The sequence below is a fragment of the Sus scrofa genome, chromosome 6 (assembly GCF_054392235.1).
Source record: "Sus scrofa isolate SSC_HxYL_T2T_F1_AM1 chromosome 6, Sscrofa_HxYL_maternal_Yorkshire_Landrace_v2.0, whole genome shotgun sequence".
In the NCBI taxonomy this organism is placed as follows: domain Eukaryota; kingdom Metazoa; phylum Chordata; class Mammalia; order Artiodactyla; family Suidae; genus Sus; species Sus scrofa.
Window position 1 is genome coordinate 92,950,602 of NC_139388.1, and position 121,896 is coordinate 93,072,497.

The 121,896-nt window shown below is 44.3% G+C and overlaps 2 protein-coding genes across 14 annotated transcripts; both read left to right on the forward strand.

Annotated features, from left to right (window-relative positions):
* The first annotated feature begins 44,723 nt into the window (after positions 1-44,723).
* On the forward strand, positions 44,724-86,764 carry KHDRBS1 (KH RNA binding domain containing, signal transduction associated 1). Of its 4 annotated transcripts, none has more exons than XR_014804948.1 (11): positions 44,724-45,241; positions 59,724-59,848; positions 60,984-61,100; positions 62,649-64,068; positions 64,272-65,412; positions 66,826-67,027; positions 67,534-67,601; positions 68,753-68,811; positions 71,495-71,687; positions 74,284-74,343; positions 86,082-86,764. XR_014804948.1 is itself a non-coding variant. In NM_001243596.1 (9 exon segments), coding segments are annotated over 9 exon segments (1,332 nt in total). In that variant the 5' UTR covers positions 44,758-44,859; the 3' UTR covers positions 71,593-72,844.
* A 10,911-nt stretch (positions 86,765-97,675) lies between these two features.
* On the forward strand, positions 97,676-121,610 carry TMEM39B (transmembrane protein 39B). 10 transcript variants are annotated; one of them, XR_014807399.1, is made up of 10 exons: positions 99,645-99,762; positions 102,805-102,931; positions 103,425-103,644; positions 104,242-104,325; positions 104,648-104,802; positions 113,334-113,670; positions 114,886-115,073; positions 115,973-116,075; positions 119,514-119,634; positions 121,140-121,610. XR_014807399.1 is itself a non-coding variant. In XM_084963692.1 (9 exons), exons 4-9 carry the CDS (start codon positions 104,272-104,274, stop codon positions 121,380-121,382), a joined length of 1,098 nt encoding a protein of 365 aa, XP_084819818.1. In that variant the 5' UTR covers positions 99,645-99,814; positions 102,805-102,931; positions 103,425-103,644; positions 104,242-104,271; the 3' UTR covers positions 121,383-121,610. The 10 variants fall into 10 exon arrangements, 6 of the variants coding, with proteins under 6 accessions (XP_020951456.2, XP_084819818.1, XP_020951455.1 ...); XR_014807398.1 differs by having other exon boundaries at positions 115,973-116,065; XM_084963692.1 differs by lacking the exon at positions 115,973-116,075 and having other exon boundaries at positions 99,645-99,814.
* The last annotated feature ends 286 nt before the right edge of the window (positions 121,611-121,896 follow it).

Below are 121,896 nucleotides of genomic sequence, written 5' to 3' on the forward strand. Positions count from 1 at the left end.
CTGGTAACTACAAAACAAAGATTCATCTAAAACCATTAGTGTAGGGCCTGGCACACAGTAACTGCTCAATAATCACTAGATATTCCCAGCACTCTTGGAGGAGGGGACATAAATGTTCCAGAGGTGAGGTTACTCATCCAATTTCACGCAACTAGAGTTCCCACTGTGGCACAACAGGATCAGTGGCATCTCTGCAGCACCAGGACAAAGGTTTGTTTCCTGGCCAGGCACAGTGGGTTAAAGGATCTGGCAGGGTTTACCTGTTGTTGTTGTTTTTTTAATTATTATTATTATTTTTTTAAAAGGGAGTTCCCATTGTGGCTCAGTGGTTAACGAATCCAACTAGGAACCACGAGGTTGTGGGTTCGATCCCTGGCCTCGCTCAGTGGGTTAAGGATCCAGTGCTGCTGTGAGCTGTGGTATAGGTCACAGACACGGCTCGGATCCTGAGTTGCTGTGTCTGTGGCATAAGCCTGCGGCTACAGCTCCAATTAGACCCCTAGCCTGGGAACCTCCATATGCCACAGATGCGGCCCTAGAAAAGGCAAAAAGACAAAAAAAAAAAAAAAAAAAAAAAAAAAAGGGGGGGAGTTCTCATTGTGGTGCAGCAGAAACGAATTCGACTAGTATCCATGAGAAAGTTGTTTTGATCCCTGGCCTCGGTCAGTGGGTCGGGCATCCAGTGTTGCTGTGAGCTGTGGGGTGAGTCACAGATGAAGCACAAATCCCATATGGCTGTGGCTGTGGCTGTGGCTGGCAACAGTAGCTCTGATTCAACCCCTACCCCAGGAACTTCCAGATGCTGCAGGTACAGCCCTAAAAACCACAAAAAAAAAAAAAGATATGTATTGCCATGATTGTGGCATAGGTTGCAACTGCCGCTCAGATCTGATCCCTGGCCCAGAACGTCCATATGCTGTGGGGCAGCCAAAAATGAAAAAGGAAAGAAAAAAAAAAACGCAAATTCAGGGAGTTCCCGTCGTGGCGCAGTGGTTAACGAATCCAACTAGGAACCATGAGGTGGCGGGTTCGGTCCCTGCCCTTGCTCAGTGGGTTAACGATCCGGTGTTGCCGTGAGCTGTGGTGTAGGTTGCAGACGCGGCTCGGATCCCGAGTTGCTGTGGCTCTGGCGTAGGCCGGTGGCCACAGCTCCGATTCGACCCCTAGCCTGGGAACCTCCATATGCCGAGGGAGCGGCCCAAAGAAATAGCAAAAAGACAAAAAAAAAAACGCAAATTCACACAGCCAAGTAGAGTTGACTCTTGGCAGTCTTTCTTTTTTTTTTGGTCTTTTTAGGGCCGCACCTGAGGCATATGGAGGTTCCCAAGCTAGGAGTTGAATCAGAACTATAGCCACTGGCCTATGCCACAGCCACAGAAAGAGCAACACAGGATCTGAGCCGAGTCTGCAACCTACACCAGAGCTCACGGCAACGCCGGATCCTTAACCCACTGATCAAAGCCAGGGATCAAACCCACAACCTCATGGTTCCTAGTCAGATTCATTTCTCCTGCACCAGGATGGGAACTCCAGAAGAGGCCTCTTAAGAACAGCTGTTTGAGTTCCCTCATGGTACAGTGGGTTAAGGATCTGGTGTTGTCATTCCTGTGCCTTGGGTCACAGTTGTGGCACCATTTCAATCCCTGGCCCTGGAACTTCTGCATGCCACAGGAGTGACAAAAAAAAAAAAAAAAAAAAAAAAAAAGGAGTTCCCATTGTGGCTCAGCGAAAACACATCTGACTAGGAACCATGAGGTTTTGGGTTCAATCCCTGGCCTTGCTCAGTGGGTTAAGCATCTGGTGTTGTCATGAGCTGTGGTGTAGGTTGCAGACATGGCTCGGATCTGGCGTGGCGGTGGCTGTGGCTGTGGCATAGGCCGGCAGCTGTAGCCCCGATTAGACCCCTAGCCTGGGAACCTCCACATGTCATGGGTGCAGCCCTAAAAAGAAAAAAAAAAGCAGTTATTGTCAATCACAGCCCACCACCAGCCTGTGGAGGGAGCCAGGGGCATAAACACTTTCCTCTCCTCTTGCCTCCCACCCACAGACTCCCTACTGAATGAGCCCAGCAAGAAACCAGAAGGCAAAGGTGCCTATAGGTGGAAGCAAGTCAGACCCAGAAAAGGATGAAGGATGGAGCTGGAGGAGCAAACAGGAAATAGCCCGACAGCCTCTCCCACAGTCCCATGAAGACCTTTCGGAAGCTCAGAGCAGGGGATTTTTTTGTTTGTTTTATAGATGCACCTGCAGCATATGGACATTCCCAGGCTAGAGGTCAAAGGTCTGCTGCAGGCCTATGCCTCAGCCACAGCAACACCAGATCAGAGCTACATCTGTGACCCTTCTCCAGCAAGGCCGGATCCTTAACCCAATGAGCGAGGTCAGGGATTGAACCCACATCCTCATGGACACCATATCGGGTTCTTTATCTGCTGAGCTGTAATGGAACTCCTCCGAGGAGAGTTTTAAAACTCTCATAGTTCCCTTCGGTCTTACCTGTGCAGTGCTTGCCCTCCTTCCCAAGAGAAGAGCCCAGAGGTTGACACACAGGATGTAGTGATTCTGAGCGTCTGGGAAGAAGCCGCTGATCCAGCCCTGCTAACCATGCAGGAAGAAAGAAGCCTCCAGCTCAGCTGCCTGCACGGCCAAAGAATCCTGGGCTGATCTTCACCCCACCAGCTTCCTTGCCCCTATGGAAATCTGTCTCCCGGCCAGTTTGGCCCCAATCTTGAGCACAACCAGATAGCAACTCCCTTTCTCTCCATAGGAGATGTCTGTTTCCTCCTGCAGCCAAGCCAGAGAAGCTTCTGGGATTCCCCACTACTGGCAGGGGCCCAGCCATGCCCTGAAGATAGGGCTGAGCTGCATCCAAGTATCTCATTTTGGTCACACAGACACCTGCTCCCTCTTCTTCCTTTACAAACCACTCACCCTAGCCTTTTTGTTTGTTTGTTTCTAGAAAATGACCATTCTCATTTATTTTTTTCTTTAAGATTTTTATTTTTTCTATTGTAGTTGATTTACAATGCACTCACTCTACTCTTTTTTTTTTTTTTTTTTTTTTTGCCAAAGTAGTTTCCTCCCTACCTCTCAAATCCAATTGAAACCCTAGAATGTCTTCAGAAAGCCTTCCTCATTAACTCACTAACTCTACACTGTTCCTGGTATGATGATAATCCAGAGGTCCTTCTGCATGTAAAATCACTAATAATAGCAACTCATATTTAGCGAGTGTTTTTCTGTATATACCACTGAGCTAATTGCCTAATAGAAACCATCTCATTTGGGAGTACCCTGGTGGCTCAGTGGGTTAAGGATCTGGCGTTGCCACTGCTTCAGCTCAGGTTGCTGCTGTGGCGTGGGTTCAATCCCTGGCCCAGGAACTTCCACATGCCACAGACATGGCCCAAAAAACCCATCTTGTTTAATCTTCACAACCATGATATTGGGCTACCAATATATAGAATATGTTGTGATTGGCACCCATCAGATTGGCACCTTCAGAGCAATCACCGTATCCATTTCTACAGAGGAGAAAACTGAGGCTTGAAAAAACTGACCAACCGCTAGTTTAAATTCACACAAGCAAACAGCAAGCAGAGATGAGACATAGACCCAGCTGTGAAGCCCATGACCAACTGTAAAACCCCATGATCTTAATACTGAAATATTTTATGGGAACTCAGCTATGTGCAGTTCCAGAGTTAGGCAGTGGCTGGAGGAGTTCCTGAATCTTCTCTCTAACATGGATATTACATGTTCTGGAATCACAGTGAACATAACTTATTATGCAAATGTAACACATATTCTGTATAGAGTAAGCAACGCTCTCAAGTTCTTGCAGCAGAAACACCCATCTTCCATTCATGGTTAAACCCGCTTGGTCACGACCTTGGCTCTCAAATCCTAATGAGATGTCAAAAGCCTGAAGATAATTTCATTAATGATGTCAGTGTGAGATTACAGACAGAGTAGAAAAAATAAAGGAACCCACTAGGAGCTACTGGTGAGACACTCAGGCTATTAGCCTGCCCCATTTCCCACCATCAACAAAACCATCATTAGCCCTTGGAAAATTGGCCTCGTTTTCACTTCCTTTGTGAACTGCCCCATGGGGTACTTTCCCCAGAGTGTAAACAAGTCTTTTTACATTAATCAATTCCATTAATTCTCACAAAACACCATAAAGTAGGTATTGACATCATCTCCATTTTTATAGATGAGGAAACTGAGGCACAGAGAATTTAAGTAACTTCCTCAAAGTCACACAGCTGACAAGTGATAGTGCTGGGATTGGAACCTTTATGTCAGCTCCTGAATTTAGGCATTTAACAACTGCCCATCTTGTTTAATCCTGCTACTCTGTAGTTTAACAATAAAGCTAAGTTAAAATTATTAGAAAATTCATCGAAGCACTAAAAATGAAAAAAAAAAGTGGATAAGGGCTTTTTTTTTTCCCCCCAGAATCTATGTGTTCCAGTAATGAAGAGGAGAGGTCTCCCACCCCAGAATGCATGGCTAGTTGGATTGACCAACAAAGAATGACAAAGTTCCTGTTGTGGCTCAGTGGTTAATGAATCCGACTAGGAACCATGAGGTTGTGGGTTTGATCCCTGGCCTCACTCAAAATAGAGTTTTAACTAAAGAACAACCCCCAACCCCTTGGCTAAGAAGGCAGCTGCAATCCTTTCCAGCTATGCTCCTCACTATACCACCTTTTTTTTTTTTTTTTTTTTTTGTCTTTTTGCCATTTTCTTGGGCCGCTCCCACGGCATATGGAGGTTCCCAGGCTAGGGGTTGAATCGGAGCTGTGGCCACCAGCCTACGCCAGAGCCACAGCAACGCTGGATCCGAGCCGCGTCTGCAACCTACACCACAGCTCACGGCAACGCCAGATCGTTAACCCACTGAGCAAGGGCAGGGACCGAACCCGCAACCTCATGGTTCCTAGTCGGGTTCATTAACCACTGCGCCACGGGAACGCCAACCCTTCTTGTAATAATGTAACAACTGTGCGCCCCGTGTCCAAGCCAGCAGCTCTGCTAATCATGTACCCAACACTGCTTATCAGTTCTGCGCTATAACCTTGCTCGCTCAGTCTCTTAGGGAGGAACACTGTCTGCTTGGGGATGGGGGGGAGGTCCGGGATGCTTACATGGGAAAATCCAGACAATGTAGTGCGTAAAAGTTACTGAGAACAAAGACATGGTGCTCAGACTCTGGAGGTGACTCCTCTGAGCCCGCACCGGTGCTGAATAAACCTTGTTTTTGCATATCTCCGAGTGCTGTTTGTCTCCTTCCACTGCCATGGTTTTTGCAGTTTCTGCAATAGCTCAGTGGGTTAAGGATCCGGCGTTGCCATAAGCTGTGGTGTAGATCACAGAGGCGGCTTGGATCCTGCGTTGCTGTGTCTAGGACCCATGAGGAGGTGGGTTCGATCCCTGGCCTCAATAAGTGGGCTGAGGATTCCCACATTGCCACTGAGCTGTGGTATAGGTCACAGAAGTGCTTTGGATCCCGAGTTGCTGTGTCTCTGGCATAGGCCAGCAGCTACAGCTCCAATTAGACCCCTAGCCTGGGAACCTCCGTATGCCGCAGGTGCGGCCCTAGAAAAGAAAAACAAAACAAAACAAAACAAAAAAACTCAAAATTAGGTATAATTAGTTGATGGTGATAGAGGTCAGAAGTAGCAGTTTTGGGAGCTACCATCATGGCTCAGCAGAAGTGAATCTGACTAGTCTCCATAAGGACACAGGTTGAATTCCTGGCCTTGCTCAGTGGATTAATGATCCAGCCTCGCTGTGGCTGTGGTGTAGGCCGGCAGCTATAGCTCCCGATTCAGCCCCTAGGCTGGGAACCTCCTTATGCAGAGGGTAATGTCCTAAAAAGACCAAAAAAAAAAAAAAAAAGATTTGTGCATATTACTGTATTTCTTTTATACCTAAAAAAGGAGGAAGGAAAGCTTAGCTCCTCCCCCAAAAGATAAAAGAAACTGTGATAGCACTGCTCTAGGGACTGTCAATATTTTACAGTTTGTGAACTGATATGATGTTTCACAAAGACCCAGCTTAATGGTGAAGTGCCCCAGGACCAGGAGTCTTTTTTTGATTCTTAGCCCTACTGTTCCAAAGCATTTCTACTGGGGTTCAGATCTCAGCAGGCCCACAGCATCCGTGACTCAGCATCTGCTCAGAGCAACACACTCCAGACCCTGAGCGTTCCACGCAACACTCATTTCTGGCGTGTCTGCTCTGTGCCAGGCCCTGTGCTGAGAGCTAGAACTATGGAGACAAATAAAGCACCAGCCCTGCGCTTAAAAGCTGCCAACCAAGAGGTGGGTGCTTCAGGATGAAGAGAGGATTCCTGCAGCAAACAACTCATCCATCAGCACATATAAAATAATAATAGTAACAAACAACCACCATTTATGAACTGCCAGGTGCTTTATGTAACAGATTCTCCCCCCTTTCCCCCCTCCTCATTGCTATTTAAAACCACAACTGCCTGCAGCTACTTTTGTCTGTTAGGGGAGTGGCATGATTTTTCTCTGGGTATACAGATCTTTGTTTAGAAAAATACTTAATAAGTTGCTTTGGCATGAAGAATGACGCTCCTGGGGGCTAGGCAAGACAAAAGTAACAGAATTGCTTTGCAAATTAGAGTAGGAAAAATGTGGCAACAGGGAGAAGGAGGGAGGTCTGAAAACAGGAGGAGGGGAGATGTTAGGAGATACAGTTAGGGAGATCTGTGTTGTTTTTGTTTTCCCAGACTCTGTTCCTTAGAGCACCACCCTTTTGCCTTCTTAATCTCACTCATGCTTCAGGTTTTGCCTTTCTTTTCTTTCTTTCTTTCTTTTTTTTTTTTTTTTTTTTTTTTGTCTTTTTCTAGAGCCACTTCCCTTGGCATATGGAGGTTCCCAGGCTAGGGGTTGAATCGGAGCTGTAGCCACCAGCCTACGCCAGAGCCACAGCAACTCGGGATCCAAGCCGCGTCTACAACCTACACCACAGCTCACAGCTCATGGCAACACCAGATCCTTAACCCACTGCGCAAGGCCAGGGATCGAACCCGCAACCTCATGGTTCCTAGTCGGATTAGTTAACCACTGAGCCACGACGGGAACCCAGGTTTTGGCTTTCAAAAATCACTTCCTCATACCGTGAACAATACTGGAAAGGAATGAGGCAAAACTCTCTCCGCTGACATGGAAAGAGGCACTAGATATATTGTGAAGTGAGAAAAAGTAACCAGCAGAACAGGTGCTTAATAGACTCTCATTTTTATTTTATTATTATTATCATTATCATTATTATTATTAGCCACACCCAAGTCATGTAGAAGTTCTTAGGCCAGGGACCGTACCTACACCACAGCAGTGATGACACCAGATCCTTAACTTCTAGACCATCAGGGAACTCCTAGAATCACATTTTTTAAAAGGAGTTCCATATATATGTATTTACACTTGGCTACATATGGAAAATCCCTGCAAAAGCACATATCACTATATTAACAGCTGTTACTATTAGGAACAGTGGTGGGGGATAATCAGAAGCTTCTATTTTCAACTTTTACCCTTTGTACCTCTAAACTTTTTTTTTGCTGTGGTTGTTTTTGTTTTTTCTTAGGGCCATACCCATGATGTATGGAAGTTCCCCGGCTAGGGGTCGAATTGGAGCTGCAGCTGCCAGCCTACACCACAGCCACAGCAATGCCAGATCTGAGCCCCGTATGCGACCTACACCTCAGCTCGCTGCAATGCTGGATACTTAACCCACTGAGTGGGGTTAGGGAATCAAACATATCCTCATGGATACTAGTCAGATTTTTTACTGCTGAGCAACAATGGGAACTCCTACATTGAAATATTCTATTGTGAAATTGTATTTCTTTTTCGGGTCTCTTCCTCCAAGCAGCCTTCCCTGACTTCTATGGTAGATGGGGCCCCTGTGGTATCTTCCTCTGTTGTGACATTCAGATCATTGTTATTGCCTGCTCCCTACTTCTCCCAGCCCTCTACCTCCTGCACCCACTGTGCTCTCCTCTGCTCCAAGATGACAGGGACTAGGAACTCCCAGCAGAGTGCTTGGCATAGCTGTTAACCAAATGAATAAATTCTTCCACCTTCCAAAGCATTTTCTCCTGCCTGGCTTGCATCTTCCAGAGAGAGGGGGAGGCAGCTCAGCCCCACCTACGTGTGTTGCTCAGGCCAGGCTCACAGTGTTCTGGCTAATTCTCTGCCCAAGGCAGGGTGAGATGCCCTCTTTCTTGTTCTGGAGAGAAACGTAAAAGCAGCAGCTCCTGCCCTCTTCACTGCCTCGGGGACCTGAGGGATGCTGAAATGCCTGAGAGCAGGACAACCTGTGAGAGGCGTGAGCAGGTGGGGGAGTCAATTACTGAACAGACCAGGGCAGCCTGGCTGACCTTGGCAAAAGCAGAGATGGCTTCCCTTCCATCTATCTTCCTTTTCTTTCCAGCACTAAGAGGAGGAGGAGACAAAGGCCTAATTGCTTTCACCTTGAGAAAAATCTGCTGCTGACCGTGTGCAGAGAGAATCACTCAGTTATACAGCAGGGGCTCTAGACGATATCAGATCAGGAAGGCTGACATGTTCCCTGAGGCCCTGGCTGATGACGAAGGGGAAGAGAGATACTTGGCCCACTGCCCTCCTCTGTGCTCGAGCCTACCAATCAGTGCCAGCCCATCTCCCGCTTTATTTCCGCCCAGAACCCTGAGGGAAATCTCCATGTCTGCCCCACCCCACCCAGGCTGCTGTCACTAAGATGGTGCCTTCGCTAGGTTTCTGGAAGGGAATTAAAGCTGTCTCATGGACCCTGACTGCTAGATGGATGCCTCTCTTGACCTAGCCAGCCTCTTCCCACTGAGTTCAGACAGGAAAAATGATGCCAGCCACTGGACCTGCCAGGGAGTGGCATTGGCCAGCCGCAAGTACCCAATTCTGCCTGAACACTTCTAACAATTGAGGCAAAGGATGAACTCTCAAGGCCTTCTCCATCCCTGATGAAAAGCAAATTCAAGAGCCACATGCTGTCCTCGACCCCTTAGGTGGAGCAAGGAATGTGATAAAGAGAAAGCGCTATAACTCAGGAGAGCAGTCATTGAAGTGATACCAATGCTTTACAGGGAGTCTGCTCAGCACTCAAGCCACTGAAAATCGCCCAGGAAGTATGCAATACAGTATGTGATACAATTAAAGACATAAAGCTTCAGAGCACTAGCTAGTCTCCTATTGGGTTCCAAGTAGAAACAGCCTTTAAGAAATTCTTAAGAGGCAATAGAAGCCCACAGCTTCATATACAGGCCACTTCAACCACTTTCGAGACGGGATTAAGATGGCGGAGTAGAAAGACTGGCACTCACCTTCTCTCATAAAAGCAACAAAATTACAACCAACTGCTGAATGACCTTCCACAAAACAGACTGGAAACTATCAAAAAAGATATCCTACTCCAGAAGATAAAAAGAAGTCACATCAAGATGGTAGGAAGGGCAATGATGTGATATAAGCAACCTCATACCTGCCAGGTAGGCGGCCCACTGGCTGGAAAGTAACTTACAAGGCTCACCCACGGGGGGATGAGAATTCTGAGTCCCATGTCAGGTTTCCATGCCTGGGGATCTAGCATTGGGAGGAGGAGTCCCTAGAGCATTTGGTGTTGAAGGCCAGTGGGGCTTGTGCACAGGAGCTCCACGGGACAGGGAGAAAGGGAAACTTCACTCTTAAAAGGCACACGAAGGCTTTCATGTGCACTGGGCAAAGCAGAGACTCCGTAAGAATCTGGGTCAGACCAGTCTGCCGTTATTGGAGGACCTCCTGGGAAAACAGGCTTGTTGTGGGGGAAGGACATCGGAGGCAAAGGTCTTGGGAATAATCAGTGTGAACTCCTCTAGAGGTGGCCATTTTGGAAAAATTCTGGCCCCGCCCATCAGGGCTGAGAAACCCCAGGTCAAACAACAAACCTAGTGGGAATGGCCCCACCCCTCAGCAAAGAGGCTGCCTGAAAACTCTCACCCCACCCCGCCAGGCACATAGCAGCCTCTAATAACACCCAGAAACAAAGCCCCATCCACCAGAGGGATAAGAATCATCTCCACCTACCAGTGGGCAGGCACCAGCCTCTCCTTTCAGGAAACCTGCTGCAAGCCTCTGTACCAACTTCAGCCATAAGGAGGACATACATCTGAAGCAAGAGAGGCTACAACCCCAGTGTCTGCAAAAAGGAGACCACACCATAAAATCTATACAAAATGAAAAGGCAGAGAATTATGACTCAGATAAAGGAACAAGAAAAAAAAAAAAAAACAGAAAAACAGCTAAGTGATCTGGAGATTACCAACCTCCACGGAAAAGACTTTAGATTAATGATAGTAAAGATGATTTAAGATCTTGAAAATAAACTGGAGATAAAGATTGATAAATTACAAGACGGAGTTCCCATCATGGCACAGTGGTTAATGAATCTGACTAGGAACCATGAGGTTGTGGGTTCAATCCTTGGCCTCACTCAGTGGGTTAAGGATCCAGTGTTGCTGTGAGCTGTGGTGTAGGTCGCAGATGTGGCTCGGATCCCACATTGCTGTGGCTCTGGCATAGGCCAGTGGCTACAGCTCCAATTAGACCCCTAGCCTGGGAACCTCCATATTCAAGATCTTGAAAATAAACTAGAGATAAAGATTGATAAATTACAAGAAACACTGAGCAAAGAAATAGAAGATTTAAAGATTAAGCAAGCAAAGATGCAAAATACAGTAACTGAAATAAAAAATTCACTAGAAGGAACCAATAGCAGAATACAGGAGGCAGAAGAACGAATAACTGAGGTGGAAGACAGACTGGTGGAAATTACTGATGAGAAAATATTAAAAGCAGCTAGAGAAAAGAAAGAAATAACATACAAGGGAAACTTGATAAGGTTATTGGTTATATCTTTCTTTTCCCTAGTTGCTTTCAATATTTTCTCTTTGTTTTTAAATTTTTGTAAGTTTGATTAATATGCATCTCAGTGTGTTCCTCCTTGGGTTTATTTTTTATAGTACTCTTTGTGCTTCCTGGATTTGAGTGGGTGACTCCTTTCTCATGTTCAGGAAGTTTTTAGCTATTATCAGCCAATAACCTTATCAGGGTTCCCTTGTATGATTTTTCAACAGAAACTCTGCAGGCCAGAAGGAAATGGCATGATATATATAAAGCAATGAAAGGAAAAAACCTCCAACCAAGATTACTCTACCCAGCAAGGCTCTCATTCAGATTTGAAGGAGAAATCAAAAGCTTTACAGACAAGCAAAAGCCAAGAGAATTCAGCATCACTAAACCAGCTTTACAACAAATACTAAAGGAGCTTCTCTATGTAGAAAAGAAAAGGCTACAACTAGAAACAAAAATATTACAAATGACAAGGCTCGCCAGTAAAGGCACACATAAGGAAATCATCCACACACTAATATGCTATCAAAACCAAAAATCATGAGGAGGGTACAAATACAGGATACTGGAGATGCACTTGCAATTAAGAGACCAACAACTTAAAATAATATCATGTGTGTGTGTGTGTGTGCATGTGTATGTGCGTGTATATATATATATATATATATATATATATATATATATATGTATGTATGTGTGTGTATAAAAATACAATCTCGTATATATATTATTACATGTATATATGATATATATATTCTCCTTTATCAAAACTTCATGGTAACTGCAAACCAAAAATCTACATTAGATACACACACAATAAGAAAAATCAATCCAAACACAACACTAAAGATAGTCATCAAATCACAAGAGAGAAGAACAAGAGAAGAAGGGGAGAAAAAAGACCAACAAAGATAAATCAAAACAATTACTAAAATGGCAATAAGAACACACATATCAATCATTACCTTAAATGTAAATGGACTAAATGTCTCAGCCAAAAGACATAGACTGGCTGAATGGATACAAAACCAATACCCATATATATGCTGTCTTCAAGAGACCCACTTCAGTCCTACAGAAACATACAAATTGAAAGTGAGGGGATGGAAGAAAATATTCCATGCAATCAGAAATCAAAAGAAAGCTGGAGTAGCAATGTTCATAACAGGCAAAATAGACCTTAAAATAAAGAATAGTATGAGACAAAGAAGGACATAACATAATGAGCAAAGAATCAATCAAAGAGGAAGATATAACAATTGTAAATATATATGCACCCAACATAGGATCACCTCAGTATATAAAGAAACTGTTAACTTAAAAGGAGAAATTGACAATAACACAATAATAGTGGGGGAATTCAACACCCCACTTACAGCAATGGACAGATCATCCAGACAGAAAATCAATCAGTGGGTTAAGGATCCAGTCTTCCTATGAGCTGTGGTATTGGTCTTGAACACAGCTCAGATCCTGCATTGCTGTGGCTGTGGCATAGGCCAGCAGCTGTAGCTCCAATTCAATCTCTAGCCTAGGAAATTCCATATGCTGTGGGTGTGGCCCTAAAAAGACAAAAAAGAAAAGAAAAGAAAAGAATAAAAACTGTATGATCCTCTCAATAGATGCAGAAAAACTTTTGACAAAATCGAACAACCATTTCTGATAAATAAAAAAAAACCCTCCAGAAAGTGGGCATAGAGGGAAACTACCTCAATATAATAAAGGCCACATATAACAAACCCACAGCTAACATCATTCTCAATGGTGAAAAGCTGAATGAATTCCCACTAAGATCAGGAGTAAGACAAGGATGTCCCCCTCTGGCTAATACTATTAAACATAGTTATAGAATTCCTAGCCACGGCAATCAGAGAAGAAAAAGAAATAAAAGGAATCCAAATTGGAAAGGAAGAACTAAAACTATCACTATTTTCAGATGACATGATACTACACCTAGAAAATCCTAAAGACACTACCAGAAAACTGTTAGAGCTCATCAATGAATTTGGTAAAGTTGCAGGATACAAAATTAACAACACAGAAATCAACTGAATTTTTATATATTAACAATGAAAGATCAGAAAGGGAGATTAGGGAAACAATCCCATTTACCACTGCATCAAAAAATAAAATATCTAGGAATATACCTACCTAAAGAGACAAAAGACCTGTACTCTGAAAGCTATAAAACAGGGAGTTCGCATCATGGCTCAGTGGTTGGCAAAACCGACTAGCATCCATGAGGACACAGGTTCAATCCCTGGCCTCGCTCAGTGGGTTAAGAATCTGAAAATCCATTGCCATGAGCTGTGGTGTAGGTCGCAGATGTGGCTCAGATCTCGTATTGCTGTGGCTGTGGTGTAGGCCAGCTGCTGCAGCTCCAATTCGACCCCTATCCTGGGAACCTCCATGTGCTGCTGATGTGGCCCTAAAAGACAAAAAGACAAAAAACAAACAAAAAAACTATAAAACACTGATGAAAGAAATCAAAGATGACACAAACACAGGGAAAGATATACCATATTTTGGGTTGGAAGAATCAATATTGTCAAAATGACTATACTACCAAAGGCAATCTACAAATTCAGTGCAATCCCTATCAAATTACCAATGGCATTTTTCACAGAACTAGAACAAAATATTTTAAAGTTTGTTTGGAAGTACAAAAGACCCAGAATAGACAAAGTCATCCTGAGAAAGAAAAACGGAGCTGGAGGAATTAGGCTCCCTGGTTCCAGACTATACAACAAAGCTACAATCATCAAAACAGTATGGCACTGGCACAAAGACATAAATATAGATCAGTGGAACAGTATAGAAAGCTCAGAATTCAACCCATGCACCTACAGTCAACTGAACTATGACAAAGGAGGTGAGAATACACAATGGAGAAAAGAGAGTCCCTTCAATAAGTGGTGCTGGGAAAACTAGACAGTTACATGAAAAGAATGAAATTAGAACACTCCCTAACACCACACACAAAAATAAACTCAAAATTGATTAAAGGCCTAACTATAAGACCAGATACTACAAAAGTCTTAGAGGAAAACCTAGGCTGAACACTGACATTAACCACAGCAGTATCTTCTCAGATCCACCTTCTAGAGTGACGACAATAAAAATTAAAAATAATGGACCTAATTAAACTTAAAAGTTTTGCAAAGCAAAGGAAACCCTAAACAAAATGAAAAAAACCCACAGAATGGGAGAAAATATTTGCAAATGAAGCAATTGACAAAGGATTAATCTCCAAAATACATAATACCCCCTGCACCTCAATACCAAAAAAATGAACAACCCCATCAAAAAATGGGCAGAAGATCTAAACAGACAATCCTCCAAAGAAGACATACAGATGGCCAAAAAAACATGAAAAGATATTCAACATCATTAATTATTAGAGAAATGCAAATCAAAACTACTATGAGGTACCACCTTACACCAGCCAGAATGGCCATCATCAAAAGGTCTACAAGCAATAAATGCTGGAGAGGGTGTGGAGAAAAAGGAACCCTCTCATACAGCTGGCAAGAATGTAAATTGGTGCAACCACTATGGAAAACAGTATGGAGATGCATCAAAAACTAAAAATAGAATTACCATTTGAGGAGTTCCCGTTGTGATGCAGCAGAAACGAATCCAACTAGTAACCATGAGGTTGCAGGTTTGATCCCTGGCCTCACTCAGTGGGTTGAGGATCTGGCATTGCCGTGAGCTGTGGTGTAGGTCACAGACAAGGCTCGGATCCTACGTTGCTATAGCTGTGCTATACCCCTAGACTGGGAACCTCCATAAGCCATGGGTGTGGCCCTATGAAGGAAAGGAAGGAAGGAAAAAAGGGAGAAATAAAGAAAGAGAAAAAGAAAAGAATTACCATTTGAGGAGTTCCCATTGTGGCTCAGTGGTAACAAACCCAACTAGTATCAAAAACTACTGTGAGGTACCGCACACCAGTCAGAATGGCCATGATTAATAAGTCCACAAATAACAAATGCTGGAGAGGGTGTGGAGAAAAGGAAACCCTCCTACACTGTTGGTGGGAATGTAAATTGGTACAACCACTATGGAAAACCGTGTGGAGGTACCTTAGAAAACTATACATAGAACTACCATATGACCCAGCAATCCCACTCTTGGGCATATACCCAAACAAAACTTTCCTTGAAAAAGACACATGCATCCGTATGTTCACTACAGCACTATTCACAGTGCCCAAGACATGGAAACAACCTAAATGTCCATTGACAAGTGAATGGACTAAGACGTGGTATATGCAATGGAATACTACTCAGCCATAAAAAAGAGCAACATAATGCCATTTACAGCAACACGGATGGTACTAGAGACTCTCATACTAAGTGAAGTAAGTCAGAAAGGGAAAGACAAATACCATATGATATCACTAGCATCTGGAATTTAATATATGGCACAAATGAACCTTTCCACAGAAAAGAAACTCATGGACTTGGAGAACAGACTTGTGGTTGCCAAAGGGGAAGGGGGAGGACTGAGAGGGACTGGGAATCTGGGGTTGATAGATGCAAACTATTGCCTTTGGAATGGATAAGCAATGAGATCCTGCTGTGTAGCACTGGGTACTGTATCTAGTCACTTATGATGGAGCATGATAATGTGAGAAAAAGAATGTATATACATATGTGTGACTGGGTCACTTTGCTCTACAGTAGAAAATTGACAGAATACTGTAAACCAGCTATAATGGAAAAAATAAAAACCAGTAGAATTAAAATTTAAAAAAAGAATTACCATTTGAGGAGTTCCAATCGTGGCTCAGTGGTAACAAACCCGACTAGTATCCATGAGGACTTGGGTTTGATCCCTGCCCTCGCTCAGTGGGTTAAGGATCCAGCATTGCCGTGGGCTGCAGTGTAAGTCAAAAATGTAGCTCAGATCCTGCATTGTGGTGGCTGTGGCATAGGCCGGCAGCTGTTGCTCCAATTCAACCCCTAGCATGAGAACTACCATATGCCTTGGATGGAGCCCTAAAAAGAAGAAAAAAAAATACTTTCTGTCTGCGTGACTTTTGGTCATGTCACTTAACATCTCTGAGCTTCAATTTCCCCAAGTGTAAAACTGAATTAATAACACCCACTTCAATGGACTTGGAGAAGAGACTTGTGGTTGCCTGATGGGAGGGGGAGGGAGTGGGAGGGATCGGGAGCTTGGGCTTATCAGACACAACCTAGAATAGATTTACAAGGAGATCCTGCTGAATAGCACTGAGAACTATGTCTAGATACTCATGTCGCAACAGAAGAAAGGGTGGGGGAAAAAACTGTAACTGCAATGTATACATCTAAGGATAACCTGACCCCCTTGCTGTACAGTGGGAAAATAAAAAAAAATAAAAAAATAAAAAAACACCCACTTCAAAGGTGTCATAAAATAAAATTAATATAAATTATTTAGCACTGTATTTAGTGACCAGAAAGTGCTCACTAAATGGTAGATATAAACATCTACCATCTACTAAATGGTAGATATAAACATCACTAAATGGTAGATATAAACACCGTAACAATATAAACATTGTTACGGAGCCATTGGTGCACACTCTAGCAGACACCGGTGAAGTAGAAAGCGGGAAGGCCTTTAGGACCACACAGACCTGGTTTCAGACCCTAATTCCATTACTTCCATTGTGTGGCCTTGGGAGAGTTAATTCACTTCATTGAGCTTCAGTCTCCCTCTTTAAGAAAGTATTAATGCCAGCCATGGAGTTCCCTGCGTGGCTCAGCGGTTAACGAACCAACTTGATCCATGAGGATGTGGGTTCTATGCCTGGCCTCAATCAGTGGGTTAAGGATCTGGCATTGCCTGGTGTAGGTCCCAGACGTGGCTCCAATCCCCAATTGCTGTGGCTGTGCCATAGGCTGGCAACTGCAGCTCTGATTTGCCCCCTAGCCTGGGAACCTCCATATGCCATGGGTGAGGCCCTAATAAGTAAGTAAGTAAATAAATAAATAGATAAATAAATAATGCCAGACATGTCAACAGGATAGAGTCCATCCATCACCTGACCCTGAGCACCTAGGTCTGCTCAGGAAATGTTAGCTGTGTGGGTACAAAATCACCATTCTCTTTCCAGCATCCTCCACCTGGTTTTTTTTTTGGTTGTTTTTACTGAGAGACCAAAGCCTGCTCAAAGTGACTTACTTTGGAGTAGCGTATTGATTTTGTCAAAGCCAGTGGTCTCTTTCCTGTTGTGATTCTTCCAGACATGTGTACGCTATTTGACCCTGGCGGTCACTTCTGCGTTTTTTGAGACCTCCTCCCTGTCACCCATGATCTTTTTGACTCTGATCCCCTGATATACCCCTCTCTCTCTCTTTCTGTCTCTCTCAACTTCTTCCTGGCCTCTTCATTATCCTTGGCTTATTCCTTATCCATCTTTCCTTTCTCTCTACATTCTACCTGCTCTCCCCCAGACAAAGGCTACAATGTAATCACCAAGGGCAAGCTCAGTCTGTCCTTGATCCTCATCTCAGAGGTATCATTATTCTTCCAGCCAATCATACATCAAATCCTAGATTTTTGGAGTTTCCTGGTGGCCTAGTGGCTAAGGATCCAGCACTGTCACTGCTATGGCACAGGTGCAATCCCTGGCCCAGAAACTTCTGCATGCTGTAGGTGCAGCCAAAAAAAAAAAAAAAAATCCTAGATTCTTTTCTATTTCCTCTCCTCTTTCTGAATCCAATAATTGTCCAGCATCTCTATTTTTTCCTCCAATACATTTCTCACATCTACCGCCTTCTTTTCTATTTTCTCTAGAACAATATCAACCCAGGTCTGATCTAGTTTAAATGGCTAATTCCAACCCATCATACCTAAAAAGATCACTTTATGTTATTTATTTTTTTGTCTTTTTAGGGCCGCACCTGTGGTATATGGAAGTTCCCAGGCTAGGGGTTGAATCAGAGATTCAGCGGCCAGCCTACACTACAACCACACCAACGTGGGATCCGAACTGTGTCTTCCACCTACAACACAGCTCATGGCAATGCCGGATCCTTTAACCCACTGAGCAACGCCAGTGAGTGAACCTGCATCCTCATGGATACAAGTCAGGTTTGTTAACCACTGGGCCATGATGGAACTCCCAAATGGTTACTTTAAACATGCCAAATATTCTCCTTCCACCACTTTCTCACCTCCACTCAAAATCCTATTAAAGGAGTTCCCATCATGGCTCAGTGGTAACGAACCTGACTAGGAGCCATGAGGATATGAGTTTGATCCTTGGCCTTGCTCGCCGGCGTTGCCATGAGCCATGGTATAGGTCATAGCTGAGGCTCGGGTCTGGAGTTGCTGTCCCCAGCCTGGGACTTTCCATATGCCATGGGTAGGGCCCCCAAAAAAAGACCAAAAAAAAAAAAAAAAGGACTAGGAAGTCTTTTTTCTTCCTACAGTAGGTCCTAGGGCATTCAAGACCTTATATATATGATTTCCTAGATTTGACTTTCCTTCAGGCCCCAATCCAGACTTTTCACTCCAAGCATGCCTTCTCCATGTCTATCTCCTCTCCTTTGTCTCTATAGCATCCTCTGTTTGGAGTGCCATTTCCTCCATTTCCTCCCCTATTTAAATTTGATCCATTCTTTAAGGCCTAGATCCAACTTTTTCTTCCTGAAGCCTTTCCTGCCCACTCCGGTGCACAGTCATCACGTTATTTGCATTTTCTTTAATGATGTGTGCAGTTGTGCTGGAGAGCTCCGTGTCCATGGGGCTAGCTGGTCCATGCCTGCTGGGACACCTGCCTATGCTTTCCATGTACACTGGAGGGCAGAGGTGGTATCTGAATGACACAGCATAGTGTTATGGCAATTTGGAGTTGGACAGAGCTGTGTTCAAATCCTAACTTGTCACTTTCCCACTGGTTGCAAGACCAATCTCTCCAAGTTTCACTTTCTTCATCTGAAACATAGAGGTCATAGTGGCCTCATAGATTTGTTGTAAGGATCAAATGATAACATATGCAAATGACTCTGCACAGTGCCTGGCACGCAGTCTACAATAAAAGGTAGAGATTATTATAGTTCCTGGCACCCTGCAGTCTAAGCATTACTTATACATCTCTATGCATTTGCATAGCCAAATAGCAATTTACATAGGACTGGGATATTTGACTCTAGGTATATCTGCTTTTAAAACAGCTCTCTTTTTCCAACTTTCCATTTTTATAAATGGCACCTCTGTTCCAAGGCTCGCAGGCTCAAACCTTGGCAGTATACTCAGCTTTTCCTACGCTTTCACGGGCCAAACCCACTGGCACTTAATCACGGGCTGTCTCTAACCGTTCTGAGAATGTCTTAACTCCCTGTTGGGACTGTAAATGCTTTGAGAGCAGGAACACGGACTTACACTGCCTTGGTGTCTATTACACTGGCATAGACCAAGAACTCATATATATTTGTTTTCTGACAAGATGCTATCAACGAATTAATTTACAGAAGCAGATATGAAAGAGGTACTGCACCAATCTGAAATACAGATCAGATATTGTGTGATTACAATGTCTGGCGTTGCTGAGGACATTTTATCCTCCCCCACTTCTCTACTCCGTGAATTCTTCCTATTCATTCTTTAAGGCCCAAATCAATATCCTCCTCTCCAAGATCCGAAATAAACATTATTTCCTTTCTTTCACTTATACTACTTATTTGCATAGAGTTTTGACCAACTTTTTTTCCTCTTTTTAAGACCACACCTGCAGCACATGGAAGTTCCCAGGCCAGGGGTTGAATCAGACCTACAGCTGCTGGCCTATGCCACAGCCACAGCAACTCGGGATCCAAAGCACTTCTGTGACCTATACCACAGCTCAGTGGCAATGTGGGAATCCTCAGCCCACTTATTGAGGCCAGGGATCGAACCCACCTCCTCATGGATCCTAGTCAGGTTCGTGACTAGTGAGCCAAGAGGGGATCTCCCAATTTTTTCAATTTTTAATTTTAAAAAATTGGTTAATTGGCGAGTTCCCATTGTGGCTTAGCAGTCATGAACCCAACTAGGACCCATGAGGATGCGGGTTCGATTCCTGGCCTCAATAAGTGGGTTAAGGATTCCGGCATTGCTTTGAGCTGTGGTGTAGGTCTCAGACGGGGCTCAGATCCCAAGTTGCTGTGGCTGTGGTGTAGGCCAGCTGCTGCAGATCCAATTCGACCTCTAGGCTGGGAGCGTCCATATGCTTCAGGTGCAGCCCTAAAAAGCAAAAAAAGGGAGTTCCGGTCGTGACGTAGTGGTTAACAAATCCAACTAGGAACCATGAGGTTGTGGGTTCAATCCCTGGCCTCGCTCAGTGAGTTAAGGATCCGGTGTTGCCGTGAGCTGTGGTGTAGGTCACAGATTCGACTCGGATCCCGAGTTGCTGTGGCTCTGGCATAGCCCAGCGGCTACAGCTGGGATTAGATCCCTAGCCTGGGAACCTCCAGGATGCGGCCCTAGAAAAGGCAAAAAGGCAAAAAAATAAATAAAAATAAAAAGCAAAAAAGAGAGAAAGAAAGAAAGAAAGAGAAAATGATATAGAAAGATACACAATGATGATGAAATTTTGTTTCTCTTAGTTCCACTTCTCAAAGGTAACAAACTGGGAACACTTTGGTGGCTATGCCTCCAGATCTTTTTCTGCTGCATTGGGAATCAATATCCTACGCTAAGACAGAATATAAAAACAAAATTTTAAGGAGTTCCCACTCTGGTGCAGTGAGTTAGGAATCTGACTGCATCAGCTCAGGTCACTAAGGAGGCTTGGATTCAATCCCCGGCCCGGAGCAGTGGGTTAAAGAATCCAGCATTGCTGCAGCTGCAGCATAGGTCAGAGCTGTAGCTCAGATTCAATCCCTGGCCCGGGAACTCCAAAAGCTGTGGGGCAGCCAAAAAAAGGGAAAAAAAATTTTTTTTTAATTAAAATTAAAATAATTGTGTTTCTCTGAAATTTTACATGCTCCTAAACAGCCATTTTCTGGATCAGGGGGTAGGGGATTAAAGTCAATTCAAGCAGCAAAATAAATGACAAAACTTCACTCTTGTTCCATAGCACTTTGATACCTATTAGTATCTATCACTCTTCACAGTGGGTATACATCTCTGCCTCCAAGCTAGCTTGTATACTAGAGCAGAAAATGACATTAATTTTGATATTCCAAATACCTAATTTGCACATACTAAGTACTCAGTCAATGTTTAGTGAAGAATGACTTGGAACCCCCATTATGGCTTAGCAGGTTAAGGGCTCAACATTATCTCTGTGAGGATTCAGGTTTGATCCCTGGCCTAGCTCAGTGGGTTAAGGATCCAGCATTACCACAACCTGTGATGTAGATCACAGATGCAGCTCAGATCCAGTGTTGCCATGGCTGTGGTGCAGGCCTGCAGTTGCAGCTCCAGTTTGATCCCTTGCCTGAGAACTTCTATGTGCCACAGATGGGCCATTAAAAAACAAAAAAGAAGAATGACTTAACTTTCATCTCCTATCTTTTTGAAAATGATTTTTGACTTGATTTTTTTTAATATAATAAACAGATTTTACATTGAAAATTCTGCATCTCACCTTTAAATGATTGACCTATCAGTCAGTCTCAGTAGAAAACCGATGATTCAAGAAACATTATTGGGAGTTCCCATTGTCACTCAGTGGTAACAAACCCAACTAGTATCCAAGAGGACATGGGTTTGATCCCTGGCCTCATTCAGTCGGTTAAGGATCCAGTGTTGCCTTAAGCTGTGGTGTGGGTCGCAGACGTGGCTCGGATCTAGCATTGCTGTGGCAGTGGCGTAGGCTAGCAGATATAGCTCTGATTCGACCCCTAGCCTGGGAACCTCCATATGATGCCAGTGTGGCCCTAAAAAGCAAAACAATAAAAAATTTAAAAAAGAAAGAAACTTTAGTGAAGTGTATTCAAGAGGCCTGAGCACCAAAAAGGGAGGTTGAGGTCAGCAATAGCAGGAAGTTATTACCATGTTTGCTTAAAAAGGCAAGGAGAAGGAAATGGAGTTTCCTGAACCTGGCAAGACCCTGAGCTGTGAAGGGGGGCTGCTGACAGGACCTGTTGTCTTGGAAGGAAGTAGTCATTCCTGGAAAATAAGTAAATGCGGCACAGAGCAGGACGAGAATTCCCAACTCACTTCCTACATGCCAATCTGCTGCCAGTGCCTCCCATTGGAGGAGCTCAAGTGAGCAATGAGCCCCCATGATTCAGTCCGTGGAGCTCAGCACAGGACAAACAAGGGCAAAGGATGGATGGGGGTGGATAACAGGGAGGCACAAAGTCCTTCAGTTACCAACCACATTGTTGCCAAGTAATGTCAGCTCAGTTAAATGTTCATTTGGAATTTAAATTGTAAAGTTAGCCATCACCAGTATTTTTCATGCCAGATTAGGGAAATGAGGGAGAAAGAGAAATGATCAATGAATATAAGATACAGTAGCTACAGACCCTGCCTCAGTAGGTGGTCAGGAGGCTAAGATGGTACTCATAGCTGCCTTCTTCCACCATCTGTTCCATGCTCCCTTCACCTTCTGCCAGCACATTGGCTGGAGGGGCTTCTTTACTTGGTGGAATGGCCCAAATCTTCATGTCCACAGGATTCATGCCCTTTGTGGTCTTGTCTTTATTGCTTTGCTATAGTTTTAGACTAAAGATTATTGGGCACGGGAATATTAAGAGGTACCCTAGTGAATCCACTGGGAGCAGACAGAATTCTCCTTGCTACTGTTGTTAGCAGCAACCTAATTTCTACTTGATAATCAGAATCAATTGTCCTACCCAATGTTGTAAGCCCCTTTGCTGCCACTGGCTCAACAGCATAAGGAGACCAAAATACCAGGAGGAGGGAGGTCTCAGCTTCCAATTTAATCGATCCAATTTAATGTCTGTGCTCCTCAAAGGAAGCATTCTTTGGGAAACAAGACCTCCAAACCCACTAAACACAAAGTCACAGGGACAAAAAGTGAAATAATTGTGAGTGAGTTACAAAGTATAAACACGAGAAGGATCACTCCCACCTTCACCCTGGACCCTTGAATTTTGGCCATGAAAAAGATGGCACCATATACTGGTGGCTTCATTTAGGGTATGTGCCACATCCTTTGATATCACCCCAACTTTGCCAGGTGCTGCCACCTAAGTAGCATCCCAAGGAATCAGATAGCTGTGGTTTACTAAGATATTTCAATGCAATCCAGAATTTGTCTTAAGGTTTGACTTCTAATTCTAAATTGGAAGGTTTTGCCGGTATCTTTACCATCTTTCTGTGAAAAAGGCTATTTTGGTTATTTGAGAACACCATGTATTTTCATCACCAAAACAAACAAAATCAAGAAAATAAAAAACACTTGGAGTTCCTGTCGTGGTGCAGTGGTTAACAAATCTGACTAGGAACCATGAGGTTGCGGGTCCGGTCCCTGGACTTGCTCAGTGGGTTAACGATCCGGCGTTGCCGTGAGCTGTGGTGTAGATTGCAGACGTGGCTCAGATCCCAAGTTGCTGTGGCTCTGGCGTAGGCTGGCAGCTACAGCTCCGATTCGACCCCTAGCCTGGGAACCTCCATATGCCGAGGGAATGGTCCAAGAAATGGCAAAAAGACAAAAAAAAAAAAAGAAAATAAAAAGCTTATCTTAGGTTGTACAGGTAGATCCCACCTAAGATACTTGACTTTTGTCTTTTGTCAATGCTCTTCTTTTTTTTTTTTTTTTTTTTTTTTTTTGGCTTTTTAGGGCCATACCTGTGGCATGTGGGAATTCCCAGGCCAGGGGTGGAATCAGCTGTTGCTGCCAGCCTACACCACAGCCACAGCAACTCAAGATCCAAGCCGCATCTTCTACCTACACCACAATTCTCAACAACACCAGACCCTTAACCCACTGAGCAAGGCCAGCGATCAAACTTGCGTCCTCATGGATACCAGTCAGATTTGTTACTGCTGAGCCATGATGGGAACTCCTGTCAATGCTCTTTGATGCCTTATTGTCATTCATATCTCAGTTCTCACTGCCTCAGTCCATCTAGTGGAGAACGTGTTCACTAGGCCCATATCAGCAATGGCACAGAGATGTTTTAGATCTCCTCTTAATTAAGAACCAGTGCTGATGACAACTTTGTAATTATTTGGTGTCATAAAATGCAATATGGGGAGTTCCCATTGTGGCTCAGTGGGTTAAGAATCTGACTAGTATACCATGAGGATGAAGGTTTGATCCCTGGCCTCACTCCATGGGTTAAGGATCTGTCATTGCTGCAAGCTGCAGCACATGTCACAGATTTAGCACGGATCTGGTATTGCTGTGACGTGGTGTTAGCCAGCAGTTGCAGCTCCAATTTGATCCCTAGCCTGGGAACTTCCATATGCCGCAGGTGTGCCCCTAAAAAGAAAAATAAGTAAATAAAATAAAATACAATATGCTCTGTAACACATCAACAAAATGTGTTAGAAATTCCCATCGTGGCTCAGCGTTAACGAATCTGACTCTGACTAGTATCCATAAGGATGCAGGTTCAATCCCTGGCCTCGCTCAGTGGGTTAAGGATCAGGTGTTGCCATGACCTGTGGTGTAGGCTACAGACATGGCTCAGATCCCGAGTTGTTGTGGCTGTGGTATAGGCCAGTGGCTACAGCTCCAATTAGACCCCTAGCCTCCATATGCCTCGGGTGCAACCCTAAAAAAAAAAAGACGAAAACAAAAAGTGTGCTGAAGTCAAGAAAAAAAGATAATGGCTTCTAACACTTCTCATTTTATATTTTGATCTAATAACTTAGATTAAACTAAGGAGCAGTTTGGGATGAAAGGAAGAGTCTGATTTATTCAAAATTGTAGGGGAAACACCCTCATAATAATCATTCTTATGTATTCAAATAAGTGTCTATATTTTAGAGCAAATCTCTACCACTATTTAGTTTAGGAGCATGGACTCAGAAATCAGACAACCCTGAAATCCAAACCTAATTCACTGTCTATATGATGTGGGCAAATTATTTAAACTCTCTGAACCTCAGTCTCTTCCTCTCTGTAAAGTCAACTATAGTCCTTTTGCCTAGGCTTAAAGGCTTACACAGTATTTATGTACTAGTCCTTTGCAGTATTTATGTACTAGACATTATAGGTGTTGGGCTCTAAAATAAATGGAAGATGCTGGAAGTCTCCTTTTGTAATAGGGAAATTTACCAAGATGAAAGATTCAAATTTAAGTTTCCTTTAGTTGTTTTTTTAGAAGTTTGATCTTAGAAGTTCTCTCCCTCCTCATGCCCCTCAAAAGAGAAACTTTAAAAAAAAAAAAATAGGAGTTCCTGTCGTGGCGCAGTGTTTAACGAATCCAACTAGGAACCAGGAGGCTGTGGGTTCAATCCCCGGTCTTGCTCAGTGGGTTAAAGATCCGGCATTGCCGAGAGCTGTGGTGTAGGTTGCAGACGTGGCTCAGATCCTGCATTGCTGTGGCTCTGGTGTAGGCCGGTGGCTACAGCTCCGATTCGACCCCTAGCCTGGGAACCTCCATATGCCACGAGAGCGGCCCTAGAAAAGGCAAAGAGACAAAAAGACAAAAAGACAAAAAAAACAAAAAACAAAAAAACCCATAATTGCTAATCATAAGCTTTAATCATAAGAACTTAATATTATAATAATTTGAGAACAAATCAACTCATTTAGGTCAAATTAATAGTACAAAGAAATTCTGTTTCTAATGGGTTGTAAATGTTTTTTGGTAGCCATTGTATTGATGCCATTGTATAATCACCAAATTCAATATAATTACACCCAATTTTATAGAACTGGAGGCAAAAATTTACCAATCGACATAATTTTAGGCGTTTCTGTTTGCATCATTATCTTTAAATCCCTAAACTAGTCATACCTATGGTATAGTGCTTTAAAATTTGGGCTCTCGGAGTTCCTGTTGTGGCGCAGTGGTTAACGAATCCAACTAGGAACCATGAGGTTGCGGGTTCAGTCCCTGGCCTTGCTCAGTGGGTTAAGGATCCGGCATTGCCATGAGCTGTGGTGTAGGTTGCAGATGTGGCTCAAATCCTACATTGCTGTGGCTCTGGTGTAGGCCGGTGGCTACAGCTCCGATTAGACCCCTAGCCTGGGAACCTCCATATGCCGCAGGAAGTAGCCCTAGAAAAGGCAAAAAGAAAAAAATAAAAATAAAAATAAATAAAATAAAATTTGGGCTCTCAAAAGAGCAGAGCTGGAGGAATCATACTCCCTAACTTGGGAGTATACTACAAAGCTACAGTAATCAAAACAGTATGGTACTGGCACAAAAACAGACAAATAGATCAATGGAACAGAATAGAGAGCCCAGATATAAACACATGCGCTTATGGTCAATTAACATATGACAAAGGAGGCAAGAATATACAATGGAGAAAAGACAGACCTTTCAGTAAGCGTGCTGGGAAAACTGGACAGCTACATGAAAATAATGAAATTAGAAATTCTCTAATACCATATACAAAAATAAGCTCAAAATGGATTAAAGACCTAAACATAAGACTGAAAACCATAAATCTCCTAGAAGAAAATATAGGCAGAATGCTCTTTGATATAAATCACAGCAATATATATATATTTTTTGGCTGTGCCCCCAGCACATGGAAGTTCCCAGGCCAGGGATCAAACCTGTGCCTCAGAAGTGACCTGAGGCACTGCAGTGACCACACCAGATCCTTAACCCACTGTAGTACAAGGGAACTCCCACAACAATATTTTCTTATCTGTATCCTAAAGCAAAGGAAATAAAAGTAAAAATAAACAAATGGGACCTAATTAAACTTAAGAATTTTTGCACATCAAACCATCAACAAAATGAAAAGACTGAGTTCCTGTTGTGGCTCAGCGGTTAATAAATCTGACTAGTATCCATGAGGACACGGGTTCAATCTCTGGCCTCACTCAGTGGGTTAAGGATCCAGTGTTGCCATGAACTACGGTGTAGAGCAGCAGCCACAGCTCTGATTTGACCCCTAGCCTGGGAACCTCCATATGCTGCTGGCATGGCCATAAAAAGACAAAAAAGAAAAAAGAAAAAAAAGAAAAGACAACCTACTAAATGAAAGAAAATATTTGCAAATGATATGACTGATAAGGGATTAATACCTAAAATATATTAATAGCTCTTACAACTCAACATCAAAAAACAAACTGCCTGATTAAAAAAATGTGTAGAAGACCTGGATAGACATTATGCCAAAGATGAAATGCAGATAGCCAACAGGGACATGAAAAGAGGCTCAACATCACTAATCACCAGGGAAATGCAAATCAAAACCATAATGAGATATCACCTCATACCTGTCAAAATGGCCTATCATTAAAAAGACCACAGATAAGGAATTCCCACTGGCTCAGTGGGTTAATGATTCAACTTGTCTCTATGGCATTGCCAGTTTGAGGATCCTGAGTTGCTGCAGCTGTGGCCTAGGTCACAGATACAGCTCAGATTTGATTCCTGACCCCTGGAACTTCCATATGCCATGGATGTAGCCAAAAAAGAAAAAAAAAAAAAGGACCACAAATAACAAATGTTGGCAAAGATATGAAGAAAAGAAAAGCCTCATAAATTTGATTGGAATGTAAATTAGTGTAGTCACTGTGGAAAACAGTAAGGAGATTTCTCAAAAAACTAAAAATAGAACTACCATATGAGCCAGCAATTCCACTCCTGGGTATATAGCTGTAAACAACAAGAACATTCACTCAAAAAGGCACATGCAAGGAGTTCCCTCATGGCTCAGCGAGTCAGAGGATCTGGCGTCATCACTGCTGTGGCTCCTACAGCTGTGGTGTGGGTTCAGTCTCTGGCCTGAAGACTTCCACATGCCATGGGGAAATGATACATGTGTCTCACTGTTCACAGCGGCATTATTTACAATTGCCAAGATATGGAAGCAACCTAGGTGTCCATCAGCAGATGAACTGCATAAAGATGTGATATACATATAAGCAATGGAATATTACTCAGCCATAAAAAATAAAATCTTGTTTGCTTTTGCTTTTTAGGACCGTACCCATGGCATATGGAAGTTCCCAAGCTAGGGAATCAGAGCTACAGCTGCCGGCCTCCACCACAGCCACAGCAACACGGGATCCAATTTGCATTTGCAACCTACACCACAGCTCATGTCAACACTGGATCCTTAACCTACTGAGTGAGGTCAGGGATTGAACCTGCGTCCTCATGTATCCTAGTCAGGTTCATTAACCACAAGCCATGAAGGGAACCCCAAAATCTTGCCATTTTCAACAACCTGGATGGACCTGGGGAGTATTAGTAAAATAAGTCAGACAGAGAAGGAAAAATACCATATGTTTTCATTTATATGTGGATTTAAAAATAAAACAAACAAATGAATATAACAAAAGAGAAATGGACTCATAGATGTAGAGAATATTCTAATAGTTACCAGCAAGGAGAAGAAGGGGTGAGGGGTAATATGGGAGTAGGGGATTAAGAGGCACAAATCTATTATGCATGAAATAAATAACCTACTAGGATATATTACACAACACATGGAATATAGCCAATATTTTATAACAACTATAAATGGGGTATAACCTTTAAAAATTGGAAATCATGGAGTCCCCTTTGGTCCAGTGGGTTAAGAAGGCAACATTGGCTTCTTAACTGCAGTGGATTTGGTCATTGCTATGGCTCAAGTTTAACCCCTGGCCCAGGAACTTTCACATGCCACAGGTATAGCAAAAAACAAAACAAAACAAAACAAAAAGTGTGAATCGTTACATTGTATGCCTGTAATATATAATATTATATATCAACTATATTTCAATTAAAAAAATTAATTTTTAAAAAAATTTGGGCAGTCGGAGTTCCCGTCGTGGCTCAGCAGAAACAAATCTGACTAGTATCCATGAGGATGCAGGTTCGATCCCTGGCCTCGCTCAGTGGGTTAAGAATCTGGCATTGCTGTGGCTGTGGGGTAGGTCAGCAGCTACAACTCCGATTCAACCCCTAGCCTGGGAACGTCCATATGCCATGGGTGTTGTCCTAAAAAGACACAAAAACAAACAAACAAACAAACAAACAACTTGGGTTCTCAAGTCAGACTACCTGGGTTCAAATCCCTGGTAACCTTGAACAAGTGACATAACTTCCCTGTGCTTTTATTCTTTCAGCTATAAAATAGGAATAACATTTGTACAAACCTCAGAGGATTATTGTGAGAATTAAACTGAACACATGTATATGTTGGCTATTATTATTACTATTTTTGTCTTTTTGCCTTTTCTAGGGCCACTCCCACGGCATATGGAGGTTCCCAGGCTAGGGGTCAAATCGGAGCTGTAGCCGCCGGCCTACACCAGAGTCGCAGCAACGCTGGATCCGAGCTGTGTCTGCAACCTACACCACAGCTCACGGCAACACTGGATCCCTAACCCACTGAGCAAGAGCAGGGATCGAACCAACAACCTCATGGTCCCTAGTCGGATTCGTTAACCACTGCGCCATGATGGGAACTCCGGCTATTATTATTATTTCTGTGATTCCAAGTTCCTAGGTCCTAGTAAAGAAGGGTCTGCACTATCAAAATGGTATCTGAAAGTGCCGTAGTGAGCTTGTCTCAGGAAAAAGTCTGATTACACAAGCAGTGAACCGTTCGTTATCCCAAGAAATGCAGATCAACTGTGCTAGTAAGGAATCTATTTCATGCACAACTACCCTAGAGGTTAGGAACAAACCTAATGAGTCAGCTTATTGGCACACAGAATCAACTGGTCCCATCCTTTGATAAAATGGATTTGTCAAGTATCCATAAAAAAGCTTAAAGCAGGCCCTAAGTCTCTTTGCCACACTGCACCCCTGGGCTATGGCCTCACAGATGGTGAGTTTTAAGTAGACTTTGGCAGCTTCCCAGGTAGGTCTTTTCCATTATTCAGAGAGTAATGATTTTTCCCTCCTCTGTTCCTTTTCATCTAGTTATGGGAGAACAGAGGTGTTCAACCAGAATACTTTGGGTTTTCCAACACTGAGGATAATAGCAGGCTCAAAATTACAGCTCAATAGATTATTATGAAGACGGATTTGAGGATATTAGGGGGAGAGGCAGTTGAGAGTTGGGCAGGCTGCTGAACCAAGTCATTTTGTTGCTGAAAAATCTTTGAAAGCCTCTTCTAAGCAAAAGCAAAAGGTTTACATTTTAAAAAACACAAACCTTGGAGTTCTCTTGTGGCACACCAGGTTAAGGATCCTGCATTGTCATTGCTGTGGCTTGAGTTGCTGCTCTGGCCAGGGTTCCTTGCCCTGCCTGGGAACTTACACATGCCGCAGGCCCGGGGGCCGGGGCAAGGGGGGGAGTCCTGTTGTGGTTCAGCAGTAACAAACCTGACCTGTATCCATGAGGACACGGATTCAATTCCTGGCCTCGCTCAGTGTGTTAAAGGATCTGGCTTTGCTGTGAGCTGTGGTGTAGGTCGAAGATGAGGTTTGGATCTGTGGCTATGGCATAAGCTGGCATTCCACAGGTGTGGCCCAAAAAGAAAAAAAAAAAAAAAAAAGAGGCCAAGAGAAATAAAGTTTCCAGCAGGCTAAGGAACCGACATTGCCATAGCTGTGGCACAGGCTGAAACTGTCATGGGTCTAATTCTGTCCTGGGACTTTCCATATGCTGCAAGCACAGCCAAAAGGAAAAAAAAAAAAAAAAATCAAGAGAGTTCCTGCTCTGGGGCAGTGGGTTAATTGCCCAGCTCATCTCTGTGGCATTGCTGGTTCTATCCCCAGCCCAGCACAGGGGGTTAAAGATTTGTCATTGCCACAGCAGTTGTGGCTCATATTTAATCCCTGGCCCAGGAACTTCCATAATGACATGGGTACAACTGAAAGAAAGAAAAAAAAAATCAAAAAATGGACAGAGGATCGAATAGACATGTTTACAAAGACATACAGATGGTAAACAGACTTATGAAAAGGTGCTCAACATCACTAATCATCAGAAAAATACAAACCAAAACCACAGTATCACCTCACATCTGTCAGATTGGCTATTATCCAAAAGACAACACATAACAAGTGTTGGCAAGAGATAGGAAGAAAAGGGAACCCTCATGCACCATTGCTGGGAATGTGGGATTGTAAATTGGTTCAGCCACTATGGAAACAGTGTGGAGATTTCTCCAAAAAACTAAAAATAAAACTACCATATGATCCAGCAATTACACTTCTGGGTATTTATCTGAAGAATACAAAAACAGGAGTTCCCGTCGTGGCGCAGTGGTTAACAAATCTGACTAAGAACCATGAGGTTGCGGGTTCGGTCCCTGCCCTTGCTCAGTGGGTTTATGATCCGGCGTTGCCGTGAGCTGTGGTGTAGGTTGCAGACGCGGCTCGGATCCCGCATTGCTGTGGCTCTGGCGTAGGCTGGGGGCTACAGTTCTGATTCAACCCCTAGCCTGGGAACCTCTATATGCCGCGGGAGCGGCCCTAGAGATGGCAAAAAAGACAAAAAAAAAAAGAATACAAAAACACTAATAAGAAAAGAAATATGCACCCCTATGTCATGGGTGCATACATGGAGGCACCTAAATGCACATCAATAGATAAATGGATAAAATACATATATCTAATATATATCAATGGAATATTACCCACAAAAAATGAAATCTTGCCATTTTGACAAACATGGACGGACATAGGGTATTATGCTAAGTGAAATAAAAGAGAAATGCTGTATGATTTTACTTATTTGTGGAATCTAAAAAACAAAACAAATGGACAAACATAACAAAACAGAAACAGTTTGAAATACAGAGTACACATAGGTGGTTGCCGGAGGGAAAGGGGGAAGGACAGAAATAAGTGAGGGAAATCAGGAGCTACAAACTTCCAGTTGTGAAATAAATGTCATGGTTATGAAATATAAGGTGTGGGGAATACAGTCAACAACTCAGTAATATCTTTGTATGGTGACATATCATAACTAGACTTGTGGTGATCATTTTGAAATATATAGAAATATTAGGAGTTCCCGTTCTGGCTCAGTGGAAACAAATCCAACTAGTAACCATGAGGTTGTGGGTTCAACCTCTGGCCTCACCTAGTGGGTTAAGGATCTGGTGTTGTCATGAGCTGCGGTGTAGGTTGCATACATGGCTTGGATCCTGTGTTGCTGTGGCTGTGGTATAGGCCAGCAGCTGTAGCTCCGATTCGACCTCTAGCCTGGGAACCTCCATATGCCATGGATGCTGGCCTAAAAAGCAAAAAGAAATATCAAATCACTTTGTCATGTAACAGGAACAACATAATACTGTAGGTCAATTACACTTCAAGAGCAAGCAAACAAACTCATAGAAAAAGAGATCAGATTTGTGGTTATCGGAGGCAGAGAGTGGGGGGAGAGGGAATCGGATGAAAGCAGTCAAAAGGTACAAACTTCCAGTTACAAGATAAATAAGTACCAAGGATGTAGTGTACAACAGGATAAATATGATTAACACTGATGAATCAATATCATATGTGAAAGCGGTTAAGAGAGTAAATTCTAAGAGTTCTCATCACAAGGAAAAACTGTTTTCTATTTCTTTAATTTTGTATCTGTAGGAGATGATATTCACTAAACTTATTGTGATCATCATTTCCTGATGTATGTAAATCAAATCATTATGCTGTCATTATGCATTAAACTTACACAGGGCTGAATGTCAATTTTATCTCAATAAACCTGGGAGAAAAAAATCATTAACAACACCAGTAAAGCAAGTTAATTTCTTTTTTTTTTTTTTTTTGTCTTTTTGCCTTTTCTAGGGCCGCTCCCAAGACATATGGAGATTCCCAGGCTAGGGGTCTAATCAAAGCCATAGTCACGGGCCTACGCCAGAGCAACAGCAACTTGGGATCCAAGCCGATTCTGCAACCTACACCACAGCTCACAGCAACGCCAGATTCTCAACCCACTGAGCAAGGCCAGGGACTGAACCCACAACCTCCTGGTTCCTAGTCAGATTTGTTAACCACTGCGCCATGACGGGAACTCCAAGTTAATTTCTGTAATAAAAATATTTGTTGAATATTTACTGTAATAGCCTCCTCATTGGTCTTTATGCTTCTGTTCTCCCTCCAATTTCTTTTCTTTTTTTTTTTTTTTTTTTTTTTTGTCTTTTTGCTATTTCTTTGGGCTGCTCCCGCGGCATATGTAGGTTCCCAGGCTAGGGGTCGAAGCAGAGCTGTAGCCCCTGGCCTACCCCACAGCCACAGCAGCGAGGGATCTGAGCCGTGAATGTGACCTACACCACAGCTCACGGCAATGCCAGATCCTTAACCCATTGAGTGAGGCCAGGGATCAAACCTGTGTCCTTGTGTATACTAGTCAGATTGGTTTCCACTGAGCCATGACGGGAACTCCTCTTCAATTTCTACACAAGAGCTAGAGAAATGTCCTCACTTCGACTTACACAGCTATACTGGATTCTGATCCTACCTACCTCACCCACCTCACTCCTACAGCTGCCCCCTAAGCTCACTTATTCTCCAGCTATTTGGCTCTTCTTATGTTTCTAGAATTTCCTCAACTAGTTCCCGCCTAAAGGCCCCTGCACTTGCTGTTCTTTTTTTCCAGAGTGCACTTCCTTCAGCACTGGCCATGACTGGTTGCTTCTTCTTCATCAGGACCCCCTCGGAGACCTTCCTGGATTATCCCACCTAAAGTATCCAACCTCCTCCCCCAACCCCCATCACTATATCACAGTATCTTGCTTTATGGTCTTTCTAAATCTTATTTCTTTACTATTCCCCCCCCCCTTTTTTTTTTTTTTTTGGTCTTTTTAGGACTGTACCCATAGCATATGGAAGTTCCCAGGCTAGGGGTTGAATTGGAGCTGCAGCTGCCAGCCTACACCACAGCCACAGCAACAACAGATCCTTAACCCACTGAGTGAGGCCAGGGATTGAACCCACATCCTCATGGATACTAATTGGGTTCATTACCACTGAGCCACAACAGGAGCTCCTCTAAACTTTATTTCAACTCCATTAGTTTACTAGGTGATGACTCCTCTCCTCTATTTAGAAAGCAGCACAGAAGCAGGACCCTGTCTATCTTGTTCACCACTTATCTTGACATCCAGAGCAATACTTGGCATCTATTGGGTAGAAATTTAATGTGTACTTATTGAATGGATGCATGTACGCTGAATCAAACAAGCACAGTACTTGAAGTAGATGCTTTGAGTGGGTGTGTCTATCCTTGTTCTGACAGTGCCATCATTGCTCAAAAGTATTTGGGGATCACTTTAAAAGTTACACAAGAAAATCAGATTCAGGAGTTCCCTTCACAGCTCAGGGGTTAACAAACCCTACTAGTTCCCATGAGGATGTGGGTTTGATCCCTGGCCTCACTCGGTGGGTTAAGGATCCAGCGTGGCCGTGAGCTGTGGTGTAGGTCACATTCACGGCTCAGATCCCTCGCTGCTGTGGCTGTGGGGTAGGCCAGCAGCTGTAGCTCTGATTCGACCCCTAGCCTGGGAACTTCCATATGCCACGGGTGCAGCCCTGAAAAGAAAAAAGAAAAAAAAAAAAAAAAGAAAAGAAAATCAGATTCACTACTCCATAGTCACACTTAATTTTTTAATTGAAATCTTTCTCGCAATTTCACTTCTACCTTATTTACTCACTTTGGCTCTAAATTATGTTTCCCAAAATAAAATTTGCCCTCAAGAATAAAAATTTGATCAGCTTTAAATGCTACTCATTTTTCTGCATAAATTGAATTTGTGTTAATTCAAAGAGTCAATTATAAGTACATAAGTAACAGCAGCAAAAACAAAAACAAAAACAAAACACCAGCTTTGATAACAGTCTGAAGAATGGGCTTTAGGCCCTGAAGGCAATTTGAAAAGAAGAATTCAAAAACTTCTCATTTCAACATGTAAAGTTCTGGAGAGTAATTTTAACCTATTACCTTTTTTTTTTTTTTTTAGGGCCGCACCTGCGGCATATGGAAGTTCCCAGGCTAGGTGTGGAATCAGAGCTACAGCTGCCAGCCTACGCCACAGCATGGGATCCAAGCCACATCTGTGACCTACACCATAGCTCACAGCAATACCAGATCCTTAACCCACTGAGCAAAGCCAGGGATCGAAACTGCATCCTCATAGATACTAGCCAGATTTGTTTTCACTGAGCCACGACAGGAATTTCTAACATTATTTAGTTATTTAAATAAGACTGTCGATTTTTTCTGTACTAAGGACCACCACCTGATTTATCTTTTATCTCTGAGACATGGAGATGGCAAGGGGGTGGAGCAGAAGAAGGTAGCATTTATCTTGTTAAAACCCCAAAGTTTCCATTCATTTACTCTCGGGATCAGCCAGGATCAGAGCAGATTTCCCGTTTTTTTTGTTTTTTTTTTTTTTTAATCTTCTTTTGTTTTTTCTCAAACAAAGCTTCTGATGGCAGGAGAAGGGCCCTAGGTTCTGAAGCTTATTCCCCTCCCCCCGCCCAAGCCTTAGCTCTGCTGACTGAGGCCACATGTAGTGTCCCTTGGGTCTAAGTGTCTCCAAGTTGAACAGCAACTGCCTTTGCTCCCTGGGTCCCTTCCCCTACTCGATCCTCTCTCTCCAACCCCTTCTTCCATTTCCCCACCAGAAAGATCCCTCTAAAACTAAGTTACTAACTCAAATGCTTAGAATGACAGGCTGGTAGAAAAACTGCTTGGGGAGTTAGAGGTAGCGCCCTCTAAAGGTGAAAGCTAATTATTGCTTGCAGGAGTACGAACTCAGTGTTCCCTGGTTTTGAGAAAAGCTAGAAATCCAGAATTTCAGAAAATATGTAAAATCTCCCAATGTCTAGGTACTGGGAACTATTACAAATTTTTGAAAATTAGGCAGGCCAATTAAAATATATTTACAGGCCAAATAGGGCCTGTGAGCCACTGGATTCCTTCTCTGCTCTCCATCTCTGACCATGTGATCTTGATGCACCTCATGAGCATTCTATTTCCTTACTTGAGCATCAGGACACAGACTACCTTTGGGGCCTGAAAAATCTCCTAGCATTTCCCATGCACCTCCCCCCACCCACAGTCTGGATCATACCACATGACTTGGCATTCCAGGGCCCCAGGCCAAGATTTGTGATGCTTTCATGTCTCTGCATGTGCTGTTCCTATTTCTACTCATCGAGCCAACAACTCTTTTGATCAGCCAATGCAATATGTGCTAGGTGCTGAAGACATAACTTTAAGCGCCACAGGCAAAGTTCTTGCCCTCTGGGGGTTTACACTTAAGTAGCAGAAGGGTAATCACACAAAGAAGTAAATTTAAAATGTGGTGTTAGAAATGAGCCATGAGAGAATATAACAATGAGAGCTAAGCTGACCCGCCCTGCGGATCCAGGCTGTGAAGTGGCTTTTTTTTTTTTGCTTTTGCTTTTTAGGGCTGCACCTGCGTATGGAGGGTCCCAGGCTAGGGGTCAAATTGGAGCTAAGCCGCTGGCCTACACCAGAGCCACAGCAATGCGGGATCTGAGCCTTGTCTGCGACCTACACCACAGCTTACAGCAATACCAGATCCTTAACCCACTGAACAAGGCCAGGGATCGTACCCGAAACCTCATGGTTCCTAGTCGGATTCATTTCCGCTGCGCCATGACAGGAACTCCGCGAAGTGACATTCTCTTTTCTTTTATTTTTTTTTCCTTGCTCTTCAGGGCCTGACTTGCGGCATATGGAAGTTCCCAGGCTAGGAGTCAAATTGGAGCTGTAGCTGCCGGCCACAGCCACAGCAACTTGGGATCCACGTCATGTCTACAACCTACACCACAGCTCACGACAACGCCAGATCCTTAACCCACTGAGCAAGGCCAGGGATTGAATGGGTGTCCTCATAGATACTAGTCAGGTTCCTAACTGCTGAGCCACAATGAGAACTCCAGAAGCGACATTTTCATAAGTCTGAGGGGTGCATACAAATTACAGTATCCAAGGAAAAGAGACAGTGTAACAGAGAGGGTCTGGAGTGGAGTGGGGGGAGCCATGACTGGAGTGTTAAGCAATGGAACCTGAAAGTGTGCAGTCAGGAGGAAGCAGGAGTCTGGCTCCTTTGAGGAACCAAAAAAGGCCAGGGTTGCCAAGCACAGGAACTGAGGAGGAGAATGGCCTGAGATGAGGCAGGAAAGCCATGCAGGTAGAATTGGGTCAGACATGGTAAGGGTTTTGGTCTTTATCCTAAGGGCAATGGGAAGCCACTGAAAAGTTTTAACAAAGGGTGTATGTGTGAGAGAGAGAGACAGAGAGACAGAGACAGAGGGGCCGACAGACAGACATGATCAGATTTGCATTTTGAAAATATTATGCTGGCTTCTGGGTAGAGAATAGAGGCCCAGGAGCAAGAGGAGAAGTAGGGGCCAGTTTGAAGATTGCAGAAGTTCAGGTGGGGTGTGGATAGTGGAGACAGAGAAACATGGATGGGCAATATTTATGAACTAAACAACAAATAGAATTTAGGCACAGATTGTTCATGGTGGGCACAGAGCAATGAGGCAGCAGAGAAAAGTTAAGGATGACTCCCCTCTTTCCGGCTGTGCAGTGAGTTGAGGATGCTGTTCCCTAAAACAGGGAACATTGGAGGAGAAGCAGGTCAGTGGTGGAGGCAACAAGGAAAATGAGAGTTTAATTATTTTGCAGCTATTTACTTCGTCAACATTCATTTATCAAATGCCCATTTTGTTCCAGCCTCTGTCTATACAAAAAAAGAAATGGTTTCTTCACACAAGTCACTCACCTTCTGGATTAGGGGACAGACAGAAAAAAGATATTATCCAAACATCACACAGGCCTCATAAGCCTGTAGGTGCAAACAAAGCCATAAGAACACAGGAGTGCCTGCTGTGGAACAACAGGATTGGCAGCATCTCTGCAGCACTGGGACCCAGGTTCAATTCCTGGCATGGCACAGTGGGTTAAGGATCCATCTGGTGTTGTAGCAACTGCTCGTGTAGGTCACAACTGCAGCTCGGATCTAATCCCTGGACTAGGAACTCCATATGTCAAGGGGCGGCCAAAAAAAGAAAAATAAAAGCCACAAGAACACTTATCATTCCAAGTTCCTCTTGTTGCCCCTGCAAAGTCCCCTTCAAGTATTCTTGGGACACTTCTAGGGACTTTTCACATGTGATTATCAGACTAAACAGTGGGGCCAAGTCATTGGGAACATCACCCTGCTCTGACCCACCTCGTCCCTGCCCACTGCCCCTACAAAGGATGCCTTCTGTGGGATTGCTAAGAGCACCCCAGACTAGACTGAGGCAAGCAAGCAGCATGGCCCTGAAAGTCGGTGCCTTCTTAAATGTTGCTGGCCTGAAGAGGGAGTTGTCTTCTCAAGTCGTCTGGGCCCTAAGCAACACAGCTAGTCGCAGAAATTTGAGTTTTACTGGGGACATGTTGATGAATCTCTGAGACGTAGAAACAGGGATGTGACAGGAATGCAACTGGCTGTCTAGATTTGGAACTCAGAAGTTTGGGTTAGAGATCTAAATTCCAGAATGTGGAGGAAGGAGAATAGGCACGAGCCCAAGCTCAGCTGAAAACATTTAACTGCCCTGCCCCCACTCCATCTGGCAACTTCCCAAAAACACAACTTCCCTAATTTATGTTGGCAGTTGGCCATTTACTCCTTCCTGTGCATTCCTTCAGCTCTTTGTACAGTCCTCTACGATAACCCTTTCCATACTGCGTGGTAACTCTTGATTTACATATTTGTCTCCTCCACTCAACAGTGAGCTCCTTGAGGGCATGGACTCTCTGATTCAATGTTGAGTCTTGTGCCATTTTCATCTACCCACATTTGGCAAAAACTGAAACTATGGGGAGAGAGTTCCCAGAATTGATTTGAAGAGGTGCGAGAAGAGGATGCTGCTTATCCTGCTGCTTGGCACAATCTTTTGTGTCATTTCTAGCAACGTATCCCATAGACATACTGATGTTATTTAGTACACAAAGATGTTCTGTAGGGCAATGCTTGTTGCAGTATCATTGGCAATACTGAAAAGCTGGAATCAATCTACATTTCTATCAGAAGGGAACTGATTAAGAAGTACTTGATAGGGAGCTCCTGTTGTGGCTAAGTGGGTTACAAACCTGACTAGTATCCATAAGGATGAGGGTTCTGTCCCTGGCCTTGTTCAGTGGGTTAAGGATTCAGCATTGTCCTGAGCTGTGGTGTAGGTCACAGACGCAGCTCAGATCCAGTGTTGCTGTGGCTGTGGGGTAGGCCAGCATCTACAGCTCTGACTCAACCCCTAGCCTGGGAACCCCCAGATGCTGCAGGTGGGGCCCTAAAATAGCAAAATAAATAAATTTAAAAAAATTAAAAAGTTAATTCAACTATACTTCATCTATATAAATATATACAAAGAGAGATAATATATATATACTTCATATATTATATATAGTCTTTTTAGGGCCACACCTGAGGCATGTGGAGGTTCCCAGGCTAGGGGTCAAATTGCAGTTGTAGCTGCTGGCCTACACCACAGCTCACAGCAACACTAAATCATTAACCCACTGAGCAAAGTCAGGGATTGAATCTGTGTCCTCATGAATGCCAGTCAGGTTTGTTAACCACTGAGCCACAACAGGAACCTCTAGAAGTCAAAAGCTGTTTGCATAGTATGCTGCCATTTGTGTTTAAAACAAAAAAAGAGACAGACTTGCATATAGATGCATTACAATGTTTCAAAGTCTACACAAGCAACTATTGAATAGTTATCTTTAGAGAAGAGCAGTTTTTAAGGGGAATTTTACTTTTCACTTTATGCCTATCTTTTTTTTTTTTTTTTTTTTTTTTTTGTTTTTGGTCTTCCTTTAGGGCCTCACCCACAGCACATGGAGGTTCCCAGGCTAGAGGTCGAATTGGAGCTGTAGCCGCTGGCCTACACCACAGCCATAGCAACGCCAGATCCGAGCCACTTCTGCGACCTACACCACAGCTCATGGCAACGCTGGATCCTTGACCCACTGAGCGAGGCCAGGGACCACATGGTTCCTAGTCGGATTCGTTTCCACTGCGCCACAATGGGAACTCCACTTTATGCCTATCTTACACTGAAATATTTCTTACAACTAGAAGCATATATTTTTATAATAAAATACATCATTTATTTAACATTTATAATCTACTTGGCATTACTCTAATTATGTACTCTGAGCCCTTATAACAGCTCTATCAATTAGGTGTAGTTTACCCCCAACTCACAGAAGAGGAAATGAAGCACAGAGATGTTAAAACAATCAAAGCATATACATATATATATATATATATATATTTTTTTTTTTTTTTTTGCTTTTTCAGGGCTGCACCTATGGCATAAGGAAACTCCCAGGCTAGGTGTTGAGCAAGGCCAGGGATCGAACCAGCGTCCTCATGGATACTAGTCAGGTTTGTGACCGCTGAGCCACAACAGGAACTCCTCAAAGCACATTTTTTTGGTATTTTATTTATTTATTTATTATTATTACTACTATTTTTTGCCTTGTTAGGGCCGCACCTGCAGCATATGGAGGTTCCCAGGCTAGGGGTCAAATCAGAGCTGTAGATGCCAGCCTACACCACAGCCACAGCAACTCAGGATCCGAGCTTCTTCTGTGATATACACCACAGTTCACAGTAATGATGGATCCTTAACCTACTGAGCGAGGCCAGGGATAGAACCTGGGTCCTCATGGATGCTAGTCAGATTCGTTTCTGCTGAGCCACAATGGAAACTCCAAAGCATATATTTTTATAATTTAAAAATCTTAGAAAAAATTTAAATATTGAATCTGTCTTCCTTTTTCCTTCCCCACCGTCCACATATTTAGCACCAAATAGCTGTTTAAGAATGAACAGTTGGGGGAGTTCCCCTTGTGATTCAGTGGACACGAATCTGACTAGTATCCATGAAGATGCAGGTCAATCCCAGTCCTCACTCAGCAGGTGAGGGATCCTGCATTGCCATGAGCTGTGGTGTGGGTTGCAGACAAGGCTCGGATCCTGTGTTGTTATGGCTGTGGCTGTGACTGGCAGCTGTAGCTCTGATTCGACCCCTAGCCTGGGAACATCCATATGCCGCAAGTTCGGCCTTAAAGAGAAAAAAAAAAAATGTACAGATGAACTACATTCTTGGAAGAGAAACCTGTCCAGGGCTGGAGCCCTCTTCTGGGAACTGGCTGCGAGGCAGGGGAGGCAGATGGGGTCTGCAGATCCTCCATTGGTGGAGATCACATGGGTCAAGCAGCTACAGGCAAAAAAAAAAAAAAAAAAAAAAATCCTTCTTGCCTCTCTGTTAGGGACTCAAATGAGAGTATGCTACAAGGTAATCAATAAAATGTATAGTAATAATAATAGCCACTATCATTTATCAAGCACCTACTAATTGGCAGCTCCTGTGCTGAGTGCTTTACAAACACTATCTCTCTTAATCCTAACAGCCTAGGTCAGTATTGTTAGGACCCCTGCTTTATCAGGGAGAAGAAAGCAGAGGCTGAGGAATGTCAAGTAATGTGCTCAATCATCCTGCAGGTAAGAGGAAGAGCCAGCATTTGTGTCTAACTCAATCTGAATCACTATGCTCTCTCAATTGCTCCTGCATCCTATACATACCATACTAACAGGATTAAGGGAGGAAATAGGGCAGAATAAACTTCTCCACCGCCCCCCCCCAACAAAGTCTAGACATAGTCAGTGAAAACAAGATAGATTAAAGAACAGGCCTTTCAGATGCACAGCTAACATGAAGCACCCAAAAATCTTCATTAGGCACTAAATGGAATAATAATCATTATTATTCGGTTTATAAATCCTACTGTCAGGAGGTTTACACTGGTGTTTGTTCATGTTCACAATTCTGCAAGATAGATACTATACCTCCACTTTATAGAGGAGGCAACAGAGGCCCAGACAGGTTATGGTTTCCCTAATGACTCACGGTGAGGACTTGATGGCTTTGAATTTGTCTGCCTCACTCCAAAGTCAGTCTTTTCACAAGGCCATGCTGTTAATACCTTTAGATGAGCCTAGGGCAGAATACTGTGATTAACACAAAATCAAACCCAGGAGTTTGTGTCATGGCGCAGCAGAAATGAATCTGACTAGGAACCATGAGGTTGCGGGTTCAACCCCTGGCCTCGCTCAGTGAGTTAAGAATCTGGCGTTGCTGTGAGCTATGGTGTAGGTCTCAGAGGAGGCTCAGATCTGACATTGCTGTGAGCCGTGGGGTAGGCTGGCAGCTGTAGCTCTGATTAGACCCCTAGCTGGGAACCTCCATATGCTGCAGGTGCAACCCCGCAAAGACAAAAAAAAAAAAAAAAAAAAAAAATCAAATCCAGACCTCTAGGCTTTCAGGACAGGAATTACTCTGCCCAGACTCCAGGGAAGCCCCCCTGAAGTAGGTGTTGCTTCACCTACTTGGTAAATACACTGCAGCCTCACAACCCATTGCCTCAGAGATTACCTTTTGTGTGTCTCACTAGGAAGAAGAGCTCAAACTTCCCCCTCGACCCCACCTTCAGACAAAGCAAGTAAAGACTTGGCAGCCTCCCAGAAAGAATGTTGATTCTAGTCTAGAAACCCATAGATACCACTACCCAGTGCCCTCTCAGACACTTCTTTATCAAAGTTTTATTAGCCTCAGCTCAAGGTACCTCCATTTGGGTATCTCATTACAGAGCAAGGGCACTTCAGCCGTTTGCAACACCACCACCCAACCAGGAGTTTCAAGGACAGCAGCAGAAATGAGTTGCAAGGGAGCTATAAATCCTTGTCACCCCCTTTCCCCTCCTCCATGCATTTGCTCTCTCATTCCACCTATCTCTTCACAGTCTGCAACTGGATTTCTCCCATTCCTTAAATGCATCTGTGACATTTTCATCTCTGTTCATTTATTCACATTTCCTTTTGCCTAGAACTCATTCTCCCCTGGCCAAAATCTATATTCCACTTTGAAGTCCAATCCCACCTAATATTCATTTATCTTTGGGCATTTGTCACATTACTCTCTTCACTACAATTATTCAAAAACATTGTTTTCTTGTACATGACTGTAAACTACTTATGTGTCCTCAAAGTAAAGTACTACCCTAGACACTGGAGATAAATACACATATGGGATAATTTATGGATAGGACTGTGTTTTGTTCTCATTTCTGCCGGTGATTTCTCTCCCCATCCCCAAGAAGGTAGTCAGGGCTTAATGTTCCCTAGCTGAAGGTTTCTAAGTTTCAGGTCTAAAAATTAGCAGTTTCCAGGCACCCAGAGGACGATTTCCAGAAATGCTTTTGAAAAGCGTGGGTTTATTAGGGAACTGATCCAGGAGGAAAAGGGATGGGAGTGCTTTGAATGGGGGAAGCAAAAAATCTGCGGAGGGAAGAAAAGAGTTAGAGATGGTACCAGGTGTTTTAGAGTTTATGGGCGAATAGAGACCTAGCCTTCATCTGCATATAGCACCCCAGGATGAGGAGACTGCTGCAATATCTTGGCCTTGAGAGCAGTGGTCTTTTTGAGCAAGCGTGGAATGATTCATCGGGAAGGGCAGGGGGATTAGCGCTCACATCAGTAGAAGGAATCACCCTAAAGATGCAACCATCACAGATTAAGGTGCTGGCCTCTATCCCACTTTTTTTGCGGACAAAACACATCTATGGAAAGCAGTACTATATGTAAAGAGCTAAAATGCTTCCTCTTTTAAGATGACTTCTCTGACCAACAGCTAACGTTCAAGAACCTACTTTAGGAGTTCTCCCCCTGGCTCAGTGGTTAACGAATTGACTAGCATCCACTAGGACACAGGTTGGATCCCTGGTCTTGCTCAGTGGGTTAACAATCTGGTGTTGCCTTGAGCTGTGGTGTAGGTCACAGACTCGGCTCGGATTCTGTGTGCTATGCCTGTGGCAAAGGCCAGCAGCTACAGCTCCGATTCGACCCATAGCCTGGGAACCTCCATATGCCGCAGGTGTGCCCTAAAAATCAAAAACAAAAACAAAACAAACAAAAAAAACCCCACTACGTTGAAAACCATGGGGTACTACTTGGCTTCCCTGCTCTGGTCTGGGGCCCCGTTTCCTGGCTAGATATCAGGTCCAATCCGAGCCCTCCCTCTTAGTTCAAGTCTTCCAATAGCCTCCAGTCGTCCCACTGACCGGTCCTTCCTCACTGCCCCCTTCCAAACTTCCCTTTCCTATTTCCACCCCTCAATCCTGCGTCAGACTCTCCCTGGTCGTCCCTTCCTCATCTCCCTGGCTCCTTTCCCTCTCCCCGTTCAGGCAGTCTCTCTCCCTCCTTTCTTTCTGGGCAGACGACGCCAGTGCTCTCTCCTTCCCCTCCCACGGCCCCCACGCGGGTCTCTTTTATTCAGTGACCTCCCCCCTTCCCCACCCCACTCCACTCCACTGAACAGAGGCACCCCTAGCAGTTCGGCCGTTGGAGGGGGCGTGGCCCTGGAGTAACAGGTCTCCCGCCCCACAGGCCGCGGGCCCGCGCGCAGACAAAGACATTCCACAGCCCCCGCCCCCTCCGCGCACCCGGCCAGAAGGGGGAGGAGACACGTGTCCCGCTAGCGCCGAGTCACGTGGAAAAAGAAAACGAACGAAGCCCGCGGCCACCCGCGCACGCGCACGCGGCTCCGGCCTGGCGGGCTCACAGGGAACACGGGAGTTGGAAGGCGACTTCTTCGGACTCCGCGGCGGTGCGCAGGCGCCGTGGCCCGACCGGGGACTTTGTTCTCCGCGGAGAGACCCAAGGGCGGTGCCGGTTCCTGGTGCGCCTGCGCGCCGCCTCATTTCCGGTGCTCTCTTTCGCTGGGTCGCTTGGGTCGGCTTCGGTCGCCGTAGCTCCCGCTCTCCTACCCCCGCCAACCGCCGCTGGGGCCTCTGCCGCGTCGCTTCCTCGATCATTTGATCGGACATCCTCTCCAATGCAGCGCCGAGACGATCCCGCCGCGCGCATGAGCCGGTCCTCGGGCCGCAGCGGCTCCATGGACCCCTCAGGTGCCCACCCCTCAGTGCGTCAGGCGCCGTCTCGGCAGCCTCCGCTGCCTCACCGATCCCGGGGAGGCGGAGGGGGATCCCGGGGGGGTGCCCGGGCCTCGCCCGCCACGCAGCCGCCACCGCTGCTGCCGCCCTCGGCCACCGGTCCCGACGCGACAGTGGGCGGTCCAGCGCCGACCCCGCTGCTGCCCCCCTCAGCCACTGCCTCCGTCAAGATGGAGCCGGAGAACAAGTACCTACCCGAACTCATGGCCGAGAAGGACTCGCTCGACCCGTCCTTCACTCACGCCATGCAGTTGCTGACAGCAGGTAAGCGGGCCTCCGTGGTCCCTTTGTTTCTCTCGTTTCCCGCCCCCTGGGGACCGGGGAAGTCATGGACTCCCCTTCTCTCGTTATCATCTTCGGGAGTCTGGATTCCACTTTCCCATCCCGACCCAGAGTGCGAGGGAGAATTTCTAGGCTGCAGTGGAGGCCCGAAGGGGACTTGGCGATCTCTTAGCGCTAAGATCTTGATGGATTTTGTGCCGCGCTCCCGCCCCCTTGCCGACCCTTCCCCCTCCCACCTCTTGCAGCTGCCCCGCGCTCCGAGTGTTCGGATTCTTCCAGAAATGAACCACCTTCTCTCCCTTCCCCCAAAGGGAAAGCTTATTTGATCGCTGGTGGCGGTCGGCGCCTGACTGAGGGTGTAGGAGGTGAAGACAGCCTGAGCCGGGAGGAACCGTGGGAGGGAGGGCCGAGGTGAGATGGGGTGAGGCTAGGGTGCCCTATTCAGCGCGCCGCGGCCGCGGCCGCTGGGGCCGGATCGGACTTAGTGGTAACTGGAGCTTGAGTTGCTCGGAGGCAGGAGCAACCTGTGGGAATCGAAGCTTAAGATTTTAGGAATCAAATTTCCAACTTGGGCCGATAAGGTGGTCACTGCTGCAGTCGGAAGATTGGACCCCATTCTTTTACAACGTGTGTTTGTCACTCAAGAGGGGGAAAAAAATAATAACGCCAGTGACAGTGAAAGGGGATGATAGAGGGAGGTAAAGGATGGTTTGCATGGCATTCCCAATAAGATGAGGAAAAAATTGAGAGAAGTTGCATGATGCTTGTACCTGAAAGGTTTGGTCTCCCTCCGCCCTCTCCCCCGCTCCTTTTTGCTTCAGTAGTGAAATAGATTAGGAATAGTAGTCTTTGTTCTCTGTCTGTAGGCTAGTTCCTTTCCTGCTCAGCAGTGGCCGTCACTTAGTCGCTCTCATTTCTCCCTAAAGCCGTCTGTTTTGCCCTCTCTAGTTAAAACGTTTTTAATAAATATATTTTATATCTAAATTTTATTAAGCAAATAAAAATTCACAGCCTTCAACACTGAATCAGTTGGACTCTTTGGCAAGGTTCATATAATGGACAGATCCGTTATGAAAATATCATATCTCCCTTTGTTCTCTATTTCTCACCATTGGTAAGAAGTCTTTAAACACAGTAAGCAAAGCTCGAGGCGGTCAAGAATAAGGACATTTAGATAAACTGCTTGCATTTTCAACTCTGCTTTGCTGTTCTGTAATACAGTCAGATTGTTTAAACGTTATTGTTTATCATCTTCTCCTGGCAAACTCTTTGAGGGCAGGGAATACTTTTTAATCTGTATAGTTTTCATATTGTCTTGCGTATAGCAAACATTAGGTATTTGAATATGAAAGCAAGTACATGCAGATTCGGGAAAGACTAAATGGTGAAGGTTTGAATGGGTCTTATTTTTATTTCTTTAATTTTTGGTCAATCCAGATTAAATGTGTGAGAATAAAATAACAAACTTTAAAGCTTTAAGGTGCTGACTTGGGTTTGAAATTCTAACTCTTGACTAATTTCTCTTGGGAGCTTTCTGATCCTCGGTACCTTATCAGTAAAGTAGGATAGTGAGTTGTGGGGATTAAGTGTTGGTTAAAAGCACTAGCACCATTCCCTTTGACCTGTAATCATTAAGTGATAACTGGTCACAAGTTTTCTTCTAGTTGTAAATCTGTAGAGTAAGATATGAAAATGCAAAAAAAATTTTTTTTGCTCTTCTGAGCACATCAGTTGTCCAGTATAGTGCTCATTTTAAGTAAAAGATGGTTTCTAGGATAGCCATCAAAAATTATTGAGCCTTAAAGTTACAATTTTCATCCTTCTCTCACTGCTTAACTTCTCAGGGAGTGCTCTTTCTTCCTTTCTTTTTTAACTTAGTTTTGCTTTTTGTTTTTTTTTAAGGGTCCTACCTGTGGGATATGGACGTTCCCAGGATAGGGGTCCAGTCGGTGCTGCAGCTGCCAGTCTAAGCCACAGCAATGCCAGATTCAGGTCAAGTTTGCAACCTTCCCCACAGCTCGCAGCAATGCTGGATCCTTAACTCACTGAGTGGGGCCTGGAATCTACTGTGCATTCTCATGGATACTAGTTGGGTTCATTACCACTGAGCCACCATGGGAACTCGTAACTTGGGCTTTTCTGATGTTTTTTTCCTTTGACCAAATTGGATTTTAATCGGAGAAATGGAATTGCGGTAATGCTGGCTCATTGAGAGAACTGACTTGGGATGTATGGATACTTCTTATCACGGATAAGTCTTAATATATGTTGGACTCAGCTTTTAATGTTTATGAGTGATCTGGAAAAGGAAGTGTAGTAAAGTCAACCAATTGTGAGGAAGTGAGACTGCAGATACAGAATAGTAGTATTTAAGCTCTGTCGAAGGATATGTGTAAGAAAAATATCACTGACTGGATGCAAGACACTGGTCTGAAAACTTTACATCAAATATTTAGTCTTCATGATACTACTCTGAGGAAGTTACTGTTATTATCTTTACTTTTATGTATGAGGAAACTATGGCACACAGATTAAGTAATTTGCCTAAGGTAACAAAGTTGGTAAGCACATAACTAGGATTAAAGTTGGTCTTGAGTTTGGATCCTCACACCTTACCCTCTTTGCTCTCCACCTTTCACCCCCTACTGTAGTACCTGCAACAAATTATAATTTAAAAAATATTTTGTGCTAATGGAGTTCCCGTGGTGGCACAGTGGTTGATGAATCTGACTAGGAACCATGAGGTTTCGGGTTTGATCCCTGGCCTTGCTCAGTGGGTTAACGATCCGGCATTGCCATGAGCTGTGGTGTAGGTCGCAGACATGGCTCGGATCCCACATTGCTGTGGCTCTGGCGTAGGCTGGCGGCTTCAGCTCCGATTGGACGCCTAGCCTAGGAACCTCCATATGCCATGGGAGTGGCCCAAGAAATGGCAAAAAAGCCAAAAAAAAAAAAAAATTTGTGCTAAAATATTGTACAAAGTATTAGAAGAAAATTTGTTTGAGGACATCATATTGCTAGCCAACAGGTCAGTGGAGATGACCAAGCCAAGACGCAAAAGAAGGAGAATACCCAGAGAGCAGAGCCTAGCATTTGGGATTCTGACTCTTCCAGGCACCTCTGCCATTTCTCAAGAGGTGCTACAAGACCCAGCCCACTCTCCCTTTACCAGCCACACATCCCTCCCTGTGCCTTTCCCAGCTTTACTTTGTTTTGCACTTAATCAGCATCTAATGTACCATCTGTTGTAGTTATGTGTTTATTGGCTGCCCCGACTTTATGGCTAGAGTGTCAGCTCCGCTAGGGCAGGGATCTTTTGTCTGCTTTGTTCATGGCTGTTCATTGAAGTGTGCTGCAGAGAGTGGCCTCTTAACTAAATATTTGATGAATAAATATTCATATTCATTTCATAATGGAAAAATATGAACACAATTTTGAGGGATTTCTGTTTTGAATATAGACTTCTATATTAGTCAAGTTGATAATCAACTGATGACAATTAAATGTGTTTGCAGACAGTTATACAAAAGCTCAGGGTAGCCATTCTTATTTTCTTTTTTTTTTTTTTTTTTTTTTTCTGTCTTTTTGCCTTTTCCAGGCTGCTCCTGCAGCACATAGATCCCAGGCTAGGGGTCCAGTCGGAGCTGTAGCTGCTAGCCTACTCCAGAGCCACAGCAACTTGGGATCCAAGCCATGTCTTTGACCTACACCACAGCTCATGGCAACGCTGGATCCTTAACCCACTGAGCAAGGCCAGGGATTGAACCTGCAACCTCATGATTCCTAGTCAGGTTCATCAACCACTGAGCCACGATGGGAACTCCGTTATTTTCTGAAACAAAAATAATTTATGGAGTTCCATCGTGGCTCATCGGTAACAAACCTGACTAATATCTTTGAGGACTTGGGTTCGATCCCTGGCTTTGATCAGTGGGTTAAGTATCAGGCATTGCCATGAGCTGTGATGTAGGTCACAGACGTAGCTCAGATCCCACATTGCAGTGGCTGTGATGTATGGTCTAGGCTGGTAGCTACAGCTCCAATTAGACCCCTAGCCTGGGAACTTCAATATGCTGAGGGTGTGGCCCTAAAAAGACACACAAAAAATTTTATTATTTGCGTTAAATGTTTACATAATAAACACAATGCTTGTATGTATATCAGTGGTTTTTTTTCCCCCTACTTTGTATAGCTGGGAAAATGTTAGTATAAATGACTCAGGAATAAGTAAACATTTTGAATAGATTAATAATCCCCAAATAATCTGAAAGGATACTCAGAAATTCATCTTCCAAAGTACTCAGTGAAGAATATTTACAGACAAAAATCTACTGAAACTTCAAAGTAGTTATTTATAGTATATTATAGAAATACATGAAGATATTCCCATTTCATTCTACAGGGCTACCAAAACCTATTAAAACCAGAAAGTGGAATTGCAAAGAAACTATAGACCAAATACGGTCCACCCTCCATACTACAGGTTCTCTGTATCTGTGGATTCAACCAGTGGTTCATCAGGAAAGGGGAAGCTAAGATTCCAGAAATTTCCAAAAAGCAAAACTTAAATTGGCCTTGCACTAGCAACTATTTCATATTATTTACAATGTGTTTACAACTACTTACATAGCATTTATATTGTGTCAGATGTTGTAGATAATTTAGAGATTATTTAAAGCATAGAAGAGGATGTACATAGGTTATAGGCAAGTACTATGTCATTTTACATATGGGACTTGAGTATCCTTGGATTTTGATATGAGGGGATGGTCCTGGAACCAATCTTCCTTGGATACTGAGGAATGACTGTTTAGGTATGACTATTAGGAAAGGAAAAGGCAGAATTTATCATTATTTGCAACAACTTCATTGCTCTTTACCTAGGAAAGTAGTGAGTGATGTGGCCGATTACAAAGTAAAGACATATAAATCAGAAGCTTTCTAGAGTTCTCTAGTGGCTCAGTGGGTTAAGGACCCAGTGTTGTCTCTGTGAGGATGCAGGTTTTAATCCCTCTAGGCCTCAGTTACAACTCCTCTTTAACCCTCAGCATGGGAACTTCCATATGCCACAGGTGCAGCCATGAAAAGGGAAAAAAGATAAAGAGCTTTGGGATAGGCAATAAAAATCAGTTCAAGGAGTTCTGGCCATGGTGCAGTGGGTTAAGGATCTGGCATTGCCACCACTGTGGCTTGGATTTGATCCCTGGGCCAGGAACCCCTATATGCCGCAAATATGGTCTTTAAAAAAAGAAAGAAAAATCAGTTCAAAATGTATGTGAGTAATCATAAAAGTAACATTAGTAATATTTTAAGAGTTCCCATTGTGGCTCAGTGGGTTAGGAATCTGACTAGTATCCATGAGGATACAGGTTCAATCCCTGGCCTTGCTAAGTGGGTTAAGGATCCTGCGTTGCTGTGGCTTGTGACAAAGGCCGGCAGCCACAGCTCTTATTGGATCCCTAGCCTGGGAACCTCCATATGCCACAGGTGCAATCCTAAAAAGAAGAAAAAGAATTTTTAAATAAGTAACTAAAAGAGTAAGTGAAGATAAATGAGAAAAAAAAAATTGAGACAAGAAAATAATGAAAACCTGCTCCATTGACAAAAATGAAGTCAAACAAGACAGTACTGGAGGGAATGTAAATTAGAAAGAACTCAAAACAGTGCTGGTAGAAGTGTGAATTGGTACAACCACTTTGGATAACAGTTTGGCATTTCATTTGAAAGCTGAACATTCAGATTCCTTCAAATTTAGCAACACTATTTCTAGGAATATACCCAAAAAACCTTTTGCACGTGAAGTGACTCACTCATAAAATGGTGCACCTTATTCACGAGATGATGGAACTTTCACCATTGATTGGATACAGTGAGATTTTCAAAATGAAATAGTTACACAGCAGTGAAATTGAAAACTACAGGCTACATTCCACGACATGGAGAAATCTTGGAAATCTAAGGTTAAGTGAAAATAGGCCCCATGAGGCTACATGTGTATGGTACAATACTGTTTTTATGAACATAATACTACCAAGATTAAGTAAAATAATAGTATGCATGGGTGTCTGATAAAGCAATTTTTACAAAACTAAATACATGTTTACTGTACAGCTCAGCAGTTGTGTTCTTGGTCATTTAACCCAGAAAAGTTAAAACTTAGGTTTACGTGAAACCTACACATGAATGTTCATAACACCTTTATTCATAATAGGCAAAAAAGAAATAAACTGTATGTCTCCATTTGGTGAAGGGTTCAACTGTGCTGTGGTACATCCATACCATGGATATTTTTATTTTTATTTATTTATATTTTTCCACATTGTGAAAAAGTTCCAGGGCCAGGGACCAAAGCTTGAACCACAGCAATGACATGCCCGATTCTTAACCCTCTGAGCCACCAAGGAACTCCCCAAACTCCCCGGAACTGTTGAGTTCCTGTCGTGGTACAGCAGAAACGAATCAGACTATGAACCATGAGGTTGTGGGTTCGATTCTTGGCCTCGCTCAGTGGGTTAAGGATCCAGCATCGCCATGAGCTATGTTGTAGGTCACAGATGTGGCTTGGACCCTGCATTGCTATGGCTGTGGTGCAGGCCGGCAGCTGTAGCTCTGATTCAGCCCCTAGCCTGGGAACCTCCATATGCCTCGGGTTCAGCCCTAAAAAGCAAAAAGAAAAAAAAAAAGAAATGAACTATTGATAAATGCAACAACTCAGATGGATCTCAAGAGAATTATGCTGAGTGAAAAAGCCAATCTGAAAAAGTTCCGTACTGTATAACGGCATTAATTTAATACTCTTGAAAAGACAATAGAGATGGAGAACATTAGTGGTTGCCAATGTAAGGGAAAGATGAAGTGATGTCACTGTGGCTAATTTAAAGGGTAGCATGGGGATCTTTCTGGGGGAACTGATCTGTACCTAGACTGTGATGGTGGTCGTGTGAATCTGATTAAATTGCATAGAACTAAGCACACACACAAATTAATACATGTAAAATCAGTGATATCTGAATAACTCAACAAATTTATTAATGTGAGCTTTCTGGTTATGATTTTGTATTATAGATATGCAGAGTGTTAGGGAGAAACGTCAGTGATGGGTATATGAGATCTCATTTCTTACAACTACACATCTCAAGATAAAGGTTTTTTTTTGTTTGTTTGTTTTTTTTAAGAGGAAAAAAAAAAACCTCTAAATTCTACCTAAGAGATTTGGGAGACCATGATCAATATACTGTAATAGAGTTTGCCGTTATCCTGGGATGAGAATTGAGCCCCTTAGAGGGCTCTTAACTCATGCTCTGGGGCATTTTTTTGAGCCAGTACTCACCCTTAATACGTAAAATATTGTTTATATCTTTTTCTGGGCCGCTAGTCTGTAGGGGCTCATGACCCCAAACAAGATTAAGAACCTCTTGGGGAGTTCCCATCGTGGTTCAGTAAAAACGAATCTGACTAGTATCCATGAGGACGAAGGTTTGATCCTTGGCCTTGCTCAGTGGGTTAAGGATCTGGTGTTGCCATGAGCTGTGGTATAGAGCAGCAGCCACAGCTCCAATTTGACTCCTAGCCTGGGAACCTCCATATACTTTGGGTGCAGCCCTAAAAAGGCCCCAAAGAACCTATTGGAGTTCTCTGGTGGATTAAGAATCCAGGTTGTAATTGTTCTGGCTTGCATCACTGCTGTGGTGTGCAGGTTTGATCTCTGGCCCAGGGACTTCCGCATTCCCTCGGGTGCAGCAAAGAAAAAAAGAAAAAGGTTAAGAACCTATTGCTCAAAAAAAAAAAGAAAAAACTGTTGCTCTGTGCTCTTGTTTTAAGCAGGAAGTAATCTGTAAAACGAAAAGAACGGAGTGGTTTTATACAAAGTTAGTAAACTTCCTGGACTTGTGATTCCAAAAGGATTTACCAACAGAAAAGACACCGGGCAGAGGATTATAAATTTGGGAATGATAAGGTTATATGAATCATTAAGTCAAGTTGAGGTTGTTAACATTTCTTTCATTTGATAAATGTTTATAAGTTGCTATTGTGTATTAGGCATTGTGCTACAGATAGCACACACTTAGTTTAGTGATGGAAGGGAGGGTTCCAGAAATTGTTCACAGCAAGGAAAGGAGTGTTATCCTTAGATGTATGAACCTAATACATTGATAATCTGGAGGAGGACATGACCTTTGACCTTTCATGGCAGATAACCTATAAATCTTGCTTCTAAGAAACACTATCTCAGGATCCCTTAGTCAGAAAATCTTGACCATTGTTTTGCTCCTTATGCAGCTTTTATCAAATGTTCAGGTTAGGGAGTTCCCTTCATGGCTCAGTTTAACGAACCAGACTAGGAACCATGAGGTTGTGGGTTCGATCCCTGGCCTTGCTAAGTGGCTTAAGGATCCCCCGTTGACATGAGCTGTGGTGTAGGTTGCAGACACAGATCTGATTCTAAGTTGCTGTGGCCTAGACCAGCAGCTCGAATTCGACCCCTAGCCTGGGAACTTCCATATGCCTCAGGTGTGACCCTAAAAAGCCAAAAAAAAAAAAAAAAAAAAAAAAAAAAAGGTTCGGCTTAATGGGATGTACATGATAGTCTCAGCAGTTAGCAAACCCGACTAGCATCCATGAGGGTGCAGGTTTGATCCCTGGCCTCACTCAGTGGGTTAAGGATCTGGTGTTGCTGTGAGCTGTGGTGTAGGTCACAGTTGTGGCTTGGGTCCCATGTGGGCTGTGGTGTAGGTTGGCGGCTACAGCTCTGATTGGACTCCTAGCCTGGGAACCTCCATATATCATGGGTGCAGCCCTAAAAGAAACAAAAACAAAACAAAAAGACCAAAAAAAGATAGTCCACTTAAAATTTGTATATAGTTTTTCCATATTCCTCTAATACTAACATTTTTGTGTTCATTAAATCTCTTTTTTTCCCTTAAAAGAAATCCTCCTTGGAGTTCCTGTCGTGGCTCAGGGGAAACAAACCAGAATAGTATCCATGAGCATGAGAGTTTGGTCCCTGGCTCTGCTTAGTGGGTTAAGGATCCAGCGTTGCTGCAGTGTAGGTTGCAGACGAGGCTCGGCAGCTATAGCTCCAATTGGACCCCTAGTCTGGGAACTTCCATGTGCAGTACCCATGGCCCTAAAACTAAAAAGAACAACAACAAAACCCTCCTTTTTGAATGTAAGAAGGGAGACTAAATTTGCCCAAGGTTACACACCAAGCATGAAGCAGAGCTGGAAATAAAACCCAGTTCCATCTAACTTCAAAACTCAGGTTCTTTCTTCTCAGACATACATATAAGAGACAGTTCTTATCCTTTGGAGCTTAGTTTGGTTGTGATAAGACCTACCAAAAAAGTAAAGATAAGTTATAGCAAAAGATGGAGTAGAAGAAATACCACAAGATCAGTTGAATTTGCTCTCACTTAAGGAACAACCTGGGTTTAAATGTCTGCTCTGTCACCAATTTTGTGATCTTGGACAAGGTTTCTTCACCTGTTAAGTGAGGATAATTCTGGTTATAAAGACAAAGGGAAACAATAAATAAAAAATTCCTGACACATAGAAGACATTGGATAAGATATCATTGCCAGCATCTAGCTTTGAAACAAATGGGTCACCTGTGTTGTTTACACGTTAGCTTTTTTTTTTTTTTTTGACTCTTGGGACATCCAAGGTCTCTAGAGGTTTGGGCAAAGATCAGTGAAAGGAGTTAGTTTCAAAAAAGATTGTCTACGGAGTTCCCATCGTGGCGCAGTGGTTAACGAATCTGACTAGGAACCATGAGGTTTCGGGTTCGATCCCGGCTCGGATCTGGCATTGCTGTGGCTCTGATGTAGGCCAGTGGCTACAGCTCCGATTGGACCCCTAGCCTGGGAACCTCCATATGCCGTGGGAGCGGCCCTAGAAAAGGCAAAAAGACAAAAAAAAAAAAAAAAAAAAGATCATCTACAAAGTATTTTTGCTGAGGGTAAGCCTTTTTTAAAAAGCTTCTCCTTGATTTTTTTTTCTTCCAACATAACCTGCTCCTAGCTCTCCATTAGACATGAGGCCAAGGAGAGAAATTGAAAAAGAAAAGAAAGGAGTTCCCGGAGTTCCCGTCGTGGCACAGTGGTTACTGAATCGGACTAGGAACCAGGAGGCTGTGGGTTCGATCTCTGGCCTTGCTCATTGGGTTAAGGTTCCGGCATTGCTGTGAACTGTGGTGTAGGTCAAAAACGAGATTCAGATCTGGCGTTGCTATGGCTGTGGCGTAGGCTGGTGGTTGCAGCTCCTATTAGACCCTAGCCTGGGAATCTCCATATGCCGTGGCTTCGGCCCTAAAAAGAAGAAAAAGAAAAGAAAGATGAGGCAGCTGAGCATCTGAGACACCCACAGAGCCCTTTTGTTGCCTTTAGCTGCATGACAGTGTCTGAGGGTATAAACTATACTTCCCCAAACTACAAAATCGGCTCTTTCTTGCTTAAAGTGACCCTCCCCCAACTCCGTCCACCTATACCTTGTTGAGAGGCAATAATGAAAGCATGAGGTATGCAGTTAGAGAAAGCCTGGTCTTAATCCTTATTCTAGTGCTATTTTAACACCTATGATTTAGATATTTAACTTCTCTGAGTTTCAGGCTCCTCTGTTGTAAAATGGAGATAGGACCAGCTACTTCACTGAATTATTTTTTAGGATAGTCGAGATAACATTTGTGTAGGCATTGAATAAACGTTTGGTCCTTCCCATTCCAAACAGGGAAGGTGACCCTTCTTAAAGTTTCAAGTTGCTTCCTGCTCTTTTGCTTTCTAGGCTAAACTCCCCTGATTCTTTTGTCTTTTCAATCCTCGTTTATTTATTTATTTGTTTGTTTATTCTTTCTTTTTAGGGTCACACCTGCAGCATATGGAAATTCTCAGGCTAGGGGTCAAATCAGAGCTGCAGTTGCTGGCTTATGGCACAGCCACAGCAACTCAGGATCTGTGCCGCATCTTCAGCCGCATCATGGATTGTTAACTCACTGAGCAAGGCCAGGGATCAAACACAAATCCTCATGGATACTAGCTGGGTTCGTTACCACTGGGCCACAACGGAAACTCCAATCTTATTTTATATAAATCATAATTTTTCTCTGAATACTCTTAAAATGCTTTAATATTTTTAATTGTAAGATAAACTGGACAGAGGGATCCTAATAAAGATCTGACTAGTTCAAAATATAGCGGAAGAATTCATGTCATAGATAGGTCTTAAATTCACAGGGCAGGAGTTCCCGTCATGGCGCAGTGGTTAACGAATCTGACTAAGAATCATGAGGTTTTGGGTTCTATCCCTGCCCTTGCTCAGTGGGTTAACAATTCGGCGTTGCCGTGAGCTGTGGTGTAGGTTGCAGACGCGGCTCGGATCCCACGTTGCTGTGGCTCTGGCGTAGGCTGGCAGCTACAGCTTCGATTGGACCCCTAGCCTGGGAACCTCCATATGCCACAGGAGCGGCCCAAGAAATGGCAAAAAAAAAAAAAAAGACAAAAAATTCACAGGGCATATTACATTGATATTAAACAAAACTTTCTACTGAGTTCAGTTTTGCAGCCCTGCTTCCTATGGAAGTACAGCAGATGAATAGACTTTTGAGTCTTATCTTCTTACACTGACCAAGTAGAAGTTTCTGGAAAGGGGTATAAAATACAGCTGAAGGGCCTAACTCAGTGGTAGCAAATAGGACACACAGAGAGATATAGATAAGATGAAGTATGTAATTTATTCCTCCCTCCCCTTTTTTTTTTTTGGCCTGCAGCATGTGAAAGTTTCTGGGCCAGGGATCAAACCCAAGCCACAGCAGCAACCCGGGCCAGAAGCTCTTCAGTGATATTTTCAGATTAAATATTTGGCATCTTAAAAAATAAAAACAGGAAAATTTTTAAAGAAGAAATGTGGCATCTTATTTATAACAATTACTTTGCTCTACACCTGAAACTAATACAACATTGTAAATCAGCTATACTCCAATATAAAATAACTTTCATCTAAACTCCACCTTCCCTCCAAATTAAAAAAAAAGAAAAGAAAAGAGAGAAATGTGGGAATTTCCATTGTGGCTCATCAGATTAAGAGCCTGGCATAGCGTCTCTGAGGATGCGGTCTAGATCCCTGACCTTGCTTAGTGGGTTAAGGATCAGTGTTTCCAGAAGCTGCAGCATAAATTGCAGCTGACTTAGATCTGTTGTTGCCATGGCTGTAGCATAGGCCTCAGCTTCAGCTCAAGTTCAGCCCCTAGCCCAGGAACTTAAGTTTGCTGTAGGGGCCGCTATTAAAAAAAGTAGAAATGTGGCATCTTTGTTCCTATAGGACTTTTGAGGATTGAATATCCAAGTTTCCAGCCTGGAAACTCAAGAAGAGGTGTGTTCAGAGATGGTAGGCTTAAAACTAGTAACTACAGAAAAGTTAATATTAGCAATAAGTGGAAAGGGGTGGAGGTCAGGATATACCACCAGTGAAACAGCAAACAAATAGGGTGTTGAATGAAGCATTTATTTAGTCTGATTATAAGGTCAAATTTGTTTTCTATTCCAGGCAATTGTAAATAGGAGTGCAAAGAGCCCTGTCATTTACAGTTATTATAGGAGTATATGGTAATATCTGAAATTAAGCTTTTTAATAAATAGAAGCCTTTAGTTTGAAATTCTGAACTCTGAAGTCTGTCAGTTTCAGTAATTTTCCTCTGTCTGTACATCACAGCTGGACTTAGTCTAAACAGTTTAGAAAAAAAGTTAAAGGTATAGATTTGCAGAATGTGTTTGAAGTAGTGTATCTTTACATTGAACAGGTGGCTTTCAGAGTGTGATTCCCTAGAGGAGCAGTATCAGCCACACATGGTAACTTGTTACAAATGCAAGTTCCTAACACAAATCCCAGGCTGGGATTGGGACCCAGCAATCTAGTTTAAGCAATGCCTCCAGATGATTCTGATGCATACTGAAGTTTGAGAACCATTGCCTTAAAATGATAGAAGATAGAAATACCATGAAAATTTTACATAAGATGAGCATTCGGAGTTCCCGCCCTGGCATAGTGGAAACGAATCGGATCTCTGGCCTCCTTTAGTGGGTTAAGGATCCAGCTGTGAGCTGTGGTGTAGGCCAGCAGCTGTAGCTCTGATTCAGCGCCTAGCCTGGAAACTTCCATATGCCATGGGTGTGGCCCTAAAAAGCAAAAAAAAAAAAAGAGCATTCTGTGTAATTTAGAATGTTCCACGGGTTTTAGGGAGTATAAATTTCTTCTTTCCCTTCCTCCCTCCCTCTTTCTTCCTTTCTCTCTCTTTCACTGTTCTCAGTGGACCATATAACCTTTCTAGTCTTCCATAGTGGTTAGTGATCATACCTGTATCCATCCCTTCATCTGCCTCTCCATAGGAAGCTCTCAAACACTTGCAATCACTGAATGAATGAATGGACCAACTTGGCTGATGATAGGATATCCTTTTGGATGCTAACGTTCTAGCTGATGAAACTGTCTTAACCTGAATTGAAATTGCCTTGGTACTTTTTTTCCATTTGGGGCATTGAGTGAATTTGGGCTAGAAATGTTGACTATATACTAAACACTTTCTAAGAAATGGACTTTAGGAGTTCCCACTGTGGCATAGTGGGTTAAGGATCCATCATTGCTGCAGCTGTGGTGTAGGTTGCAGCTCCAGCTGGGATTTGATCCCTTGGTGGGAACCTCCATGAGAGGGAGGGGGCTCTTAGCACGTCTTTGTTTTTTGTATTTTTTTGTTTTAGGGCCATACCCCTGTGCCATATGCAAGTTCCCAGGCTAGGGGCTGAATCACAGCTGCAGCTGCCATCCTACACCACAGCCACAGCAATGCCAGAATTGAGCCATGTCTGCAACCTACACCAAGCTCATGGCAACACTGAATGGATCCTTAACCCACTGAGCAAGGCCAGGAATCAAACCTGCATCCTCATGGATACTAGTATAGTTTGTTACCACTGAGCCTCAACAGGAACTCCTATTTTATTCTGTCTTTATAGCAACCTCATGAGGTAGATATTACCTCCATTTTACGAAATAAAGAAATGAAAACTCAGCAATTTTTAAACTGTTTAGAATTTTGTTTGTTTTTGGTTTTTCAGGGTTTTGGTTTTGTTTTTCTTTTCTTTCTTTTTTTCTTTTCTTTTTTTTTTTTTTTTTTTTTTTTTTTTTTTTTTTTTTTTGTCTTTTTAGGGCTACACCAGCAGCACATGAAAGTTCTCAGGCTAGGGGTCTAATTGGAGCTATAGCTTCTGGCCTACACCACAGCTCACAGCAATGCCTGATCCTTAATCCACTGAGTGAGGCCAGGGATTGAATCTGCATCCTCATGGATCCTAGTCGGGTTCGTTAACTGCTGAGCCATGAAGGGATCTCCCCTGTGTTACTGTTTTAATAAGCAAACTCAAAATCTGCTGTTATTTACAAGAACAAAACTAAATTAAATCCTGTTTGTCATATTCAGAAATTGAGAAGATTCAGAAAGGAGATTCAAAAAAGGATGATGAGGAGAATTACTTGGATTTATTTTCTCACAAGAACATGAAGCTGAAGGAGCGTGTACTGATACCTGTCAAGCAGTATCCCAAGGTAAGGGAAAGAGTGCCTCACTTTGAATTGTCTTTGTAGTCTGAGAGTATGCAGTGTGTCTTGGGCTGTAGGCTATAGCAAAGACTTACAGAGATTGTGATGCATCAGAAACTTAAACTGGTGAAGCTTTTGTCCCATAACTTGTAATACCTGTATCTGGCAGTTGAAACCTAGAAGTCTGTAAGTAATAGCATAACTATAGCCAGGAAGAAAATATAATCTTTTTTATTATTTAAAAAAAGAGTTTCTTTCTCAAATGATTGTTCAGGCTCCAAGTTTAAAGAAAAAAAATAGTGAACCCTAAAGAGTTACTCTCTGTCAAAAGATTGACCTGAAGTCTAAATAAAGGAAATATAACACAAATCTTTGTGATACAATTTTATTTCTTACTCAAAGCTTTTATTTTATTTTTTATTGACTTTTTTTAACTTTATTTCTATTTATTTTATTTATTTATTTTTTGTCTTTTTGCCTTTTCTAGGGCCGCTTCCACAGCATATGGAGATTCCCAGGCTAGAGGTCTAATCGGAGCCGTAGCCACCGGCCTATGCCAGAGCCACTGCAATGCGGGATCCGAGCCGCGTCTGCAACCTACACCATAGCTCACAACAATGCCGGATCCTTAACCCACTGAGCAAGACCAGGGATCGAACCTGCAACCTCATGGTTCCTAGTCGGATTCATTAACCACTGCGCCACGACGGGAACTCCCAAAGCTTTACTTTTAAATAAATGCTTTCCCCTCATCCTTTTTTTTTTGTTACCTTGGAGAGCAACTAGTTAAACTAAATATAACTAGTACTTCCAAAGGGTGCCATATGTCTATTCTGTTCTGAAGTAACTGCCTTAAAATGTTTATGTATGTTAAGGTATGAAGAGTTGCATTGTGATATTATGAAAAAAGCACAAACTACATCAGGAAACCCCAAATTCAAGTCTTAAGAATTGTCACTTTCCAGTTGTATAACCTAAGGCTAACCACTTTATCAGTACAACCTCAGTATATCCTTCAGTAAAATCGGAAAGGTGATACTCTACTTCTTTTACGGAATTATTGAAAATAAATGAGGTAATATGTGTGGAAATGTTCTATAGGAACATGCGTATTTAGACATTTGTCTTTATTTTCTGTCAGTTCAATTTTGTGGGCAAAATCCTTGGACCACAAGGGAATACAATCAAAAGACTGCAAGAAGAGACTGGCGCAAAGATTTCTGTGTTGGGAAAGGGCTCAATGAGAGACAAAGCCAAGGTAAGCTCTCACTAGTGAGGTGAGAAGACACCCTAATGCCTTCTAGTAGCCCAGAGTCCAGTATGGGTGCCTTATGGAAGTTAGCACTTGTGTACGTATTGAAGGTTTTCTTTCTGTCTTTGACTATGTAGTAATGAAGACAGCAGTAGAAACATAAGCATTAGTAAGCTTATCTGTGAAAACTTGAAAGGGGAGCTGGATGAAGTAAAACTCACTCAAACTAAAGATACTAAAATCTGAATAGCACATTCCCAAAAACATTTCCAGTAAAAGTGAGAGCAGGGAGTTCCCTTGTGGCACAGTGGGTTAAGGATCTGGTGTTGTCACTCTAGTGGTTCAGGTTGCTGCGGTGGCGCAGGTTTGATCCCTGGCCCAGGAACTTCCACACACTGCAGACGTGGCCAAAAAAAGTGAGAGCAATAGTGTGAGTGCAGGTTGAACCTGAGGATTAGTTGGCTGGTATGTTTTATAGCCAGCTGGACTATGAGCCCACTAAAAGAAGGTATGAGTTCCCACTAAAAGGAACCATGAGTAATCGTCACTGACAGCAGAACCTAATGCTTATTTTTTTCCATGCCATAGCCGTATTCTTTGTACCCTTTGTTAAGTGCTGAGAAACTTTTGACCAAAACAAAGTCTTAGCCTTGCAGAGTCAGCTTTTCAGAAGAGACATACTTACTACAGCCTAACACTTAGTCTTTCAGGCTTCCTTTCTTTTTGTTTTGTTTTGGTTTTTTTGTCTTTTTTGTCCTTTTAGGGCCTCACCTGAGATATATGGAGGTTCCCAGGCTAGGGGTCCAATCAGAGCTGTTGCTGCCGGCCTACGCCAGAGCCACAGCAACACCAGATCCGAGCCGCGTCTGCACCCTACACCACAGCTCAGGCAACACCAGGTCCTTAACCCACTAAGCAAGGCCAGGGATCGAACCCACAACCTCATGGTTCCCAGTCAGATTTGTTTCCACTGCGCCACGACAGGAACTCCAAGGTTTCCTTTTTTATGCAGTCTAATTGATGAATATGGTTTTCTCAGTCTCTCTTCTTTTGTCCACTCATATTTCTCAGTAGATGAATATGCTTAGGACTGAAGTATGTTATTCTAGCTATTGAGATTTTCTCCTCTCTATCCTGACTTCTTTCCTTCCCTAGAACTTCCCAGACCTATAAGCAGATAAGAAGAGCTCTACCTAGGATTTAAAAGCAAGTGCTTGGCAATAAATGAATGAATGGATGAATGCTTGGCAAACAGCTATTATCTGAATGGAGTCTGGAATTAAGTCTGTCTCTTTAACTTTCTATACCTTCTAATAAGAGCACCAGTGAATGTACCAGGGATTCAAAACAATAGTTAACTTTTAGCAGCAGACCAATTGCGGGTCTCACAGGCTGTGTAAATTACTTTTCTCCAGAATTTGTTTTACCATTTTCTTTCTGTTTTTTTCAGGTGTTGGGGTCATTTCTTACCATCTCTTTCACCTAGAGGTAAAGGTGTCATTTTTCTCCCTAGCCCAAGTGATGTGGTGTTTGTGTGCTTTTTTTTTTCTGTAGGAGGAAGAGCTGCGCAAAGGTGGAGACCCCAAATATGCCCACTTGAATATGGATCTGCATGTCTTCATTGAAGTCTTTGGACCCCCATGTGAGGCTTATGCTCTTATGGCCCATGCTATGGAGGAAGTCAAGAAATTTCTAGTACCAGTAAGGAAATCCATATCCTGTATCTTTTGAGCAAGGGAAAACTGGGATCTTATGCTGTTGCTGAGGCAGGGGTTCTTAACCAGGGTCTCTGCATAACCTAATATTCCATACCAAATTGTGCGTTTATATTCATTTTTTCTGAGGTGATCCATTACTTTCACCTAGTTCTCAAAACACTGCACACCAAGCCACTCTGCTGCTCCTTGTCTAATGTGGTTTTAATTTTATACCAGTATGCTTTGTCAGTATCTTGGGTCCACAGTATGTATGGCATTCCAACATAGTTAAAGCTTTAACAAGGTCTTTGCTGAGTTAAATATTTTGGTGCTAGTGTGGAGCCAGGAGTTTATGATAGGAAAATGACTAAAATGGTCATAGCCCCCTGCTCTTAAAGGGGTTTATATTCTAGACTCTAGAGAATCTGGATGACAACAACAAGCTTCTAGTGTTAATGGATTAAATTCTGACCTGGGTGCATTCAGGGCTTTCTCTCCTTGGAGGAGTTTACTCAAGTAGTTTTGATTTGAAAGAGGCATGATTGTTGCAGACTTAACTCTTGATGATATTAAACAAGCTTGGCATACAGCTACTTTCAGGATATAACTAAGGCCCAGAATTAACATACTACTTACTGTTAAGTATTTAATAACCAAGGATGAATCTGGAACCTTAGGAAGCATTTGGAATACTATTCAGCTGGAATTGAGTAAGCATCATTGGTTCATCACTATGACGAGGTGATCGGTTTTCTTGTATATGCAAAATGAGGGAGTCGAACTGTGTCAGAAGATATGAGAATTGGTAGAGCAAAAATTTATAGACAATGTGTATTTATCATGCTGAGCTCCAAGGATTGCAGCACTGTCTCAAATAACTCAGCAGTTGCTTTGCTTCTAAGTACTTTGTTGTCCTTAAAATGTTCAGCATGAAACAGCCAATTTAAAACATCCTATAGAAAAACTCAGCTAGTAAATTTTCTCTTCAGGGGATTCTTTTTATTTTTTGAGGTGTGTATTGAAACATCCTGAGCCGTCCATTTTCTGAAGGACGGCAGGGGAATGCTCATTTCCTCTTAATTGTTAGTCTCAGCATATTTCTCTAAAGGGATAGGTTTAACAAGGCTTCCATGTAAGTGGATCTTCAAAAAAGAAGCCTGCCAGAGAGATCTTGGTCTCCTCAGTGTTGATGTGGCAGTTTGAAGAATCTGAGCAAATGGCCCGTCATTGGTCACTTGGTTCTCCAGTATGAGTCTCAAGCCGCACTAATGTGTAAGGTAGGAGAAGAGTTGAGGGAGGGCATCTCTCTGTGATGACTAGAATCTTCTATTCTTGAAGCTGTGGGATATATGAATGACTCTCATCAGGAAATATGTGAAAAGATTTGCAAATGGCATTTGACTCAATTCTTCCCTCTTGTGAAGAAAAAGAGTGAGCCTGTTTTTGCGTCCATGACCAGAGCCCTTCGTTTTCCCCTTAGAACCATTAACTGTACCAGAGAGGCTTCCTGGTACAGTAGGAAGAGCACTGGACTGGGAGCTTTATCTGCATCATCTTGGACAAGTTATTATTTCACTTTTCTGAGCCTCAGGTTCCTTGTTCATCCCAAACATTTGTTAAGTATCTGGTAGGTGCCTAATACTATGCGTGGGAAGTTACAAAAATGGTTCTTGAAGAGCTCACAACCTAATGAGAAAGACAATTCTAAAATGATGTGGTAAGTTCTTAGGTAGAGAAAATTACATGGTGCTCTGGGAAAAGAGGAGGGAGTGAGGGGTTGACATCAAGAGAAAGTTTTTTGAAAGAGATGAATCTAATATAATATTTTAGATTAAATCTTGTAGGAGAGTCCCTCAGGTAGACAAAAAAGGCAATAATGTAGTCTAATGATTCAAAGCCTAGATTTTGGAGATCGGTATTCCTGAATTCACGTGTAGAAGCTGCCACTTACTAGCTCTATGTCCTTAGACTGATAGTTTTTTGTTCCCTAAATCTGTTTTCCCAAATGTAAAATGGGAAGATCTGCCTACTTCATGGTTATTTTAAAGATTACTGAAAACATTATGTAAGATTTCTTATATGGTGCCCAGTCATAGAGCTTAATTAATGGTAGTGGCTTTTATTATTCTAGGAAGAGGAAACCATTTGCAGGAATGGATGTGTAAGAGTATGCCATGTTCTGAACTCCGCGTTGTTCAGCCTGGCTTAAAAGGAGGTTATACATGGAGAGAGGATGGAAGTGAACTGGAGAGCTAGGCAGGGACCACATCATGAAGAGCTTCATCGGAATAATGAGGGGTCTGCCATCAAGACTTTCCTCAAAAAGGTGATAGGTAGCGTGCTGCTTGACTTCAGAGAATGACCTGAGATGTCATCTGGGCCTTTCAGAGTTGTTCTTAGTATCCAAGGCTCATATGGGCAAGATGACTTCTCAGCAGGAGGTAGAGATGTTGCAGCACACCCCTTCTCATTATCTTTTATCCACAGGATATGATGGATGATATCTGCCAGGAGCAGTTTCTAGAGCTTTCCTACTTGAATGGAGTACCAGAGCCCTCTCGCGGACGTGGGGTGCCAGTGAGAGGCCGAGGAGCTGCACCTCCTCCTCCACCTGTTCCCAGGTATAAATGAGGGAGACAAATTTACATTCTAGAAATAGAATGTAAATTTGACTGTTTTGGGTTTGGTTTTTGGGTTTTTTTTTTTTTTTTTTTTAATGCTTTCATTATTTTTCCCTTTTTTTTTTTGTTTTTGCTTTTTTAGGGCCAAAGGTGTGGCACATGGAAGTTCCCAGGCTAGGGGTTGAATCAGAGCTACAGCTGCTGGCCTGCACCACAGCCACAGCAATGCTGGATCCAGGCCTTGTCTGCAGCTTACACCACAACTCACAGCAACAACAGATCCTTAACCCACTGAGCGAGGCCAAGGATCAAACCTGGATCCTCATGGATACTAGTCTGATTCATTTCCACTGTGCCACAGTGGGAGCTTGCTACCATCTCTTTCTTACTGGTGCTCTTATCTCCAACTTAGAAGGGGTTTCAGGATTGGTATATTGCATCAAGAATGGAGTTTTAGATCTTGGGCACTTTGGTCATAGTCTGGTACAGCAGTCCTGCTAAAATTTTAAGTTTGTTACTTTTGAACAGTTTCAACATTTTTTTCTTTTTTTTTCTTTTTTTTTTTTGTTCCTTTTCTTTTTTCTCCCCCTTTTTTTCCTTGCTTCCTGTCTTTCTTTTTTTATTTTTTATTTTTTTTAAATGGCTGCAACAGTAGCATATGGAAGTTCCCAGGCCTAGGGATTGAATCAGAGCTGCAGCTGCCAGCCTGTGCCACAGCTATGGCCACACTGGATCCAAGCCACATCTGTAACCTACAGTGCAGCTTATGGCAACACCATATCCTTAACCCACTGAGTGAGGCCAGGGATCAAACCTGTATCCTCACAGACATTAGGTCCTTAACCCACTGAGCTACAGTGGGAACTTCAGTTTTAGCATCTTTAAATGGTCTCTGACTTTAGAACATAACCTATTGTGACTGACCTTTATGAACTGTTCAGACTCTCCCAGGCAGTCCACTGAGGAGACATTAACAGGTCCACCATGGGACTGGGGAGTCTTCCAGTATGGATCTTTTTCCCATCCACACACTCCTCTGTGTTTTAATAATAGTCTAAAGCATCGTAAAATCTCCTACCTAGCTTTAGAATTTGTAAACAAATCTGAACATGAAAGTAGCCTATCTATAAAAATTTCTATTTAAAATAAACTTTCTTGGAGTTCCCTTCATGGCTCAGCAGTTATAGAACCTGACTAGGATCCATGAGGATGTGGGTTCGATCCCAGGCCTCACTCAGTGGGTTAAGGATCTGGCATTGCCTGTGTAGGTCGCAGACCTGGCTCGGATCTGACATTGCTGTGGCTGTGGCATAGGCCAGCATCTGCAGCTCCAATTCAGTCCCTAGCCTGGGAACTTCCATATGCCACAAGTGCAGCCCTAAAAAGCAAAAAAATAAACTGTCTTCTTTGCAGGGGCCGGGGTGTTGGACCACCTCGGGGGGCTTTAGTGCGTGGTACACCAGTAAGAGGAGCCATCACCAGAGGTGCCACTGTGACTCGAGGAGTGCCACCCCCACCTACTGTGAGGGGTGCTCCAGCACCAAGAGCACGGACAGCAGGCATCCAGAGAATACCTTTGCCTCCACCCCCTGCACCAGAAACTTATGAAGAATATGTAAGAAGTTTGGACATTTGTGCGATTTCCCCAGTACCTAACAGGTTGCCAAAGGAAGCAAATGATAGGAACTGCCTGTAAAATTTGAAATCTGCCCTCTTTTCTTGTAGTGAATGTTAAACTATGAGAAAATTTTTCCATTTTAAGCATGGTTTACTGTATGTGTATAGATTATACAGGAAATAAGCTGTGCTTGATAATATGGTGTTTTACTGAAGGGTCTTCCACTACAGTTATTGATTATGCTGAAGTTGAGCCTTCTACCTTTATTTCCTGCCCACACTAGAAGGGTTGGTTTTGGGTTTTTTTTTTTGTTTTTTTTTTTTTATTTGGTTGGTTTTGTTTCAAAAAAAGAGCCCTTTCTTGACTATTCTGTAACGTGTGTTAACATTTTGGAGGGAAATTCCATGTCTGTTAATCTAGAAGCCTACCATACTCCCATGGGGTATAGTTACCTTACCTACTTTCTGTGATTCTGACTTTCTATTTTATTTTATTTGTTCTAGGGATATGATGATACATACGCAGAACAGAGTTATGAAGGCTACGAAGGCTATTACAGCCAGAGCCAAGGGTGAGTCAGGCAATAGGAGTGTTAACTTCATGTCCTTGGGATGGATGGGGGAGTTGGAGGAACTGAGAGATTTAGGCAGCACAAATCTCAGGAGCTCACCTTTTGAGGGTATCTCTTCCACCTTTGATATCTTTGGGGCACACATTTGAATCTGCAAATTTGAATAATTGAATCTTAAATTATAGTGTAGAATATGGGGTTGGCATATGAAAAATTCCCTGTGATTACATAGAAACTAAGGGAAAATGCCTTAAAATTATTTTGATTTGTTATTTTAAAATGTTACAGCTTCGGAGTTCCCGCTATGGCATGACGGGATTGGTGGTGTCTTGGGAGCGATGGGATGCAGGTTCGATCCCACCTGGCACAGTGGGTTAAGGATCCAGCGTTACCACAGCTGTGACTTAGGTCACGACTATGACTTGGATCTGATTCCCTGGCCCCAAAATTCTGTATGCCTCAGGGTGGCCAAAAAAGAAAAAAAACAAACCAAGAAAATCACAGCCACATTAAAGTTGCATAAAAGTCTAAAAGGAAACTAGAATCTTACTACAGTAACTTACGTTCTTTTCTCATCTTTTTTTTTTTTTTTTTTTTTTTTTTTTTGCGGGGAGAGGCACACTTGTGGCGTGCAGAAGTTTCCGGGCCAGGGATCAAACCTGCACCACAGCAGCAACCCCAGCCACTGCAGTGTTAACCCTCTGTGCCACGTGGGAACTCCTCTACTCTTTAGTTAAAAAACAGTTGTGTTTGTGTGTATGTGTATCTTAACTGCGATTGCTTGAAAAGGCCTCTCATAATTCTACTGTGGGGACAAAACGGTTCTCTTCATCTCAGTTTATTCTCTTCTAGTGAGCCCTGTGAATACATGTGTATGTACACTGTGGTTAAGATAGTCAGTTTTGGATTGAGCTTTTTCACTTTAAATGTTCACTATTCATTTTTCTTTGCTATAGTTGTCACAGTTGTTTTGTTTTGAGTACCTAGCATATACATGTTTTGGAAATATTTTGTGGTTTGGAGATGGGGTAAATGAGTGCTTTTTTTTGGTATCATACACAGTAAAATAACTAAAATATGGAAGTAGTTGGGAGAAAAGTGAAACAAACATAGCTGCTATATAGCTCTAACACTCTGTCTTTGGCTTTCAGGGACTCAGAATATTATGACTATGGACATGGGGAGGTTCAAGATTCTTATGAAGCATATGGTATGTCTTAATATTTCTGTGGTGGGACAAAATGTGCAAGTAAGTGCCCGGGAGAATGCTGGTGACTGGATTTTGGGGGATCAGACAGTGACACACCTAAGGAGAAAACCTCTACTACAAGGCCAACATGTTCGTAAAAGTGACAATCAGAGTCCTGCTCTTAAAATTGTGTGGTATGGTAGAAAGAGGCACTATTGAAAACAGATGGGGTGTGCACTCTTACTCTTGGAAGGCTAAGCAGGTGTCCTAAGCTAGGGCTTAGATTCAGCTTGGTGTGGTTCGAGCAACAGGCTTTTAAACTGATGCTGATTTTTTGTTTTTTGGGGTTTTTTTTACTATTTTAGACTGAGAGATGGCTAGGCCTGGGTTATGCTGCTGGGCCTTTGCTGCTGATACCTAGGCTCCATTGGTGGCTAATAATTTAATCATACCCAGCTCTTCTTCCCTACCTCATTTTTGAAAACAATTTTGGATCTTACCATAAAGAATTTCATTATGGGAGTTCCCATTGTGGTTCAGCAGGTTAAAGATCTGACATCTCTCTGAGGATGCAGTTTCAGTCCCTGGCCTCGCTTAGTGGGTTAAAGGTCTGGTGTTGCCACAAACTGCAGCATAGGTTAACCCCTAGCCTGGGAACACCACTGGTGTGGCCGTAAAGGAAAAAAAAAAAAAAAAGAATCTCAAGAGTAGAGGAAATGGTAGCTGAAAGGAACCTAGATGGCAAGAGCAGGTTTGGTGCAGGAACAGTGCCTGTTAGATTAAGGAACTGTGGGGCTAGAGCGAGTTCAGGGCAGTACTGGCACAAAGCTCCTTACTGTCATGGAGACATCGCAAGTTAGTCCTTGATCCTAAGAGACCTATAGATGCTGGAATGGCAGCAGAACTAAACTGCCATCCTTGAGGTTTGGTTGAAAACACATTGCTCAGGAGTATCCTCAGCAGCCAATTACGGCCCCACCTTAATAGGCCCCAGCGGGAGTGCCATGCGGCAGTAGACGCAAAGAGAGCAGCCTTTTATTTGCATGTTTGTTTGTTTGTTTTTGCTTTTTAGGGCCATGCATGCAGCATATGGAAGTTTCCAGGCTAGAGGTCGAATCTGAGCTGCAGCCGCTGGCCTATGCTACAGCCACAGCAATTCAGGGTCTGAGCCACATCTTCGACCTACACCACAGCTCATGGCAATGCCAGTTACTTAGATATTTAACCCACTATGTGAGGCCAGGGTTTGAACCTGCATCCTCATGGATACTAGTTGGATTCGTTACCACTGAGCCACAATAAGAACTCCAGAGAGTAGCCTTTTCAGTGTGAGGTGTTTTCCAGCAAACCAGAGGGAAGTCCAGAGTCCTTGGCAAGGGATTCAGCAGTTGACAGTTTACCTTAAGATATTGATAGTTTCCCTTAACCCCTAACTGAAAATGGAGAACCTCTTAAGGCTTCCCACAGACAGACTCCTCAACACAGTATATAGTAGCCAGTCAGCTGCTTGCCCAGGGAAACAGTTTTTACCAGTTCTAGCAAAATGGTACTGGACAGCTGCCATCAGTAACACTGCACCGCTCTATTCATATGCCATCATTTAGAAGGGTATGATTGCCCCAGGGTATGTCCGTTCATCAGTGAGACAGCACAATGGGGCCTCTGTGTGTGTCAGGCTACTCTTTGTGCTCTGGGTGTGATGTTGCCACAGTTAGTCTGTTCTGATTTCTGTCTTTATAAACAGAATTAGAAAAATAAACTATCTTACTGGTACCCAGAAGTCACTTGGAAAGTGATGGATATATCTATTGTACTAGAGGTAGAAATGGGCTTAGAGTTTTGTGCAACTTTACATCCATATAGGGGTTTTAGACCTACAGTTATGGAAGCAGATGTTTGTGAGTACAAGCAGCTAGAGAAATACTGGCATGGGTGAAGTCTTGGAGTGAATGGGGAGAATAAGCTTATAAACACAACTCATGTTCATAAGAGGTTAGCTCTAGGAGTAAATGGTCATCTCTTTTAGGCTTTTCCATGTCACAAAGGAAAGGGATATCAGTCATATTGTTGGGTTTCTCTGGACTATTGGCATAAAAAGAGATAATAAATTCTCCTAATGAGTGCTGTTAACACATTTGATTGTACTTCTGACCACCAGAGCAGTGGACCAGCTGTACAGGTGGAGGTCTCTTGAAATGTGGCCCTGGCTTGCTCTTCCAAAAGAGCCAAAGGACACTTCTCCACAGGGAAGTCTAACTTGCTGCTGCGTAGAAAGGGAGCTTCCAATCTGAAAGACTTCCAAAATTGTCACCTTACTTGAGTCTGTCTGCCAAATGGCTTTGAAAAGAGGAAAGGGCATTGCAGAGCCAATGAGATTGATTTCCTCACTGTCTCAAGCAGGGTGTTGAGTATATCCAGGTTTGGGGGCTGGATATGTTGCCTGTGGAGAGCTTCTTCCCTGGAGATCACTCCAAGCCTTTCCTAAACTATTTCCTCTGTCCATCACTCAAAACCACCCTACAGTTGGGAAATTGCCTAAGCCGTACAGTGGGGACCAAGCAGAGTGAAAAATGACACCAGGGAGGTGGCAAGACATTAGAAGCGAAACAGTGTTTTGGGTGACCTTTCATCAGATAACCTACCCCTGCTCTTCCCAAAATGCCATTGGCACATAGTTTACAAACTGTTACTGCTTTCCCCACAGGCCAAGATGACTGGAATGGGACCAGGCCGTCGCTGAAGGCCCCTCCAGCTAGGCCGGTGAAGGGAGCATACAGAGAGCATCCATATGGACGTTATTAAAAACAAACTTGAGGGGAAAATATCAATTATGAGCAAAGTTGTTACTGATTTCTTGTATCTCCCAGGATTCCTGTTGCTTTACCCACAACAGACAAGTAATTGTCTAAGTGTTTTTCTTCGTGGTCCCCTTCTTCTCCCCACCTTACTCCATTCTTAACTCTGCATTCTGGCTTCTGTATGTAGTATTTTAAAATGAGTTAAAATAGATTTAGGAATATCGAATTAATTTTTTAAGTGTGTAGATGCTTTTTTCTTTGTTGTTTAAATATAAACAAATGTACCTTTTATAATAAAAAAAAAGTTGAGTAAAAAAAAAAACCACAAACCTGTTAGTTTCAAAAGTGACATTGCTTGCTTAAAGGTTCTGAAGTTAAGGCTTGTTAACTTTCTCTTAGTTTTGATTTGAGGCATCCCGTAAAGTTGTAGTTGCAGAATCCCAAACTAGGCTACATTTCAAAATTCAGGGCTGTTTAAGATTTAAAATCACAAACGTTAACGGCAGTAGGTGCCACCATGTAAAAGTGAGCTCAGACGTCTCTAAAAATGTTTTCCTTTAAAAGCACATGGCGGTTGAATCTTAAGGTTAAATTTTAATATGAAAGATCCTCATGAATTAAATAGTTGATGCAATTTTTAACGTTAATTGATTTAAAAAAAAAACAACAACAAAATTAGGTTTGTAAAACTGACTTTTTCATTATGTGGGTTTTGAAATCTAGCCCCAGACATACAGTGTTGAGAGATACTTAGTGGGAAGTAGGTTTTGAAGAGGTTGATTCGGGGAGAGGGGCTGGCCACCTGCATTGAATTTGTTGCAGAACTTTTTAGTCACGAACAACCTTTCAGTAATGTACTAATAATTAAAATTTCAGTATTTAAAAAGGCAAAAGTATTTTGTCCATCTGAGATTCTGCACTCCTTGAAAAGCTCACTTGGACACTGAGGCCAAAAGCTGATGATTTTCTTAAGTTGACGGTTGTCAATATTGAACTGTTCCCAAAGTAGTTAGTCAAGTATGTCTCAACACTAGCATGATATAAAAAGGGACACTGCAGCTGAATGAAAAAGGAATCAAAATCCACTTTGTACATAAGTTAAAGTCCTAATTGGATTTGTACCGTCCTCCCATTTTGTTCTTGGAAGATTAAATGCTACATGTGTAAGTCTGCCTATAAATAGGTAGCTTAAACTTATGTCAAAATGTCTGCAGCAGTTTGTCAATAAAGTTTAGTCCTTTTTTAATCAAAGTAAATGTGATGAATTGTCATTTTTTTTGGGTGGACAATAAAATAATTTTCTCTTTCAAATAAACTTAAATTAACTCTAAAGTTAATGGGCTTGTTAAAAGTTGGAGACATTCTTAAAAGTGGTGGGGGGGATTTTATTTTAAGTTTACCAAAAAAAGTTTATGAGTTGTTAAGTTTTAGTTTAAAAATAACCAAAGCTTTTTCACCCCCTGGAAGTTGTTGAAAGCAGTTTTATGCAGTCCTATCACAAGCTCTAATTTCTGGAGAGAAGAATTTAACTGAAAGTTGGATTGGTTCCCACACATAGGCCTCAATAATTAAAGTGCCAGCCACCCTAGTTTGCACCTCCTATAGAGCCTCTAGGTGACCCTAAGAGTGACACCAAATAATCTCCGTGAGCTTGGAAAGGGATAGCACTTGCCATTAGAGATGTCAATTCAGCAAACCCTGGGTGCCCTTAAGGGGTTCCCTTCCAATCCCAGAAATGCTATTAAGTCACCTGGACTGGGGCAGGATCTGGCATGATAGCCTGGCTTTGAACCTCCCTCCTGAAAGACCAAGAGAGGAAGTGATGGAATTGGTTGACCCAGTTTCCACTCCTCTATGTTAATTCTCAGAGTTCTCATGCCTTCCCTAAGGGAGCCACGTAAACTGCTCGGGGGTGAAAAATCCTCTTGTATGAAGTGCCAAGCTGCCTGCAGCAGTGCATGATGGACATTTTTTTTCTTTTTAAAACACACCAACAAAAAATGTATTTGTAGATTGTGATAAAGTGTAAATAACTGAATTTTCAACCATGGTTTGAAGTCAGCTTTCAGGGCATTATGTCTTGTTTTGATGAAAAGAGATCACTCTATACCCCCCTTTTTAAAGGAAAATTATCGCAAGAGAATCAGGATGTGTAAAGCTAACATGCATCGCAAAAAACCAAAGGTAACCTAAATGTCTGATTTTAATAGCACATATTTCTCTTTTACATAAACTGTGACAGCAACTTGCATAAACAATTCTGTAGCTGTTAATTTTAATGTTAAAATTTTGCAAAACTTGTTTAATAAAAATAGCTGTAAAAAGAAAAACCATATGCTGCCGCATAAATTAGCCATAACTCTTAATAATCCTGCCCATCACAAGTGAACTGTAATGTAACCTGGGCACAAAGTCTGACATCTTAAATGACACATTGTAAAATTTCAATGACTGTAGTTTAGACCTGCTGCTCCCCAAAGTAAAGCTTTCTGCTCAGCTATTTTAAAATGTACAAGGATGAGCCCCTATAGGTCCCCATATTGATATTCACAATGAAACATTACTTAAAAATTCTTTAAAGTTGCATGTTTCTCTCCTGTAATGTGTAAACTGCATGCAGGATCTCTATCTTTTATTTTGTATGTCTTTTGAACTTCCTCTTTAAAAGACTGATCTCCTACTTCTCCATTTTCAGGTGATTGAAAACTCCTGAGGAATTTCCTGGAGTAGAATGGGTAGTGAAGACCCATGTCAGGTATGTTAAGGTGGCTTTCTATTAAGGACAAGGGACTTTTATCCTAACTGTAGAACAGTTTTGCCAGAAGGTGGCCTGGGAGGTGATAAATGGGTGAATCTTGCTTGTATGTCGTTGTACCATGTTTACAGTAGGGCCGTGCTTTTATATTTTATAGTTCATAGTGAGTTTACTTCTGATGACTAGGTAGTGTCAGCTTGAATCTATTGACTCGGACTCTGTTCTCTCAGTAACATGAGGTGGTAGTGTTTCATTTGGAGTTCATTGGTTATAAGCTACAAAGTGACTGTCTAGTATATATAAAAGAATTTATTAGGAGTTCCCGTTGTGGCTTAGTGGGCTAAGAACCCAAGTGGTATCCATGAGGATGCACATTCGATCCCTGGCCTCGCTCAGTGGGTTAAAGATCTGCTGTTGCCACAAGCTGTAGTGTAGGTCACAGATGAGGCTCAGATCCAGCAACACCTTGGCTGTGGTGTAGGTCAGCAGCTGCAGCTCCGATTTGACCCGTAGCCCAGGATCTTCCATATGCCTCATGTGCTGTCCTAAAAACAAAAAATGCAAGAAAGAAAAGAAAAAGGGAATTTATTGGAAGGATATTAGGGGCCCACAGATTTAGCATGAAGGCTAGAAAATCTGGGCTTGGGAACCAGAGTAGTTGCAGTAAACCGAGACAGTAGTAGTAGACCACAGGAGTGGTCCTAAAGCTGGGGTTAGCTGCTCAGGCACTGTTGCTGGAATGAGTACATTCTAGCCATGTTTGGTTTCTTTCTTCCTCTACTCAAGATTGAAGTTCTAGGGAGGCAGTATCATCCTGGATCAGCTTGAAGTCACATGCCCATACTTCACCAACATGCAGTAAGAAAAATTCCTCAAAAGGAAGTCAGAGCATTTTTAGGAAAGGGAAACAAATGCTGGGCAACCAAAAAACAATTATTCAGCAATATCCATATTTTAGTTTACAGAAGTAACAAAGACTTAATAAGGTTAAGTGGCTTCCCAAGGTCACATAATTAGTATGGCTAGTAATCAAGCCCAAGTTTGTGTGGCCAGAACCTAACGTCTTAAACTCTCATACTATACTGCTTTTCATCTAAGGTAGGAGTATTTCTCACACTGAAGAGACACCTGGCTAGGGACATTGTGGTGTAGTAGAAAGAGCATGGAACCTGACAAACCCGTTTCTTGTTTAGTGAGCTAGGACACATCACTTATCTCCACATCGGGGAAGGAAGATTGTGATAACGTACACCTTATAGTCACAAACAGAAGGAGTTCTAATACATGTAAGGCCAACCAGTTAGTTCTGTGTCCTATACTTAGTAAGTATTAGTGTACTTTTCCTAAGAAAGTTTAACCTCTTGGTTTGGGTAGCTGGGGGCTCTGACAAATGAGTGAGCCTTCCTGTTGCTTGAAGTCATCGGGGAACTAACTGGATTTTTCCTCTGCCCCTGAGTAAGTTATTAGGATTACGAGGGCACTGAGGAGAAAGGATCCAACTAGGTAAGCCAAAGGTATTGAGCCTTTGACAGTGAAATTTGCCTTCTTGGAGATAATTTCTTCCAAACCTGCCTCTCAGCCAGAAGCCTCTGAGATGTGGAGGTTTTAAGGAGGTCCATGTGTATTGAACATGGTCCTTGGCATCCAGAATGTCCTAAGTTTGATACTGGTCACATGAATGGCTAGGAAATTTTAGGGGTAAGTGCCCAAAGGCAGAGAATTTTGTCTCAACTCTTTTCCAGAATAGTCTTAAGAACAGAATTTGAGGACACTGCTTTCTTCAATTTGGCCTGTAAATCTGTGCTTGGAAAGATAGGTTCCATGGTTGACAGGCATAGGCCTCCTAGTGGTCTGCTTATTATGGGTATGTAGCTCAGTCAGTCGGTCCCAGTGTTTTCTACAGCTTTCTGTCACTACCTCTGAATCTTTATTCCAATTCTAAAAGCTTTAGAGCCAGGCAGGATTGAGGACCTGTCTGTCCTGGCTTTACCTCATGATAGCCTTTGTTTTTGTTTTGACAAAAACAAAAATCCTTACCCCCCCCCCCCCGTGTCTCATTTCTTTATCATCAAATGGAGTTGGTAATAGTAAACACTTACCACTTTGTGCATCATAATATCTTAAAGCAGTTAATAAAGATTACCTCATTTGGTTCTCTCTACCTTTTTCTTTTTTAATTGAGGTAAAATTCACGAAACAGGAGTTTCCATCATGACTCATCAGGTTATGAACCAGACTGGTACCCATGAGAACATGTGTTCATTCCCTGGCCTCATTCAGTGGGTTAAGGATCCGGCATTGCTGTGAGCTCTGGTGTAGGTTGCAGACGTGGCTTGGATCCTGTGTGGCTGTGGCCAGCAGCTGCAGCTCCAGTTCGACTCCTAGCCTGGGAACTTCCATATGCTGCAGGTGCAGCCCTAAAAAGCAAAACAAACCAAAGCAAAACAAAACAAAAATTCATGGAACATAAAATTTATCATTTCAGTCATTGTAAAGTGATTATGAAAATAATTCACAATGCTATGTGGCCATTATTGCTGTTTAATTCCAGAAAAACTCCGTTACCTCCAAAGAAACTTGTATATGTTAGTAGCCACTCTCAATTCCCCTCTTTCCCACCAATCAGCTTTCTGTTTCTATGGATTTTCCCTGTTCTGGACGTTTCATATAAACGGAACCATATCATATGTACCTTTTGTGATTGGCTTCTTTGACTTTGCAGAATGCTTTCAAGGTTCATACATGTTATAGTATATATCAGTACTTCCTACTAATAATTTGAATGTATTACTTAGAAAAGCAGCCCATTTCATTTAAGACAGCTCCATGTATTAGAAGTTTCCTTTCATTTTGAATGAGTCACTCTACTAACTTATACTGATTCTACTTTGGACCTCTGAAAGACTATCCTTTCAAGTATTTGAAGATCATTTAAATTCATTTTTCTTTCCCAGCTCAAAAAGTTACTTGTTAGGAGTTCCCATCCTGGCTCAGTGGAAACGAATCCGATTAGGAACCATGAGATTGAGGGTTCAATCCCTGGCCTCGCTCAGTGGGTTAAGGATCCAGCATTGCCATGAGCTGTGCTGTAGGTTGCAGACGTGTTTTGGGTCTGGCATTGCTATGGCTGTGGTGTAGGCCAGCAGCTGTAGCTCCAATTAGACCCCTAGCCTGGGAACCTTCATAAGCCATGGGTGCAGCCCTAAAAAGCAGAAAATAAAAAATAAATAAAAGTTACTTGTTAGACTTACTAGATCTGATTTTCAATAAAACTAGGAATTTGGATTTTATATACCCCAATTTAATGTTTGCTCAGATTTGTGTCAGTCCCTGTAAAACATCTGCTACAAGCCAAATGCTGCCCTTAGGCTGCCAGTTTGCAGCTTCTGGTTAGCTTCTACTAATACAAATTAAAAACATTAGAATTATTGGAGTTCCTGTTATGGCACAGCGGAAACAAATCCAACTAGGAACCATGAGGTTGCAGATTCAATCCCTGGCCTTGCTCAGGGGGTTAAGAATCTGGCGTTGCCGTGAGCTGTGGTGTAGATCAGACAAGGCTCAGATCTGGTGTTGCTCTGGCTGTGGCGTAGGCCGGCAGCTATAGCTCCAATTCCACCCCTAGCCTGGGAACCTCCATATGCCAGGATGCCCCTAAAAAGCCAAAAAAAATAACCTTAGAATTATTGAGATATAATTCATATGCTGTACTCTTTAACCATTTGAAGTGTACAGTTCTGTGGTTTTCCATCTATGGAGTTGTACAATCATCACAATCAACTTCAGAATGTGTTTATCACCCCAAAAAGAAATTCCTTGCACATTAACCTGTCTACCCACAATCTGCTTACCCTTTCTAGCTCTAAGCAGCCATTAGTCTCCTTTCTGTCTCCATCAACTTGCCTATTCTGGACATTTCATAAAATGAAATTACATAATATGTGATCTTTTATGACTGCCTCCTTTCACTTAGCATAATGTTTTCAAGCCTCATCTGTTTTGTAGCATGTTGTCAGTATGTCCTTCTGTCAGATACTATTTCATTGTATGCACATACCACAATTTTATTTATCATTTACCCGTTGACATTTGAGTTGTTTTTGCTTTTTTGGCTAGTATGAATAATACTTCTGTGAACATTCATGTACACATTTTTGTGTGGATATATGTTTTTTATTTCTTGGACATATATACCAAGGAGAGGAATTGCCAGGTCACGTGGCAACTCCATTTAACTTTCTGAGAAACTGCCAAACTGTTTACACAGAGGTTGCACCATTCCCACTGGCAATGTGTGAAGTTTCTAATTTTTTTATATCTTCACCAGCACTTGTTATTTTCTTTTTGTTTATTATAGCCATACTGCTAGGTGTGAATTGGTATTTAATTTTGATTTTGATTTGCATTTCCCTAATGACTTATGTTGAGCATGTTTTCATGTGCTTATCCACCATTTATATATCGTCTTTGGAGAAATGTTTACTTAAATCTTTTGTTACTTTTTAAATTGAACTGTCTGTCGTTTTGTTTGTTTGTTTTGTCTTTTTAGGGCCAAACCTGTGACCGGTGGAGGTTCCCAGGCTAGGGGTCGAATAGGATCTGTAGCCACCAGCCTGTGCCACAGCAACTCCAGATCCGAGCTGCATCTTCAACCTACACCACAGCTCATGGCAACGCCAGATCCTTAACCCACTCTGCAAGGCAAAGGATCAAACCTGAATCCTCATGGATGCTAGTCAGATTCATTTCCACTGAGCCAGGACAGGAACTCCCGGTTTATTATTGAATTGTAAATTCTTTAAATATTTTTATGCTAGACCCTAATTAGACATGGTTTGCAAGTATTTTCTCCCATTCTGTAAGTTTTTTAATTTTCTTTGAAACACATCAGTGTTAAATTTTGATAAAGTCCAGTTTATCTTTTTTTTCTTTGCCTGCTTGTGCTTTTGTTATCATAGGTAAGAAGCCATTGTCCCATTCAAGGTCCTGAAGTTTTATACCCATTTCTGTCCAAGAGTTTTATAGTTTTAATTCTTTTATTTAAGTCTGTGGTCCATTTTTTATTAACTTTTGGTATGGTATGAGGTGGACATTTCATAATCATTCTTTTGCATGTGAATATCCAGTTGTCTCAGCACCAGTTATTGAAAAGACTGTTCTTTCTCCATTGAATGACCTTGGCACCCAGCTCAAAAATCAGTTAATCATAGAGAGTTCCCTGGTGGCCTAGCAGTTAAGGATCCAGCTTTGTCACTACTGTGGCATGAGTTTGATCCCTGGCCCAGGAATTTTTGTATGATGTAGGCGCAGCCAAAAAAAAAAAAAAGGTACAATTTGAGTTCCCACTGTAGCTCAGTGGGTTAAGGATCCAGTGTTGTCTCTGTTGCTGTACACGTTCAATCCCCGGCCTAGGAACTCCATATGCCATGGGTGTGGCCAAAAGAAAAAAAAAATTCATCATAGATGTGTAGCTCTATGAAGTATTACTTAAAGTGATTAATGTGATTTTTGGCATATAGTAGCTACTCAATAATAAATAATAGCTGATTGGATTATTTGGGCATCACTAAGAGCTAAGAAGTGATGGATTTGATCCCAGGTATGGATGACTCCAAATCATGTCTGTACCCTGTGTATTATACTGCAGGCTGCTGAAGTGGGGATGAAGCTGTTCTAGCTGCCATGCCTGGCCGTATGTAATTCTCCAAAGGCTGAGCCCCCTCAGAAAGTGTCCTTCTCCTACCATCAGCCTCCTTTGCTCCTCCTCTCCCTCCAGGGTTTCCAGGGTGTTCTTGTCAATGACACTTGGCTGCTAAGGGAACTCTCACCCTTCCTTAGCTGGGGATATAACAGTTATTCAAACAGCCTTAGGGTTTGTCCACTCTTGCTTTCTCACCCACCACTTCCCATTCCTTGCCCCAGGCTAAGAATATATAGGTAAAGATGCATCAGCTGCTAGGGCTTTCTGAACACCAAGGATGAAAGAGACTGTGTTTTTTTTTCTTTTTTCTTTCTTTCCTTTTTTTTTTTTTTTTTTTTTTTTTTGGTCTTTTAGGGCCACACCTGTGGCATTTGGAAGTTCCCAGGCCAGGGGTTGAATCAGAGCTGTAGCCACTGGCCTACACCACAGGCCACAGCAACACCAGATCCAAGCTGAGTCTGCGACCTACACCACAGCTCATGGCAACGCCAGATCCTTAACCCACTGAGCGAGTTCAGGGATCACACCAGCATCTTCATGGATATTAGTTTCGTTAACCACTGAGCCATAACGGGAAGTCCTTGACCCTGCTTTTTTAAAAGAAGACACAGAGAAAATAGACAGCTTTGCTTGACTAAGGAAGAAGATAACTTAATTTGAATGCCTATTCTGTGTCTCTGTTTTTATAAATGAGGCAGCTGATCCCAGGAGAGGTGCAGTAATTTCCTACAGTTGCATATAGCAAGTTGTGGAGGAGGTGCACATCAGCATTTTTTACACCACAGTCCATTCTCTTTGTTCAGAGCATGTTGCCTCTGTAAGATAAACATCGAATTTCATTGACATTCAGGCCATTTATTCTAAGATACATCACTAAATACTGCAGAGAAAGAAAAAATACGGCCAATTAAACTGACACAGTGTTCTGTTTTCATATCAATGTAAGATGCATCCTGATTCCAGAAATATTAAAATCTGAAGAAAAAAAGCTCACTTAGCTGCTATTGCATTTTCATCAATTCTAACATTTATTTACTATGTGTGATGCACTATCCATTTGTGACATAGCTATTATTGCCCAATTTTTACAATTTAACAACACATATTACATAATGTAAATAGCTTTGGGACCGTAGATGAGTTATCCTCTCCAAGTCTCAGTTTCATCATCTGTTAAATGCAAGGATAATATCATTTATTTTACAACATCATTTTGAAGATCGGGTGAATTAATGCATGTAAAACATTCAACATGACATGTATTAAGTGCACAGGACACGTTAGCTATAAACAGGGACAAGAAAAGTAGCTTAGTGCCAATTTTGAAAAGCTACAATTGAAGAAATTTGGACCTTATTCTAAAGTTTGGGGAGCTATTTTAAGGCCTTATAAGTAGGGGAACAACTTGAAAACACTTTTTCTTGCCCTTGTGCTGGCAACCTAGGCAAGAAAGGGAAGAAGAAGAAAACCACTTTCCTGAAAGTAGCACCATTCTCCTCCCCATGCCTGACCTCTCTTCCCTGAAAGCTTTTTGGTTCTTAACTTTTTCAGAAAGATTAGCCATCTCTTTTCTCAGATATTTGGGCTCTTCACCATTTGTTGAGGGAGGAGCCTTTCCAAATCCTATTTCTTTCACACACACACACCCCCCGTGTGAGTCTCCACTGATGATGCTCTTAGGGATATTAAGCAAGGCTTTGTGTCACCACTCTAAGCCCTGAATGAATGAAATCATTACCTCCATTTTAAGCTCTTAAGTCTGTGCTCCCTCTGGGGAGTATCATTGCAGCATTCCATGTCATTCTCACAAACAACCTGTGAATTGGGATTCTCCTAGGAAACTGACATGCACAGATTAGGATGGCCACAGGGTCCAAAAGTTTGGACCCACGTCTTTCTGCTCCCACTTAACTGCCTCCTGGTCTTTCCTCTACCTACAGTGGCCACCAGAAGATCAGCTTACATTGAAAGTAGTTCTTGGCTTTGATGCATAGGATGGGTGACCCTAGCCTGGTTTACAGATTCCTGAAGTTTAACAGAATTTGATCCTTCTGAGCCCTCCCTTGCTCTCTCTCTGGACCCTCATGTACCTCTTGCTCTGGATTAATTTTCATTGCATGTTAAAAGCTATCAAGCATCTGATGAATATTGAATAGCTTTGAACAGACAGACTGCATACAGCTGTCTGAGACAGCAGCTATTGGGGGTGGGGGAGTACGGTATATTGCCACCTAGTTCTTTACATCCCTGGCCTAGCCCCTGTAGGCCTCTTAGGAGCAAAGATCTATGGTGGGCACTGCACCCTATTCTCTTGTGACCTGGTACCTGCCCTTGGCTCCCAGGGAGGCTGCGTTCAAGCAATAGACCAAACCCTTTTGTTTAGGGTAATGAGGAGCAGATATATTCACTGATCTTTAAAATCAATTTTCTAACCCCTGGGCTAGAGGTCTTCTACTTGATAGCCTTTTCTGGCTCTGGGACTAAGGATATATTCTCATCCAGTATTCTGCCAACTGTAGCTCTCTGTTCTAAAACGAGGGAGCCTTTATCTGGAAGGGGTTTGAATCTCATAATCATGCTACTGGAGGTGAGCTTCTTGACATTCCTTGAGTACAAATCCAGCAACTTCTCAGCAGTAGGTGTACTTCTCATTCTGGCTTAAGCTGTGCTGATTGTCTTTGGCTGCATCTCAGGCAGGAATGGGCAGGTAAGAGTTCTTAGCTATCACAGTGCTTCCCCCACCTAGACCTGGGGAGCTTTTTGTTATCATTTCCAAGTCAAGTTGGGGGAGGTGGGGGGGACTCCTGAGGAAAGACAGCCTATTTGAGATATTTCCAGGCAGAGTGTGAGGTACAGCTAGGCTATCAGGCCATATTAATCACCAAAGTGGAATGCATTGCTTGGGAACTTTGGGTACTGTTTCTGTTTTTTTCATTTTTGGGGGTTTTTTGTCTGTTTTTGTTTTTTGTCTTTTTGCCTTTTCTAGGGCCGCTCCTGTGGCATATGGAGGTTCCCAGGCTAGGTGTTGAATTGGAACTGTATCTGCCGGCCTTCGCTACAGCCACAGCAATGCGGGGTCCCAGCCACGTCTATGACCTACACCACAGCTTAGGGCAAAGCCGGATCCTTAACCCGCTGAGCGAGGCCAGGGATCGAACCCACAACCTCATGGTTCCTAGTTGGATTCGTTAACCACTAGCCATGACGGTTAACTCCCTATTTGTGTTCTTAATACTGCATTGAGATGCCCGAATTAGCTGTTCCCTTGTCAACCTCAAGAGCCCATCTCTGGCCAGTCTTTTCACCAGGGCATATAAAGAATTTGAGATAAAAGAGTTTGCATTCAAATACAGAACTAATTCTTCTCTGCAGTCTACTGGCCCCAGCAGCCTTCATGCTTCCCACTTATGGCCCAGCTTTAGGTATAAGAGGTGCTCCCATCTCAGGCTCTCTGAGGTTGGATTGTAGGAAATAAACTGCATCTGCCTTTGAGAAAGAGAAATACCTTGTGCTCTGATAGGACTCTTCATAAGCTTCTCTCGAGAGAGCAGTACAAATGCCCCCTCCCAACTTTTTAAAAATACATTCACTGTTACAAATTGGAGCACCTACTAGGTGCTAGACACTGGGGAGTCGGTGGCAAGTGAACAAGATAAAATTGGTCGCTGACCTCGTGGAGCTTATAGTATATTTGGGGAAAGAGACACTAAACATATTAATCTCATAAATAACGTAAGTCATCTCAGTTGTGATAAGTGCCATGGAAGAAAAGAACGGTGCTGTGAGGGCATACGACTGGAGCTGACCGAGCTCAAGGGGTGTTCCTTGAGGAAATGATGTTCCAGCCGACATCTAAAGGAAGAGTTAACTAGGTAGGGGGTTGGAGAGATGGTTTGGGGAAAGGACATGAAGCACATTCCAGGTAGAGGGTAGGACTGTTCAAGGTGGGGTAGGAATCTGAACCTTAAACTGTGGTCATCACAGAAGACCACTGAATCCAGTAGTGAGGGGGTGAGGAATGACGTGATTACATTTCTGCTTTTTAAACTTCCTTGCTCCTAAGTGATAATGGGTTATGGGGACCTAATGGAAGCTTTGCAACCTTAGTCGAGGCAGGAAATGAGAAGGATGTACAGTAGGTGGTATCAGTGAAAGTGTAGAGAAAGGGATGGATTAAAGAACCTTTAGGAGATAGAATGAGCATCATCTGGTGATGGAACAGAAGTGGGAGAAGAGGAATGTACTAAGGAGGACCCCATGTTACAGGTTTGAACAGCTAGGGGAATGGTAGTGCCATTATTTTTTAAAAGATGAGGCACTCAGAATGGCCATCATCAAACAGTCTACAAACAGTAAGTGCTGGAGAGGGTGTGGAGAAAAAGGAACCCTATTACACGGTTGGTAGGAATGTAAATTGGTGCAACCACTCTGGAAGACAGTATGGAGATTCCTCAAAAAACTAAAAATGGAATTAACCATTTGATCTGGCAATCCCATTCCTGGGCATCTATCCAGAGAAAACCATGACTCAAAAAAATACATGTACTCCAGTGTTCATTGCAGCCTATATACATTAAGACATAGAAGCAACCTAAATGTCCATCATCAGAGGAGTAGATAAAGATGTGGTACATTTGTGCGATGGAGTATTACTCAGCCATTAAGAGGAAAGGAATAGCAGTGTTTGCAGCAACATGAGTGGACCTAGAAATTATCATACTAAGGGAAGTTCATCAGACACACCAGTGTCATAGGCTATCATTTATATGTGGAATCTGAAAAAAGGACACACTGAACTTCTTTGCATAACAGGTGCTGACTCATAGACTTTTATGGTTTCCAAAGGAGACAGGTTAGGGGGGGTGGCTGGGGGTTTGGGGTGGAAATGCTATAAAATTGGGTTGTGATGATCGAATTGTGCAACTATAAATGTATTAAAATTCATTGAGTTAGAAGTTCCCATCATTGCACAGCAGAAGGGAATCCAACTAGGAACCATGAGGTTGCAGGTTCAATCCGTGGCCTCCCTCAGTGGGTTAAGGATCTGGTGTTGCCATGAGCTGTGGTGTAGGTCGCAGATGCGGCTCGAATCTGGTGTCACTATGGCATAGGCCAGCAGCTGTAGCTCCGACTAGACCCATAGCCTGGGAACCTCCATATGCCACAAGTGCAGTCCTAAAAAGCAAAAAAGTAAAAATAAAATTCATTGAGTTAAAAAAATTTTTAAAGTTTGGAGTTCCGTCGTGGCGCGCAGTGGTTAACGAATCCGACTAGGAACCATGAGGTTGCGGGTTCGATCCCTGCCCTTGCTCAGTGGGTTAACGATCCGGCGTTGCCGTGAGCTGTGGTGTAGGTTGCAGACGTGGCTCGGATCCCGCGTTGCTGTGGCTCTGGTGTAGGCCAGTGGCTACAGCTCCGATTCGACCCCTAGCCTGGGAACCTCCATATGCCGCGGGAGCGGCCCAAGAAATAGCAAAAAAAAAAAAAAAATTAAAAGTTAGAAGATGTACTCAGCTAGGCTTTGGCATGAGATTGGGGCCCTGCGATGAACCCCGTCATAAGGCCAGAAGAGAAGGACCCTTGAGTCTAGGACTGATACCAAGAGCTATGAGAAGATGCCTGTTCCCCCATTCCCTTTCTTCCAAAGGCTTTAAAGCTCTTCGTTAATCTCTCCTTCATATCTCTAAGAGAGAAGAAATCATTTTTCCCTTTATGTAGCTGGAGACCCCAAAGCTTGTATAAAGACCCCAAAAGATCTAGTTGACTCTGCCCTGGATCACTCGGCTCAAACATGACCGAGCACGAGGTATAGGCTCTATTTTCATTGCCTGACTGAGAGCAAAAAGGGATCTCAGAGACTGTGGACTTCTTTCTGTTTTCTACCCATCTATGTACCTAGAAACCTTGTCCTGAATGCAGCCACTGGAGTTGTCTGTCGGGTGGGAGATTGTAAGAGAGGCAGCCTGGCCAATGGGAGGCTGGGACCCTCGGATATGGCAACTTCATGCGTCTTAATTTTCTGCCTATGTCTTTGCAGCAATCAGAGGACCCCGGAAACCAGGAGAGCTGCCTGCTGTGTCAAGGCTGGCCTGAGGGCATTTGCTGAGCACAGAGAAACCTGGGAGAGGAGATCAACAGCCTTTTCCCACCCCCACCTCTTGATCTGTCCGATTTACCCAAAGAAAGCCAGCCAGGATCCCCTAAGAGAGTCTTTAGGCCCAGAATGGAGTCCTTAGGGCTGCAGGGGACTATGATGCTAACAGTAAATCTGCTCAAGACTTTAAAGCATTTGAAGGGAACTAACAGAATCCTCAGCATGGCCTCCTGGATGTGAATAAAATGGCAACTCTTACTGTGTCACTCCCAGTTTGCCTGCTTCCCCTTAGGCTCCAGCAGAACTGGCTGGAACATCCTACTACCACCTCCTGTTTCCCACCCTGTCACACATGTGCTATTGGCACCAGCCTTTGACACTCCAGAGGGCTCCCAGAGACAGGCTGGTCACCACCTCTGTAACAGACTGAGGAGAGCCAAATGAGAAGGTTCCTGTACTTTAGGAAAGTTGCTTAACCTTGGGGCCTGACTGTTGATTACTAACCTTATCCAAAAAGCTCTTGGAGGGTAGGGTAGGGCTTTTCCCACTTCACCTCTGAACTATATCCCTTCCCCAACAAACATTTGGCACTGAGATACTCAATAAAGTTTCAGTTAAGTGGTGAATAGTCCCACTCTGGTAGCTTCTGTCAGCTTTGAGAGAGAGCCAAAGCCTAGCTGCCACTCTCCTTCTAGCTATATTGGGCTAGCTGTTTATCCTAAGCTTTTCTCTTTAAAGTACTGGAAAGTCAGCCTTCGTCTAGACTTCTGGTTTCCCATGGCCTATGCTATAGGCTGTTTTTACACTGAGCACTCTAAGGGGTTAGGGACCTCTCTAATACTGCACTTCCTTCAGTGTCTTCGGGTTATTTATCCTAACAAGGAAACCAGGGGAAGGGCTGAGTTTGAAGAGTATCCACACATGCCTGAAGCATTCTAATGAGCTTTGGATTCATTCTTAGCAAGAAAGGGACCTTGAAAACAGTGTATTTACTTTGGGCAAGTTGTTTAACCTCTAAGCCCCTTTTTTGTTTTTTTCAGGGGTTTTGGTTTTTGGTTTTTGTCATTTTAGGGCTATACCCATGACATATAGAGGTTCCTAGCCTAGGGGTCGAATTGGAGCTGCAGCTGCTGGCCTATACCAGAGCCATGGCAACAGGATCTGAGCCACATTTGTGAGCTATGCCACAGCTCATGGCAACGCCGGATCTTTAACCCACTGGGCAAGGCCAGGGATCAAACCTGCATCCTCATGCATACTAGTCAACTTTGTTACCGCTGAGCCACAACAGGAACGCCTCAAAGCCCATTTTTATCTTCATTACTGTTTAAGTAATAGCTAATAATTTATTGAATACTTAATTGTAGCAGGCATTATGTCAAACATTTATATGTGTTAATTCATTTACTTTTCCAATCCATTATACTCATTTTACAAATGAGGAAACTGAGGCTCGAGGAGGTTAAATAACTTGCCTAAGGTTAAAAAAAGGTGCCGTCAGACTTCATAGAGGATTCTCTTGTGGTGCAGTAGGTTAAGGATTTGGCATTGTCACTGCAGCGGCTTGGGTTGCTGTTGTGTCACAGGTTCAATCCCTGGCTCAGGAACTTCTACATGCCACAGTGCAACGCCTCCCCCCCCCCCCCCCGCAAAAAAAGATTTCATAGTCCCTGTTTTTAACCTGTTTTTACCTCTTAGAGCCACAAGTACTTTGAAACAGTAAAGCATTGGGTTTGCTTGAGAGATTTATTCAAAGTGACAAAAGCACCCAGGTTTACCCAAGATGGAGAAGGTTGCTGGGATGTTGGATTTTTAGTCCTAAAACCAGGAGAATCCCAGGCAAAACTGAGCTGATTTTGTCAGTCTGTATTTGCATGGTGACTCTCAGTCCAAGGTTGGCCATTGAGGCTTCATTTTCCTTGACTTCTTGGTCTCCTAGGCTGTATACCTTGTGGCCAATTTCTTTATGGGGCATCAAAGACCTGCTTCAGTCCAGCAAGCAGGGGAGAAAGGACTTTGGAGTGGGGGGGTTAGGGAATCAGAGGGCCTCTTGGTCATGGAAAAATGGAGAGGCAAAGCCTGGGTCACTACTTAAGAAACCAGCGCTAATTTCCAGGCAGCCTTATCCTCAGCCCCCAGATGCAGGGTATCTCTTGGCCACAGGATTACAGAAAAGACCACAGGGCCAAAGCCAAACAGATCTGGATTCAAATCCTAGCACCACACTTTGCTGTGTATTTTTCTGGGCCTGTTGACTCTGCAAAAGGATTAATAACCCCAGTCCACTGAATGGGACCTGAGAAGCAACTGAAATGTGTATGAAATACCTAGCAAAATACTGCTCAACACTTTAGTTTCCTTCCTCCTCCTTTCTGGCTTCTGTTTCTTACCCAGCCCTGTCACCTGTCACGTCCATCACACATTGCCTCCTCCTATTACTGCTTGTAGCCCTAGGGATTTTCTTTTGAGAGCCCTGACCTAGTGGGCTTGGCCCACCCAACCAGTTGCCCTGCATGTCAGTCACCTGTCCTGCAGCGGAGAAGAGATGATGTCAACTCCCCACCCCCACCCCCAGAAGCCTCTGGACTGTTTTGAGCCATAAATATTTTAGCTGGGCTTTTCTCCAGCTGTTGCCAGGGTGACAGGACTCTCAGGGGACTAGGGTGGGAGTGTGGAGGCGGGGCTCAGGCAGCCTGGGGCCTAGCAGCAGAGCTGGTCCTGGAGGGGCGGGTATGAAGCCTGGCCAAGAGCCAGTGCTTGCTGCAGCAGTTCTGAAGGCTGTGGCTCTCTGCCTGCCTTTCCTTTCCTGGGCTCCTCAGAGCTGCTCCTACCGCTTCCAGGCCCTTGTACTTGATCTCGGGTAGATTGCGAAATATCTCTGGGCCTTCACGTTAACATCTGTGATGGGGAAGATATGGTAAAGGAGGTTTTCTAAAAATCCTATGCAACACTAGGTTGGTTGGTTAGTCATGATTGGAGAAGCTAGGCCCCAGAGCCCTTTCTGACCAACAGGCTGGGACCCCAGCGTGATATGGATGTCGCTCTAAGGGCAGATTGTCAGATTTGGCGCTGCCTCCCATTCTTCCCCATTCCTCATACTATATGGCTCCAGCCCCTTGTCTGAGGTCCCCAGGCCTAGCTAGATGACCTGGCCTGGCTTGGGGTATTCTAAAGAGTTTGGCTCTTAATGAGCAGAGTTGATGAAAGCCATTTTGCTTGAGATAAAGAAACTCAGCACACACACACACACCTGGTGTGTACACATGCACACACACATACACACACAGGGGAGATCTGACCCTCATTCTTCGACCTCCTATCCTAGAGATCTTAAACATGAATAGTTGCTAAGTTCTAGCTTGTGGCATGCTTACCACTTACCTTGAGATGGATCTAAGAAACAAAATAGGGCCAGAGAGGGGCGCCTGGATCCATTCCCCTCCCCGACCATAGAGAAGCTCTGGATTGGGTCCAGGATTCCACATCCCTTGCACAGCCCTGCCCACCCGTTTTCCTGTGGAGCTGGGAGCACTGATTCCTTTGTATTGTGCTCCCTCTGGTGGTTGAGATGTGCATTGCATGAAAAGACCTCAAAAGAGGCTACATTTCAGTCCACCCTGAAATGGGGGGTGGTTTGTTCTATAGCAAGAAGAAGCCTTGACCCCGGCTCCAAATGATAGTTATCCCATTTCCTATATAGGATAACTCTCCAGTATGTTTGCTTCTCTCTGTCATTAATCCTTACAACAATTCAATGACATGTAAATTACCCTAATTTTACAGATGAAGTAGACTTAAATGAAACCAAATCCAAACTCTTCACTGTAGGTAGCATGTAGCATTCAGGATCCTTAAGTGATATGAACTTAACCTAGTTTTTCAGCCTCGTATTCAGTTACTCTCAAGCTCTTTTGGAACATAGCTTGCCTCTGGACCTTTGCTCATGCTGTTTTCTCTATCTTCATGCATGACCTCCCAAAATCCTACACATTTTTGAAAAACTAAAATACAGCATTTTTGAATTCCCTCATGGCTCAGCAGGTCAAGGATCTGGCTTTGTGACTGCTGTGACTCTGATTACAGTTAATTCCCTGGTTGGGGATCTTCCACATGCCGTGGGTACAACCAAAAACAAAAAAAACCCAGCATTTTCTCAAACTTGTATATATTATCTTTGTAATAATCAAATATTATTAAGACATGGAAAGGTTTGGATGAGAACAGGCAGCTGGGTTTCCCTAAGATGTGGGAGTTTGGATAGGGAGATTAACATATATATGGAAGTGAGAATAGCCCAGAAAATTAAAAGAAAATGAAGACATCTAGATTCTCTTGTACGTTCTTGTAGTAAAAATTAGCTATAAGTATTCTTGCTGGCAAAATAAAGAGCAGAAGCTCCCATTGTGGCTAGTATCCATGAGGATGCAGGTTGGATCCCTGGCCTCACTCAGTGGGTTAAGGATCTGGCATTGCCACGAGCTATGGTGTAAGTCGCAGACGCGGCTTGGATCCTGTGTGGCTGTGGCTGTTGACCCGTAGCCTGGAACTTCCATATGCCATGGGTGCTGCCCTAAAAAAAAAAAAAGAAAGAAAGAAAGAACAAATCTCTGGGAAGCAAAGAGAGCTTCAAGTGGCATTTCTTCAAAGTTGTCAATCTTAAATTCATACTACTTTTTTTTTTTTTTTTTTGGTCTTTTTTTTGCTATTTCTTCGGCCGCTCCTGCGGCATATGGAGGTTCCCAGGCTAGGGGTCTAATCAGAGCTGTAGCCGCCGGCCTACACCAGAGCCACAGCAATTCGGGATCCAAGCCGCGTCTGCAACCTACACCACAGCTCACGGCAACGCCGGATCATTAACCCACTGAGCAAGGGCAGGGACCGAACCCGCAACCTCATGGTTCCTAGTCGGATTCGTTAACCACTGCGCCACGACGGGAACTCCCTCATACTACTTTTCTTTGTACTTCATAATATTTTTATGTTTTAATAATGATAGGTAATACTTAAATAGCACTACCACCATGTATGTTCTAAGTACTTTACACAGACTAACTCAATCTTCACCATAATCTTATAAAATAGGTGCTAATACTAGCCTCACTATTTTTTTTTTAGGGCCACACCCATGACATATGGAAGTTCCCAGGCTAGGGGTTGAATTGGAGCTGCAGCTGCCAGCCTATGCCACAGCCACAGCAATGCCAGATCCAAGCTATCTGCAACCTACACCACAGGTCATGCCAATGCCAGATCTTTAACCCATCGAGCAAGGCCAGGGATGGAACCTGCATCCTCATGGATCCTAGTTGGGTTCTTTACCAATGAGCCACAATGGAAACTCCACTATATTTTTTTTTTCAATTGAGGTATAGTCGGTTTACAATATTAGTTGCAAGTGTATAGCACAGTGGCTCAAAATTTTTATAGATTAGGAGTTCCCGCTCTGGCACAGTGGGTTAAGGATCCAGCAGTTTCAGCTCAGATTCGATTCCTGGCCTGGGAACTTACATATGCCATGGGTATTAAAACATAAAGGGGGAGTCCCCTTCGTAGCTTAGCAGTTAACAAACCTGACTAGGAGCCATGAGGATACGGGTTCAATCCCTGGTCTCACTCGATGGGTTAAGGATCTGGCATTGTCACTGCTGTGGTTCAGGTCACTGATGTGGCATGGGTTCTATCCTGGCTCAAAAACTTCCACATGCCATGGGTTTGGTCAAAAAAATTTTTTTTAATTAAAAATAAAGTTATGAGGAATTCCCATCTTGGTTCCCAACTAGGAACCATGAGGTTTCGGGTTCGATCCCTGGCCTTGCTCAGTGGATTAAGGATCCACATTGCCATGAGCTGCAGTGTAGGTCGCAGACATGGCTCAGATCTGGCTTTGTTGTGGCTGTGGCGTAAGCCAGCAGGTGTAGCTCCAATTCGACCCCTAGCCTGGGAACCTCCATATGCCGTGGTGCAGCCCTAAAAAGACAAAAGACAAAAAAAAAAAAAAAAAATGAAGTTATGACAGTAGTTCCTATTTTGGCTCAGCAGTAAAGAACCCAACTGGTATCCATGAGGATGCAGTTTCGATCCCTGGCCTCGATCAGTGGATTAAGGATCTAGCATTGCTGAGAGCTGTGGTGTAGGTCACAGACGGCTCAGATCTGGTGTTGCTATGGCTGTGGCATAGGCCAACATCTGCAGCTCCTATTGGACTCCTAGCCTGAGAACTTCCATATGCCTCAGGTGCAGCCCTAAAAAAAGCAAAAAAAAAAAAGAAAGAAAGAAAGAAAAGAAAAGAAAAAAAGTTCTGATTAAATAGTGGCTATATTCCCTGTTCTGTACAATATATTCATTTTATTTTTATTTTATTTGCTTTTTATAGCCACACCTGTGGCATATGGAGGTTCCCAGGCTAGGGGTCGAATCAGAGCTGTAGCCATCGGCCTATGCCACAGCCACAGGAATGTAAAATCTAAGCCACCATCTGTGACCTACACCATAGCTCACGGCAATCCTGGATCCTTAAACCACTGAGCAAGGCCAGGGATCAAACCCGAAGCCTCATGGTTCCCAGTCGGATTCTTTTCTGCTGCGCCACAATGGTAACTCCTGTACAATATATTCTTGTAGCTTATTTACTTTATACAAAGCACTTTGTACCTCTTAATCCCTTACCCTTATCTTGCCCCTCCTCTTTCCTCTCCTTACCAGTAACCACTAGTTTATTCTCTATATCTGTGCTTCGTACCATCCTCACTTCACACAGAGGAAACTGAAGCACAGAGAGGTTAAATCATTTCCTAAGGTCATGCAACTTGTAAGTGGTAGAGCCAGGATTTGATTCCATGTCAGTCTGGCTCAGAGAACATGCTCTGGATAACTACACTTTTATACTGAAAACCTTACCTTACATTTCTGTAAATAAAACTGACACTCAGGAAGCAGTATTGTGAGCGGTTTTGTTTGTTCGTCTGTTTTTTAGGGCCCCACCAGCGGCATATGAAAGTTCCCAGGCTAGGGGTTGAATCTGAGCTGCAGCTGCTAGTCTACAAAACAGCAACAGCAATACGAGATCTGACCTGCACCTTCAACCAACACTGCAGCTTCGGCAACGCCAGATCCTTCACCCAGGGAGTGAGGCCAGGGATTGAACCCACATCCTCATGGATACTAGTCAAGTTCTTAACCTGCTGAGCCACAGTGGAAACTCCCAGTATTGTGTTTTACCTGTGGTTTCAGGATCCCCCACTGTGTACCACCAGAGATCTATACAATTCAGGCTGAAAACTGATCTAGAGGACAGATTTACCAGCCTTGGTCCCAGAATAACAGGACGAAGTAAGAGGTCCCAACTCCTGACACCCAATGACACAGGACTGGTCTAGAGCCAGTGGCATTTCCTCAAAAACTCAAGACTCCTGGAAGAGCCATTAGAGAGCAAGTTAATCAGGAAATGAAGACGCAGAGGAAGGAAGTGAGGGCTTCAAGGTCACAGAACAGCTGAGATGTGTGGCCATAGATGTAGAGACCCTAACAACATCCTGCCATCTTATGATTATTTTCCCCAGGGAGTCTGTAGGAGGCATATGTAAAAGGATTAAGGCCCTAGATGTTTCAGGTAGATATGGAGATGGACGTGTATACTGTTTTTTGGTTTTTTGTTTTGGTTTACTTTTTAGGGCCTCACCCGCAGTATATGGAAGTTCCCAGGCTAGGAGTCGAATTGGAGCTGCAGCTGCCAGCCTACACCACAGCCACAGCAACTCGGGATCCAAGCCATGTCTGTGATCTACATCACAGCTCGTGGCAACAACAGATCCCTGACCCACTGAGAGAGGCCAGGGATCAAACCGGCATCCTCGAGGATACTAGTTGGATTTGTTTCTGCTGCGCCACAATGGGAATTCTAGAAGTGTATATTGTTTTAGGGAGTTCCCTTTGTGGCTCATTGGTTAATGAACCCCTCTAGCATCCATGAGGACTCAGATTCTATCTGGCCTCACTCAGTGGGTTAAGGATTCAGCATTGCTGTGAGCTGTGGCGTAGGCCAGCAGCTGCAGCGCTGATTTGACCCCTAGCCTGGGAACTTCCATATGCTGCAGGTGCAGCCCTGAAAACAAAACAAAACAAACAAACAAACAAAAAAAAGAAGTGTATATTGTTTTATATTGTTTCAGTAGCTGTTTTCAGACACCAAACACAAACTGGCTTTTTGTAACAAAAAAGTCCATAAAAGCTTCAGTTAAAACTGGACCAAATGATGACATCAAGGAGTTCCCTTGTGGCTTAGCAGCTAACAAACCCGACTAGCATCCATGAGGACACGGGTTCAATCCCTGGCCTCACTCAGTGGGTTAAGGATCCAGCATTGCTGAGTTGTGGTGTAGGTCGAAGACACAGCTCGGATTCGGCATGGCTCTGGCTGTGGCCAGCAGCTGTAGCTCCGATTTGATCCCTAGCCTTTAGGTTCGGCCCTAAAAAGCAAAAAAAAAAAAAAAAAAAAAAAAACTAATTAGGTATTATCACTGCTGTGGCTCAGGTCACTGCTGTGGCATGGGTTCAGTTCCTGATGGGGGAACTTCTGCATGTTGTGTGTGCAGCCAAAAAGAAGTCTCCTGATTTTTTTACTTTTCCATGTTTCTTTCCTTTTCAGCTAAGTTCTCCCCCAAAGGTGGCAAGATAACCACCAAGAACATCAAGATGATATTTTATTTCCTTATCCATCCCAGAGGGAAAAGAATTTATTTCCCAGTAGTTCTAGCAAAGATCCTAGGATTGTATCATATTTGGCCTAACTTAGGTCACAAACACACCTCCACCCCCGACCCCAACCAGTCCCTGTAGCCTAACATGGCAGGGATGGAATGCTTTGACTCACCAGGCCAGGGTCATCTACACACATTGGAACTGCAGAGTAAGGCAGCCCCACTAAACCACGTGGACAGAGAGTGGGAGAAAGGGTAGCTCCCCAGTGGAAAAATTGGTGTGCTTATCAGAAGAAAGACAATGGATGCCAGGCAGGCAAAATCATAGTCGACCGTACGAGGTGGGCAGGAGCCACAGGTAATGGACTACATGCATAGCGGTCCATATGAGTGGCCTTCCTCTGGGCTGTACGAATACCCTCAAATCAATTCAGCAAACGTTTTCTGAGTATTTGCCATGTGCAAGGTCCAGTTCCTTCCCCACATTAGATACACAATAAGACATTCTCCTGACACCAGCCCCAGTAATGCAATTACCAGGCTCAAGCTACTGCCTCCTTCCTTAGGAGTATAACAGGCAAACTCCCATTCACCTCTCAGAAACCAGCTCTGATGTCATCTCCCACGAAGCCTTCTCTTGATGACCTCCCCTGTAGGCTTAGTCATCTTCCATCCACCTCTGAACTTGGGACATACTGCTATTATTATCACACTGTGTCATAATTTATGGATTCTCCTCTCTGTCTCTCTCACTAATGAAAGGCACCTCTGTATCCCCAGTGCCCATGATATAATAGATGCTCAGAACTGTTTATTAGCCCGAGTTAAAATGAGTTCCCAGGAAAGACCTGGCCTCAGTTTTCTTTTCCTTTTCTTTTTTCTTTTTTTTTTTCTTTTTCTTTCTTTCTTTTTAGGCCAGAACCACAGCATATGGAAATTCCCAGTCTAGGGGTCCAATCAGAGCTATGGCTGCCGGCCTACACCAGAGCCACAGCAATACAGGATCTGAGCTGCATCTGCGACCTACACCACAGCTCACGGCAACACCAGATCCTTAACCCACTGAGCGAGGCCAGGAATCGAACCCTCCTCATCCTCATGGATACTAGCTGGACTCGTTTCTGCTGCGCCACAACAGGAACTCCTGGCATCAGTCTTCTACGTAATATTCCTGAAATCCTTTAGCTTCTGTTCCCAATTGGCCTTCCTTTCAAGAGCCGGTTTGGCACTACCTCAGTGCAACTGAACTCATCCTTACGGAATGTTTATTGTGGGCCAGAGAGTGTTAGGCTTTAGGGTATTCAGAAATTAACAAGATACACTTCAAACTCAGTACTCTCAAGAGGTTAGAATCAGCTCTTCTGACCAGAATTTCTTCGGCTAGAAAAAGAAATCTCAGGGGGTTCCCATTGTGGCTCTGTGGCAATGAACCAGACTAGTATCCATGAGGTTGCGGGTTCAATTCCTGCCCTCACTCAGTGGATTAAGGATCCGGCATTGATGTGAGCTGTGGTATAGGTCGCAGATGCAGCTCTGATCCTACATGCCTGTGGCTGGGGCTGTGGCCAGCAGCTGCAGCTCAGATTCATCCCCTAGCCTGGGAACTGCCATATGGAGGTGTGGGTGTAAAAAGTGAAAGAAAGAAGGAAAGAAAGAAAGAAGAAAGAGAAAGAAAGTAAGAAGAAAGAGAGAGATAGAAAGAAAGAAAGAAAGAGAGAGAGAGAGAGAGAAAGAAAAGAAAGAAAGAAAGAAAGAAAGAAAGAAAGAAAGAAAGAAAGAAAGAAAGAAAGAAAAGAAGAGAAAAGAAAAGAAAAGAAAAAGAAAGAAGAAATCTCAACCCTACTTTCTACTCTGCTCTGGGACCTGGTCATTGCCCTCCCTTGGCCTCTTTTTCCCCAGAAGAGAAGACCTGACTGGGTGTAAAATCTGTAATTTATTAGATATATCTGTGTTGAATTAAATTCCATATTTCCATTTGCCGAGGCTAAAAATCTTGGAGTAATCCTGATCTTCTGTTTCTTCCATGTACCTATCAAATTTTATCTTCAAATCCAGAATCCAATCGTGTCTCATCACCCCACACAATCTGGTCCAAACCATCAGTATGTCTTGCTAAGATCTTTGCCATAGCATCCTGGTCTCCCTGATTCCATTCTTGTGCTCCTACAGACTATCCTCACAGGGAAGTTGGAGAGATTCTTTCAGAATGAAATTTCAAACCCTCCAGTAGCTCCCTATCTCATTCAGAGTAAAAGCCACAGGTCCAGTCCTTCTCACATCCAACTCTCTTGTTTATTCCATTCCGAGCTACACTAGCCTACTTGCTGTTTCTTTTTCTCTTTCTTCTCTTTCTTTTTTTTTTTTTCTTAGGGCTGCACCTGTGGCATATGGAAGTTTCCAGGCTAGGGGTCAAACAGGAGCTGCAGCTGCCAGCCTACACCACAGCCACAGCAACTAGGATCCAAACCGCATCTGCCACCTACAGCGGGGCAACGCCAGATCCTTAACCCACTGAGCCAGGCCAGGGATCAAAACCAAATCCTCACGATACTAGTCAGGTTCTTAACCTGCTGAGCACAACAGGGACTCTTCCTTGCTGTTTCTTAAAACACTAGAGGCAGGCTCATACCTGAGGTCCCTTCCAATGACTTTTCCTCTCTGCCTGGAATGCCCCCTTTCTCCAGATACCTGTGTGATTGACACAATCATTTCTTTCAAGTGTTTGTTGAAAAGTCACCTTCTAAATGAAGCCAGACTCTAAATTGCAACCTCCCATCCCCCTTTCCTGTTTTCCTCCACAGGAATCATTCCCTTCTAACATAACACAGAATTTACTTTTTTTTTTTTTTTTTTTTTGTCTTTTTAGGGCCACACATGCAGCAAGTGGAGGTTCTGAGGCTAGGGGTCGAATCGGACCTGTGCTGCTGGCCTACGCCACAGCCCTAGCAACACGGGATCTGAGCCAAATCCCAGACCTACACCAGAGCTCACTGCAACGTCGGATCCTTAACCCACTGAGAAAGGCCAGGGATCAAACCTGCATCCTCTTGGATGCTAGTCAGATTCATTTCCGCTGAGCCATGACAGGAACCCCCAGAATTTACTATTTTTGTTTCTGTCCATCTCCTCCCACTTAACTGTAAGCTCTGTGAATATTAATTAAATATCTACTAAATCACTTAATTAATTGAATATTATTATCTATTATGTGTCAAACACCATGCTAAAGTGATGGGGTACCATGTGATTAAGACAGCTTTGTAAGTCCTATGAGGATAGAAATAATGAGTGCTAGTACCTCATTTATTGAGTGCTTTGTGTTAAGTACTTGCCAAACATAATAATAGTAATGATGGCTAACTTTTCTTAAAACAAACTGTTCTAGGAGTTCCCACTGTGACTCAGCAGTAACAAACCTGACTAGTATCCATGAGGATGAGTGTTCAATCCCTGGCCTCACCCCCTCGCTCAGTGAATTAAGTCTCCAGCATTGCTGTGAGCTGTGGTGTAGGTCATAGACGCTGCTTGGATCCCACGTGGCTATGGCTGTGGCTGTAGCGAAGGTCAATTGCTGCAGCTCAGATTCAACTCCTAGCCTGGGAACCTCCATATGCTGCGGGTGCGGTCCTAAAAAGCAAAAACAAAAAACAAAAAACAAAAAAACAAAAACCACAAAAAACAAACCCAAAACAGAAAACACACACATGCACAAATAAAAAAACTAAAACAAAACTGTTCTACATGCATTATCTCACTTAATCCTCACCAAGACCCTTAAAGTGAATATTACTAGTAATGAGCAAGAAACAAGATTTCAAGTCTTGGAACTGGCAAAATCAGGATTTGAACTAAGGTGGTGAGAGAAGAGCAGGGTCAGATAAGAGAAATAACTAGAACTTAGGGTCAGCAAGACTAGGTGGAAGATTGGTTGTGGGGGTTGATGGAACAGAGGAAGTGACTCCCAGGTTTTGATTGGGGTAAACGGAGGAACAATAAGGCCAAAGAGAAAGATGAAAGCCTTGGGCATCTATCCAGAGAAAACCATGACTCAAAAAGACACGTGTACTCCAATGTTCATTGCAGCACTATTTGCAATAGCCAAGACATGGAGACAACCCAAATGTCCATTGACAGAGGAATGGATAAAGATGTGGTGCATATACACAATGGAATATTACTCAGCCATTAAAAGGAAAGAAATAACAGCATTTTTAGCAACATGGATGGACTTAGAAATTATGCTAAGCGAAGTCATTCAGACAATGAGACACCAACATCAAATGCTATCACTTACATGTGGAATCTGAAAAAAAAACACAATGAACTTTGCAGAACAGATACTGACTCACAGACTTTGAAAAACTTATGGTTTCCAAAGGAGACAGGTTGGGGGGTGGGGGCATGCGCTGGGGATTTCGGATGGAAATGCTATAAAATTGGGTTGTGATGATCATTGTACAACTGTAAATGTAATAAATTCACTGAGTTCAAAAAAAAAAAAAAAAAAGCCTAATTTGCGACAAAGCGAGTTTTGAGGCGCCAGTGGACCACTCATGGATGCAGGAACCGAGAGGGGTTCTGACCTCCTCCCTTATCTTCGAAGAGGAGCTGAGAGAAGGTACGCAAGGGAAGAGCAGGAGACAGCTTCCCTCTCTCTTGGGTTATTCGGCAGCAGCTGCAGGAAGGGTGTGGAGGACCGCGAGACAAAGAGCGCGCGGCTCTGCCTTTGTCCGCGCGGCCCCTTTAAGAAGCGCGCCCCCAACTGCTAGCCCGCCTTGTATGCAAATTTGGCGGCGAAGCGGTAGCGCGCAGCTGATACCCGGGGACTGGGCTGCGGCGGTTAGTCCTCTCCCGGCCGCCGTCGCCTCCGACATATTGCCCGCAGAAGCTGCGGCGGCGAAGCAGAAAACGCCGGGGGGAGGAGATGGGTGAGCAGCGCGGGTCCGGCTTGGCCCGGCAACGGGCGCGCTCGGGGGTTAGGTTGGCCAAGCTGCTAATTGCTCCCCCACGCGGACAGGATCCTGGCGAGGGGAGGGGGAGGGGATGTGGTCGCAGAGGGACCCCGCCCCCTCCTTTCGTTTTGCGGGTGGGGCCTCTTGTGGGGGCGGGACATTGGAGCGGAGGGAGGGGCTTCTAAAATGTAGACGCTCCTGGGGGCTTTGGTGAGGACCCATTCTGAGGACTAGAGAGGGCGGGGTTTGGCAGTAGGCGTGGCCTTGATGCTAAGAGAGGAGTCCGTGTGCTGTAGGCCCTAGTGCAGGGGCAAACTTTCGGGGTTCCAGGGGCTTTGTACTGGGGGAGGTGGAGCAGGAAGGAGACCTTGCAGAAGAAGGGACCCCACTCTGGAACCGGGCTTCTGGGCAGAGAGAGCTTTTATTGGCTTGTAGGCGGGTTTTCTGGGCTGACAAGTGTGTGTGGGTGGGGCTTCTGGGCTGAGGGGCTTTATGTGGGTGCAGAGCTTCTAAAGAGGGGAGAGTGGGTGTCGGCAGAGCATTCGGACTGAAGGTGCCTGTGTGAGGTTTCCTAAGCCAGGTACAGTAGTGCGTGAACAGAGCTTTGGAGCTGGGGTCTGGTTGGGGGCAGAGCTCCTGGACAAGAACTTTTTGGAGATGTGTGGGAAGAGCTTCCAGGCTAGAAGCTAGGGCAGGGGTGTGTGTGTGTGTGTGTGTGTGTGTGTGTGTGTGTGTGTGTGTGTGTGTGTGTGTGTGTGTGTGTGTGTGTGTAGAGCTTACGGGCAGGGTGTGTGTGTGTGTGTAGAGCTTACAGGCTAGAAGCTAGGGCAGGGTGTGTGTGTGTGTGTGTGTGTGTGTGTGTGTGTGTGTGTGTAGAGCTTACGGGCAGGGTGTGTGTGTGTGTGTAGAGCTTACAGGCTAGAAGCTAGGGCAGGGGTGTGTGTGGGTGGGTGGGTGGTTGTAGGTTCCTGTGCTGCCATGAGGAGATATGAACAGGCTAGTGTGTGTGTGTGTGTGTGTGTGTGTGTGTGTGTGTGTAGAGCTTACGGGCAGGGTGTGTGTGTGTGTGTGTGTGTGTGTGTAGAGCTTACAGGCTAGAAGCTAGGGCAGGGGTGTGTGTGGGTGGGTGGGTGGTTGTAGGTTCCTGTGCTGCCATGAGGAGATATGAACAGGCTATAACTCAGTGGGACTAGGGTGGTGCCCAGGATCTTTGTGCAGGGCAGTGCCTGGGACCTTGGGCTAGGCTGCTAAGCCTAGAGAAAGAGGTTGTGGGTCCAGCATTCTTCCAGAGCCCATATCCTTGACACTGTGCTCAGGCCCTAGGACCTGACCATGAGAATCCAGGATGCTCCTTGAGCTGGATCTTGGGTCCTGCAGGCAGAAACTTCAAGAGTACCCAGAAGTGTCAGCCTACAGAGACTTAGAGTATCCAAAAGGAGCAGTGTTCACCAACGCTAAGAGCACAAGCCCCAGACTCCCAGACTACCTATGACACAGTGAAAACTGAGTTTCCCAATCTGTGGAAAACCTACCTTGCTGGGTTCATTCCCTCATTAACATGTAGTTATTGCAGCCTTGCTTTATGGTGGGCACTGTGGTAAGGGGACAGGATACAGCGGTGGAAAAGACAGACCAAGGAAGTCCCTTGTGGCTCAGCGGGTTAAGGATCTGACATTGTCGCAGTTGTGGCACAGGTTGCAGGTGTGGCATGGGTTAGTTCCCTGGTCTGCAAACTTCATGTCCCACAGGTGTGGCCAAAAAAAAAAAAAAAAATCAAGATAGTGACTGCTGGAGTTCCTGTTGTGGCTCAGTGGGTTAAGAACCCAACTTGTATCCATGAGGATGTGGGTTCAATTCCTGGCCTCACTCAGTGGGTTAAAAATCTGGCATTGCTGCAGGCTGCGGCATAGGTCACAGATGTGGCTCCAATCTAGTGTTGCTGTGGCTGTGGCATACGTAGGCCGGCAGCTACAGCTCCAATTAGACCTCTAGCCAAGGAACGTCCATATGCTGCAGGTGCAGCCCAGAAAAAAAAGAAAAAGATAGTGACTCCACTGATCTTCTGTTCCAGTGGGAAAGATAGACAATAAATATGTTAACGAATGAATTAGATAAAGTTGAAGTGTGAGGAGTTCTCGTTGTGGCTCAGTGGTTAATGAATCTGACTAGGAACCATGAGGTTTTGGGTTCGATCCCTGGCCTTGCTCAGTGGGTTAAGGATCCAGCGTTGCCATGAGCTGTGGTGTAGGTCGTAGACGCGGCTCAGATCCTGTGTTGCTGTGGCTCTGGTGTAGGCCGGCGGCTATAGCTCCAATTAGACCCTTAGCCTGGGACGCTCCATATGCCGTGGGAGTGGCCCTAGAAAAGGCAAAAAGACCAAAAAAAAAAAAAAAAAAAAAGTTGAAGTGTGAAAAAAATAGAAATAAGATAGAAAGTTATGGGGGCAGATACTTACCAAATGGCAGAGAACAGCTCTCCAGAGGATATAGCATCTGTAAAAGGTAGCAACAAGCTTGGTTTGCCCAAGGAGAGAAAGACCAGGCTGGCTGGAGCATGGAGATGCAGTAGAGAATGATAGGAGATGAGTTTGAAGAGGTAGTCAGGGTCTAGGAATAATGTCAGAGGAATGTCTGATTAAGTGACAGAATGAGGAGTTCCCATCGTGGCGCGGTGGTTAACGAATCCGACTAGGAACCATGAGCTTGTGGGTTCAATCCCTGGCCTTGCTCAGTGGGTTAAGGATCTGGCATTGCCGTGAGCTGTGGTATAGGTCGCAGACACAGTTCGGATCTGGCGTTGCTGTGGCTCTGGCATAGGCTGGTGGCTACAGCTCCGATTGGACCCCTACCCTGGGAACCTCCATATGCGGCAGGAGCGGCCCTAGAAAAGGCAAAAGGCCAAAAAAAAAAAAAAAAAAAGTGGCAGAATGAGACACCAGGTAACGGATCCAATATCATTGCTGGTATCCTTGATATATGCCCTCTGGCTTGAGGATCTACCTTATGTTGAGCCCCACAGGAGGACGAAGAGGTCCCAACAGGACATCCTACTGTCGAAATCCACTCTGTGAGCCAGGATCTTCTGGGGGCTCTGGTGGGGGCCACACTTCCAGCGCATCTGTCACCAGTGTCCGTTCCCGTACCAGGTAAACTGCGTTCTGTCTCTTGCCCCTCACTGTGGGCTCACAGGAGCCATCTGGACAAAACACTCCCTGACTGGGCTCGGGGATGTGATACTCCAGATGCCAGATGGGGGCTTGAAGGGTAGGGAGCAACAGCAAAGTCCTAGAGGGTGCTCCCTGGGGCAAATCCATTGGGACATACTGTAATGACCCCAGAGGCCAGGATTCCAGTTATGGTTCTGCTCCTGATTTGCTCGTGGCTTGGACAAGTGGGCCTCCTTTTCTTCATCTATAAAATGGATGTAATCTTCCTTCTCTTCCTGGGGAATTTGGAAAGCCAGAATAAGATTAGGGATAGGACAAGGCTATGTCAGCTCCCTTGTCTGGCAGGCAGGTTTAGGAAGACTCCATCCTTGCCCTGAACTGCTTTTCTGATCTGACCCGACATTCTTGTGCCCCAGCAGCCCTTGGTAGGATTCTCAGGTCAGCCTCTGATGTTGTTCCCTCCCACCTCCAGGAGCAGTTCTGGGACGGGCCTCTCCAGCCCTCCACTGGCCACTCAGACGGTTGTGCCCCTGCAGCACTGCAAGATCCCCGAGCTCCCAGTCCAGGCCAGCATTCTATTTGAATTGCAGCTTTTCTTCTGTCAGCTCATAGCCCTCTTCGTCCACTACATCAATATCTACAAGACAGTGTGGTGGTATCCACCCTCCCACCCACCCTCTCACACCTCCCTGGTAGGTGCCCAGCTGGGACCCCCTGTTGTGTGTATGTGTGTGAGAGAGAGAGAGACACACACACAAACACATTTGGTTTCAGTTTAGCATGGCTTAGCAGGCACCCCATATGTTTGGCCTCGTGCTGGCCATGTAGGAGGAACAGGAAATGGATGATTCCTGAACGCTCACCCCTAATGTGCTCAGCGCCACACTATGCATTGTAAGGGTAGCAGAGATGAATCTGACACAGACTTTGTCTAAAGGAGCACAGAGCCTTAAGTCCTGTGCGGGGAAAGTCACAGGCATACGTGAGTGTTTCACGGAGCAGCAGGAGCTCTCTGCAGAAGGAGAGGGACAGGGGCACCAGTGATCGGAGCAAGAAGGCTCACACACCACTCTCTTATCTCCAGGAACTGTCCCACTTCCCTCCTCTGGGTCCTGTTCTACTCCTCTAGGTATTTTCCTGGTCTGACTCAGCTAGAGGCCTGTGAAGGTCAGAGAGTGGGGACAGTCCCAGTGGAAAGGACTGGGCAGGGGGAAGTGGGTATGTGAAAAGCCCATATATGGGCAGGGGGCCCACGTGACCCCCAGCCTCTGCCCGCCCCCCCCCAACAGAACTTCCACCTGATCGACTTCAACTTGCTAATGGTGACCACCATCGTTCTGGGCCGCCGCTTCATTGGGTCCATCGTGAAGGAGGTGATTGGGTCCCAGAGGCTGGCCTGGGGACTTTGGGACTTCCCTTTCACCCTGGGAATGCCAAGGAGACGGGCCCAGCCCTTCCACCTCCAGGCGTCTCCTCGGGGCTCCCTTTGAACGTGGTTGAAGAACATTAGTCACAACCCATGGCTCTCGGAGTTTACTGGGTGCTGAGGGGAAGGATTTGCTTTGCCAGTTTCTGCCCAGCTTGCTGCCCCACATTTCCCTGGGTGGGCTCACGGGCCGTGCTGGGTGGGACTTGGGCACAGCCCCTGAGGCCTCCATCCAAAGCCCCATCCCGTCCTGTCTCGCCCTGACCCAGGCTTCTCAGAGGGGGAAGGTCTCCCTCTTTCGCTCCATCCTGCTGTTCCTCACCCGCTTCACCGTTCTCACGGCCACAGGCTGGAGTCTGTGCCGCTCCCTCATCCACCTCTTCAGGACCTACTCCTTCTTGAACCTCCTGTTCCTCTGCTATCCGTGAGTACCCCTCACTTCACCCCTCGCCACCTAGCACCTGTTCCTGACCTCTGCCCTGAGTGTGGCTGGATCACCAGGTCCCTGCTCCCAGAAGCCTCACGGGCAGACAGCAACAGTACCCTCTCATATTGTCTGACAACGCCACCCTGAGATCAAGACGATTAGCCTGTTTTTGCAAGAGCAGAAACTGAGACAGGCATTGTTTCCCTGAGATGCCACTGACGGGGAAGTCAGGATGGGGCTCAGGTCCGAGTGTATATCCCACAGTTCCTGGGAGATGGTGCACAGGCTTCCTCTTCCTCTCTCTTCCCTTCCAGTCTCTCTGGTTCTTTCTCTTTCCCTGTCTCCTGTGTGTCTTAGCGTTTATGGAATCTCTCAGTTCCTCCCCAGGTCTATGTGCATGCAAGTACCTGCATGTGTGAGTGTTTCTGGGTGGGTGTCTGTGCATGCAGCATGTGTGTGTGTGTTTCCATACAAGCATATCTGTATGTCTGTGAGTCTGCTTTGCTCACTCATTCCCTCCGTGTTGCCAGAACTCAGATGGTTAAGGATGGAAAGGTAGTATCTAAGCGGAGCCCAGGCCTGCCCCCTTTCTGCCCTGGAAGTGGGGAGAACTTTGGCAAGGGGTCCACTCTGGCCATTCCTGGGGCAGGCTGCTGGCTGCTTAGGCATTAACAGTAGTTTCCCAATCCCTGGGCTTTCTGGGTCATGAACTTCCTCGGGCTGGACCAGCTCTGTTCCCTGGGAAGCTTCAGAGCTAGACAGTCCTCCCTCTATATCTTGCGTGACCAAAAGGGCACTATCATGGGAGGAGCACGATCACACTTGCTTTAGTTATAACTGGTTTTTATTTTTTATTATTTTATCTTGGCCATGCCCACAACATGCAGAAGTTCTGGGACCAGGGATTGAACCTGAGCCATAGCAGTGACAACACTGAATCCTTAACTGCTAGGCCACCAGGGAACGTCTAGTTTTTTTAATTATAAGAGTGATATATGTTTCAGGCTTTGAACATAGAAAGTGAAAATCTCACATAATCTCAGTTCTCCAGAAAATGATTACTTGCAGCATATCCTTCAAGATTTTGTCTACAAGTGCACACACATACACACTTTTTAAAAACAGAAATGGGATTGATCTCTGTGCATAATATTGTACTGTTGACTACATTTTTCACACAGTCATGTAATTTGGTTATTTTTCCATGGCAACATATATGAATCTGCCTCTTGTTTTTTGTTGTTTTTTTTTAATGGCCTCATAGTATTTCCATTGAATAGACTTTTCACATTGTGTTCTGTTTGTTTTCTTTTGGTGGACTTTTGAGTTGTTTGAGCTCAAAAGCTGAGCTTTTCCCTATTAGAAACAGTGGGGCAGGGAATATTCTTTTGCATCTATCTTTGCACACTTGTCCAGTATTTCTGTACAACAGATCCCCAGAAGTGGAATTACTGCACCAAAAGATATGTTTAATGTTTCTGATAGATATGGCCCTCCAGGATGTGCTGGTTGGAAATATCAGTAATTGGGGAGTGTCCATCGTGGCTCAGTGGAAACGAATCTGACTAGCATCCATGAGGATGCAGGTTCAATCCCTGGCCTTGTTCAGTGGGTTAAGGATCCGGCATTGCTGTGAGCTATGGCATAGGTCGCAGACGTGGCTTGGATCCTGTGTTGTTTTGGCTGTGGTGTAGGCCAGCAGCTGTAGCTCTGATTCTACCCCTAGCCTGGAACCTCCATATGCCATGGGTGTGGCCCTAAAAAGCAAAAAATAAATCAATACAAAAATTTTTGTTAATGTAAGGCATGTTGTAAAAAATCAAATCTATTAGTGCTGGAAAGTTTATGAAGAAAAACAGCCTTTCACCCCACCCTCAGATTTTTTGTCCTACCTCTGAAAAGCAACTTTTTTCATTGGTTTCTCATTTTAAGTGTTTTTTTGAGTTACCTCCATAATTTTAGTATCCCTTTGCTTTTGTTTATTCTTTTAAAAATTTACTGATTGATTTTTATAGTTGGATAATAGGTTTAACTCATTAAAATTAAAATTAAAATATGTAGGAGTTTCTGTCGTAGCTCAGCAGAAACAAATCTGACTAGTATCCATGAGGACCCAGGTTTGATCCCTGGCCTCGCTGTGGGTTAAGGATCTGGCGTTGCTGTGAGCTGTGCTGTAGGTCACAGACGCAGCTCAGATCCCATGTGGCTGCGACTGCGGCTGTGGCTGTGGCGTAGGCCAGTGGCTACAGCTCCATTTGACTCCTACCCTGGGAATCTCCATATGCCGTGAGTGCGGCCCTAAAAATATGTGTATATATGTATGTATGTGTGTATAGAAAAGAATGTAGAATGCAAATGTCAGCTCCCTGGACTCCTGTCTCCCAGCTACCAAGTTTCCCTTCCAAGAGGTAAACATTAGTGTTTCTTGTTTCTTGTATATCCTGGAAGTAAATGTTCTGTACAAATACAAACACAACCCCCCCACACACGTATATGCACACATACATTGATTCCCTCTGAATGACAGATGAAGATTTAGTTCACTTTCCATCCATACTGTTCTAGTTCTAGTATTTGATAACTGTTATTGTTTTTAATTTTCTGTTATGCTTGTATTTTTATTCCATCAATAATAGTCAATGCCGGAGTTCCCATTGTGGCTCAGCAGAAACGAATCTGACTAGGATCCATGAGGACGCAGGTTTGACCCCTGGCCTTGCTCAGTGGGTTAAGGATCCAGCATTGCCATGGGCAGTGGTGTAGGTTGCAGATGTGGCTCAGATCTGGTGTTGCTGTGGCTCTGGTGTAGGCCAGCAGCTGTAGCTCTGATTTGACCCCTAGCCTGGGAACCTCCATGTGTCAAAGGTGTGATCCTAAAAAAGCAAAAATGATAATAATAGTAATAGTCAATGTCTTAATCCCTTTTCTATAAGAACATAATATTAGGAGCCCTACCCATCCACTTTTCCTCCCCTCTCCCTCCTCTCCCTTCCTGGCAGCTGAACTCTTTTATGTTGTCATACTTGACATTCATATTCTCCTATATAGCCACATTTAAGTCTTCCATTCTTTGTCTAAGGCTAATTCTAAAAATTAAAAGCTAATAAGTAGCCTTGATATTACTATGAATATGAAAATATCATTCACTGCATAGACAAAATTCCTTCTAAGTTACTGAGTTATAATCTTGGGCCTCTTGAAAAAGAAAATTCCTAGTGTCAAGGTCAAATGGTTTCTCTTTTCTTACATTCCATCAGTTGCTTAAAATCACACCACATTTTGCTTCATATTTAGATTGTAACTTTCTTATATAGCTTTTTGTTTTTCTTGGAGTTTCTAATTGCCTTTCTTTTTTCTTGTTGACAAAAGAATGATGGGCCTTCATCATATCCTCGTTTATCCAGCCTGTCAATCATGCTACCTGTTGCCTGGAGTCCATTTTTCCCCCCCAAAGACATCCCTCCTGGAGCCCTCCATCCTCCTGCTCCAGTCTGGAGTGGTTGCTCTTTAGGCCTGCTGTTCAGCTCTCAGCCTGGGACTTCCCTTCGCTGCCCTCCTGGGTTGGATCCACTGTTTCCTGGATCCCATGTCTTCCTCTTTCTTGGTTTTCTCCCTTATTTTGCTGGAGCGCATTATCAGGTAATTTCCTCAACAGGGGGTATGTGGGAGGTATATACATTCTGAGTCCTTGCATGTCTAAAAATGTCTTTATTCTGCCCTTATACTTGATTGATGGTTTGGCCAAATGTAGATTTCTAAGTTCAAATTCATACTCTCTCAAAATTTTGAATATTGCTCCATTGTCTCTAGCATCCAATATTTCTAATGAGAAGTCTGATGCTAGTTTCATTCCAGTTACGTTGTTGATAACTTGTTTTTTTCCTTGGAAAACTTTCAAGAATATTCTATCTTTTGATTGTTTGAAATTTCACAAGGAGGTGTCTGATGTGGAATTTTTGTCATCCATCTTATTAGAATTCTAGGACTTTTTTAACCTGGGGATTTGGGTATTTCTTCCGGTCAGAGAAATTTTCTTGTAGTATGGAATTCCCCTTGTGGCTCAGTGGAAACAAATCTGACTAGTATCCATGAGGACGTAGGTTCAATCCCTGGCTTTGCTCAGTGGGTTAAGGATCCAGCATTGCCATGAGTGTAGTGTAGATCAAAGACATGGCTCGGATCTGGCGTTGTTGTGGCTGTTGTATAGGCCAGCAGCTACAGCTCCAGTTGGACCCCTAGCCTAGGAACCTCCATATGTCATGGGTATAGCCCTAAAACAACAACAACAACAAAAATTTTTTTTCTTCTATTATTTATTTGGTAATATCTTCCCTTCCTTTTTTTTTTTTTTTTTTTTTCCTGTTCTCTGAGACTTCTCTTCATCAGATGGTAGACCTCAAAGATTGGTCATCTGTTTCTCTTACATTTTCCCTCATACTTTTTATCTCTCTCCCTCCTTACCCTCTTTCTTTCTTTCTGTAGCTCTCTCTGTCTGTCTTTTTTCTCTCTTTGTACTTTGCCTTTAGGCAGATTTTCTCAACTCTATCTTCCAGATTTTTTATTGAGTTTTTTTTCAGCAATCATAGTTTTTCATCTCTAAGGCCTCTTGTTTTCCGATTGTCTTTTCGCATAGCATTCTGTTGTTTTAAAAATCTTATATTCCCTCAATTTTGTCTTTACCCTGGGGCCCATTTTTCGGTTTCATGCTGCTGGTTTTCTAAGTGTAGTTAGTTTCTTTGGTTATCCGTTTACATTTAAGAGTGGAGGATGAGTGGTTTGGGATGCATTTTCTCTCCCTCTGCCATTGTATATGTAAGTGAGAGGTGTGGCTGGCTCTTCTAAGTGTGTGGGCAGAGCACACTGACCAGTAGACTTTGCTTTAGGATGAGTGAGTGAGGTGCTAGCTGTCAGGGTGTGGGCCCCCATAGGCCAAAAAGAGGAGGGGTTATTATTACTCTAGGATGCCCTCATTAGAGACCTTAGGGTCTCCTCAGTTTATTCATTTTCTTTAGCGAAGAATCCTTCAGGGCAGATTGTGTCAGGCATGTGGGAGAATAGAGGGAATGACTCAAATTCAGGTCTTTGTTTAATCCCATTTGTTCTGCCCTGCTTCTCACTTCCACCCTCTATCAGATATGCTCACTTCAAGCCAGTCTCTCTCGGGGTCAGTCTGGGCAGATAAGTTCCTATGCCCAGTGCAGCTCTGTCCTGGCACATTCTAGACCTGTGCTCTCTGGTTTAGTAGCTTCTGGCTGCCTATTGTTATTGAACATTTGAAATGGGCTAGGTTGTATTGAAATGTGCTATTACTATAAAATATATACTGGATTCTGAAGATTTAGTTCAAAAAAAGAAAGTAAGTAAAAAAGCTCATTCATAAATAAAGACTATAGGTCGAAATAATATTTTATGTATTTTGGGTCAAGTAAAATAGAGTATTAAAATTAATTTCTTGGCGTTTCCTTTGTGGTTCAGCAGTTAATGAACCTGACTAGGATCCATGAGGATGCAGGTTTGATCCCTGGCCTCGCTCAGTGGGTTAAGGATCCAGTGTTGCTGTGGCTGTGGTGTCAGCTGGCAGCTATAGCTCTGATTCAACCCCTAAGCTGGGAACTTACGTATACCCTGTCAGTGTGGCCCTAAAAAGCAAAAATAATAATAATAATAATAATTTCTTTTTTTAATATGGCTAATGGAAAATTTTAAATTACACATGTGACTCTATTTCTATATGACAACACTGCTCTAGATGTTGATTCCTTCTTCATCTGTCAGCATGTTTCCAACTGCTCTCTGAATTTGTCGGGATCACTTATATACTGATAACCCCCACTCCCATCCTTTTTTTGCTGATGTGTATCTTTTTTCTACTTGTATGTATTTTCTACATTGATCCTGTCACATCTTGGGTGGAGAGAATGAAAGGGAGTCTGCCGTCCTGCATGGGAAGTTGTTCCTAACTTGTGACCTGTCAGAGCAGCCACTTGCCATTACCAAACAATTTAATTGTATCGACTGTCCTTCTTAAAGGCAAAGCCAGGAATTTTTTTTTTTTTTTTTTTTTTTTTAAGGCCACACTATGGCATATGGAAGTTTCCAGGCTAGGGGTCACATTGCAGCTGCAGCTGCTGGCCAATACCACAGCCACAACAGTGTGGGACCTGAGCTGCAGCTGCGACCTAAACCACAGCTCATGGTAACGGCGGATCCCTGACCCACTGATCAAGGCCAGGGATCAAACCCACATCCTCATGGATACTAGTCGGGTTCATTTCCACCGTGCCACAACGGGACCTCCAGAAAGATTCTTAAGTAATTGTCCTTAAGTTTGAGTCAGAGGCCATTGTACATTCATGTAGGTGCCCCACTCCCTCATTCCCACCGAGCAGAGTGTTTTGGGAATCTCATTTCAGTGTTCTTTACTGGCCCACAGAATCATTGGCCTGCTTCTTTTCTGAACAAATTGTGCTGATTTTCTACTCTGGGCCAGACACCATGCTGGGCACTGTTGCAAAGATTAAAACAGAGTATCTATAAAAACACTACCATAATGCCTGTCTGAGCCTAGAGAATCAACATGGCCTATGTAACTTAAGACAAGTGAAGGAAACCGAGGCTCATAGAGGTGACATAACTTGCCCTAAATCACAGCACTAGTAAGTGGCAGAGCTGGGATTTTAATCCTGGCCTATGTGACCACAAAGGTTATGCCCTTAACCTAAATTTTCTAAGTTATTGTACTTGAACCTTACCTCGAGGAAAGTGGTAGCTTTCCCATTTTATAGACCAGAAAGCAAAACCCAAAGAGACTAATTGTAGGAGTACCCAAGGACACTCATATATTCCTTCTTGGAAGTTCAGAATAAAGGAAGAAAACATTGCTATAGATTAAAAAAACAGCACTCTTATTGGCTCTAGCTCCTGGTAGCAGCCCAGGGACCCTTCTGCAGCTGTGTCTGAGGACCTGGGGAAATTGAAAGGTGTAAACTAAAACAAGGAATGCCTAAAAAAACTAAACCAGGAGTTCCCTTGTGGCACAGCAGGTTAATGATCCAGTGTAGTCGCTGTAGCAGCTCGGGTCACTGCTGTGGCATGGGAATGTAGAACAAACAAACTAAAACAAAATGAAAAAACAAAGAATGCATGTAAAGTGCACCTATCACAAAGTTCCACATTAATTATCTTCCCTTCTGGGTTATGGGTCTGTCTAGTTTTCTCCTTAAAAGATACCAGCCACACACTCCACCCCTTGAATAATTAGCTTCAGCTCTGACCTTAGGGTACTCCTCAGAGGAATGAGTTTGTACTGTTCAGGGGCCCATTTCAGTGCCTCACACATGATAGACACACAATAAATATTGTTCCTGAACTACCCTCCTCTGCAGAACAAAAAGCTGCCTCTAACACATGCACTCGTGACAGTTTCTACCTCTCTTTTGCGGTAACACATACAACGTACTTTTTTTTTTTTTCTGTCTTTTTAGGACTGCACCTGCTGCAGATGGAGGTCCCCAGGCCACAGCCACAGCATCGTGGCCTCGAAGCCACGTCTGCGACCTACACCACAGCTCACAGCATCACCGGATCCTTAACCCACTGAGCGAGGCCAGGGATCGAACCTGTGTCTTCATGGATGCTAGTCGGGTTCATTAACCGATGAGCCATGGCAGGAACTCCAACACGTACATTTTAAATTAATGAATTACCCATAGTATTTGTTGGCTATCTGTCTTGATCTCTGGTACCAGGCAGTTCTGGATTGGAATTCCAGCTTCATTACTTCCTTACTCATTGTGTGACCTTTCAGAATCCACTCCACCTTTCTTTTTTTTTTTTTTTTTTTTTTTTGTCTTTTTGCTATTTCTTGGGCCGCTCCCGTGGCATATGGAGGTTCCCAGGCTAGGGGTCGAATCAGAGCTGTAGCCACTGGCCTACACCAGAGCCACAGCAACGTAGGATCCGAGCCGCGTCTGCAACCTACACCACAGCTCACGGCAACGCCGGATCGATAACCCACTGAGCAAGGGCAGGGACCGAACCCGCAACCTCATGGTTCCTAGTCGGATTCGTTAACCACTGCGCCACCACGGGAACTCCCACTCCACCTTTCTGAGCTACAGCTTCCTCAGCTGAAAAGGCCACAAAATAACAATACCTAACAGAGTTAGGAGAAATAAAAGAAGAGAATGCTTGTAAAGCACTGAGTCCAGTGTCTGGAGTATGGGTTGTGGCCAGTGAACGTGGGCCATGGTGACTCCTGCTGGTCAGCAATAGACTGTGAGGCCAGAACTCATGTCTTGCTTTCCACTGCATCCTCGCTGCTCAGCACAATGCCTGGCGCACACTCGGTGTTAACATGTTGAATGGCTGACCATTGGCTGGGAGGCTGGATGGCTAGAAGGATGGGTGAAGTCTCCCCTCTGAGCAGCCAGGAGACCTAAAGTCTGAGGAGGAAAGTCCCTCAGTGGTTAAGGGTCGGGATCCTGGCCCCTGGGCAGGCCTGCCCTCACCGCTGTCTTCCCCAGCAGGTTTGGGATGTACATTCCGTTCCTGCAGCTCAACTGTGACCTCCGCAAGACCAACCTCTTCAGCCACATGGCCTCCATGGGTCCCCGGGAGGCAGTCAGTGGCCTGGCACGGAGCCGGGACTACCTGCTGACGCTGCGGGAGACATGGAAGCAGCACACGCGGCAGCTGTATGGCCCAGATGCCATGCCCACCCACGCCTGCTGCCTGTCGCCAAGCCTCATCCGCAGCGAGGTGGAGTTCCTCAAGATGGACTTCAACTGGCGCATGAAGGAAGTGCTGGTCAGCTCCATGCTGAGTGCCTACTACGTGGCCTTTGTGCCCGTCTGGTTCGTGAAGGTGCGTTAGCTTAACCCAGGGAGGGCTGGGGCCTCACCCTGCTGCCTGCCCCCCAGGAGCCCTCCTGCTACTCCTGCATAAGTAACTCTGCTGCTTTGGATGAGATTCCCATCTGTTCTCTTGGCCAGAGTGACTACTGCTTTCATTTTAGAGTGGAAAAAACATGGCTCACTGAGCGGAAGTGGCCTGCACAAGGTCACCCAGCCAGTGAGGGGGCCATGTCATTGTTGTTCACATCACTTGACAACAAAAGGCAGTGACTTTGTATTTCAGTGTGGCCATTTCGGCACAGGCACGTCTCAGGGTCCTGCTTTATCATTCAGTGTGAAAGCCAGGATTCATCCAGGTCTGAGTGATGCTGAAAGCCTGTGCTCTCTGTCTCTGGCTTGTAGGGCCATCTGGGAAGGGACCTCCCCAGCTGACAATGGGCTGGATACACTTCTCCAAGGATGGGCTGCCCTGGATGATGGGGGTTGAGAGGACCTCTTGTCTGTTAGGCACCTACAACATGCTAGAGTTTTCAAGAACGTTATAATCCTGCTCAAGTCTCTCAGAGGTGGTTACTCTTACCCTCACTTCATAGATGAGGAAGCTTGGAGTTCCCATGTGGCTCAGCAGGTTACAGACCCAACTAGTATCCAAGAGGATGCGGGTTCAATCCCTGGCCTCACTCAGTGGGTTAAGGATCTGGCGTTGCTGTAAGCAGTGATATAGGGCACAGATGCAGCCTGGATCCCATGTTTCTGTGGCTGTGGTATAGGCCGGCAGCTGCAGCTCTGATTCAACCCCTAGTCTGGGAACTTCCATATGTCACAGGTACAGCCCCAAAAAGCAAAAAAAAAAAAAGAAAAAGAAAAAGAAAAAAATAGATGAAGACGCTAGAGCTCAGAGAAGTGAAATGACTTACCTGAGGTCCCATAGCGAATAAGCAGCAGAGCCAAGATTTGAACTCATTTTTGTTGGACCGCAGACCCTGTTCTCTGACTCAGAGTGGTTGGCAGTGGGAGCATTTCTCTGTGTAGAAAACTTAGCAGTGAGCACAGGGTTTAAGTGCACCATTAAGCCGCCTTTGTTAGGTGTTTGATCCTTGGTCTCAGGCCACCCCCGGGTCTCTGGGGCTGTCTGGACCTCCGAGGCAGATGGAATCAGGGAAGGGGGAGGAAGGGAGGCCATTAGGGGTGTCCCAGGCCTTACCCACCTTCCCACTGCCCCCAGAACACACATTACTATGACAAGCGCTGGTCCTGCGAGCTCTTCCTGCTGGTGTCCATCAGCACCTCAGTGATCCTCATGCAGCACCTGCTGCCTGCCAGCTACTGCGACCTGCTGCACAAGGCCGCTGCCCACCTGGGCTGCTGGCAGAAGGTGGACCCAGCGCTGTGTTCCAACGTGCTGCAGCACCCGTGAGTTGCCCTTCCCTGACTCACCCAACCCCAGCTCCCCTGATCAATGTCTGGAGTCACTAGCAACCTCCCCTAACCGATTCTCTCCCCTCCCCCTGCAGCTCATCAATTCATTTATTTAGTTATCAAATAGCTTTTTTTTTTCTTTTTTTGGCAAGACCAACAGCAGAGCAAATAGTTTTTGAGCATGTTTTGCAGGGCCCAGGAAGGACCTGTCCCCTGTCCTTGGGTAACTTTCAGTGTCCTGGAGATAGGGTGGGGGGCAGGTGGTAAATTCATGGACCTATTGACTTTCTCATTCACGGACTTACTCGTTGACTGATTTGCTCACGCATCCATTCATTGCTTCCCTCTTTCCACTCACTCATCCATCCAGTCAGTGGGTCGTCTGCTTTTTCAGCAAACATTTACTTCCGCCTCATCCATCCCAGACCTGGTGCTGTGTATCCAAGCTGCTGTGAGCTTGGACTTTGACCTAAAGGCAGAGGGGCGCTATGGAGGGTTTTGAACAGTGGAGGGACCCATTCCCAAGTGTGCCTTAGAAACATCCATCTGATAACAGGAAATGGTCTCTGTTAGTTGACGACATACCCTGGCCAGGGGAGGACCACCACATGGAGCAAATGGCTTAGATGAGACCCCTTGAGGAGTTCACAGTCTGGTGGGGGTGACGGCTGTGTACACAGAGTTAGGATGAGGGAGCTGAAAGGGACCCAGCTGCAGGCTGGCATTGCCCTCAGAGCAAAGGCAGAAGTCACCCTGCTCAGGAGCCCTTAGGTGCTGGGCTGTCCTCCCCTCAGCCTGACCCATCCTTCCCGGTGCCTAGCCTCTCCACAGCCCTTCATCACAGTGGTTCCACCCAGGTTATGCTAATTGTCCTGCCTGTATTCCCCCATTAGACTGGAAGCTCCTCAAGGCTGGGATCACCTCTGAATCACATCTGAGTCTTGGGCCCAGCACAAAGCCCGGCAGAGAAGAGGCCCCTAGGACAGGTTTGTAGAGGTAGGCCCACAGAGGTGCAAAGGGAGGCCACAGAGGCCAAGCCTCCTGACATTGGCCCTCCATGCTAATCAGGGTCCCTCTCAGACTTCATCCAAGTGGTTCAGAAAAGGGATGGGTATTATGGGACGATGGGGGCTTGGTTAGCCTCAGGCTCTGAGGGGGTTGGGGGTGGAAAAATACTCCATGGCTGAACATAGGGATAAACCCGTCCATGGCTCACCGTGGTCCCCAGATAAGACCCAGGCTCCTTCACATGACTCCCCGTGATGAACAGGGTCCTGCCAGCCCTTTCTGCCTTGTCTCTTCCCACGCCCAGACTTGTACTCCTCTCTAGCCAGACCCAGTCTCTTTGGATCCTCAAAGTCTATATGTTCTTTTGTATCCAGGCTTTTGCATATGATGCGTGTTTTGCCTGCAATGCTCTTTCCAGCTTCCCTTTCCTGTTTAATTTCTGTTCATCCTTCAGCATTGTACTTCCTCCAGGAACACTTTCCTGACCACCCAGGATAGGTTCAATGCCCTGCCCTCTGCTCCCCCGACCCCACAATCCCATGATCATTGCACCTAACGCTTTCTGCTGTGTTTGCTCAGTTACTTGCCTGTCATTCCAGGACTAAAGCTCCTGGAGGTCAGGGTCCTTGTCTGTTAAACAGTCGACCGTCTCCTCACTTCTGGAAAAATGCCTGGCTTGTGATAGGTCCACAGCAAATTTTTGTTTGTTTATTTATTTTTTTGGTCGCCCCCCTCAGCATATGGCGTTCTTGGGCCAGGAATCAGATCCAAGCTGCAGTTTCGACCTACGTCACAGCTGCCCAACAGCAGATCCTTTAACCCACTGTGCTGAGCTGGGGATCAAACTTGCATCTTGGCACTGCAGAGATGCTGCTGATCCCATTGCACCACAGCAGGAACTCCCACAGCAAATTGTGTGTGTGTGTGTGTGTGTGTGTGTGTGTGTGTGTGTGTGTGTGTGTGTGTGTATGTATAGTCCTTTTTTTAAGATAAAATTTACATACAGCAAAATGCACAAATATTTTTTTTTCTTTTTGGCCATCTCGTGGCACATGGAGTTCCCAGACAAGGGATCAGATCTGAGCTGCAGTTGTGACCTAAGCCACAGCTGCAACAACACAAGATCCTTAACCCCCTATGCCAGGCTGGGGATCAAGCCTGTGTCCCAGGGCTCCTAAGATGCCGACAATCCCTTTGTACCACAGTGGGAACTCCCACAAATCTTCAAGTATACAATTCTTTGTGTTTTGATAAAGACATACACACCCATGTAGCCCATCCCCCATCAAGATATAGAACATTTACAGCCCCTCAGAAAGGTCTTTATGCCCCTTCCCCATGACCCCCTCCGCCTGGCAAGCATCTTTTCACTTCCTTTCACCATAGCTTAGTTTTGCCTCCAAAACACATATATTAAATTATACAGTAGGTATTCTTGGGTCCAGTTTTTTCCATTCGGCATAATGTCTACAAAGTTCATCCGTGTTGTTGTGTATAATCTGGTAACTGTTTTTAAATGAAGAAATCAATAGGACAAGAGCATGAGAGTGAGCTTCTTGCAGACGTGATTCTCAGTCCTCTGGCCCCGGACACTTGGAGTTACTGAGAGGTCTCACAGAACACTGAAAAAATATTCCCTGGTCCAAAAACCTTATCTGCATGCTCACTGGGGCCTCTCTGTGCCAGGCCTTGTGATGTGCTGCAAAGACACAGAAATAAATTGGACACCATCCCTTCCCATCAGCGCTCCCAGACCAATGAGGGATACAGGCAGATAAATAATTGACAAAGCACTGAGGAGAGTGGACCAGTAACCACGAGGTTGCGGGTTTGATCCCTGGCCTCACTCAGTGGATTAAAGATCCGACGTTACCGTGAGCTGTGGTGTAGGTCGAAGATGCAGTTCAGATCCTGCGTGACTGTGGCTGCGGCATAGGCTGGCAGCTACAGCTCCGATTCAACCCCTAGCCTGGGAACCTCCATAGTCCTTGGATGTGGCCCTAAAAAGAAAAAAAAAGGCTCCTGAACTCTTTGGGGAGTTTGGGAAAGGCTTTCTGGAGGATCTTAGATTTCAAAAGATGACAAAGAACCTGCCAGAAAGATGAAGCATCAGGAAGGGCAGTCCGATGGGGAGGAGCACCTTATGCAGAGGCAGGAGCAGTTAGGTGTGCTGGATGAGCCGGAAGCTTGAGCAGGTTCTGTGCAGTGTTAGTCCACACAGCCCTAGAGGCCAGGCCAAATCCTTGGGGACCTGACTCCCGGAGCACTGGAAAGCTTTGAAAAGGTTTGGGGAAGAGAATTGTCAGGTTCAGCTTGGTATCTTCCAAAGACCACCCAGGGTTCTCCTGTGGTACAGCAAGTTAAGTATCTGGCATTGTCACTGCAGTGGCTTGGGTCACTACTGTGGTGTGGGTTTAATCCCAGGCCCAGGAACTTCCACATGCCACAGGTGTTGGCCAAAAAATACAGAACCGGAGTTCCCATTGTGGCTCAGTGGGTTAAGAGTCTGACATAAGGAGTTCCATGGCTCAGGGGAAACAAATCTTACTAGTAACCATGAGAGAATGTGGGTTCGACCCCTGGCCTCTCTCAGTGGGTTATGGATCTGCATGGCTGTGGCGGTGGCTATGGCAAAGGCCGGCAGCTACACCTCCGATTGGACCCCTAGCCTAGGAACTTCCATACACTGCATGTGCAGCCCTAAAAAGACAAAAGAATCTGACATAATGTCCGTAAGGATGTTGGCTTGATCCCTGGCCTTGCTCAGTAGGTTAAGGATTCGGCGTTGCCATGAGTTGTGGTGTAGGTCGCAGATGCAGCTTGGATCCCACGTTGTTGTGGCTCTGGTGTAGGCTAGTGGCTACAGCTCCGATTCGACCCCTAGCCTGGGAACCTCCATATGCCATGGGAGCGGCCCTGAAAAGGCAAAAAGACAAAAAAAAAAAAAGAATGCAGCTTAGATCCACCGTTGCTGTGGCTGTGGTGTAGACCAACAGCTACAGCTCCAATTCAACCCCTGCCTAGCCTGGGAACTTCCATATGCTGCAGGTATGCCCCCCCCCAAAAAAAATATACCAAAGACCCCTCAGCTTAGGCAGCTGTGTGGTGGACTGCTTAGAGGCTGGAGGTGAAATTGATTGGAGGCTAGATGAAGAAAATGAGCCCAGGGAGGGAAGAGGGTTTTCTTAAAATCCCTCAGAGACATGAATGTCAGCCCTAACCCTCCCTACTCCCAGGGCAGTGGCTTTCTCATGATTCTTACCCCACTTTACAGAAGAGGCAACTGAGACCCAGAAAAGGAAAGTCACTGTGTCTGAATGATAGCAATGGGAGTAGAGCCCTGCTGGTCACCCCATGCCTAGTCTTCCAGCATCCCCTTGTGTGGGTGAGCCGGGTATAAGGGATTCTGTTGGGCTGTGTCTCCAGGTGGACTGAAGAGTGCATGTGGCCACAAGGCGTGCTGGTGAAGCACAGCAAGAACGTCTACAAAGCAGTGGGCCACTACAACGTGGCCATCCCCTCCGACGTCTCTCACTTCCGTTTCCACGTGAGTCTCCTCCCCTGGGAAGGAGGGTGGGGCCTGATCTAGAGGGCAAACTAGGCAGAAAGGTGATGCCATAGCAGGAGAAGGCTATTTTCACTATTTCCCAAACCCCAAAGAAGACAGCGCACACATGCAGCCCAGGAACAGCCATGCAAGTGATCACGTCATAAACATAGCTCACTTGGAACCAGATCTTTGAAAACATTGAGTGGCAGTGGAAGAGATGATAAAAGGAGGGGTTCTTGGTGGTGAGAATAACTACGATCATCATTTCTGGAAATTCCCTGGTGGTCTAGTGTTGGGATTTGGCGCTTACATCACTGTGGCCTGAGTGCAATCCTTGGTCTGGGAACTGGATTCCAAAAAAAAGAAAAAAGCAAAGAAACGTCATCATTCCTTATTGTGTGCCAGGCACTGTGGTAGGCACTTCTGTGTATCCTTGCAATCAGTCTGCACCGCAACCTTGTGTATGAGAGAAATACCAGGGCTATCCCAGGTTTCAGGTACTGAAATCGGCTTAGAGGGTTTACTTGTTCCGAAGGTTTCCTACTGGGAAGCTTGGAAAATAATGGTAATGGCTGATGGTCCTAGCACTATGGAAAAGGGCCGCTCAGCAGCATCTGGGCTGGTCTCCATTTTACTGTCAAAATCCTTTTTTCCAACATGGTCATAAAGTAAAATTTGATGTATAGGGGACCACATGGTGCTTCTCTATTTGAAAGGGTTGGACTTCCCTTCACGTTCTGCCCCCACTGCAGTAGCCCCTAAAGACCTCCCCAGGAGTTCCCACTGTGGCTCAGGGATAACGAACCCAACTAGTATCCATGAGAATGCGGGTTCGATCCCTGGCCTCAGTGGATTAAGGATCCAGTGCTGCCATGTGCTGTGGTACAGGTTGAAGACGCTGCTCAGATCTGGCACTGCTGCGGTTATAGAGTAGGCTGGCAGCTGCAGCTCCAATTCGACCCCTAGCCTGGGAACTTGCATAAGCCACAAGTGCGGCCCTAAAAAACAAACAAACAAACAAAAAATGGAATTCCCATTGTGGCTCTGCAGGTTAAGAACCCGACTAGTATCCATGAGGATTCTGGTTTGATCCCTGGCCTTGCTTGGTAGGTTAAGGATCCAGCATTGCCAAAAGCTGTCAAAAATGTGACTCGGATCTGGTGTTGCTGTGGCTGTAGCGTAGGCCAGCAGCCACAGCTCCAATTCGACCCCTAACCTGGGAACCTCCATATGCCACAGGTGCAGCCCTAAAATGAAAGAAAGAAGTCAATTAGGGATCTTAAACAACTTATGTGTTTTAAGCAGTATTGGCAGAAAGAACACCACAAACAAAGGCAGAGGTAGCAAGGTCCACGCCCAACCCTCCAGAGGCTTCCTCCCCACCCAGGTCTGCATGGGGCCCCAAGAGCCTGACCCCTTCACTGGCCCACCCAGAACCCCCATCCAAGAGGGGGGGCTTCTGGGCCATACTTTCCAGCCCTTGCCTACTCTTTCCCCGGCAGTTCTTTTTCAGCAAACCCCTGCGGATCCTCAACATCCTTTTGCTGCTGGAGGGCGCGGTCATCGTCTACCAGCTGTACTCCTTAATGTCCTCTGAAAAGTGGCACCAGACCATCTCACTGGCACTCATCCTCTTCAGCAACTACTACGCCTTCTTCAAGCTGCTGCGGGACCGCCTGGTACTGGGCAAGGCCTACTCGTACTCTGCCAACCCCCAGAGGGACCTAGACCACCGGTTCTCCTGAGCCCCAGGGCGACCCCAGGGACCACATCCAGGCTTCAGCCAGGGGCTCTCTGGGAGGGGGCTTTTGGGGAGGGTTGGGTGAGGGCAAAAAAAACACAAAAACAGACAAAAAAAATCCACCAGAGCTTTGTATTTTTGTTACATACTGTTTCTTTCTTTGATAATTGATGTGATTATCAGGGGGGGAAAAAGTCCTATTTTTATACTCCCAATAAACCCGTGTCCTGTATTTCTTTCTCTTCTTGCCGGTCAGGTGGATAGCAGAGGTGTGGGATTCTGGGCCAGAAAGCCCTGTGTGTGGCTGCTGGGGCCCCTGGCAGCTCTGCCTTCTCCAGTGGAGAAGAGGTGAGGAGATGGCAGAGGCAGGCCTTGTCTTTTTTTTTTTAGGGCCTCACCTGTAGCATATGGAGGTTCCCAGGCTAGGGGTCCATTTGGAGCTGTAGACGCCAGCTTACACCACAGCCATGGCAACGCTAGATCTGAGCCACATCTTTGACCTACACCACAGCTCATGG

Excerpts from the sequence above, each read along its gene's own strand:
- TMEM39B (XM_021095796.2), top strand. Across the intron at positions 102,932-103,424 it reads AGTGTCCGTTCCCGTACCAG|GAGCAGTTCTGGGACGGGCC; the intron begins GTAAACTGCGTT and ends TCCCACCTCCAG. Across the intron at positions 103,645-104,241 it reads CACCCTCTCACACCTCCCTG|AACTTCCACCTGATCGACTT; the intron begins GTAGGTGCCCAG and ends CCCCCCCAACAG.